Source organism: Lynx rufus, unplaced genomic scaffold (genome assembly GCF_022079265.1).
Source record: "Lynx rufus isolate CCGP_SWC_20201006 ecotype Redwood Valley unplaced genomic scaffold, mLynRuf1.p SCAF_17, whole genome shotgun sequence".
NCBI lineage: Eukaryota > Metazoa > Chordata > Mammalia > Carnivora > Felidae > Lynx > Lynx rufus.
The window spans coordinates 43,956,994-44,101,172 of NW_025814831.1; the positions used below are offsets into that span (position 1 = coordinate 43,956,994).

Consider the following 144,179-nt stretch of genomic DNA (forward strand, 5'->3'; position numbering starts at 1 on the left):
AGTTTCCTGAGGGTCGCATAGGCCTCGATGTTATCTTGTTCCTCACTTTTCCACTTTCAGACAGCAGGCAGAGAGACTCAGACCTTGGGAGGATGAAGGAATATACCCATTGCTATTAGCACTCTGCAGCCACAGCTTATTGTACTGTATTCAACAGAGCTAATTTGGGCAAAAGGTCCAGTAAAACAAAACAAAACAAAATGTTCCTAGTCTGTTGGGAAAGAACAAACTATTTTCAACTCTTTTTAGCATTACTAAGATTTAATTGCCTGGTTCTGTAACTTCAGATCTCCAGCTAAATTTGACAACTCAAATGGTGCTTTAACTCAATAAATCAAGCAATTTGACATTAAAAAGAAAAAATTATGTTGTCAACTAAATCAATTTTTTTCTATTATTTATAGGAAAAAGTTTCAAGAAAAAACAAAAGATAACAACTTAGAGCCTTTCTATATCTTAGATTATAAATTCTGGGAAAGCAAGCACTTAATCTTTACATTTTTTCCTATAGCCTAGTACAGTAGGTTACATTAAATATGTGTTTCAGAATATTCTGAATGTATTCATTTCCTTACCAGACATTAGACTCAGGCTTAATCAGTGGTTCACCTTATGAAGAAATGACTTTCACATGTACCTATTAGTTATGAATGGCACAGACTATATCTTGGATGAGATACAGAAAAGACTTCCAGAATTAAGCTCTATCAATAGTTTGTGCTATTACTGCATTTGTTCAGTGTTCCCGTGGATAGATTTTATTTTCATTCAGTCTCACTTTTGGCAGATTGCTATTTTTTCAAACCTTATAATATGTAAATTTTGAGTGAATGTCCTTCCAGGAATAATGACAAATTGTTAAACTTCAGTGAGCTTTATAAAACTTACACCCACTCAATTCTACAGCCATTTTATTAATTCCAAGCACCCAGTCAAGCAACGGAGTAGGCATTCCTGCAATATAACATAAAGCTGAACATTTAAAACCAAGGCCAAATAGGGGCACCTGGCTGGCATAGTCGATTGAGCAAGCAACTCTTGATCTCGAGGTTGCGAACTCAGGCCCCATGTTGGACATACAGGTTACTTAAAAAACAAAACAAAACAAAAAACAGCAAGGCCAAATGTTGTCCCAAATGGACAACTCATACAATTTGGAGAATCTGAAGGCATAACTGTCAAACTATGGGCAGAAACAGTGGCATGAAAAGGCCATTCTGAACATTTGCTACAGAAGGGAAAAAGCATTGATTGAATACCCATGCAGAAGACTTGGTATCCTTTAATACTCAAAATAACCCTATGAGGCTAGGAGGAAAGTGAAGATCACAGACGTTAAGTAATTTATCCAGGACCACCCAGCTTGTAAATAGCGGAGATGGGTTTTGAGATCAGCTGTGTATGACTTCAAAGATCACGTATTTCCTCTACGGCACTTAATTATATGGATATGTTCCATATATGTTAATGGATATGCTCAAGATAATCACTTGGGATTCTCGGATACTAGCAACTCTATTTCATCAGTATAGGGAATCACTGAAAGCTGTGGCTTTATGGGATGAGAGGAGTCATAGCAGATCAGGTCATAGTCTATTGAATACAATCAGGATCAACTCTGAATAGTGGGGAACTCACAAAGCCATTGTAGAATGAGTTCCAGAAGGGATTTCTAAGATGGAAATGCCCAGTGCTTTAAGGTTCACTGAAGCAGAACTGCAAAGAATGTGTCCTATGATGGGCAACAACTGCAGGCCTCAGCTGTTGCTGGCCCAACAGGCTGAGCCAAAGCTCTGCACAGTGTGTCTGAAGAAGTGTCATAAATGGTGGCACTTCTTGCAGTGGTGCTACAGATGGCAGTCATGGGGCAGAAATCACCTATGCTGAATGTGGACCGAACCACTGTTTGCACAATGAACTTTTTATATACACACGCAAAACCATAATCACTGAAACATCATTGATTTGTTTTAAGTGGAAAGACAATCTGCTTTATTATAGATTTAACATTTTGCTACTTCATTGAATCAAGACTAAGCTTCTTTTGTGGCATGGGGAATACAAAGATGGGAAGATGTCATTGTCCTCAAGAAGTTCAAAATATTGGTGTGGGAAGCAGGGGAAAGGCTTGCAAACTAATACATGAGACCAGTGCTTGAGAACTTGTATTTTTCTTATTTTACTTATACACATATATATGTGTGCATGTATATTTATTCAAATGAAACAAGGCTAAGAATGTGTTCCAAAGGTACCAGTTCTACTACAGGTGAACTAGAGAAAATTTTAGATTATTAATTGACTATAACATATATTACCATATCAAGTTATATAAATTCTTCACTTACAATTTTCTTTATAATCCTATTTATACATCATCCTATTTCCTTGATATTACAGAGGCAAATCTCAAACTATGGATTCAAAATTATCAAGGAAGGGGAAAAGGGGAAACAAAATAGGGTAATGTATACTTAGTATGTAGAAGTGCTTTCATATATTACGTATGTTAGGGTGGAAGTTAAATATTGCAACAACTGTTTCACTTAGAAATTTGTATTTCTCTCTCCCTCCAAATTTCAGACATTTGGAAGCAAAAAATATTCCTTTACATGTATACACTTACCACGTTAGATGTTCAGGTTTCTGGAATTGTTTGTCAGATAGACCTGCACAGATATGATGTTGCCCTTCTGATGCCCTTCTTTGTTTGCCTGGTGAACATCTACTATCACTTCTTTGAACAATTTCTGTATTAATAAACGTATAGAAATAGTCTTCCATATTACAATGCTAATACATTGTGGGAGTTATAAGGTACCATTCAAAATCAGATATTATCTGTCTTTGTGTCTAGCTCTCGAGTGGCATATGATAAGAGTACAATAAAAGTTTAACACTGAATTTTTATTGACCAAATTAAGGTCTCTGTTTCAACTAGATTACTCAGCAGTTTTTAGTTCCAAGTCATACCTTATGTTCAATTGTGTTTAGGCCTTTAATGTTAAATCAAATGACTTGTGCTTTTATTATGAAGGAAATACATACTACGGACATGAAGCCACTGATAGCCACATCAGTTAAAAAGTCCTCTTGCAGGGTGCCTGGGCGGCTCAGTTGGTTAAGTGTCCAGCTTCACCTCAGGTCGTGATCTCACAGTTTGTGAGTTCAAGTCCTGCATCAGGCTCTGTGAAACCTGCTTGGGATTCTCTCTCTCTCTCTCTCTCTCTCAAAATAAATAAACTTAAAAAAAAAAAGTCCTCTTGCCAGTATTAACTAAGCTGTACACATTACTAACCACTTTTCCTTGGTTACTTCCTTAGTAAAATCAGCATTAGAGGCATTTGCTTTTTTCCAGATTAAAAAAAAATTTTTTTTTAAATATGGACAAAGATAAGTTTTTTAGGAATGTTAAATAAAATTCATTTAAAATATAAACTTAAATATAGCAATTCATAACTTTTAAGTAATTTTTATCAATTCTTTCTGGATTTTAAAGTATATGTTGTAGAAATGGTAAGTAATAAAATATCTGGCTAAGAGGTTCTCAATAGCCTACAGCATGTGCTAATGATCTTTGCTAATTGTGATAGATATATTTTTTAGGCTGAAATGTAGAAGATTGACAACCTGTCCTATTGGTGAATCTAAGAAAAATGTCTTCAAAAATTAGTCAATCCATAAGAGACTGCAGAATACTGAATTACACTCAACAACACTTATTAAGAGACCAAGTAAAATATGGTATTTTAATCCCTGTTAAATACTATACTTTTCCTACTTCTAAAATATAAAAGTGATTTCAATTGTTCATTTTAGATAGGTGAAAGGCTAAAATTATTTCTGAACTTTTAATTATTAATTTCCCATCTTACCAATACATACAATACTTCTTTAAAATTTTTAAATTTTATTGTTTATTTTTGAGAGAGAGACAGAGACACAGAATCTGAAGCAGGCTCCAGGCTCTGAGCTGTCAGCACAAAGCCTGACACAGGGCTTGAACCCAGGAACCATGAGATCATGACCTGAGCCAAACCAGGCGCCCCGTTACTTCTTAAATGTTTAAATGTTAGATTGACATGTTATCATTTGCTGTCTTGTCTATTGTCAACTTAGTTTTTATGAAGTAGTTCAAGATAACTGCAACTCACAAAAGCTCTCACAATTATCATGCTCTTTCTCCAATGCACATATTACATATTGTTACACATTCACTTCAATAATTTCACAGCTGTTTTCTTTTTTTTCTTTTTTTTTGGTTTATTTTTAGCTCATTATTTCTTATGCATTGTTGTTTTGGGAAAGAAAATTTTACCAAGCATTTAGAAGTAATTGGAAGGTATATTCAAGCAAATGAGTCTTTTCTTATTGGATACATTTCTTAGATGAAAATCTTCAAAAAAGAAAGTATTAAAGTCTGATACTTAAATATTTTGAATACAGATCAGAAACTAAGTTAAATGTCAGTTATTTTTCTAAAATGTACACACAGCTCATTTTTATTATGACTCATGCACTAGGCTAGAGAATAGCAGGTTGAAGATGCAACAAATATTCTTTGAACACTTCAATAAACACAATGTAAACATTCCCTTTAATAATGTTTCCTTTGTTAATACAAAACTGAGTGCATTTTTCCCTTGCCTCTGGCTAAGCCATGACTAGCTGAGTAGCAACAGCAGAGTGCTGAAAGAATTTTTCAACAGTAATTTGCTTGTTCTAATTTACTTTTCAAGGTTGATGATCAGGAGCATTATGTTGCTTGCAAAAAGATCTATTTCTATTAATTTGATCCAGTCATTCCTGCTCTCATCATATTTAGTTTCCCTGGTAGCATTAAGTGAATCAGAAAGCCACTGGCACTTCAGTTCTATAGTTTATATACAAAATGAACTTCTAGATCTTTAAGAACAGAACTGTTACACCTGTTGAGAAAGTATGGGTACACTGAAATGAGGGACTCAATGAAACCTCCGCCGTTTGCTCTTCCAATAGAAATGATCCTTCTATTTAGCAGACTTATACAATACTGCAACAAAGCATTATCTGTTCAATCCTTTCTTTAAAGAAATTCTAAGAAGCCTTGGTTTTTAACTTGAACACAATCATCACCCATCAATAAGATCAATACATAGAACTCATATGTAATTTAAAATTTTTACATGGTGCATACTGAAAAAGGCTTTACATCAAATGTATAATATTCTAAAATGTAACGGGAAATAATCAAGTTATTCTCCAAATCTCCAACAAATTTGAAAATCGCTAAATGTTTTCCTGATCTCCTTTCTTTGAGGGAATGTGTATGGTTAGTTCCAATGTGTATAGTTCCAACATTTAAAGAGTCCCAGCTAAGTGATTTGGAAAATTCAATGGTAGTATTTTTCACACTACTGGCAAAGAAAACAAACTCTTTCTTCAATCACTGGCAAATGAAAGAGTTAACAATATAAATAAAATGGATCGCGCTTAATCCAGGCTATGCTTCTAAAAGGGAAAAAAATCACAGGCTTTAAATATAGTCATTAATTATCTCTTTATAGCCTGCAGAGGGCACTCAAGTCCTTTGAAAGAAAAAGTAAAAATTTTAAGAGAGATAATATTTTTTTTATTTTTCATTTCTATTATTAGTATGTTAACTAAGCAATATTGTTTTTACAGAAACTGTCATTTAAAAAGAAGACACATAAAGGAAACATAACAATTTGACCTCAAACGTTTAGTGGATTATTAAGACATATAAATTTCCACATGTCTTACTGGAAAAAACAATTTAGCAGGTGGTTTCCATCCCAGGGTACCTGACAATCCATAAATGCTGTGCATCTTACATTAGCACCACACTGCCAACAATTACACAGATTAGTCAGGGCCTAGAGAAGTCAATCTGGACCTCAGAGTAAACTGATCATACAGAAAAGGCATTGACTTCTCCAGGCTACACATAGACAATATGATCATCTCCATAAAATAGCTGATGAAAAAAATTAGAAACTAGTTGAAAAGGCTTCAGTTCCTAAGAGCTGTAACCATCTTCTAGAGTAATTGCATGAGTTCTTTGGCAATTTTCATTTTAACGAACCTCTCCATCACTATTAATAAATATGTTTAGAGAGAAGATACTTGACTTCAATATTCTTCCTTTGACACGATACACAAATATTTCATAGGGAAACCCACCAAGTCACACATACTAACACATACATTATACAAATACACACATACATATGTATACACGTTTGATATAGTCTTTCTCTGACAGCATATTTCAAAATACATTACATTTTATTAACTAAATATTGACTGCATAGAGTAGTAATTATTAAAAATACTAGTTTCTTAGCAACATAGCCAGGGGATCCTGCCCTTCCATCTTAAGTCTTTTTCTGCTTTTCAATTTTCCTCTGGTTAAGTAACTTGGTATCAAAAGATATTTCAAAACAGATTGGTTACTAAATTGAAACTAGAGACACTGATTCAGCACCAACATGAATTAGATATGCATAAGACATTGTTTCAGTTTAGAAACTGGATCACAAAATGTTTGAGCCAAAAAACGTGTAAGAAAGTTATGTATATATGCAACTTACATTGCAAACTGCTACTAGAATAATGAACAATTATTAAGCATTTAAAAAATGCCTTGTCAGTAATAATAAAATTAATAATAATTTAATACTAAAAAACAATTTTGTTACACACCATTGTTTCTTTTTTTAAGAGTCAGTCTTGAAACCTACTTGAAATATACTTGAAAATAAATCTCCAAATTTGGTATCTCGGATGATAAATACTGACATTGAGGTTGATAATAGTTTTAAGTGAACTTCTTGAGAAACCTAGCATAAAACACATCTTAATATTTTATTCTTAAAATATTGTGCAAAATTACATAAAATATTTTAAAGCTTAAAGTTATGGAAGAAGAGGTACTCAATTAAATGAGAAAAAGGCAGAAAAAATAGTGAGCAATACAGTGGAAGGCAGTTATTTTAATAATTTAAAATAATCTGAATTGTTTTTATAATGGCACCATTTACCTTTCTTCATAGAAAAAAACATCATTCTGAAAAAGAACATGATTATCTTATGATGGCAATGTAACAAGCCTTTTTTCCTCAAGAAAGAACAAAGTTAACAAATAAAGCTTTGAAACCCTAAGTCTTAAGATGAATAATTGTGTATTACATGTTTCCCCCACTGGATTTCTTTACCACATAGCATGACATTTTTTTTAATGGGGGGGAGGGCAAGGAGAAACCATGCAGTTTAATAAAAATAGAAGCATTTTCTCAGCCTAAGTTGTAGCCATTGCTTTGATTTTGGGTTTATCGCAGGGCCAATAAGTATACACTCTAGTACATGAAATAAAACTAGAAGATATACTTAGAATATAGTCTTTGTTTCTTCTTTCTTCAAAGCCTATGTTGCCTAAAATCATTGTTAGTCAAAGCAAAAAGAAATGTTTGTTCTATTACGTAAGAAATAAACTTCATTTGGTATTCAATTGACTTTCTAACTTAGCAGACAGGACTTTACATCTTCAAATACTGAAAATAAATTGCATTCTTGGCCCTTGCTTTAAAAGGTTAGAGAGAATAAACGCACACCCTGGTAGTGTTCTAGTGATCTCCCTAATCTCAGTTGCACTTTGTCAGAACGAGGTAACTGGTAGTTAAGTGAAATACCCTAGATCAAAGGGGGATTAATCACCAACTGAATCCTTGCTGAATAAACCTGTCATTCAAGAAAATTATTTCCACTGAACTTAGCAGAGGATTGAAGGTATTTGCATAACAGGGACCAACGTACTTCAGCCAGGTTAAAAGGTTCAGAATTCATCCCATGTTTAGCTTTTTGCCTCCTTTTCCTTTCAGCAGCTGGGTACAATGGTTTCTAATCTGATAATACAGCTAACTATCTAAATGATGTCAGAACAGGAAAGTATTGCAAAGTTTGGATGAGGGATGGATCAATTTCACTTTCAGTAACTCCTAAATCTGATTTGTTGGAATTTAAGATGTAATCCTAAAAAAGTCCCTTAAACCTGAGGACTGTTTATTAACATCCCTTTTCTGACCTTTGTCTTAGAAACGACCGTTCTGCTATGGCAGCAGTCCCCACAGAGGCTCTGGATGATAACTCGACCTACCTACCTCTCAGGGGTGGTACAGGGGTGTATGAGTATCTATAAAGCAGCCTGAAATACTATAATACAACATGAAAGAAAATATTAGTTGTTACTGTATATAAAATTGTGCTTCAAAAGATCTTAAATCACACAATGTGTAAAAATGACAATAATTTTAACTGAGAAACACGGAGTTGGTGTGAAAAAATTAGTTTATGAGACAGACTATTCTTTAATCAAAAAAGCCTTTTTATATAAATAATTCTCTTAAGAATTCCTGAGAAGGCCATTTACTTCAAACCTGACGTTCACACTGATTATCTAAAAAAGAAAAGTAAAAAGTGCCCACCAGTGTAAAGGTATTAACTTATACCCTAAGAGTACTGCTGACTTTACAAAGTTTTAAAAATATTGTTTAGCAAAAAATGAAGAAGGGTTTTATGAAAATCATGAACTATTTTTTTGAGTCCGTTTTCAGAAATTTAACACTTTTTGTACCTTTGGGGTCTACTGAAGAATAATTACCCTTACGACAGACATCAGATTTCATAATCATATTTTGGCACTAAAAGGGAATTTAGCAATTTTGCGTCTAGAGTATGTCTGACACCATCCAAATCTTTAACTGGAAGTAGATGCTCATATTCACCACAAACGCAAAGCATCTTTCAAGTTAAAAAATGCAAAGAATAGTTATCAAAGAAAATGAATAAAATCCATAGTGAGATAATTTTTTAGAAAATGATTGAAGTTTTAACCCAAGAAAGGACTCTTAGAGTGTCTTATAGCTTAGAATAAGAACATGTCAATCACGATTAAGCTTCTGGAATCGGAATCCCTTTGAAATGCAGCTGTTTCTTCTTTAATTGTGGCAGCGGACTCTGAAGAAAAGAAAGGTCCAGCCTTAAAGATGAGTAAGGAATACAAAATAGCTCAGGATTAGTTGTGGAGTTCAAAGGTCGCTAATTACACTAAGGAGTTCCCAGACACAGGGAAAACATTAAACAGGTCACCTACCAAACGGGAAACAGACTTTGTCTTCAGAAATTATCCTGAAGTGACAGGTTTCTAGACAAAATCAAAAGCATCACAGTGTGCCCAGCTGATCTCAACAGGATGAAAACATGAGTTGGTTTTAGTTCTGTAGCATTATGTTAGAATGGAATGGCAACAGATGGCATCAGGTTCCCCTTCGCCCTATACTTTTCCAGGACTCCCTACATTTTCCTCAGGCTTCTAGAAATGTCAAACCAAAGATTCACTGGTTTTTCTGATGGCTTGTAAGGAAAGTTTTCCCTAGGGGATTATTATACTGAATATCTGTGTACTTACTAGATAAATGCCTCTTGCCTATCTTAGTGTACTCTACCCAACATTTATACAATAATCAAGATGTCCAAATGGCTCCATTAATATTAACATAAGTTAAATGTTAAGCTTCCCTTGAGTTTAAGAGAGATCAAATAACTTAAGGAAAATGGTTTTTTCCTTCTTTCAAAAGAAAAGTTTTTACTACTGATTATCTATGATTAAGCTAGAATAATAAGTTAAAGTCCTGGTCAGGCAGTTATTCTATTTTCTTTGTTACTTGGGATAATTTTGAACATGGAGCATTCTGCCATGATAATGCCTTGAGAAAATGAGAATTTATAATGAGATTGACCCTAATTAAAAAAATCATATTTTAAATCCTAAATTTATTTGCAATATCCCTTCAAACTATCATAGCTCTCTTTCAAGGAGTTAGAAGCTTTCTTTAAGCTCTTCCTTAGGAGACTTATTAAGAAATAGAAACCAAGAGATAATTTAATTGAATATTAATCTGTAATGCATATTTTTTATAATGCTTCTAATGCTATTCTGTAAAAAGAAACTTGACATGGATTAAGTTTTAAGGATCTTGAGATTTCATGTTTTCTTGAATGGTCACTTAAAGTCCAACTTGACAATGAACTGCTTTGAAAATAGAATGAGACATATAATTGTAAAGACAGGTAGAGAATAAAGAGTACAGGTGGTTCCTAAAGAAATCAAGAGAATGCTAATAAGAAAGCAGGAGTGACAAAATATGCCACATGAGATTGAAATAAGACTAATACTCTCTACTCACAGAACAGCTTTTGAATTTTTACCTGAATTCATTAAGAACTTTCATATAATAAACATGAAAAACAGTATTATTCCTAAACTTATTTTTAAAAATTTGCACGCATTAAGTGATCACAAAAACACTATGCTCATTTTTTGAAGGTATCCCACTCCTCTTAGTATGCTTACTGACATCCTGAGCAAAATGTTGTTGTGGCAGATTAATAAGTTCACCTGAAAAGTAAAGTAACTCTAGAACAGATAAACAAACACCTTATATAGAATTATGCAGATTCTTTATTAGTCAATAAGATAGTTCTGATTAAGAACAGGTTACTAATTAAACAACATTACTTTGTTTTCATTGACTGTTTTTTTGTTTTTTGTTTTTGTTTTTTTTCCAAGAGACTGACAGTGGTTTCTGATGTGGTATCTGGTATTCTGTAACAACACATTGTACTAGGAGCTTACTACTCAGGTTTGAAAGGTTAAAGAGTTTTTTATCTTGCACATCATCTACAATCCATTGGGAATGGCTGCCTGCACCTTTGCAATGAGGAGACTGAGCCCGTATCCAGGAAGGCTCAGTGGAGAAAGAAGCCTGTGACTGATTGGCCATGTCTGCCACAGGGACAGGAAAGAGCATGTATGGTAGAGTGACCAGGACTAGTCTAAAATAAGCCTAAAGTGAATCATGACTGTTTTATGCTCTGAATCTTATTTGAATAAAATCAAAGGGTAACAAAATAGGAGACATTAGCCTTTAAAATGTTCTTTCAAACACTGTCAATCTAAAAACATTAAACAATAACATTTTTATAATTAAATCACTCAATGATTTTTTTCATTCATAGTTTATATGCATACACATTAAAAATAAAAGACAAATGATTTGAACTATGTTACCATTACATAAATCCTATTTAAATATGAGATAATTACAGTAATAATGATCCATATGTTACTGGAGCAGGAGCCTTAGAATTCCAGATGTAATAGTCAGAAGAAATTAGTTTCCGGTCTATAGAAAAAGGAAATAAATGGTAAGACTGTATTATCTTAACAAAAATTCAATGAGACAGCAAAGTCATGATATTTTAGAACTGTGGGACACAATTATTTCAAGAAAGGCAACACTCTGAAATATTCATTTTAATTTCACTTTATCAAGGCATTATAATTTTTACAACTTTAAAAATAGGGGCTTATTAAATGTATAAATCCATCTTTGAGCTTATGCCAAATTTATGCCAATATCCCTTACTCATATTACTTCTATCAATTTTCTCATGGTTTCCCTAAATTGTTTCTTATGGACCATTATGTCAACTACAAAAAAACTAAAAATTTTTTATTGGTTTCCCTTCAGTAACCTCTTTACCATGGTCCTAACTCTGATCTTACTATTCTTTTCCCATTCAAAGTTTCAGAGATAGAAATAAATATCCAACTTTCTAGTAATAGTCTTAAAAAGTTGCTTCGATGGTTTCTTAAAGTTCTGATCAAATTTAAGCTTTTTGTTTTAATACCTTTATAGCTTTGAACAAATGACAACCTCTCTGAACTCAAGTTTTCTGATATGTAAGTTTGAGATAATAATGCTCACTTGGAGCTAGATCCATGTAAATTCTAGTTATGACACATATCACTAAATATCTAATTCTGCCTTTTCAACCTTCCTTCTTCATAATGAAGAAGATAAAGGTAGGATGTATTACCTTGTTATTGATTTATCTTTTTCAGTCTGAGAACCTAGTAACATCGAAAGGCAACACAGCATATTGGTTAAGTGGGCCGGCTCCAAAGCCAGCCTGCTTGGTTTGAGTCCCAGTCCTGCCATCTACTACCTATGTGACCCTAACCCCCACGTTCCATTAGCATCCTCATCTGTAAAATGGAGATAATTCTTACATAGGATGCCGTGAGGATTAATGAGTTAACACACATAGAATACTTAGAACTGTGCCTAGCACAAGGTGAGCAATAACTGTTAGCTATTATTATTTAAATTAACATTATTATCGTCGTTAATAGTTTCAGAACTAAGTTATATATTACAAAAATAGATTTTACTGTGAAGATGCACAAAGTGGTAGTCATGTTCTGAAACTAACAGTGGAAGGAAATAAAAGACTGGTCATAATTATGCATTTAAAATGATCTTTTATTCAACATAGTAACATTCATTTATATTAAAATATAAATTAATTACATTAAGAAGCAGGTATATTACTGAAATGTCCCATCCTATATTATGTTCCCTGAGAATTACTACAGTATGTTAATGTTAATAAGATACTTAAAATATTTTAGACATTACCTAAAGAGACAACATAGACAACCTAAAATATTGTCCCACAGTCTAAAATTTTATATGTTTGCATTCAGTATCCCATAGATAGAATCCAAAATATTTGTATTTAGACAAAACCACTGGTTTGTCTAACCTGATATATCTCATATTTTGCCCTCATTAAAAAAATGCATTATGAAGACTCTTTCATGTTTATGCATTTCTTTAAAATACAACCAAAAGAATGATGAATGAGAGAACAGAGAAATCCTAGGGAGATAAAGAAAATATGACTTATTCTGGTTACATTACATAGAATTTATTATTGCCATTCACAATTGCTTAGACTTCTATAGTTCTAAGTTCTGTAATTCTTTCGAAACTTTCAAGTACAAAGTCCTGTCTTATCCTACCTATTTTGGGGACTACAATCCTTAGTTTAAGAACTATATATCTGATTTTAATACCTTTATTCTTCTTAATACATGAGGTAAAGAGGTCTGCTTACATTTAACTAACTTAACCTCATTCTAGCTACTTTTCTGTTCTATGCTATTATAAATATTTGATCTGAATCAAATAATTCTGATTCATTTATAAATGAAGCATCTTTTTGTCTCCCTGTATTTTCAAATACAGTATATATATTTATTTACAACCAACAAACTCACTGAAGGCTGGAAACTTTCTATTGCACTCCCATTTGTAAAATGCAGAGGATGCTAAATACTGCTCATTGACTACAGCATTTGCTAAAAATATTTAAAAATTTAAGTAATAATCATATCTAACATTTATTGAATCCATACTACAGGCTATGAGCATCATGCTAAGTACTTGGTCAATATAATTTTATCAAAATCTCATAACAATCCTGAGGTAAACAGTACTATTATTTCCATTGTATGGATGAGGAAACTAAAGCTTTGAGAAGTTTACTAACTTGCCCAAAGTTACACTGGTAATAAATTGTCTGAACCAGACTCAAACCTTTGTCTGTCCAACACCAAAGCCCCTGGGGACAACTTCTGAATCAAAGAGAATAACCACAGCAAAACAAATCCAACTTTATACTAAAGCTTGCCTCTATGCCAGTCCTTGCTCGTCCAGACCATTGTATCAACAAGAGAAGGCAGACTGCAATGTAAAGTACACACGCTGCTGGGGCGCCTGGGTGGCTCAGTCAGTTAAATGTCCGACTTCGGCTCAGGTCCTGATCTCCTGGTTTGTGAGTTCCAGCCCCGCATCGGGCTCTGTGCTGACAGCTCAGAGCCTGGAGCCTGCTTTGGATTCTGTGTCTCCCTCTCTATCTGCCCCTCCCCTTTTCATGTTCTGTCTCTGTCTCTGTCTCTGTCTCTCTCTCTCTCAAAAATAAATAAACATTAAAAAAAATTAAAAAAAAAAAAGTACACACACTATTACACAGGATAGGATCAGGTCAAAATTTTTACAAATGGCATTATTCTCTAATCTATTTCTGTTAGATTTTATCTTAGGTAGTAATTGCATAGCACCATTTTATTCCCTCAAGTTAATCTGAATCTCTACAACTTACGTGTACTTATTTTTGGTTTTCCTGATGCAAAAACTTGAACTGAATGCTGATCCGCATAACAACCAGTGAGTGTATAATCTAAGATCCTAAAATGAAGCTAGAAAAAGAAGAGAAATATACCAAATTGAGATGATTATTTGGTAAAAGTGATGGCTACATTTTTTCCCTTGACACAATTTTAGGAATTTACTTCACACAGTTCTCAAAATAAAAATGTGTGTACGCACATGCATGCATAAACATATACACTTTTTCCCCCTTTGCATTAAGACCATTTCTTTGTGCAGTTGTCATTATGAAGTGCTTAATACACACCAGATGCTTCACTAATATGGACACTAATCTATACTGCAAAGCATCCTTATTTTATAAATGAGGCAATGAGGTTCAGAGATGAGAAAGATTAGCATCCCAGAATGTAAGGAGCAGAGCTGGCATTTGAACTCAGACCCAAATGACAACAAAAGCTGGTGCTTCTTCCCCTAGGGTGTCTGGTGCCCTGTATGTCCTCTCTAGCTCTAAGGCTATCTTGCTGTGATATATTTCAGATCATAATCCTTTTACAGGCAGAAATGTATGTATACACTTTTCTAGCAAAACCCAACAATGCAATTACTAAAACTGAAACAGTTTATCTGGTGTTTGGAGGGAATGAGATGTTCTGCTTAATTTTCCAGAAAACTGAAATTTAATTTTTATAGAATTAAGCTTAGAAATCATCCTGTCTCTCACCTATAAAACCTTTCTAGAATGTAATCCATATTTCTGGAGTTAAATGATAATGTGGCATCACCGGTATAAATGCCAATTATTATATTGTAGAAAGGGCTGTTAGCACCTTCTCTGAAGGCATAGTGGTGGGGTGCCTGAGTCACAATGATATTCAGATGAACTATGAAAGGTATCTGTCTTATGGAGGGAGCACCAGTCTCCTTTTGCTGTGGTTCTCATATTTGCTGCTCAAAGCTCCCAATTTTGTAATATCCTGATATCTTTTCTATGTTTTTTTTTTCTTCTAGCTCCCATCCCTGCAATTTTCTCCCACTTCCTAAGTTTCTCCTTTTGATTGCCAAACTAACGGATCCACATACATAGAATGTAAATTTTCAAGTCTTCGAAGCAATTTTTTTCCTATTGCATCTCAAACTCTAACAGTAAAGGGCTTTTACTTGTTTGTTTGGTATAATTCTGGATGCTGGAAGTTATGCCAAGATTGATTTCCACATAACTAGATATTATAAAAATAAATCTATTCAGTAAACACGAATATGTATTATGTTTATACGTATAACTGAGTAGGGGATGAAAGATTATAACTGAGTAGGGGATGAAAATAAATTACAAAAGTCAGAATCCCTATGTTTGCAAGACCTACAATGTAGTGACATCCCACATTTTTTCTGAAAACTATCTGGAAATAGGAATTTTTATAATAATCTCTGAAATAAAGCTTGTGGGCATAGCTGAAGTCAAGATGGAAGAAACAAATATCACTAGTGTACTTCAGACTTCATTACCATTTCCTCTAATTATCTTTATATATAGGTTTCAATCTCTATTCTTTGATTTACCATTCTATTTAGATTTTCCTTACTTTTCTGATCACCCCTTCAATTCTTCTCACTGGTTCTTCTAAATCATTCTCTTATTTTCTCTTTTTCTGTTCTTATTCATTTCCACTGCCTCAACTATTTTTTCCGCACAGATAACACCTAAGCCATTATAAACTGTTGAGCTCTCTCGTAAGACTCAAGCTTCAGGTTTTTAGCTGCCTATTGGACACTTATACTGAGATTATGTTGCTATTACCAGCAACATACATGATATGAAACCCACTCTCTCCCAACTTTCTCCGTATTAGTACTTTCTTCTAAATATATTCATCCTTCATCAAATATTTATGTGGTAGAGAATGAACTAGATGTTGGTGATAAAACAATGAATGTATGACACTCACATGGTCTCTGCCCTCTTGGGAGTTTCAAGTGTGATTTAAGCCACATTTTTCTTTTTTTAATCTTGGGCTTAAAACCATTTCTTGTTTCTATATTTAATTAGTGACGAATACTTTACCTTTATCACAGCTTGTCCAGCAGTCTCTCTTTCTGTGACCTTCAGCATCATTAACTTACTACCTTTCATCAGGAATACTAATATAGCTAAAAAATAGTTCCTCTCTCTCAAGTTTCATTATTTTTTTTCTACCTCCGTTTCACATCCATTCCAGATTGATCTTCTTAAAGTATTGTTTTCTGAAAGAACAACCACTCCCATATTCAAAAAACGTATAACATTTTCTAACAAAAGAATAAAAGTTAGAATGCAAACACTCCAAAGCTATAATCTAGACCTAAATCACTTATCCAACCTTATGTGTTACTACTGTTTCTAGCACGGCCCCTAAGCATGCTTTGTTACCATTCATTCCTTTGATTAAGTCATTTATTTACCTATATAAATGTTCATCAATCTTCAAAGCTTCATTTTCATGTTTATCTGGGCCTCAGAGTTTTACTTAAACTCCATCTCTACTGCAAAACTTTCCTTGACCACTTTGGTCAGAAGTGCTCACTGTTTCCTTCAAATACCAAAAGCAGTTAGCATTGATCAATTATTGACATGTATTGGTGGAAAATCCCAGAGGTCAAGGGCTACATCTTATATTTTTTGTATACAAATGTTGAATGTGATAATTAAGAGCTGGGTAGATAGAACTTGGTTTATTTGATGTGTTAAAGTTATAGTTAAGTGTTTCACCTTAAAATTTGTTACATATTAAGTGAAACAGAAAGTGACTAATACTAAATAGAAATTGCACAAAAAAATCTTAAAAAGGACTTAGCGCAGACAAGAAGTTTCTCCAACAAAAAATGGCTAGAAAATGTTAAAAATCAATTAGATGTATTTAAAATTTAAAAAGAAATGAAAGTTTTCTAATGTGGTGAGCCATATAAATGTATTTACCTTTAAATATGCTGTACCTCCAATGCAAATCTCATCAAATGACTGCTTCTCATGACTCTTGGCTCCAAAAGTTACAGTTCCAGAAAGATTAATTTCCATTGATTTGGGGAACTTCTGTCCTAAGAACACAAATGCACCAACTGACTATTTTATTTTATTATTTATTTATTTTTATTTAGAAAATTGGTTTAATGTTTATTTATTTTTGAAGGAGAGAGAGACAGAGTGTGAGCAGGGGAGGGGCTAAGAGTGAGGGAGACACAGAATTTGAAACAGGCTCCATCCAGGCTCTAAACTGTCAGCACAGAGCTCGATGTGGGGCTCGAACTCACAAACTGTGAGATCATGACCTGGGCTGAAGTCAGATACTTAACTAATCACTGAGCCACCCAGGTGCCCCTACCAATCAACTATTTTAACTATTTAACAATTTTAACTATTTTATTCTACAACAAATGAATGAAAAAAAGTTAATAAATAGAAGCTTACCAATAATCCAGACCAATGAGCTTTTCTCTCGAAATACTTCAAGCTGGCCAAAACTCACTTTGTATTCCACATGTGTGATTGGACCCCTTTAAAAAAGAAAAGGACACAACTGAAAGAACAAGTGATCATAAATAGAAAATTTTTAAGAGATCTAAGTCAAATCTTGCTAGTGTTATTTATTATAAGTATAACATACAAAGCAGATCTGTATTCAAGTTTGCAGAATAAAGTAGAACAAGTAATGAATATTATACCTCAAAAAACACCAGAAACACAATAAACATTTTTGGTGATGATATGCATTTCATTATTAATTCTAAAAACAACTATAAAATCATATAGCATGTATTAATACAGTTATATAGATTGACATAGCATTAAAACTATGATTTTGGCATCCTGTGAAAAGAACTATACTGTAGAACAAATAAAAACAGAACTGATGACAATGTAATCTTATGATATGATTGGCTTAATTCACCAGGTAGCTGATAGTTGGGTTGACTTGTACGTACAGCACAGAGAAATTGCTAGAAATAAAGCCAGGAGTGAAATAATCCCTAAAGAAGCTACACTGCTTTTAAATTTATATTTACTAGCAAGTTTAGAGATTAAACTAGGTTAATCTCTTAAACGATGTCTTAAACAAGTCTCTTAAAGAGATTATTTATATGGCTAAGTTTTGATTCAGAATCAGGATTCATTTGAATAAAATAAAATTTTTAGATCTTAAAAATAAGGTAAAAAACAAAGACAAATAATTTATTGTAGGGCAGTGGGAATGTACTAAGAAAGGCAGAAATCATGGCATCACGTTTTATTCCTACCTATTATAAAAAGGTATATGAGCTTCACAGAACTCAAAATTATTTTTCACGCTTTCATGAAGTTTTAAATTAACTGTTATTTTTACTTGTATTTCTTCCTCTTTCATTTGATAAAAACCCAAAATCGGTGGAACAGGGACCTGGAAACAAACATAAATAAATTTTTGTACAATTCCTAGGTTAATGGATCTAAAATACCAATCATTGAGAAAAAGGCCTTGCAGTAGTTATTATATACAGATTACTCCAAACTGTTTTGATAATAGATGATGGAGCCATATTTGTTCTAAAGGTAGGAATTTTTCCTATTTCCAGTGATGAGAAAGGTGCCTTACAAGGTATGCAATACATCGTTTTTCCTCTTACTCATCCAGCTTCCCCTCCTCCAGGTTCTCTATGACCTGCAACATAAGACATGCACTAGACATATTGCTCACTGATGCCTCCTCACAGCTCCTGCTGTCCTATGACAGCAGGACTTACCCACCCTTTAGCTCAGCAGTAGCTTACTCAGTTGATTACCAATAACCAATTGGAGGAGAAACTTATCTGTAGGCTGGAGTGAGCCAATCATTCTTCTAGTATATTTAAAGTAATAAGTAGACTCTATTTATGTAGTATAACTTAGAGCTATAGGTCATGTGGAAGCGGAGAAATCAAGTTGGAAGAGGAAACTGAGAAGCAGAGATGAGACAGACAGTGTAGACCTTGGTACGGAGTGACTTTAATTTTCATTTTCTGGTTCTATTCCTAGTACAGGCTAGGTATGCTTTTTATCCTTGAATGACAAGGTTGCTTCTTGCATTATCAAAATAAATTCCTTTTATGTAAGCTAGCTTGAGTAGGGTATTTTTTTTTTTTTGGTTGCCTCTACCTTCTTTTTTTAAATTTATTTTTTATTTTTTTAAATTTATATCCAAATTAGTTAGCATATAGTGCAACAATGATTTCAGGAGTAGATTCCTTAGTGCCCCTTACCCGTTTAGCCCATCCCCCCTCCTACACCTCCTCCAGTGGCCCTCAGTTTGTTCCCCATATTTATGAGTCTCTTCTGTTTTGTCCCACTCCCTGTTTTTATATCGTTTCCCTTCCCTTATGTTCATCTGTTTTGTCTCATAAAGTCCTCATATGAGTGAAGTCATATGATTTTTGTCTTTCTCTGACTAATTTCACTTAGCGTAATACCCTCCAGTTCCATCCATGTAGTTGCAAATGGCAAGATTTCATTCTTTCTGATTGCCGAGTAATACTCCATTGTCTATATATACCATATCTTCTTTATCCATTCATCCATCGATGGACATTTGGGCTCTTTCCATACTTTGGCTATTATTGATAGTGCTGCTATAAACATTGGGGTGCATGTGTCCCTTCGAAACAGCACACCTGTTTCCTGTGGATAAATGCCTAGTAGTGCAATTGCTTGTTGTAGGTAGGGTAGTTGTAGGGTAGTTCTATTTTTAGTTTTTTGAGGAACCTCCATACTGTTTTCCAGAGTGGCTGCACCAGCTTGCATTCCCAGAGTAGGTTTTTTTAATCTACTGACTCACAATTAGGACAAGAGACAAATGGTATAGTAAAAAGAAGGTTAGGTTTTAGAGTGTGGAAAGTGTGGGTTCAAATCTAAGCTCTGTTATTTACCAGTTATATGACCCTGGGCATGTCATTTAACTTCTCTGAGACTCTCTTCATCTGTAAAATGGGGCTAGTAATACCTACGTTAAAGGTTTTAAAAGTACTAGAGAAAACACATGTAACACGCCTAGGACAGTGTCTGACACAGCAGTTATTCAATAAGCAACCTTTAAAAATAGTATTATGTATTTGTAACGACAGTTGCCTGAGATTACAGGTATTTTATGTTCATGATTCAAACCATGACTACATCATAGTAGGATCTACCTTATGTTCATGGAATCCTTATTAGGAAGCATTAAAAAAAAAATAACTCCCATGACTTTGAAAACAATTCAGTGCTGTAACAGACACCAGAGAAAAGAGGCATCCTATTCAAAGAACTGAATCTTCATCTTCATTCAATTATTATCTGGTAAATAAATAACCAAAAGTTCTCACGTGGGCCAAAAGTATGAATGATTTGTTTACAATGATTCATAAACATGAAGACTGGCAAAGTCTCAACTTTGCCAAGATTGCTTACCTGGGAAGTATAGTAGCATAAGTTAAATGACTCTAAGGGAGGTGTGAGTGGAAATTTGTAAGGTCCGCTAAATGCAGAATCATCCATTGCATCAATGCTACTAGAAGTCAGAATGGCAGAGTCAAGAGAAGTCACACAAGGATGAACTAGAATATCCTGAAGTGGAGACCCATTGGTGGGGAGACTCAAGCTGATGGTAACATTTGGCATGATTCCTTCTAAGTCACACTGCAATGAAAACAGAAACAGATATTATCAAGATCTTAGAAGCATACGTCTTCTGGGTGAGGCTTTTCTGAGTTTATCTAAGTCATTTCTCACAGCTTAACTCACTTTTCAAGGTATTGCTCTTGCTTTCTGTGTTCTGGTTAGTCGTTCTATCATACTCAGATTCCAAGCCAGAGACTAGGAGAGACTTCCTAAAGGCCTGTAAACCCTTAAAAAGCTATTTTAAGTCCCTAGATTTGCTTTCCTCTAATCAATCCACCCTCCTAACAAAACACCCTCTTAACAAAATCCACCCTCTTAACAAAACAGAACTTTAAATATATTGTATCCATGCTCAAGGTGTTTCAATAGTTCTCCCTCAGTTTTGCATTACTTTTAAGTCTTTCATTGTTTGGCTCCCAATCTACCTCTTTAATCATTTTCTACCCTGAAGCTGGGAAGCCAGTGTTTTGGGAAGGTTATGGAAGCCAGATATGACAGCTTCACAGACCTCTCCCTGAGCTCCTGCTTTAAGGCTGTGCCGGCCAGATGTAGCACTTTGCAGTCCTTTCCATGAATTTCTTCAAGGCCGTTAACATGGTGGCATCTCCTGCAAATTCTAACTTTTCCAGACCACAGTCATCAGTGACTATTTCTGGAAGGCTGCAGCCAGAATATCAGAAACTTTTATTCTCTCAACTCCTCTTCCATCTGGTATGAGCTTCACAGAATTCAAAATCATTTTTCACACTTTCATGATGTTTTAAATTAACTATTATTTTCAGTAAGCCCTAAATCCTATATTAAATACCTTTACTCCCCTAAAACTTGTAATTTTTTTTTTTTTTGAGAGAGAGAGTGTGTGAGTACATGTGAGGGAGTGCAAGCAGGGGAGGTACAGAAGGAGAGGGAGAGAATCTTAAGCAAGCTCCACGCTCAACGTGGAGCATGATGTAGGGCTTGATCTCAGGACTGTGAGATCACGACCTACGCTGAAATCAAGAGTTGGATGCTTAATTGAATGAGCCACCTAGGTACCCCTAATGGCTCTTTTTCTGACCCAACCAGAATGATACACCTTACCTGTATGTTCATGGTAATCAGGTTCTTCCTTTCTATCTCAACTCTAACTTGACATTTCCCTCTATTAAAGCCCCCAATTAAAACTAGCCAATTGGGCCATAAAGGCTTATTGATATATTTTGTTTGGCTAGATATGAACAAGTATTTTAAGAGTCAGTAGAACCCAGCAGGTATAATGCTCAGCTTCAAATGCAAGCAGCTAGTTCTACTATCATATACATAGTCTGCATCATGCAATAACTGCCCACCCCCATAGGTATTTGTGCCCTGTTTCCCTCTTGAAGCTTTAAGTTCTTTGAAAGCAAAAATTGTTATATCTTTCTTTGTATTTCTAGTGCCTAGCACATTGTTATGTATAAGAGACACTCAAAAAATGCTTACTGATTAGGTATCTTTTTCTAGTTGTGGACCCCACCTTTGTTTTCCATTCTAATATGACATGCTTCACTTTTTTATGCTTTTATCTACTGCTTGACATATGTGTGAATTCAAGAATACATCTGCTATACAATGTAAGCACTTAGAGAGCAGGTAGGCATTATGAACAGTACCACATATAATTAGTACCTCATAAAGGTCTTTTGGTAACAGTTACAATAATGTCTATCACATTTGGAAAAAAAAATGCCTAATAATCTTACCACAAACTTAAATATTTTAGTGTTTTGACTTTTAAACCATCTGCTACTTCACTCTCTATATGTGAACTAGCAGGAACCAAAAAAAAAAAAAAAAAGGTTTTTTTGATATTTATGGAGATAATAAAATGAGCAAATATTAATAGCAAATACTATTACAATGTTTAAATATTCAGTTTGTGCTTATTAAATTAGTCTAATATCCTAACAATCTAATATTCTTTTTTTTAAAAATTTTTTAAATGTTTATTTTTGAGAGAGAGAGACAGAGCACAAGCAGGGGAGGGGCAGAGAGAGATGGAGACAGAATCTGAAGCAGACTCCAGGCTCTGAGCTGTCAGCACAGAGTCCGTTGCAGGGCTTGAACTCACAGGTAGTGAGATCATGACCTGAGTTGAAGTCTGATGCTTAACTGACTGAGCCACCCAGGCACCCCCTAACAGTCTAATATTCTTAAAGGGATCGGAAAATTGCAACCACTACGAAAACCACCAATGGATTATCTGCCACCTAGTCATTTAAAATATCAGATCATCAGTCTTTTACTATTAAATGAGGAAATTCTAGATGAAACCTGAATACTATCTTTTAAACAAACCTGGCATATATAAATTTGAACTTTTAACCAGGAATTATAAAACACAGAAGGGACCTAGAACTTACCTGATTTTTTTTTTTTTTTTTTTGAGACAGTGCACAAGCAAGCACAAGCAGTGCAGGGGCAGAGGGAGAGGGAGAGAGAGAACCTTAACCAGACTCCACGCCCAGTGGTACCCAATATGGGGCTTGATATCACAACTGTGAGATCATGACCTGAGCCAGAATCAACAGTTGAGACACTTAACTGGACTGAGCCACTCAGGGATCCCAAAGTGATAATAGTATTATTTCTATTGTCATTTCCTATTTTCTAACCTTAAACCAGAGAACCCTACATTAACCTACCAACTTGTTTAAATAATACAAGAGCCCTTCAAAATGGTTTTAGATATTAAGTCAGAGATTTGTCAATTTCATCCTTTTTAGAGGAAATGGAAAATAGGTATGATGGTTTTAAAATATTTTCACAAATTCTTTGACATTACTCTTCAAAAGATGGAGCTTAATTCTAGTTGCCTTGAATGTGGACTGGACTTAGCAACCTTTTCCTAATGAACAAAGTGGTGGAAGTAATGGCATCTGACCTCAGCTTAGGTAATAAAAAGGATAGCTTCTACCTGCACCTTCTTTCTCTTTCTCTGTCTCCCTCATCTGATCTCTCATTTGATCTATAGGAAGCTAGTTACCAAGTTGTGAGGAGATTTTTAAATAGCCTACTGAGAAGTCCACATGGAAAGGAACAGAACCCTCCCACCAACAATTTGCTAGCCATGTGAGTTAGCCACCTTGCAAGTAGATTTTCCAGCCCCAATCAAACCTTCAGATGACTATAGCTCTAGCTGCAATCTTGACTGTGATCTCATGATGGACTTCATGCTAGAAGTTCCCATCTAAGCTGTTCCTGAAGTCTTAACCCATAGAACACTATGAGGATAATAAATGTTTATTTGGGGGATAATGAGGCAAATCAATATGCAGCAATATATAACTAAAACAATTCATAAGGAATGCAAAAAGGTAATGTTACAAAATTTCACACAAATCTAATATTTAATGACTGCTGTTTATGAGAAAAATCAAGAATGTCATATAACAATGTAAAATAAAGTCAGAAAATTTTACTTTTCTCCGTACGTGTTAAATGGTAAGATAAAACAAGTATGAGAGAAAATCTTACCTTGCAAGTGACAGTTCCAACGACCTGCCATGTATCTGCTATATCCTGTTTATCGTATTGCATGGATTTTACCTTTTCGGTGATAGAAATAGAAACTTGTGGTTTTCCTTTGTATGTTCCAACTTTCCAGGCTGGCTGTTTTTGTGAATGAGTCACAGAAGCAAAATTAATACTATCCAATGAATTCTGTAAATTGGCATCCAACAAAGTTCCAAATGGACAAGCTTGTAGAAGCAAATCAGGTAATTGGTTCAATTTTGTATTTAGCTCAGTGTCATTTTTTTGACTCAAGGAAAGAAAATCCTGTACTCCAAAAAGAAGTTCAAAGCCTTGTGAAATTCCACTAATGCTAATTAACGGTGGATGAGGGGATAAAGTTTGTTCAACTAGTGGAACACAAGCATATATCATGTTATTCTTCAGAAAAGCAACAACTGGCCAGAGTTCTCCACCTCCTATGAGGAGCCCATAGACAGATGTTTTATTGATGTGTGAACAGCTATCACGACTCTCTATGAAGTCCTCATCATCATCCAATAATCTAAGTTCAAAGAGTAGTGCTTTAAGAAAGGGACCATCTTCAGGAATAGGCACATAACTTGCTCCATTGAAGACTTTGGCTCGTTTTTCAACAGTTGGATACCGTCTTTATTGTGGAAACAAAAATATTATGAATGGTTCTTCCAAGGAAAATAAAAATAGAAAAAAAACCCTAAAACACAAGGCTAACCGTAATAACAAAACACACGATAACAAATACATACACATATCCACAAAAACCATAACCAAAAAAATATATTCCATGTTAAATTTCTACTGTAACAACTTTTGTGTAACAGTTATGTAACTGTTCCCATATTATCTCAAATTATAAAGTCATTTATTACTGAACATAGTTCAATTTAATTTTTTAAATAGGCATAGCACACAGTTCTAATTCAAAATTCTAGTCTCTTGGCCACTCAGATTCCTACTTGGTCAGCCAGGTACGCATACTTGGATGCATTTTAGGCATCTATAAGGACTTTTTTTCTGATTCCATCTTAGCAGGTTCAATTTAACCCTCCACAACTTTGGATTCACTAGTTGAGATGATACAAATGTAAAAGGAATGTTCTATTCTACTCAACTAACAATGAATAACAAAATACCCTGAGTCTTCTTGCCAACTCCTTAAAACATAAGAACATTTTAGTAATAAAACTGCTTATCTCTATGGCCCTGAAAGATATTATGAGATAATAAAAATAATAAAAACTGAATAATCTTTTATGGTTTGCATGTCCTAGACTTAATAGTAAGTTACTAATTTATCCTTTTGGCGGGAAAAAGACTAGAAGATGCTTTTGTTCATTTGCAGAATGATATGTTACAGCTTAAAAGAAAATGTACTTTTCCTACTCTTTTTCCCTCCACTCTAATGTCCAGAATAAAGTCATTTATTGGCTATTAACTTCTGTGTAAATCACCCACTTTCCTAAATCTATTTTCTTATTTGTAAAATAAAGGGGCAGCTAAAGAATATATAAGCAATTCTCACCAAGGATCAAGAACAAACTTAGCCAAAATATTTTTTTTGCACGAATACCACTAATAAGTTATTGATGTTTACTAATAATTTTTAAGAAGAAAAATAAGAATGTATCCAAACTTATTTATATATTAATGAACCTCACTCACTTATATTCTGATGCACTTTTTTGATTGAGAAAGGAAAAGAATTAGCTCTCCAGTAATGGCTTAGAAAGAATGCCCTTTCTTTCTCTGAGTCTCTGGATGAGAAAGGTTGAGAATTTTGAACTAAACTCTAGCCCAGTGTCTTATCCTCTGGTTATCTAGAGGATAATTAAAATCCTTCTTAAGTGTAAGAATCTCAATATTGAATGTACAGATAAGAAGTTAATCTGGGAGTGTATATAATGCCTTGATATGTGCTCAATAAATATTTTTGTTGGATAACTCAACCTATCATTTCAGATTTATTCTATACCTTTTCTAAAATAGGACTCAGACCTTGGCCCTATAATCATAGAGTACAATAACAACCTAAGCCATACTTAAGCTGATGCTATTACTGTGTATCTGGACAGTAAACTTCTAAATCAGAATTTAGACCAAGTTTTGTTTTGGGAAAAAGTAACCACATACAGGAAAGGTCATCTGCTTTTAAAAATCTTAAATGATAGCCATTATCCTTTGGCATATATATGGGTAATATGCTGGAGCATTTATGTTTAGCCCTTACATTAGTTCCAAGGAATGAGAAAATTGAAAATAATAAAACTTACTGCCTCCACAGTGATGTTGAAAAGCCCACCCAAACATATCTGAATTTTTCTTCTGAAATTCCTAAGTACAGTGAGAAAAATCTTCTGAAAACAACCATGACTTCTTTAAGGAATTTATTTTTATAAGCATTAAAAAAAAATCTCATCTCTGTGAGATATTAAGATAAGCTACAAAGCCACAGATATAAATACAGTATGGTACTGGTGCAAGAATAGGCAAATAAAGTAATAGAACTGAAACAAACCAATATTTATATGGGAGACATATCAACTATCAATAATCCCAGAAATCAATGAAAAATATATATACTGAAAAAATATACTAAACATATGCAGGAAAACTGGCCCACACAATAGAGAAAAGTATAAGGGGATTCCTCTATTAACACCACACCTGAAGATGGATTAAAGATCTAAACATGACAAGCAAAATGATAAAGTTAAGAGAAGATAATTTAAGAATATAGCTTGTGAAATAGGGTAGAGAAAAACTTCTACAAAATCCCCAAAGTACTACTGTGATAGTAATAAAATTAGTGGTTTCTATTTAACCAAGGGATAAAGTTGAAAACGACAAAATGAGAGAAAATATCTATGTAGCTACAAATGACATAGGCCTAATGTCAAGAATACACAATGAACTCATGCAAATTAACAGGAAAACAAACAGCAACTCTCAAAGATAAAATGGACAAAGGATATGTACAAGCAATCCACAGAAGAGGAAATCCAAAGGGCTAACAATCATTGCTACACAGTGAAATGCAAATGAAAATAAGATATCCTTTACACCAATATTGGCAAAAACTGGAATAAATGTTGGGATGGAATGGAGATATAGGAACCTTTGCTCACTGCTGATGAGAAGAGTGTTGACTGTTAAAGTATTCCGAGGAGCTAATTATTTGGCAATATTTAGTCAAAATCAGCAAAGATACGTCCTATGGACCTCTTGAGGCTATCTACTGCATCACTATTCTGGATGGCTGAGTTGGAAGCAACCCAGGGTATCATCATTAAGGGAAGGATACAGGTAAAATATGGAGGATGTAGACCACAGGGTACAACAGAGCAATGGGCTAAATCTGCACTGTCCAAAACAGGAGCCACTAGCCACGTGTGACTATTTAAACTTAAATTAAAATTAAACGAGATTGAGTTCCTCAGTTACAATAGCCACATTTCAAAAGCACAATAGCTACATGTGGCTAGTGACTACAATATTAAAAAGCACAGATTTAGAACATTTCCCATGTCCATTACTGCAGAAAATTCTATTGGGCAGAGCTGCTCTGCATGAACATAAAGTAACATGGACGTTTCTTTAAAATAGTGCTGAGAAGTCTGGCAAATGTAGAAAAAGGAAATGAAGTCTATAGCACAGTTAATTGTGCAATTTGAAAAATGCATAGACAAACACAGAAATAAAAGGGTAGCAACAAACATATGAGAGTTACCTGTGAGGAGGAGGAGAGTGGCAGAAATAAGGATACTCAAGGTAATATGTAAGTTCTTGGATAAACCAGTGAGGCTGATTAACCATACCAATGAATACTATTAAAACTCCTTGCTCGAGGTACAGCAACAACAAAGTAAGCCAGGTATATTAGGGGGAAATGGTAAACTATAACTCTGATGCCCTCAGGAACAAAACAAATGTTTAGGTTGCCAGGAGGGAATTTTTCATATCCACGTTGCCAACCACTTTCATTTAAAATCACACTCATCTTTATCTGCAATTCAGGGCTATGCTACCTCCCTACAGAGCTTTCCCCAGGGAAGAGTAACAATGTTGGCAAGAAAGAAACGTCCATAGCCACTGAGAACAAAAGGTCATAGGTCACAGAATTGCCACCTATATCTTACAATGAGTTATTGTATAATTCTCATCACAGAGCTCTTTTGATAAAATGTGGCAAATGCTAAAAGTGGGGCCAGATCAGCTCACACCATCTAAGAAAAAGTGAATAAGGTTCAATTTTTTGTACTTTTTCAATTTTCTTCAACAATCCATCTGAAAATTTCTAAAAATTTCTAAAATAACAGTCTTTTAATGATCAGCAAAGATTTTCCGGAAGAATGAGTTAAAATGTCCTTGAATGATCTTTATCAACCAAAGAAAAATGTGAAACCTGTTTAGTGCTCAGTAAGTTGCCTTTCTTTCCTTTGGTGATGACCATCTCAATCCTAAGCAGGTGGAATTATTTTAAGATAAAGTAATAACAATATTGTAGAACACATAACGCTTAATGTGTGCCAAGCATCAACTCATTTAATTCTCACAACACTATTAAGTAGTAGTATTAAGATCTTCATTTAGGGGCGCCTGGGTGGCGCAGTCGGTTAAGCGTCCGACTTCAGCCAGGTCACGATCTCGCGGTCCGTGAGTTCGAGCCCCGCGTCGGGCTCTGGGCTGATGGCTCGGAGCCTGGAGCCTGTTTCCGATTCTGTGTCTCCCTCTCTCTCTGCCCCTCCCCCGTTCATGCTCTGTCTCTCTCTGTCCCAAAAAAATAAATAAAAACCGTTGAAAAAAAAAATTAAAAAAAAAAAAAAAGATCTTCATTTAACAGATGAAACGGAAGTTAAGTAAATTGCCCAAGGTGGCGGACCAAAGACACATCCCCAAACTACAATACATCATCCATTCCTCCGATCCAACACCTCTGAGAATTCAGACCTGCATTTACCTGGAGAATCTGACGGTGCCACAAAATGGAGTTCCCGGCTCGCGGCTTATGAGCCACACTGCCCGCTGGGCCATTAAGCCACTAAAGCATCAGCTGATCCCTAAGGTCTCTACGGAAAAAGGACTGGCTTTCTCAGATGGACTTCTACCAGAAGACCCGGGGCTCACTCAACCTGAGCCACCTTCTGCCTCACCACAAACAGGTCGGGCTCTGCAGAGACGCTGGCTCCTTCTGGTCAAGTGACAAAAACCTCTGAGTCCGTCCTGTCAACACACGCCACAGAAGTTCTGTGACTCCTCACCTAGAATCTCGAGAAACATTCCTCCCCACCAACCCACTGCTTTCTTCCTCTACCGTCCACTTCCGGGACGGTGGCCCGCAAGGATCACAGTTCCTCACTCGCCCAGGCGACGAGCCTCTCTGCGGTTCGCCGGCTGCCGGCTTCCCTCGCCGGCCCCACCCGACAGCCAACCGGGCGCGCGCAGCTCCACTTCCGGCGTATGAGGCGGTGACAATGGGAGCGGCGCGGGCGGCGCCGGGAGGCAGCTGACAGGCGTCTGCGCCTTCGCTTCATGGCCGCCCTCCCGCCCCGCCTGGGCTCTGTGGGGAGTGGGGGAGCCCGCGGCGGCCGGGAGCCAGAGCTGGCGAGCCGAGCAGAGGGCTGTGCGCGGCGCCGCTGAGGCGCAGCATGTGAAGAGGAGACGGCTTCCAGTGCGAGGCGAGCCTCTCAGCCGGCCGGGATGGCTACGACGGCCGAGCTCTTCGAGGTGAGTCCCGGCGGCTCCCCGGGGAGTGGCAGGCCCGGAGTGCGGGCCGCGAGGTGGGCGGGCGGGCGGAGGCGCGGGCGCGGCCCTGGGAGGAAAGGTGGGAAAGGCGAGGGGTGGGGTGGCGGCTCTGGGGGCCGCGCGGGCGGAGCGTGCAATGGGGGAGGGGTGGCTGGGGGACCTGGGTGGGGAGGTGGGCAGGGAAGGGAGCCCGGAATGGGAAAGGAGGAGGGTTGGTTTTGTCCGCGGGGCTGGAGGGGAGCGTCGGAGGTTTGGGCGTTGGAAGGTGTACTGGGGATGAGAAGTGGGAAAGGCTGGCTCAGGGCGCGGAGAGAGCAGCCGGGAGCCCCGGGTTGGGCGAGTCTCCCGTCTTGTCGCTTGGATCCTCAGATAATATTCTAAGGGGGCCACCTGAGACTGGGCCGACTGGGGGCTTCTCGCTGTTGAGTCATTAAAATTATTCCATTAGTGAACGTTACAAGTGGCACTCAGGTGCCTGCCAGTTTCCCCTTACCTTACGTTCGAAGAGGCTGAAATGCTTTTTAGGACAATAAAGGCCCACTTAGCCCTTCAGACTGAAGGGGGGCGGGGGGGAGCGAAACTAAAATCAATGTTCGGGTCTCAAGGAATTTAAATGTGTTATAAAACCACCTAACTGCTAGCTAGAGAATCCTTAGTGTCTGAGACAATGAGCATTCTATTGTGTTTCTTTCCTTGAGCGTTTTCACTCTCTGAAACTTAAAATTTAATTTAGTGAAATCCAATGTAAGAAGCTGTGGTGTTTGAGATGAACAGAATAGGAAATTCTAACTGGATCGCCAAACAATGAAACGTTATAAAGGCTCTCCTTTTGTGAAAGAAGTGAAAACAGATGTAACGAAAAAGGAAGGAAAGGCCCTTTTTGTGTGTGCTCGTCTTTCACAGCAAAAGTATAATAATTGAGACGACTGTAGTTGACAATAGAGAATTTCTCCGCAAGTGAAGATTGGATTTTCTGCTTCCGAGTCAGCAGTTTTGGCTTGAAATTTGGCCACAGTTTTTGCAACAATTGGGAACTTTTCATATGTTACTGTTACTATATTTTGGAATTCTTTCAGCTCCTGGATAGATCATGCTTATGTTGAGAGGAATAACATATATTATTGTTATAATAGCTAATAATCAAATAGTAATTTGTGAGTGAAGAGAGAATTACAAGAGAGAATTTGGAAATATTAATTGTATGTTCTCAGATATTAAGTGTTGGGAGGTAGATTATATTAACTTCTCAAATTTCATAATTGTGCCATCTGTTCATTGATTGATTCAGGAGCAGGAAGACACTCCTTTGCTAAAAGCTTTTATTGTATGTTCCTGGGCAAGATACTAAATAGTTCTGTAGTTTCTTGTTTTATTTTTCATGTCTCATAAAGGTAGAAAACTGTTCATGAAGTTGAGATCTTTAATATACTTCATGAAATACTGTTAACAGAAAACTATTATTCTGTTACATGATTCATAAGGCATTAACCTGTGACTTAATCCTGCTTGACGTTTCCAGTTGTGTTTTGGACCATCTTATATCTATTTTTCTTTAAATGTTTGACCACATGAGTCCCCTAACTTTAAAATATATTTGATTTCTGCCCTCCTTCCCCTCCTGGGGTACAGGGGAGGAGGAAGAGAAATACATATATATATTTGGGGGGGTAGTAAATATTTATATTTGCTTTCTAGGGTCATGCCATTTAGTAAAGTAGTTAAATCAAATTAGGATTTAATTTAACTGAGTGACTCCTTATGTATAGCTGGTAACATTCACTTAACTGATCAGTGATGGCAGACTAGTCCTGTGGCCACAGGGTTCATAGGACAGCCTTACACATGCATAGATCTTAATTCATGTGACTTTCTCTTCTTGCTTCATCAAAATTAAAAGCATATTGTGTTAAAAGTTACAATTAAATGTTAATAGTTATGATTAAGAAATGTATTTATCTTTTCAGCCCTGCAGTGGACTCTACTCTTGAGTAAGCTTTCATCCCTAAGTGAAAAGTTGGTCTCTCTGCTTTTGAGTGAGGAGGAAAACAAAAAACAAACCCCAGTCATCGCTGCCATTTCCTGTTGCTACTACCATAGGATCTAGATTGTAGGACATGTTAGGGAGGGTCTTTTTCTCTTCCCGTTTTTTAGACATAGCTAGAGAACTGTAGGAAACAGGTCAGGATGTAGTCAGGATATTTTGTTTTTATGCATCCTGGTTTCTGCTTTCATTTTTCCACAATGGAGATGAGGTTAAATCAATACAAAATTATGCTTTCAATCCATGAAATTTCATAAAGTGTTAACTCTTTTTCTTTTAAAGTCTTATTGTTGATCCTATGAGACTTCCTCTTATCATGTAAACACCTTCATACAACAAAATAAAACTCCAGGATATGATTTAGTAATAGATGTTTCAGTTATTTTAATAACATGTGTCCTGGAAATTGACCAGAATATCTTCATAGTTTCAACCCTTTTTGACAGATTTGCTGAAAAGTTCTATCTCCATGTTTACCTCAGGATGGGCATTGTAAATAGGAATTCCTGTGTGGTTTGGATTAATTATGTCCTCTGCATATAAAAAGTGGCTGAGGTAGTAAATTCTTCTTCTGTTGTCACAGATATTCCTCTCTTCTCTTACTGCATTATCGAGGACATTGTAGTCTTACTGTTTTTCTCTGCTGTCATTCTTGAAGTCTTCTTTTTGGGCAGGCTACCTTTATGGAGGAGTTCTTTGTTAACCAGGGTCCATTACCCATTCATTCAACAAATGTTTGTTGAGTTCCTATTAAGTTCAAGAGAAGATGCCAAGATTAATGAGACTGCATGTCTCAAAAGGAATGCCATAGAAATATTAATCCTATGAGATGTGCTGCAAAATAACCCAAATGGTTTAGAGGCCAAATAAGTTTTGGAAATGGGCATATTTTGTTTCATTAGAGGTTTACAACATACCTCCATATATTAAAGATTGTTATATTTTCTACTTCTTGTTAATTTTGTGAATTCCATGGAGCATACTTCGGGAGATGTTTAATTACATATAGAACTTGCCCTTATTATTAAATATGGGGAGAGAATATAGATGCATAGCTATGTACACTTGAAACAAAGTTGTAAATGGTGTCAAAGATAAAGTGCTGTAGGAATTGAGAAGATGGAAAGATTACTTCTAGAAGTGGGAAAGGATTAAGAGGTGGCATTTGAATGATGTATAAAGGATCTGTTAGATTTGAGTTTGTGCAACTGCATGGAGGGACTTTCTAATAAAGTAGACAGTAAAAGCCAACACACAAAGGGAGGCAAGTATAGATCCTTGAGGCAAGGGGAAGAGTTCCACTTTGGCTGGAGTATAGCATGCATGAAGAAGAGGAGTGGCCTGTAAGGTAATTTGGGGTTTAATTGTGGAGGTCCTAAATGCCAGGATTAAGAATTTGACTTTTTTCTTTCCTGTGAATGTAGGTATCTTGATAATTGTGTTTGAAGTCAAGTAATTTAACTGTGGTAACAATGTTTGTTTTGACCTCCAGATTAGAATTTAAATAGCCAAGAACACATTTTTTGCACACAAACACATTTATGTTTCTTGGATTTTGAAACTAAGTTACAAAAGTTATTTAAATGTAGTGAAAAATCTCTCTTGTTCAATTAACTAGCTAAATATAAGTCAACATGAGATATGCAAGTAAGCACCACTCCATTACCTTCTCGCTGCTGAAATGCTTCTTGTTTTAGCCATGTTAGCTGTTAGATAAGTGTTTGTGGAACCTGGCTACCGATTAATTAATTATCGTGTATTTTATGAAATGTGTTTATTCCCCAAACAATTATTGAGTACTAGGACAGAAGTCATTTCAAGTACTGGAGTTAAAAGATGGTTTGAGTTAAAAACCTACTTGGGAGAATGAAAGGAAAAGAACTCTGTTCTCTCAACACTCTATCACTAGTCTCAATTATTCATTTCTGACCCTAGATGTGTACAGCTTTTACCCACAACAGTGCAGTTTTCCAGCAGACAGTGACTGGGTGTTCTACAGTTCAGTTCAATTCTGACACTGTGTACTTGGAGTTAGCATCAGATCTCACAAGTTAAGGGCTCAGTACCACAGGAATGCCACCACTTCAGATACCAGTGGCAGTCCAGGTTGTTACCTGTGCTTCTAATAAACTAGCTGTAAATTAGAGGTTCTCATGACCACCTCCTCAGATTCGATAATTTGCTGGAACAGCTCACAGAACTCAGGAAAACAGTTTACAAACTAGATTATGAGTTTATTACCAAGGGATGTGACTTGGGAACAACCAGATGGAAGAGATGTATGTGGCAAGGTATAGAGGAAAGAGCATAGCACTTTCATTCCCTCCCTGGGTGCACCACCCTCCCAGCACTTTGATGTATTCAGCAACCTGGAAGTTCTCTGAACCCCATACTTTAGAGACTTTTTAAAGATTTTTATAGAGGCTTTATCACTTAGGAATAACCAATTATTAACTCAGTTAATTCAGGAGTAGAGGGGCTTCTAATCATGCTTGATCTTTCTGGCAACCAGCCCCCATCCAGGAGCCCTGTTGCTTCAGTAGAACAAAAGACACCCAGGAAATTCCAAGATTTAGGTGCTCTACGTCAGATGCTCCTATCAACCACATCACTCAAGAAATTACAAGGGTTTTAGGAGCTTTGCATCTGGAACCAGAGCTAAAGACCAAATATTAGAACAAAAGATGCCTCTAGCACATTTTTCACTTAGGAAAAAACAAAGGCTTTAGAAACTATAGTCAGGAGCTAAGTATAAAGACTAAAATGTATATTTCTTATAATACGTATATTTTAGGGGCGCCTGGGTGGCTCAGTCGGTTGAGTGTCAGACTTCGGCTCAGGTCATGATCTCACAGCTCATGAGTTCGAGCCCCGCATCAGGCTCTGTGCTGACAGCTCAGAGCCTGGAGCCTGCTTCAGATTCTGTGTCTCCCTCTCTGCCCCTAACCCACTTGCATTCTGTCTCTGTGTCTCTCAAGAAAAATAAATAAACATTAAAAAAATTTTTTTTAAATATGTATATTTTATATACATATATATGTATTTGTTATATTGCAGTATTACAGGGAGATGTATATTAACAGATAATACAGTGTAGTACAAGTACACAATCTCTTCCTGGGATAATTAGGAAAGCTTTCATATAGTATTGACATATAAACTGGGTATTGATAGATGACTAGAAACTTTTCAAGCAGAAGAAGGGCATTCCAAGGCAGAGAGAGAAGTGACTAATTTTTAAGGTGAGCTGTGTTCAGGAAAACATTGAGTTGAGAAGAGATCGGGTCTGTGTATGCATGTTTTAGGCATGTGGAATGGTGGTTCATAGCAAGGCATTCGGACCACAGAGGCAGTTTGGGGGAATCTTTGAGAAAGCCTTATAGGCCATGCTTATGGGGGCTGCCATGACTTTTGTTGGAGGCGGGTAGGAGTGGAGAGGCAGATAATTTTAATGTTACTGTGAAGAATGGCCTTCAATGAGGAAGAAATTGTTAGCTGGTAAAATAGAAGTCATACCCTGCCAGGCATAGTTCTTGTCTAGGCAGGTGAAATTCTGACCTAATTCGGTGGGGACAGAGAAAGCAGGAAATTTGGGAAGACATTTTGGAAGAAGAATCAAAAGATTTTGATTACTGAGGAGTTAATTCCAAATTTATGAAGTTAGAAAAGTAGGTGGTTGGTGATTGATTAACTGTGACAGAGAAAATAGGAAGGACCCTTTCAGAGGGAAGGGATCATGTATTCATTTTTTAAACCTATATTTTAAGTTTTTAGTAAGACATCCTGGTGAAGAAGTCCAGAAGGCAGTTGGAAATATGAATTAGTATTTCAGAAAGACACCATAGGTAGAGATAACAACAAATTATTATGGGGATCTTCATCTTTTATGTGTGGCTGTTTAGACCTGGGAATGGATGACATCTCTCAGCTTTATCCCTTACTATTTTATGATCTTGGACAAGTTACCTGACCTTTCTGTACCTGTTTTCTTATCTGTAAAATGAGGATAGTAATAGTACCTACCTTAGAGAGTTATCTCTAAGATTAAACAAATTGATGTTTGAACTTCTTAGAAGAATGCCATTAGAAGAGTAGTAGCTTTTGGGGCAGCAGGCTGGCTCAGTCGGTTGGGCATCCGACTTCAGCTCAGGTCATGATCTCACAGTCCGTGGGTTCAAGCCCCATGTTGGGCTCTGTGCTGACAGCTCAGAGCCTAGAGCCTGCTTCAGATTCTGTGTCTCCCTCTCTCTCTGCTCCTCCCCTGCTCATGCTCTGTCTCTCTCTGTCTCAAAAATAAATAAAAACATTAAATTAAAAAAAGAAGATTAGTAGCTTCTTAAAATTAATATTGGTAAGTGGATTGAGAACAGGATTAGATTGAGAATAGGTCAGGGAGAAAAAGCCTTCAAAGGAGACTAAGAAGAAATAATCCTGGAAGTAGGAGATCACACTAGGGGGAGAATTACAAAAAGGTGACATGGAGACTTGTGTTTTCCAGGATGGCCACTATTTGCTATCCTATAATGAGATGTTGACACTCCTCACGTTGAGAGGTAGGGTCCATGTTGCCTTCTTGAATCTAGACAGGACTATAACTATAGAAGTGATGCTATGTGATTTCCAAGGTTAGGTCATAAAAGGCGATATGCTTGACCTTATTTGGATTCCCCCTCTTAGAACCCAGCGACCATACCACATAGTCCAATGAGAAAGCCAAGGCTTTCAGTTCTGACTGAACTCCTAGCCCATAGTCAACATCAACTTGCTAGCTTGAAAGTAGATCTTCTAGTGCCAAGTTGAACTGCTTCAGCAGATGTGACATGGAACAGAGACAAGATTCCCCTCCTGAGTCCTGCCCAAATAGCAGATTTGTGAAGAAATAATCATCATTGTTATTTTAAGCCACTAATTTATTGGAGTGGTAATTATGCAGCAATAGATGTTTGGAACTGGGGCTGATCAACTCCTTATCTACACCAAGATTTAGTAGGCTTCTGCCACTCTCAGTAGAGTGGTGGAGGTAGAGGCAGATGCTTAAAGAGTGATAATGGTTTTATATTTAAGTATTTTGTAGACTGAATTTTCCAGTCAAGCCAACCTGGTAGTGAACTTTTGGAATGAACAAGCCTTCAAGTGGAGGATCATTTATTGACTGTGTATGTGTAATTAGTGTAAAATATTGAGTCCCTGGTGTGTTCCAGAGCTGAGTGGTATGTAATTTAAAAGTTTTGATTGCTAAAAGTTTATGTATATAAGATATTTTAAAAACTTATACTGTTCTGATTCTGTTTTCTTTCCTTGGAATGGAAATATGAAAATAGTAATAACAATATAGTTAACTATATCATATATATACATTTTTGTTAAGGATATAATGAATCAAAAAAATGAACAATTCCTTGGATCCACGTGCTTAATTTTATTCCAAAAGTGTTTATTAAGTGCCTGTAATACACTGAATGTGTAAATTGGTAAATGCATTTGATTTGATTTGAAATGCTAATGTAACATTGTTACATACTTCAGGTGATGATTTTCATGGTCTTTGTATAATTTTAAAAGATACTGTAATAGAATGGAAAAATCTCTGGTTAGAATACTGGATTAATACCTTGACAAGGCTTAAATTTCATTGCCTCAGTTACTTATATATAAAAAGGAGTTGAAGGGACTAGGGTAAGATGATATTTAATGACCATTCTAGCTTTAAAATTTTTAAACCTAATTTGTGATTCTTTTGAGACTGGTATAAAAAATGCCGTAATGTTCTGTTACCTTTCTCTTTTGGGCGTGGAAATCAGATACTACTTTACTGTCAGAAGTGAGATATACTCTATTCTGAAGAGAGATTTTGTGTAAGAGAAACTAAAATGTTTCATAGGAGTCTAAAGTACCACCATGTAATTGTCTTCAAAACAGTTCTGCTAATAAGATTAATTGGCTCATTTTATCATAGTTGAAAGAGCTGCCATCTCCTTCAAGATGGATATTAAAAATGACTTTAGGGGCGCCTGGGTGGCTCAGTCAGTTAAGCGGCTGACTTCGGCTCAGGTCATGATCTCGCGGTCCGTGAGTTCGAGCCCCGCGTCGGGCTCTGTGCTGACAGCTCAGAGCCTGGAGCCGGTTTCAGATTCTGTGTCTCCCTCTCTCTGACCCTCCCCTATTCATGCTCTGTCTCTCCCTGTCTCAAAAATAAATAAAAACCGTTAAAAAAAATTTTTTTTTAAAAATGACTAAAAAACTAAAACTGTTCATCTCAGTGTTGCAGGTAGTTTTCAAATTTAACCTTGTAAAAGTTTGCCTTAGTTGTACTTAGGTGTCTTTTAAAAATTTTTTTAAATGTTTATTTAGTTTTGAGAGAGAGAGAGAGAGAGAGAACAGAAGCGGGGGAGGGACAGAGAGAGGGAGACACAGAATCTGAAGCAGGCTTCAGGCTCTGAACTGTCAGCACAGAGCCCAGTGTGGGGCTTGAACTCATGGAGTGCAAGATCATGACCTGAGCTGAAGTCAGACACCTAACTTACTGAGCCACCCAGGTGCCCCTGTATTTAAGTGTCTTAATGTGCTTTGTCTTCCTACCTTTCCCTAGGTAGAATGAATCCATTTTGTGTGCTTTAAAAAAAAAAAAAAACAACCACCAATACTCAATAAATGTAATTCATTTCTTAATCTGTCATAAAACACATAGTGTCATGAAAACCAAATCAAGTGGGGCTAAAAAAGGAGAGGCAAAATGTAGTAACTCATTTAGTTCCAGTGTTAGAATTGCATAAGGTTCATATTTGGTTTCTGATAAAATTTTGGATTTATACTACCATAGAATGCTTGTTCTTTATTTTTGGCGTGTGGGGTGGTAGTACTGCCTTTCTGATTTTGTATGTATGAATCAGGGCTTGATTTTCAAGATCTTCTGCAGGGGATTTGGCCATGGTCCTAACTAGCAAGTGTTTTGATTTATTGTGCATCTGTGGTGCTCAACATTATTCTATTGACCACAGTTGGAAAGCAAGAGAAATGTATGACATTTCAGCAGATGCTGCCTCTGCTTTCAATTTAAGTGTGGGGAAGAGTGAAACTTACAAAAGTTATTGTAAAACAATAAATGATAATAGTATAGTGTTCTGTGTTGAGGTTTGAATTTCTAAGCCTCTTTCGGGTTTAAAGAGTGAAGAAATCAGTGGAGGTCATGTAGGGAAGGAATTCTTCAAGGAGGAAATGGGAATTGAGCCAGGCTTTGAATAATTATATAGAGGTGTTTAAATTGTGGGAGGAGAAAGAGTAGCCTTGTGGGATGAGTTACCTGGCTACATGTAAGGAAGCAGAAGTAGCATGGGTATGAAGAGAAGACTGAAATTGGCTGATGCTAGCTAGTGTGGCTGTTCATTTTGGGGAGCAAAGAAGTTGGGTAGGAAATGTAAGATAAGAATCTAAAAGGGTAAACAGAAGAGTGTGAACTTGATAGTTTAGGAATTGCATAGAGAAGTTTCTGATGAAAAGAAAGCAGTGCCTTTTTTTTTAATTTTATTTTTTTATGTTTGTTTTTGAGAGAGAGAGAGAGAGTGAACGAACATGGGAGGGCAGAAAGACAGGGAGACACAGAATCGGAAACAGGCTGCAGGCTCTTAGCTATCAGCACAGAGCCTGATGCAGGGCTTGAATTCGCCAACCATGAGATCATGACCTGAACTGAAGTCGGATGCTTAACCAACTGAGCCACCCAGGCACCCCAGAAAGCAGTGTTTTAGAGATTAGTTTGGCATGATACGCACAATAAATTTAAGAAAAATACTTTGTAGGTAGTACTTGAACCCATGGTTTGTTGGCTTAATAGGATACAGAAATACTTCTTTCGGAAATCCTTTGAGCCTTATTTTTTAAATAATTAATTAATACTTATTTATTTATTTTCTTACATAGGCTAGGGCAAAATATTAGTTTCTTTGAGTTTCTAGGTGGTTGTAACACATTGTATTGGATCTGTTTTGGGAAAGGTTGCTATAAGAAAATATAAAAGTTCACTTTTCTCAAACAGTGTTAAATTAGGGATTCATGTTCCTGTCCAGGGGCTTGATGTCTTAGTTTTTAATACAAATAACTATAAACTCCATGTTTTTCTTGTCATTGGTAGCATTTGTAAAAAATATGAAATCAGTTTGACTACAATAATGAGTTACATAAAGTTGAATTTAATATAATAGCATTTTAGTCTATAGTGCATAATTCATAGGTATTTGTTTTTGTTGGGACAATTTTTGCTTTTAATTACTATAGTGAAATAGAAGGTAAAGATAGAACTTTGTCAGGTTTGTGAAATTCTGAAAGATTTTGGGGGGGATTATTTACATGTATTTTTGAGAATCCTTTGGGGTGACTTGGTCATTTGGAGGTCTTAAAATCTGTTAATTTGGCTATCTTTCTTATTGTAAATGCCTCTGCAGCAACATTAAGTATTAGAGAGAGCAAGTTATTGGGATTCATTTGTTTGGTTTTGCTTTTTGCTTTTTTGGAACTTTCATTCCACTGGGAGCAGTAGCTGATTTATCTTAAACTCTAGTGATAATTTGCCTCTGAGATAAAACCTGCACTTTGCTTCCAGGACACTCCTTCACTCCTGAGTTTTCTTCCTCCTTCTCTAGTTCCTCCTACTTGGTCTCTTTTGTTGGATCCTTTTCCTTCATTTATCTCTGAATGTTGTTGGCATGCTCTTCTCCTTCCTAAATTTCATCTAGTTCTGAGATTTTAAATAACTCTAATTTTGTATCTAGCTCTAGTTTCTTCCCTGTAATACAAACTTATTTTTCTAATCATGTGCTATTTTCAATTACTGTACATTTAATAAGCCTTCACAACACGTCATATGCAAAACAGAACTCATTTCCTCACTCCCTCTTGCATCTCTTTCCAGTCTCAGTAAATGACACTACCCATCATTCACACAGTTGTTCAGTCTGCGTTCCTCCATGAATAATCATGATTTCCTTTTTAACTTTGTCTCCACATCCAATCCAGCAATTTGTGTGAATACATTCTTTAAAATGTTGTGAACCTGACCATTCTTTAGCATCTTCACCACCGTCACTTCCATTTGAACCATTATCATCATCTCTCCATTGGACTACTACAGTGTTGCAGGTTGAGTTCTCTGAAAAGCAGACTTTGAGACAGAGTTTCGTGTGCAGAATATTTTTAGGAGATACCCTTGGTGTGAATATCTGTGAAGGGACAGAGTAAGGATACAAGATCAGGCGTATGGAGAAATAGAGTTACAGTGTTGGCCCAGTGAGAGTGTTTTTGGCCCCTGGGGCGAGTTGTCCTGCTTTAGACCAAAATTGTCCCTATCTTAGTCATTTATATAGACCACACTGGGAAAGGTATGATATTGAGTGAATTGATTCTCTGCAGTTGAGGTGATCCCTGAAAATACTGCCAGCTGAAGGCTCTCTACTGACAGCATGGCACTGGTAGCAGCTAGAACAAGTCCCTTCTTGAAGGGAGATCTGGATAATACATCAGTGTGTCTACCACAGACCACTTCTGTGCCACTAGGCTCCACTTTTTCATACGCATTTGGGGAGCAGCTCCTTTGGCATTCCAGTTGGGAGGAAAATTAGAAGAAGGTTAGTGGGATGAACTGTGGTTCCTGCTATTGTGACTGGTTTCAGGTTGCAACTGACAATTCTCTCTTCTATGTTTCCCTTCTCTGTTCTCCATTCTAATACCCCCTTACTTTCAGCTAGTGCCTCCACTATTCTTGGTGGCTTAACTGGTTACCATACCCATCTTAGGCCAGGGTTGCTACACTTGTTTGTGTACTTTCAGAATTGGTCAAAGGAGTACCAAGAGTACTCCACAAATATATCTGTGTGTCACAAATACTGTTACAGCACCTATTGTGTAATAGCAGCCCTGCCTCCTGGTAATCAGAATCTGTTGCCTCTGCCAAGATGGTCACTCTTCTTGCCTTTTATCCTCTGGATATAAGCAGCCAAAGCCCAGGCAGCACTTATAGTTTAATGGGACTCTTACTATATTCTCAGGCAAAGAGATCTTTGCCTCTAGACATCAAGACTCCAGAATTGTGGGAATAGCAAGTACAAATGGAGAGTCATTATAAGCAGGACCACTTCTGCTTTTATACTTTGTTCTCAGACTCTTGTTTTTCCTGTGGGAACACAGCATCATGTAAAGGTTTTATTTTTTTTTTAAGTTTATTTATTTTGAGAGAGAGAGAGCACAAGTTGGGTAGGGGCAGAGAGAGGGGGAGAGAATTCCAAGCAGGCTCCACGCTATCAGCACAGAGCCTGACACGGGGCTTGACCTCATGAACCGTGAGATCATGACCTGAGCGGAGATCAAGAGTTGGATGCTTAACCAGCTGAGCCGCTCAGGTGTCCCTCATATAAAGGTTTTAAATTTGGAATATATACCGCATCTTGTAGAATAGTGCTCCATCTTTGTTGAGTTATTGTCTCTGAACTGGCGCTTCAGCTATGCCTTCAGCAGACTGTTCCAGTGCCCTATTAGACTGACAGCTTCTGGGTGGTGTGCTTTGTGATATGACCAGTGGATCCATGGTTACCTTGTCTGCTGTAAAATGGGTCCTTTACTCTGATGTGATATGTGGGATCCAGTGCCACAGGAACAGACACTCCCTCTGAGGAGAGGCATACCCAACTTGAATGCTTTTATTCTTGTCAGAATGAATTACTCATCCAAAATGGAAAGGAACCAGGTAATCAACTTGCCACCATGTGGTTGGGTTAGTAGTCTTCTTGAAGGATGGGGTGATTTCAGGGGCTCAGAGTTGGTTTCTATCACCGTTAGGCTAGATATTCAGTTTTGACAGTACCTGGATCAGCCATGGTAAGTAGGACCTCATGCTATGGAGGCCATGTTGTCTCTGTACTGTGTTCTTTCTGTTCATGTCCCCAGTGTGCTAATGCTGGGTAAAGGCTGGCTGATGTCCACTGGCAGAATCATTTTGTCTACTTGGTTGTTTGATTTTTCTTCCATGGTGGATGTCCTCTGGCGAGTGTTAACATGTGACACAATGATCTTTACACTCTGTGCCCACTTTCATGTGTCCATGCACATGCCTCTATCCCAGATTTCTCTGTCTTCAATCTTCCAGTCTTTGTCCTCTCATAGTCAGGCCCTTTGCCATTGTCTGTGAGTCCATATATATTCTAAACTAAGGTCAGTTCTCTGTCTACCCAAGATAATGGCCAGATGTCTTTACCAAAACTTTGACTATTGAGAGGATGTTTCTTGCCACTGAATTTTAAGGCTTCCCCTGAATGAAGTTTTAATTACTGCTGCTGTCCATTTTTAGTTGGCACCCACATGCCTAGCCAACTCTCTGCATGAGCCAAGTTCAGGCTGTTTCCTTCTCCATCAGCAGGTTGTAAGAGATGCCCCATAAGGCTATCCATGTAAATTGAAGGAGAGAAGCTAGCACAATAATGGTAGAAGTTTGGCTTCCTGCTTATGCAGTTTGCTTTCTGGTCCTATTCATGTTTGGTTCTGGGTCTACCACATCCATCTAGGTTAAATAGTTTCTCAGTCCGTTGACATAATATCTTGGTGAGTCTTTTAGAACCCAACTCATGCTATGTAGTTCTGGATGCAGGTTCACTTCCTGCTCTGTGGTTAGGTGTGCTGTCTCTACCAGGGTCTAGTAGCACACTGGGAATTATTTCTCAAAAGGTGTGTAATCCTCTGCTGTAGATGGCATGGTCTTGCTTTATTATCTAGCAATTTGTGTTGTGATTATTCACTGAGGTTTGCCACAACTCCACGTGACATTGTTTCCCAATACTGATACCTTTAATACTTAAATTAAGACTGATTCTTTTAATACCATAGGGTCTGCAAAGTTGTATGGCCCAGACAGCAAGGTTGGTTGTATGGCCCCCACTTCTTCAGAGCCCTTTCTTGCTTTTGTGTCGCTTGGTATATGTGCCAGAGCATGTGTGCCCTGCATGCAGAACCTGGAAAGTCCTATCAGGTATTGTGTGTCTTTCCTTGTGGTGGGATGTGCAGGGTACAATAATTGTCCTTTACTTTGGGTGAGATGTCCTGGAGGGCCCCTGACTACCTTAAAATTTTACTGATTCAGTGTGCCCTGGAATCTTTGTATAGTATATACATGAGTACACGTATCTTACCAAGATTCCACCAATGATGTCGGTTATGTATGATGGATCAGTAAGGTGTTCTGCAGAATGTTCATATGGTACAAATCATGTTATAATAGGAGAGTTCACATAGTCCTGAAGCAAAGCTATAATTGTATACCACTGTCAGTTCTATGTGACTGTAAACTGTCTGATCCTCTTTTTTTTTTTTCCAATAGGGACAGAAAATAGTGTATTTGTCATAGAAAATAATGTATTTGCCAAATCATTGGCCATATACCATGAGGCTTGGAGAAACTATATCTGGCATGACAGATGTAATAGGCTACTTTTTTGTTGATTTTGAGATAAACACCTTTCAGGATTTATCTGGTTTTTGTAAAAACCTAGACTGATGAATTAAATTAGAAAATTGTGGGGAATATTGCCCGAACATCCTTTAGATAAGGGGTTGGCAAACGTATAGCCCCTGGGATAGATACCTGTTTTTAAAGTTTCACTGATATACAGCTGTGCCCATCTGTTTATGTATTGTCTATCGCTACATTTGTACTACAGCTATAGAACTGAATGGTGATAAGAAAGATTGTAAAGTACTTACTGTCCAGCTTTTTAAGAAAAAAATTTGCTGATCCTTGCTTTAGAGCCTTAAGAATGGCACTAAATTTTGACATTCCACTTGATTTACTACATTGAGTACAGAGGGGCAATTTCAGAGACTTCTTGGACTTCCCTACTGTGAAAGCTCTTACTCTATAGACCAAGGACCCGATGTGGGAATTATGTCAGCCATCAAGTGTGCCTGTCCCTCTTACATGTTTATGGACTGGGAAAATGGCCAGTAGTTGGGCTAATGGACCCATTGGATCAGTGATGAGCTGGATCTTGGCTCTTGTATATCTTCACTCTCTTGAGTGCATGATGCTTGGAGTCCATCAAGTATCGGAATCAACTAGGACTCTGTATACAACAGACCTCAAAATGTTTGAGTATTTCCCTTTACCTTGTGTACAGTTAGTTATTCAAGTAAATGGTTGTACCTCTTTTGGCAGGGGGAAGGAATCGTGGAATCATTACTGCATATAGTTGCTAGTATATTGCAGAGTCCTTCATCCTGGGAACCTGCCTTTTCTTCGTTCATAGCTGAAAGTGTATCAAAGTGCATCCTACAGTCTCTGGGCTCTACTACCTCTTGTACCTTATCTGCAACTGTTCTCCCATTCACTCACTCTGCTAGTTACACTGGTCTCTTGTCATTGCTCACATACTGTTTGTTCTCTGTACTTGGAGCATTCCTTTCCTAGATGGCTTATTCCTTTAGATGTATTCAGGTCTTTGTTCAAAATTTATTTTCTTAGACCTTGTCTGATCACGTTTACCAAAATAACCACTTTAATCCATCACTCTGCATCCTTTTTAATTTTCTTCATAGTTCTTATTTATCATGTATCTGCTCATTTGTCTGTCATTCCCTTTCATGATATCCATAAGGGCAGAGATTTTCTCCTGCCTTGTTTACTGCTATTTCCTTGGTTTATAGAATAGTCAGTAACATCTAGTAGGCTCTCAATGAATATTTGTTGAATGAAGGAATATTGTATTTTGAGAAAATTGAAATATTTCATATGAAAAATTCTTATTTTTCTCCATGTCAGTAATATTTGTCTGTTGATGTATGAGTTTTGGGGCATATATCATTTGATAAAACTTGTGTATTGAAATTAATGAACAGTGTAACATATTTAATTAGAAATTGCAACTACTATAGGGGCACTTGTACCCCAATGTTTATAGCAGCACTCTCAACAATAGCCAAATTATGGAAAGAGCCTAAATGTCCATCCACTGATGAATGGATAAAGAAATTGTGGTTTATATACACAATGGAGTACTACGTGGCAATGAGAAAGAATGAAATATGGCCCTTTGTAGCAACATGGATGGAACTGGAGAGTGTTATGCTAAGTGAAATAAGCCATACAGAGAAAGACAGATACCGTATGGTTTCACTCTTATGTGGATCCTGAGAAACTTAACAGAAACCCATGGGGGAGGGGAAGGGAAAAAAAAAAAAAGAGGTTAGAGTGGGAGAGAGCCAAAGCATAAGAGACTCTTAAAAACTGAGAACAAACTGAGGGTTGATGGGGGGTGGGGGGGGAGGGGAGGGTGGGTGATGGGTATTGAGGAGGACACCTTTTGGGATGAGCACTGGGTGTTGTATGGAAACCAATTTGACAATAAACTTCATATATTGAAAAAAAAAGAAATTGCAACTACTGAATAACTAATAAACAAAATTAACAAATGAGAACTATGATTATTAAGTATTTACATAGGTATGCATGTGCAAAAACTGACAGGGAAAAAGAACATTACTAGGTAAAGCTATTTAATGGAAGTATTGTGGAGTTTTGGAAGAGCTGACTACTTTGTAATTAACTTAGCTTTTTTTGAAGAAAAAACTCTGGATTTTACCAAAACTGAAAACTTGGACCTTTGAAATCAGATAAATCTATATGACCTTGGATTAAATAACCTTTTTGTATCACACAATTTCACAGGTATAAAATGAATGAATATTAATAAAACCTACCTTATAGAGTTGTATTAAATGACACTAAGTATGTAAAGTGTTAGGCACCTAATAAACACTTAAAAATTAGCTGCTGTCAGCATTTTGTCATTATTTAGGAGTAATTCATATGCTTGTCAGATTTCCTGAAGTTTGTAAGTAGCTGAGTTTCTAAAGATCTAAGTATTCGCTCTAAACATAAATTCCTTGATCTTGAGTCAGTGTTTCCCAATTTATGTATGTAAATTAAAAATTATTAGACATATGTCAACTTTTGTTTCAACACAAATGAAATTGACTTGAGAGAGGTATGATTATCTAAATGATGATATGTTTGCTAAATGAGTTAATTGTTATTTCAGAGGGTCAAAATTTTTCCTTTGCAGGATATCTAATTCATCATTAGGGTTTAATTCTCAAACATGTCAGCACATGGATAAACTGATTTATTTTTTAAGTAGTTAACAATATTCTTTATTTTCTATGCCTTCCTCGTATCAGATAGCTTTCCTATAATGGAAATCTTATGAGAGAAACTGGATTAATATAACTGCTATTTTTTAGTTATTTGACCACTATAAAAGAGCCTCTTGTAGGTACAATATAAAAAGTCTTTAAAAATTTTTAATGCCCATTTATATTGTTTTGTGTTCTTACTGTTTAGTGTTTACTTTTTGGGGGGGGGGCAGTCAGCGATATTTACAGTCGTAAAAGCTGTATGGTTTTCTTATAAGATATGATCCAGTTTGAAAGTTGATATTAGATCTTATGTATAGATAGGCATGTGACAGTTTATCAGTTGTCTGAGAAAATTATTAGTTTACATTATTGATGGGTCATACAATTAGAATGTTTATAAATTTAAGTAGAAATTTCAAAAGACATGATCAGTGATGTGTGTGGGCCTTCATGTGACAGTTTTCTCCTTTTTAGCTTCACCTGTTATCCTTACCACCCAACTTTAGGTACAAGGAGCTACTTGTAGTTTCCCATATTTGCCATTCAGTTTTACCTAGTAATAGAATAGAATGATTTAAATCTCAGCCCAGCTTGTGTCGTCTTGAGTAAGTAATTAACCTCTCTTACTCTCAGTTTCCTCATCATAAAGTGAGGATGAAATAGGACCTCCCTTCTAGGTCTTATGAAGAGAGTAGTAAATGAGGCAATGCGTGTAAACTGTTTATGTGAGCTGTTATTCTTGTTGGTACATATTCCTGTTTTGGGCACATATTCCTGTTTTTATGATGATGGTTATCCATAGTCTGACTGAAATTCATCCTCCCATTCCTCCTCTCACATCAGACTCACGTCAGTGAACCAGTCTCTCGAGTACCAGTGTGATGATAATGATAAAAAGAGCGAACTTCTTATCTGTTGGCGTTAATAGTCACCTCTCTTGTTCCATCCAGATAAGCTCTTTGTGATCTATCCATCTCAGTTCCACAACTAGGTTAAGTTCTATCTTCTTTTTCCCTAATGATCTGGAAAGATATTTGTTCCATTTTTGTCTGGATGATTTTTCTTCTTTCTTTTGGTCTCAGCTTAAGTGTTAAGCTCTCAGAAAGTTTGCCAGTTGTAATTCCTGTGTCTTACCAGTCTTCTATCCCTTAGTGTCTTCCTGTCATCTCTGTTTCTGTTGTATAGTCTTGGATCCAGGACTTTTTTCTTTCCCTTACATTTATCACAGTTGTAACTAGTTATTTCTGTAATTGTTTAATGTTGGCATCCTTACCTAGAAGATCATTTCTCTGAGGCCTTTCAGGAACCCTGTCTATTGAATTACAATTTGTATTCTCAATACCCACCACTGTGCCCAGCACATAGCAGTTGCTCAGCAAAATTTGCTGAATTAATAAATGACCCCTTTTTTGTTGTCCAACTACCTGTTGAGGTAGCAACTTATTCAGCAGTGTTAATATTAAAGTTTGGGCACAGGTTCTTAATTTTACTTATCACATACTTTAGCATTCTTTATAATTTCTTCTCTCTTAGGTTGTGAGTTTCCTGAGGTTGCAGTTTTTTAATACATCTTTTTATTCCAAAGCCTAACAGCGTGCTTGGCACTGGAAATTTTATTGTTTAATGAATGTTTATCAATGAAAATATGTTTTTAAGATATGATTAACAAATAGAAAATTTTGCAGATAATAAGAATTCAGACTGGAATCACCAGCAAATGGTAGCAGTCTAAGTTACATGCTAAGTGGGAAGCAATACAGGATACCCATTTACATGAAAGAAGATGGTATGAAAAATATGTACACTAGCGTGTATTAGTCTAAAAAATTCATTGTCAGCTGCTAATGGTAAACATTTGAGTGTTTATTTTCTTGATTGGATCATCTGCTCTAATATTCTTTTTTTCATAATAAATGCTTTTTTTCTCAGAAAATTTAGTAAATTTTGTATCCTACTTTTTTCAGTATTATAGATGAACATTTTTTTCTCATTGCATGATTTTTCAGCATGATTTTAATAGGAACATGGTTTTCATCCTGGAAGTTTGTCATAAATTTTCAATAATGATTTCATTAAGTATTTATATGGACAATTTTTCAGTATTGTACATAATACTTAGTGGATGTTCTGTAAAAAATTTGTGTTCATATCTGCTTTTCCCTTAGAATTTTAAAAGTAGAATTACTAGGTTAAAGGGTATGAGTATTTGTAATACTGTTTATGTTACTAAATCATTATTTATTATCCTTTAAAAATATTGTACATGTTAGATTAGATGAGAGTGTGAATTTCAGTTTACCCTCTCCGATATTGCATATTATAATTACCAAAACCAAAACCAAAACAAAACAAAACAAAAAAACCCACCCACTTTGCCAGAGTGTGAGGTTAAAAACAAAAGTGATAATTTGACCTCATTTGGTTACTAGTGAAGCCACATATATTTCATGTTTCTTGTATTTCTTCTATAAATTGTGTCCTTTGCTCATTTTCCCACTGGGATGTTCTAACTAGTCATGATACTGTTCTGATATTTTAATATCCTAATTTTTATTAATTTGATTTTTTTTCAATTGAAAAAGCCTTGTACATTTTAATGTAGATGTATTTAAATGATAATTTAATTCTATTTTAAGTTCTCACATAGTAGAACCTGTTTAATTTTTGCAAGTAGCATTAAGTTATCTTCTATGAAACTTTTTAAAAGAACACTTATTTTGTATACTAGGAGCCTTTTGTGGCAGATGAGTATATTGAAAGACTTGTGTGGAGAACCCCAGGAGGAGGCTCTAGAGGGGGACCTGAAGCTTTTGATCCCAAAAGGTGAAGTAAAAATGTTTTTTCCCCATAGATCCACCTAGTTCAAGTTTCTGTTTGGAATAGAGGTGACTACTAAAATTCCTTTCAACGTTTATGTAAAGGGGTTTTAGTTAACAGTTGGATGATAAAGACACAAGCATTAAAAGTCAGGGATTGATTTGTTTTCTTTTATATTTCTTTTAGAGAAGGATTTTAACTGGTATGAGGGGAGGAATTTTATTGTGTTATAAGAATTTAATATTTTCTTCAATTAGTAATAAATCAGAAAAGGTTGGTTCTACCTGTAAAATAAAAACATGTTGAATATGTTGTTTTAAGTGTAGTTATAAATCAGAGGAACAGAAACTCATTGCCCTGGAATGCACAGTATTATTTTTATATAGCATGTTTATCGTTTTGACTGTTTTCTATAAAATTGGTTTCTATTCTGGCAGAGATTCTGAGTGAGGTTTTCATTCATGTTAAAGATAATTCCTAAGATGCTATAGAGAAAATTAACATCATTCCTACCTTAAGAAATGCTTATTAATATTCTGTTACAGATGAACTGGTCAGTTCCTAATGATTAATCATAGATGGATTGATACATACTCTGATTTTCCTCTACTAGGTTATTAGAAGAATTTGTAAATCATATTCAAGAACTCCAGATAATGGATGAAAGGATTCAAAGGAAAGTAGAGAAACTAGAGCAACAGTGTCAGAAAGAGGCCAAGGAATTTGCCAAGAAGGTACAAGAGCTCCAGAAAAGCAATCAGGTAAACACTGATTAAGCACTGAATAGTTTATACAGATTATATTTTTATTCCCTTCCACTATTAAGTTCTTAAAGAACTCTAGTCAAATAATAGTAACCATTGAGGTTTCTCTCCACCGTTTGCATCCCTGGGGAAAAATGTCAATGAATTGTTGTGAGGCACTCTTAGCACAGACTTGCTGTTGATCCATGGTTTGGGATCACAGTATTCCCTTCTTAGGTTGGAGTGGCATCCAGTACAGTCACAGTGCATTCTTTGAAGAATGTCACTTTAGCTGACCTGCATTTTTAGGGGCTCATGATTAGCTTGGATATTTAAGTGTCATTTGCATTCTCATTTAAACATAAAACAAAGCAATAACAGAACAGTATTGCTTGGATCACATTTTTCCCTGATCTGGGAAGTTTTACAGAAGTCCCGGAACATGTGTCCCCATGAGAATTGTAGTATAACATGGGGAAAGTGAATGCAGTACTCTTCGTCAATCCATTTTGAAGTAAAATCAAATCACAGCCTGGCCCTGGGGTAAGTAGGCCAAATTTCTTAGCCCTTCTTAGGTCCTACACTGAATCTGGAATCTGTGAACCCCTTTTATGGCCTGGGCCTGATCTGGAACTTGATTGCCCTGTATAAGTGTAGTTCATGGAGCATTGTGTAGCATTGCTGCCTCCCAGGGGCTGTTTGTTCTTTAGTGTTAGGGATTAGCAAACTGATTTCTGCTCAGATTTTATTTAGTTAGATTCCTTCGCTTAAGCATATATGGCTGTGAGAAAACATTTAATAAAGTCAGTAGTTTACATAAGATAGAGGATGTGTTTTTACATAGTCAAAGTGATAGATTCCAAATACTTCCAATGCAGTTTTCTCTTGGTAATAATAATGGTATTATTAGTTAACCTAACAAGCTCTGGAGATAAGTCTGCTCTGCCACTTACTAGCAACTTAACTTCCCTGTGCTTTAGTTTTTTTCATCTATAAAAATAGGTGGTTACAAGGATTAAATAAGTTAATACATATAATATGCTTAGAACAGTGTCTGGCCTAGAGGAAGTCCTTAGTGAATGTTTGCCTCTCCCCCCCGACCCCCATCTTAACTTAAAGTAAGAGTGAAGTGTCATACTGAATTATCACCAATTTTGTTATTGGCAGTTCTAAGGCATTCATTGTGTATAATTTTCATATACCACAGAACAATCTCTATAGTCAGAAAAGAGGAAAAATAGGAAGTATTGTACCTTTGCTTCATTTAAATAATTGTTATAGTCTTTTCTGTTTTCAAAACTGGGCAAGAACCATCTTACCTTATTTCTAATGTTGGCATTGCTCTTCAAATATTTAAAATACGTGTTAACTATTTATTTTTGAGAGAGAGAGAGAGAGAAAGCACGAGCAGGAGAGGGGCAAAGAGAGAGGAAGAGAAAGAATCCCAAGCAGGCTCTGTCAGCGCAGAACCAGACATGGGCCTCAGTCTCACAAACCATGAGATCATGACCTGAGCCAAAATAAAGAGTTGGACGCTTAACCAAATGCGCCACCCAGGTCTCCCAATATTCTATTTTTAATTAGTGTTTTTCACGTCTGACGTATTTTGACTCCGCGTGATGGCAAGCAAATTGTCCAGATCATGGGTCCCTTTGATACTTAGTTCATTGTTTTCAGGACTAAATGGTACTGGGAATGTTGTTAAACAGGATGCTGTTTTGTTTCTAAACAAATGTTGATAAAATGTTTTAATAGTTAAAGGTATAAAAGTGTGCAAGTTTGTTAAAAAGTTTTCAGATCATGTTATGCTGCTAATGGGCATAAGTTGTTTTTGTAGTTTACCTCATATATAACTCCTATATTATCTTCAGTTACCTAAGTTAGAGAGTAGGGATGAGATTGGTGCTCTGGGTTTGATATGAATTAATTTATAAACTGGATTCTCTGATTATATTTTATGCTTGTGTACATTTTTCCTAGGTTGCCTTCCAACATTTCCAAGAACTAGATGAGCACATCAGCTATGTAGCAACCAAGGTCTGTCACCTTGGAGACCAGTTGGAAGGGGTCAACACACCTAGACAACGGGCAGTGGAGGCTCAGAAATTGATGAAATACTTCAATGAGTTTCTAGATGGAGAATTGAAATCTGATGTTTTTACAAATTCTGAAAAGGTGAGCACTATCAGAATGATAAAAGCAAGCTGCATCATTAATAGCAATGCCCTAATTATTACTTTCAAATCACTGAGTAGCTGATTTATTGAAACTTTTTATTGTTCTGAAATGTGTATTAGTACACTTGCCTGCAGATTCCTGATGAAGTGTGTATATTCAGATTTTTAACTACAGGATTGTCTTGGCATTTTTGTTTATAGAATTATGTGTGGTTTGGAAATGCTGAGGTAACTATGTTAATAGTTCTTTCCCATAATTGACTTTTAATATTAACAGAATTTAATAGTTATATTCTGTTGGGTTTAGGGGGTGGTGTGACCTAAATCATTGATAAGCTGAAATATCTTTCTGTACAAGGAATTCAGAGTTTCTGGTTTCTGTTGCTTGAATAAAGAGCTCTAGTTTGGACCAAAGAGATTGGAAAAATCTGAATTGTTTATGTTAATCCTTTTCATGGTACTACTCACTTAATACTGGTCTGAGGGTACACGGTATTGACTGTTCTGCAATCTTGAAAGAAGGTTGTTTAGCTGACTTTCTTCCCCCCCCACTGTATGTCACAGTGACATACAGACAAGGAGAGAAGAGATAACTAAAACCAGAATGCTATGTTCACTATTGTTTGGCAACAGTTTGTTTGGCCCTGCTGTTGTCCACTTTGCTTGCCAGACTTCACATGAGTGCTTGGTTAGAAAGATCTGTGTTAATGTTTTTAGCTCTTGCTTCATGTTTGTAAGAGTCTCTTTATTTTTTAGTGTAAAAGAAAGTGGGTGATCATAAATCAGTTACTGAAGGTGTGCCAAAACTCAGTACTTAATTGAAACTTAAAGAAAAAGAGAATATTGTATAACTCCCCCCACACATTAGTGTAAGTAAGCATGGTCAAATATTTGCATTTCAAGAACTTTAGACCCTTGGCCTGAATCCTTTAGTTCCACCACTTAAAGAAGTACACCTCTGTACCATATTTCATTCAGGAGACTTCATATTCAACTCTATATTTGCTTTTAGAACAAGTTTTATAAATTTATGTGTTTATTAAATGGTAGGTATTTTAGCTGTTTTATTTAGTTATATTCATTCAGTTCAGCTTAAAGTGGGATATATGCAGCAATATGATCTGAATTATTTTCATAAATCTTGTTTGTCTTTTTTGGGTTCATAAACCAGAAGAGACACTTAGGCTTTCAGCAAGCAATGATTTTAATTTTTTCAGAGTAAACTTGAACTGCAAGTTTCACTGGGAAGGGATTATGGCATTCTAAAATCACAAAATTTCAATACCAGAAAAACAGATGTTTATGTTTTATTGATTCATTTATTGATGATAATGTATTTCTGTTGCTCACAAGGTTTTATTTGTATGGATTTTAAAAGATAATTGTTGGAGTGAGGGTCTATTGGCATACATAGGGGATTATTATTTTTTTCAAATATAAAGATATATTTGGTATGTATAGGGTTTGTTTTTTTAATTATTGCTTTCATTTATTTTTGAGTAGATAAAGGAGGCAGCAGACATCATTCAGAAGTTGCACCTAATTGCCCAAGAGTTACCTTTTGACAGGCAAGTTCATTTCTCCAGAGCTAATTTGCATGTATGCTATAATTTATAAAGTTTTATTTTTCCCTGTATGTTTTTGTTTATTCAACAAGAGTTTATTGAGTACCTCCTTTGTACAAGCATAGTATATAAGAGTTGATTGAAAAAATATAGTTTCTTAATGTCTAAATTTAGTGGTATACTTTGAAATACTTTCAACCTTTTGTCTTTTTTTTTTTTAAGTTTATTTTATTTTGAGAGAGAGTGCGTGCGTGCGCAAATGGGTCAGGGGTAGAGAGAGAGGGAGAGAGAGAATCCCAAGCAGTCTCCACACTGCCAGCAGAACCCCAGACATGAGACTTGATCTCATGAACCCATGAACCGTGAGATCATGACCTGAGCCATGATCAAGAGTCAGACACTTAACTGATGGAGTCACCCAGGTGCCCCTCTTTGTCTTTCTTCTGAAAAAAAATTGCTGAAGAATTTTGAAATTTCCTAAAGTGATGTTTTAAATTTTCATTTTTTTTTGGACTCTGATAAGCTGGAATGGAGGGAATGGGGAAAGTTTAAACATGGGGCCATTCAGCTGCTTTTTCTTATATCTAGATGAGAGTCCTTAAACTTTATGGAGTTTTAGACACCTTAAAAGTTGATGAAAGCTAAAAAAGTTTCTTCAGAAAATTCAGATCCACACAGATTGTTATAAGCAACTTCATGGAATTTTAGACTCTTTAGCCTAGCCACAGACTCCTCCTTAGGGACTTCAAAATTGGACCATTTCCTTAAATAGGTAAAATGTGTAGATCACAATAAGTTGCCTGATAATTGTTGGATAATCTCTCCATTCTATTCTGCATATACTCATCTTTTCCTATTTCTCAGTTACATATTTCTCTTACAATTCTGTTTTAGTCTCTGCCAAGCCTTGGAGTTGAATATATGTCCTAATTAGTTTTAATTCTTTCACAGAGATCAGTATGGCCTTACATGCATTCTATTCCACCGTGACTTTGATACATCAGTTTTTTATAACTCTACTTTTTTAAAAAAATTTTTTAATGTTTATTTATTTTTGAGAGAGAGACATATTGCCAGTGAGAGTGGGTTAGGGGCAGAGAGAGAGGGAGACACAGAATCTGGAATAGGCTCCGGGCTCCAACCTGTCAGCACAGAGCCCGACGCGGGGTTCGAACTCACGAGCTGTGAGATCATGACCTGAGCCAAAGTCGGATGCTCAACCGACTGAGCCACACAAGCACCCCTGCACAACTCTACGTTTTTATCACCTTCTTTATCTGTCTTTGCCATCTCTTTTGCCAACCATCCTCCTCTCTCTCCAAACTGATTACATAGGATCTCTCAACATTACTTTTTCATAATGCACATTCTCCCTTGATATTTAAGATTTTAAAAAATTCTAGTGTAGGGGCGCCTGGGTGGCTCAGTTGGTTGAGCGGCCGACTTCGGCTCAGGTCATGATCTCGCGGTCCGTGAGTTCGAGCCCCGCATCGGGCTCTGTGCTGACAGGTCAGAGCCTGGAGCCTGTTTCAGATTCTGTGTCTCCCTCTCTCTGACCCGACCCCGTTCATGCTCTGTCTCTCTCTGCCTCAAAAATAAACGTTAAAAAAAAAAAATTAAAAAAAAAAATTCTAGTGTATGGTAGTATGTAATATTTTAGTTTTTGAATTTGCAAAGATTGGATGGTTCGTCTGTAACACACATTGCTGGGTCCTTTTTATGACTTCTATTTTATGTTTCATATACTGGTCTTGTTATTTTTCTTTTAAATAACAGTAATGGAATTTTTTTTAATGAAAAAAATCCCAACAGAAGGGGCAAATAAACAAATAGGAATTTAAAATGTTAGCGAATAGGGCCACCTGGGTGGCTCAGTCAGTTAAACATCCGACTTCGGCTTGGTCATGATCTTAGGTTTCATGAGTTCAAGTTCTGCATTGGGTGAGCTTGAGCCCCTGCTCTGAGCTCCACATTGACAGTGTGGAGCCTGCATAGGAATTTCTCTCCCCCTCTCTCTCTGCTCCTCGCTCACTTGTGCACACACTCTCTCTCAAAAATAAATAAATTAAAAAAAAATCTTTTAAAAACTTGTTAGTGAATATAAGCAGAGACAATAGCTCAGTGTTGGGGCTGGTGGGGTTGTTAATGCCTCATATAGAACATCTCCCTCTTTAACAAGTTATTGGTTATTCAGAGTGAATTTCATAAATGAGAACTAGCTGCCCCATCTGAATGGCCCAAATTGTTTTGTTACCTGGCATGCTTACTATCAGTACTCTTTCCCTCCTGGTTGGCTGACTAGCTGGTTTGTTTGCTTTCCTTCTTTCCTTCCTCCCTCCCCCCCTCCCTCCCTTCCTCTCTTCTTCCCTTTTCCCCTCCCTTCCTTCTTTCCTTGATGATGACCTTTAGTACAAAGGTTTCCCTTACACTCCCAGACCCCGTTTCCCCTTTTATTAACATCTTAGATTACTGTGGTACATTTTTCTCTAGTATGAACCTCATCATTGGTTTTTATTTTCCAGATTTTCGGAAGTAAAATCCAAAATTGCGAGTAAGTGGAGTTTGATTTATTTAATAGTTGTGGATAGGTGATAAAAATACTTCTGTAAAAGAAAAATAGTAAAAGGAGAGATAGTGGGAACAATGTTATCTTCTCACCATATCCCTGAGTTTGACTCCTCTTCCTTGAAGCAGTCATTACCAGGTTCTTAGGTATTCTTCTAGAATATCCTATGGATATACAAGCATGGGACATAAATCACATATACATGTGTAGAATTTAGTCCTACTGTCCCTGGTTATTTTTAAATAATTGGTAGCATCCTATACAAATAGCTTTATACCTTGTGTTTTTAATTTAACAGTGTATCTTGGAGGTTGTTTTGTATCCATGTATCTGTAAAGTAGGTTCTTTGTCTTAAAAGCTAAGAGCTTTTAACTTAAAAGCTCATGTGAGCATTTCAGTATCTTTATAACTGCTTACATGATTAGTTTTATCCTTTCCAATCTTTGGATTATATTTTAAGCAGATCATTCTGGGTCTCTGGAAAAGCCATTATATTTGCAGGCTCCCATGGTAATTTGAGTCATGTTTGGGAGACCATTGCATAGAAGGTTCAGAGAGCCACCTATTTTCCCAAAAGTGTCACAATAAGAATGACATAGATAGTTGGACTTCTTGGCAACGTTTCTGATTACTGTAGATTAACACAGCATTCAAGTTTTCACACAGAACATTAGTAGCCTCAATAATGTAGTGAATCAGACACCATGTATTATCTTAAGGTGATATTTGGTGTTAAATCCACGATAGTTCATGGTAAAGACATCTGAATTCTAGTAAAGAGTTCTGTAGTCCTCTTCACCATTTCTACAGCTTTATGTTTAAGATTTTTCCTATCTCATACTATCAGAAATGACATCCAGAGGTTTATCTCACTCAGCTGCTTTTTTAAGTAACAGTGGTAAGTGGTAGTCAGACCAAGGGAGTTCAGCTGTTTTCCTGGTTGGGAAGATTTCTTTGTCTTTAAAAATATAGATTTATATTATATCATAGTGTATTTTAGGGGCTAGACTCACTGCCTATAATCACATATTGTTTTTATAAGTCTTTCAAAAGAAGGCTAGATCCATAGTCATTTTATTTGTAAATAATTCATGTGCTTGTAAATAACTTGCATACGTTGTCCCATTGTAGCTGAATTACTTCCTTTTTACTTTTAGGTAAATACCATGATTTAGAATGCCAACTGATTCAGGAGTTTACCAGTGCTCAAAGAAGAGGTGAAATCTCCAGAATGCGAGAAGTAGCAGCAGTTTTGCTTCATTTTAAGGTAAATAGTAATTATTAAAAATGAAGATTAATCTTCAAGATTGTGGAGATTATATAAATTCTATATATTATAGTCACCGATTATCCTGTTAGTTGTATGACTCTCACAGTAATTATTTTTATTGTTTTGAACAATTTAAATGTATATTTCATATCTCTTCCATAAATTATGTTAAATTTTAGGTATTTAATATTATATTCAATAAAATTTTATCAATGACTTTTTATATTGGTTGACATAGAAAATCATACTGTCTTCTTGTCTTTTTATTTTTTCAGTCAAACATGTTATGAAATAGGTCAAAAGTAAAAAGATTTAGCTTTAAATATCTGGTGGAATGTAGGAGCCAGAGATTAGATGGAATATAATTAGTAAAAGACTTAAATCCAGAAGATCTTAGGTGGTAATACAAAGAAATACTATCTTCTTGGATTTTGAATTAGGGAGAGAATCCCTATAAAGAAATTAAAGAAATAGTGCTTTGCAATTTGTTTCCTTTTTTTTTTTTTTTCAGAGAGAGAATGCAAATGGGGTAGGGGGGCAGAGGGAGAGGGAGTGGGAGAGGGAGAGAGAGAGAGAAAATGAATCTTAAACAGGCTCAGCACAGAGCCTGATATGGGGCTTGATTCCATGAGTCTGGGATCATGACCCAAGCCGAAATCAAGAGTCGGACTCTCAACCACCTGAGCCACCCAGGTACCCCCGATCTGTTTATATTTGTATCTGAGTAGGAAATAGGAGTTTTTTGTTGGACTTTACACTTACAAGTAACATATTAAGTATTGAGAATGGCTCTTGACACAATAGTGTACTTTGGCATTGCTTACTTTCCTTGTTTTTATGTATGATTTGTTAATGGACAAAAATCATTATAGAGAGCTTAATATGACACATTATTTTGTTTAAATACATTCTGCTAAAATAGATTTAATTTTAAAAGTAAATTTCCAGAATGCCAGTTAAATACAGCTCTGTTCAGAGTCTTGCAAGGGAACACAAATGCTTTGAATCCAAGAGTGGAAAGAAGGAAATATATATATATATTAATATGAAATACATAATGTATTTATTTATATATATTAAAAACCTTTTCTCAAGACTGAATCTGTGTGTGTGTGGGTGCATGCATGCATATACATGTTTTGGAGTTGAAGGAGATTGGCTAGGTGATCATAGGGCAAAATGACTACAAAAAACTCATACCAGTTTTCTTCTTTCATTCTAAAATCTTGCAAGGATATGAACCAGGTGATCAATTTCATAAAAAGCAACTGGGAGAATTTCATTTAAATCCAACAACTGTTACTATTGGTGATTTATTAGGACATAGACATAGCTTTATTACATATAATAATTTTTATTGAGATTATTACTGTTGTGATTATTGTTATTAAAACAGAACTGTGATAATGTATTTCTTTCTTCTTTGTAGGGTTATTCCCATTGTGTTGATGTTTATATAAAGCAGTGCCAGGAGGTAACCTAATAGTACACTTTTCTGGATTTTATTTTATGCTAATTTGTGTTTTAAAAACCATTTTAAAATTATACATTAACTGTGTAAAATGCCTCTGTTTAGGGTGCTTACTTGAGAAATGATATATTTGAAGATGCAGCAATACTCTGTCAACGGGTAAACAAACAAGTTGGAGATATCTTTAGTAATCCAGAAACAGTACTGGCTAAACTTATTCAAAATGTATTTGAAATCAAACTACAGGTAATTTTAAACTATGACTAAGTAATTCTTAAGGCAATAAGTGATTTTTTTCTCTGTTTTGAAAGTTATTTATTTTTTTAATTTTTGGTTTACTCATGTAATGCCCCTTGGAATAGTAATCTCCTTATTCAGTGAATGGGAAAAGAATAACAACGTCATGCTTTTTTAAAAAAATATTGTTCACCAGGAAAAAAGGTGCTAATCACCAAGCATCATCAGAGCACATGTTTAAAATTTGTGTAGCAGCAGTTCAAGTCATAAAAGGTTGTAGAGGGGTAGCCTCAGATTGTTGTTGTTGTCGTTTTTTTTGTTTTTTTTTTTGAGAGAGAGAGAGCATGCTAGTAGGGGAAGGGCAGAAAGAGAGGGGGACAGAGGATCCAAAGCAGGTTTTGCACTGACAGCAGAGAGCCCGATGTGGGGCTTGAACTCATGAACCATGAGATCATGACCTGAGCCCAAGTCAGATGCTCGACTGACTGAACCACACAGGTGCCCCGGTAGCCTCAGATTTTTATTTTTATTGGGTCCTCACTTTGACCAATGAATGTATTTATGAAATTGAGTAAGAATTTTAAGCACAGTCTGTAGAATTTTCATAATATGGTACTAATATGAAAAGAAAAAACATAGTAATTTCTAGGTGTGTAGGATGGTTTAGTGTTGTTTTGGCTGTATTTCATGGACATGAGACACAAAAAAGTTCCATGCTGTTCCGCCATCTTGGCTCCTCCCGAAAACAGTAATTTAATGTACAACCTGGACTCCCACTATACATTAAGGCAACGTTTCCTAAACTATGTTTTCTACTGGATTAAGCAACATAAAAGAAGTTTTTGTTTTTAAAACACAATTCAGAACTTTTTATAGTCTTTAAAGGTACTAACACATATTGTGATTCTCTAGGAGGAATGTAAAGTACAGCATTTCCCAATTTTAGAGTAATGCCTGTTAATCATAGGGGACACTAGTGTTAGCCAGGCCACAGTTTGAGAAATGCTGCTTTAAGGAATTGACTATATCGATACAGCATCAGGTTTTGTTTTTTGGGTTTTGTGGGGTTTTTTTGTTTCTTGTTTTTTTGAATATTTATTTATTTTGAGAGAGAGAGAGAGAGAGAGCATGAGCAGGGGAGGGGCAGAGAGAGAATCCCAAGCAGGTGCCACTCCATTAGCATAGAGCCTGATGTGGGGCTCAATCCCAGGAACTGTGGGATCAGGACCTGAGCCAAAATCAAGAGTTTGATGCTTAACGAACTGAGCCACCTGGGTGCTTCTGGGTTTTGTTTTTTAAATGTACTTTAAAAAGCAAGATAGGCCAGTTTGAAAAGAAATTCTGAAATTCTTAATACTTATTCCCAAGACTGCTATAGATGAACATGTAAATATGAGAAGCATTAAAATTTAAAAGCCTATTATTTTTTTATATTGGTATACTTCTTATGCATTGCCTTTTCCATTGTATTTTAAGTAAGAACAGCCCCAGAATGTGGAGTAATTTAGAGAAAAAATATAATGTTTACTTGACATAATGTTGGCCTTTTTTTTTTCCCTTCCAGAGTTTTGTGAAAGACCAGTTAGAAGAATGTAGGAAGTCTGATGCAGAGCAGTATCTCAAAAATCTCTATGATTTATATACAAGGTATGTTTTTAATTACTAGAAAATAGTAACATCTCAGATTTTCTTTCCTTTTTTTTTTTTTAATAGAAAATGGTGAAGTATTCAGGTATTTTTGAGTAAAAGTTTGTTAATAGTATACCTTTCAGCATTAAATACTTGGTTACGTAGATTACTGTTATAGAAAGAGCAGCATTCTTAGCACATTAACTTAAGGAATCAGATATTCTTTATAGTCATGTACTTTAATGAAACTTTATGTTGTTTAAGACTCAAGAATTTTGTTTTGAATTTTAATTGTAAGCTAGTTCCCTATCATTTTTTTTCTAAGAAGTAGTATGATTATATTTATCTGCAGTTAAATCTTTAGAAATTGAGAAAGTCACAAATTCTTAACAAATGAGTTTCAGCCTTAAGTTTGATATGAAAATTTGCCTTAGGCTTTTGTAAATGAAAGTGTTACACTTAGAAATATTATATCAGAAGCTTCTTATTGGAGTTTTTTTCCAGTCCTATTGTTCTTTGTCAGTGACGTCATTTTGGGAGGAGGGTCTTCAAAAGTAACTATAATCAGGAGGTCCATCCCAACAACGTTTATTGTGAGTCTGTATTTAACAATGCAAAACAGAAAATTAAAGAAAAGTCCACATGGGCAAAGACAAAAGGGAGAATGAACAGAGAGTAGATCTTTCAGTATTCTGACTTGGGTACTATGTTATGAATGCCATTAGAGTGTAGTTGAAGTCATTCTGCCACTGTTGTCATTTCTAGACTGGTTGGTTGCCTAGATTTTTTCTCTTAAGTCGCCTATCCCTAGGAGATTATCCTTAGTCAGTTTGCAAAACCACAATGTTGTTTGTGATGTCAGTCTACTTTATATATAGCGCTGTGCAGCTTCTCTCTGTATCCTAAGCACCTTCCCAAGGTTTAAGAAATGGTGGTTTAACATAAGTTATTAAAATTACATTGTAAAAGTATGTATTCCTCAGTGTTATTACTATACCTAAAATATACATTCATCTTTTTCTCCCTTTTTCCATGAAAAGAACCACAAATCTTTCCAGCAAGTTGATGGAGTTTAACTTAGGTACTGATAAACAGACTTTCTTGTCTAAGCTTATCAAATCCATTTTCATTTCCTATTTGGAGAACTACATTGAGGTAGAGACTGGATATTTGAAAAGCAGAAGTGCTATGATCCTACAGCGCTATTATGATTCAAAAAACCATCAAAAGAGATCCATTGGCACAGGAGGGTAAGTGTTTTTGTTAAATGTTACAGTTAAAACTAAAGATGTTAAGAATTTTATTGTATTTGGACAAACTTGTCAAATATTGACAGTTACTGAAATTTTCTATGAAGAACTCATTTAACCCAGCTTATTTATGACACCACTGATCAAATCCTGTCTCTTGAACTATGTATTGAAATGACCTAACATGATGTAATTAAAATGTAAAGCAGAATACCAGCACTATAAATAGTCGCCTTTTTTTTTCCTAGACTGAATAAATTATTCCAGGTTATTAACTAGGAAGCACATCATTTTTTGTTGTTGCAGGTGTGGAAAAAAAATAGCAAATAGTTTACATTTTAATTACCCTGAGCTTTTAATGACTTGGGCATAAAATTACTTAATTAATACCTAAAGCCTGGGATTATTCACATACTAGAAGAAAATGATTTGTTCTAAGAATTGGTGGCATCTTAGTTATCCAGATCTCAACTATGTGGAACCCAGTCATTTTTAGTATGAAGCAGAATGACTTATGCAGAGCCATGTAATTAGAGTCCAGAGTATACTCAGATCACTTTCTTGATTCCCAGTTTGTCATATACTACATAATGATCAGGGAGAGGTTATAGTTAGGAATAAGAAGTGACATCTTGGGGGCACCTGGGTGGCTCAGTAGGTTAAGTGCCCAACTGTTGATTTCAGTTCAGGTCATGATCTCATAGTTGTGAGATCAAGCCCTGTGTCGGACTCAGCATGGAATGTAGAGCCTGCTTGGGATTCTCTCTCTGTCCTCTCTCTGCTTCTCTCCTGCTTGTGCTCGTGTGCACGTGTGTGTGCATGTGTGTTCTGTCTCTCTCTCTCAAAATAAATAAACTTAAAAAGTGACATCTGAAAGGCAGCAACAAATAAGGGAAGAAAAAAACTAAAGAACCATGAGAATTTAAAAAAAAAAATTAGTTTGGGGCTCCTGGGTGGCTCAGTTGGTGGAGCATGCAACTTTTGATCTTAGGGTTGTAAGTTCGAGACCTCCATTGTGTGTAGAGATTACTTTAAAAAAAAAATAACATCTGAAAAAAAAATGTTCACAATACTCCAGAGTTAGGTAGTCTAGGAGCAAAAGAAGTTTAACCTAAAGATACCACCGTATAATAAATGTTCAAAGTGACTGGTTACTCAGTCATTAAGAAAAGCTATATTATGGTTAATATATCTTATTTAATAATAATGAAGAAATAAGAAGTATGTTAAAATGGTTAAATGTATTTAAAAAAGCATTAAATTTTTAAAGTTTATTTTAAGAAGGACCATTTAGTTATATTAACTAATTTGGAATAGTCCACCTGCTAAGGAAACCAAATAAGGAGTTTTTGGCTATTGAGTCAGAATTATAGAGCTGAAAAAGACTTTAAAAGTCCTAACTCCAAATATACTAATTTTTCAGATGAAAGTCTTCTGTGTAGACATTAAGGCTTGTTTCACTTTATAGAACTAGAGTTTATTGGAATTTGAACTTTTAGGTCTCCTGGCAGTTAGTCCATTTTTCTTTGTTGATGTGTACTAAGTTGAACAGCATTTGAAATTGAAATCTGTGTATAATAAAGTGTTCTCTTTTTATTTCTTGTCATAATCCATTAGTATTCAAGATTTGAAAGAGAGAATTAGACAACGTACTAACTTACCACTGGGGCCAAGTATCGATACTCATGGGGAAACTTTCCTATCTCAAGAAGTGGTGGTTAATCTTTTACAAGAAACCAAACAAGCCTTTGAAAGATGTCATAGGGTAAGAGTAATTGTAAATTTATTTTATTTATATATAGTTGTGTATTTTAATTTTTGCCTTGTAATAAGATACAAATCTGCTATCTGGTTAGGTACAACTATTTTTTGTAATATAGAGTTTTTGTTTTGAAGAACAGAATTATTTTTAAAGTTATTTAGAAGTATATTTTAATATAATTTTACGAGTTGAATATACCAAATTTTTTTGTAAGATATTAAATCAATACATGAAAGGGAGGTTTAGAACTATCTTATAAAAATATAGAGCATTAGGGAGAGAAGGATGTTTTAAGAACCCAGGTATTAAAGGAAAAGAATGAAAAGTTGACTCTATTAAAATTTAGAATTTCTTTCCAACAAACACACTTTAACAAAGTAAACAGATAAGTCACAGCCTGCAAGAAGTATTTATAGCTAGTATTACTAGCAGAAGATTATGTGAAACAAATAATAGTGGCACATAATTGTATAGCACATACCATGTTCAGAGCACTTTAGGTATACATTACTCATTTAATCATTGTAACAACCTTGTGAGGTTTTTATTCCATTTTACAGATGAAGAAACTGAGATATGTACCTCTTAAGCAGTGGAAATGAGAGTTGAGACCATCCTAATTTTTTATTTGTATTGATGTGTATATGGTTTATATATTTTATATTGACAGACGGTAAATCAGTATAAATTACACACATAAATCAATAGAAAACAAAGGCTACACATAAACAAATAGAGAAAATGCAAATTACCAATAAGATTTTCACTCTCACTAATAGGAAAATGAAACGTAAAATAGGGAAAATAGTATCTCATTCAGTCTGCAAAAATTAAGTCTGATGATATCAAGTGTTGGTAAGGATGGGGAGCAATAATTTTCATACGCTGCCATTGGAATAAAAATTGTATCTTTACTTTGGATAGTAACTTGAGAATTCCTTAGGGAAACTAATAGGTATATGTGCCACATTGTTTATAATGGTAAAAAATTAGAAGCAAATTAAGTGTGCCTCAAAAAGAAAATTGATAAACTGACATTGTTGATACACTAGAAAACTATATAACAATTTAAATGACTAGAGTTACATGTATCAACATTAGCAAATCTCAGAAATACGATGTTGAATACAAGATGGGGAAAAGATATATTCAGTATAATACCTCTATAGAAATTTTTAAAAAGTAAAACTATACCTTATATCGTTTAGGGATGTGGACAAGCATAGGCATGATAACTTCAGGATAGTGGTTGCCATGAAGGAGGAGTACCTAAGGGACTGTATCCATACTTATAATGTAGGACCCCCTCACCCCCCAGATCTGAAGTACATTTGGAAAAACGTTAAGATATGACACATCTGGGGGTTATGGATATATTTGGTAAATCACTGTGTCTAGTTTTCTGAATGCTGGAAATAGGTTAAAATACTTCTAAAGATCATCGAACTTGAAACTGTCAACATTATATTGTTTGAGTCACAGTAACTAGCTCTAAATCATGACCTTTGTCTAGAAACTTACAAGATAGAAATTTAGTTCAATTCAGTGCGTTCTGATCCAGCAACATTATGTTTTTACTTTGTACCAGCTGCCATGTTAGACATTGAGGATATAAATGAAAGACATATACCTTACTTTCGAATAGTGTGGAGAAAGGAGGTAGCATATAAAGAATCAGTGCAAAGTAGGTATATCCTGCTGGGACCAAAGAAGATGCAACCAGCTCTGCCTGGTGAAGGAATTGAAGAAGAGTATTTTTTATAAAAGATTACAAGAAGGGAACTTTTGAGGCCTGAGTCTTGAAAGCTACATAGGATATCTACAAGAAGGTAATTCTTGCAGAGAGAATACTACATATAAAAAGACATACATAGGGCTGTCTGGGTGGCTCAGTCAGTTAAGCGTCCAACTTTGGCTCAGGTCATGATCTCACAGTTGATGGCTTCAAGCCCCTTGTTGGGCTCTGTGCTCCAGCTCGGAGCCTGGAGCCTGCTTTGGATTCTGGGTCTCCCTATCTCTCTGCCCCCCCTCCACTTGCTCTCTCTCTCTCTCTCTCTCTCTCTTTCTCTGTCTCTCAAAAATAAATAAAAATGTTAAATAAAAATAAATCCTTGGTGGATGTCAAATGGCTTTCTTCCTGTAAAAAAAAAAAAAGACATACACAAAGATTGGCTGTGCAGCATAAAATGCTTGAAATAAAAATGTACATTGGAGAGTAATAAAGGAAGTTGAAAATGTAGACAGAAACTTTTTGTGTACTCTGCTTAGAAATTTAGACTTGACCTTGTAGTTGATGATGGAAGCTTTAAAGGATAATTAAAAAGGGCAGTGTAACTTTTGCACTGTTGATGGGAATGCAGGCTGGTGCAGCCACTCTGGAGAATGTTATGGAGGTTCCTCAAAAACTTAAAAATAGAGCTACCCTCTAGCCCAGCAATTGTACTACTGGGTATTTATCCAAAGGATACAAAAATGCCCAGTGTTTATAGCAGCACTATCAACAATAGCCAAATTATGAAAAGAGCCCAAGTGTCCATCGACTGATGAGTGGATAAAGAAGATGTGGTATATATACAGTGGAATACTACTAGGCAATCAAAACAATGACATCTTGGCATTTGCAACAGCATGGATGGAACTGGAGCGTATTATGCTAAGCAAAGTAAGTCAGTCAAAGACAAATACATGATTTCACTCATATGTGGAATTTAAGAAACAACAGATGAACCTAGGGGAAAGGATGGAAAAATAAAAGTAGAGACCATAAGAAACTCTTAAAGAGAACAAACGGAGGATTGCTGGAGCTGTGTTGAGTGGGGGAGGGTGGGCTAAGTGGGTGATGGGCATTAAGGAGGGCACTTGTTGGGATGAGCACTGGGTGTTACATGTAAGTAAGGAATCATTAAATTCTACTCCTGAAACCATTGTTACACTCTATGCTAACTTGGATTTAAACAAAATTAAAATATTAAAATTAAAAAGGGCAGTGTAATTGGTCCTTTTTTAAAAAATAACTTCCAGATATCTTTGACATTCAGTAAACTGCATGTATTTAAACCACATGATTTGATAACTTTGATAAGTTATATCTACATTTCTGAAGCTATAACTTCAATCAAGATAACAGACCCAGTACCCCAAAAAGTTTCCTTTGTCCTTTTATAATCTCCCTTTCCTCTCCCTCCACTTCTGTTCTCATTTGCATGAGACTGAACAGCTTTATGTCACTGTAGATTCATTTTCAAAAAGTAGTCGACATTTGAGGACTGAGTCTTGAAAGCCAAATAGGATGTCTTCGAGAGGTTGATTAATTTTCTAGAATTTTTTTATAAATGGTATATAGGATATTATAATACAGTATTTTGTAAATGGTATATAGAATATATGTACATGTGTTTCTGGCTTTTTCAGCACGGTTCTTTAAGAATTCATCCATGTTGTGTATATTATTTACTATGTTCCTTTTTATTGCTGAGTAGTATGTCTTTGCATGAATATACCACATTCATGCAAATACATTGATGTATTTACCTATTGATAGACATTCAGATTGATTTCATTGTTTGACTATTAATGAATGAAGTTGCTGTGAACATTCATGCATATGTCTTTATGCAGACATAAGCTTTCATTTCTCTTGGATATATACTTAGTAGTAATACAGGTGAGGCATGTGGTATTTCTTTTAAAGAAACTGCCAAACTGTTTTCCAAGGTGGTGGTTTCATTTGACATTCCCACCAGCAATATGTGAAAGTTTCATTTGCTTCCCCATGACCTCCAACATTTGGTATGATCAATCTTTTTAATTTTAGACAATCTAATGGTGGATAGTGATATCTCATTATGATTTCAGTTTGCATTTTCCTAATGACTAATGATGTTGACTGTCTTCATGTGTTTATTTGCTATTTGTATATATTTGAGGTATTTTTTGTACATTTTAAAAATTGAGTTCTCTTATTTTTTGAGAGTTCTGTGTTCTGGTTACATTTCATTTATCAGATATGTGATTTGCAAATGTTTTCAGTCTGTGGCTTGTCTTTTTAATCTCTTAACAGTAGTGTTTCATTTGATGAAATATGGATGATGAGAAGTTCTTAATATTGGTGAAATCCAATTTAACACTTTTCTGTTATGGATGGTAGCAGAATTTTTGGTATCATATATAAGAAATCTTTGCCTAACCCAAGGACACAAAGACTTCCTATTATGTTTTCTTCTAATAGTTTAATAGTTTAAGATTTTGCATTTAGGTCTTTAACCAGTTTTGAGTTAACTTATGCATGTCATGTGATGCATGGATCAGAGGTGGGTTTTTTTTTGTTTTGGGTTTTTTTGTTGTTGTTGTTTTTTGCATTAGTATCCAGCTGTTAAACATTATTTATTGAAAAGCTATCTTTTCTCCACCAAATGCTTGGGAACCTTTGTCAAAAACCATTTGAGAGTTTATATGTTGATCTATTTCTGGACTCTGTTCCATTGATCTACTTGTCTTTGTGCTAAGACTACACTGTCTTGATCACTGTAAGTCTTGAGTCAGGTAGTATAAGTCCTCTAATATTTTCATATGCCTTATAATCAGTTTGTCAGTCTCAGGGGAAAAAAGTTTGAAATTTTGATTTTGATTGCATTGGATCTGTAGTTCTGTTTGTGGACAATTAACATCTTAACAATATTGAGTTTTTGGTCTATGAACATCGTATATCTCTCCATTTTTTTAGATCTTCTTTAATTTTCCTTAGCAATGTTTTCTAATTCTTAGCACACAAGGTTTATCCCTGAGTGTTTAGTATTTTTTGTGCTATTTTAATGTAATGTCAGTAGTATTTTTTTAATTTGTATTTTTGATACTCTGTGTTAGTGTATAGAAAAACAGTTGATTTTTATATGGTGATTTTATACCTGCAACCTAACTAAACTCACGTATTAGTTCTAATAGTTTGGGGTTTTTTTCTGTAGATTCCACAGGATTTTCTGAATAGACAATCATGTTGTCTGCCAATAAAGTCAGTTTTACTTATTCCTTTAAAGTATAAAAACCTGTTATTTTGTTCTCTTGCCTCATTGCATTGGTCAGAACCTCCAGTTCAGTGTTAAATAGAAGCAGTTTGAGTAAACACTGTGTACTATTCTTAACCTTAAGAATAAAACATTCAGGGGGCGCCTGGGTGGCTCAGTCGGTGAAGCATCCAACTTCAGCTCAAGTCATGAGCTCATGTTTCATGAGTTCAAGCCCCACGTCAGGCTCTGTGCTGCCTGCTCAGAGCCTGGAGCCTGCTTCGGATTCTGTGTCTCCTTCTGTCTATGCGCCTACCTCCCTCTCTCTCTCTCTCTCACTCAAAAATAAACATTAAAAAAAAAAAAAGAATAAAGCATTCAGTGTTTCACTATTAAGTATGATACTAATTGTAGGTTTTTCACAGATGCTCTTAATCAGAATGACAAAATTCTTTAATTTCTAGTTTTCTAAGTAATTTTATAAGATTAGGTGTTGTATTTTGTCAGATGCTTTCTTTTTATTTTGTTAATGTGCTGAATTACATTGATTTCCAAAAGTTAACCTTGCCTTTCTTGGATAAACCCCAATTGTTCACCATGTGTTATCCCATGTATATTTTGTTGGATTAGGTTTGCTGAACTTTTGTCAAGAATTTTTGTGTTTGTGTTCATGAGGGATATTGACTTAATACATATACTTTTTTCTCATAATGTCTTTGTCTAGTTTTGGTTGTCAGGGTAATACTGGCCTTGTAGAATGAGTTGGAAAATAATCCTTCCTCTTCAATTTCCTGGAAGAGTTTGTATAAAATTGGTATTATTTTTTCCTTAAATGTTTGGGAGAATTTACCAGGGAAGTCATTTGGGCCTGCGGTTTTCTTTGTGAGGGTTTTTAACTACAAATTCAACTTCTTGAATAGACTTAGAAATAGGTTATCTATTTCTTTTTAATTGAACTTTGGTAGTGTCTTTTAAGGATTTGTATATTTTACATAAATTGTTGAGTTTATTGGGATTAAGTTGTTCATGATAGTTCCTTATTGTCCTTTTAATATCTGTAGAATATATAGTGATGTCACCTTTTCATTCTTGATATTGGTAATTTGTATCTTTTTTTCCTGATCAGTCTAGCTAGAGGTTTATCAGTTTTATTGATTTTCCCAGAGAATCAGCTTTTGGTATCTTTGATTTTTCTCTGTTCTTTTGTGTTTCATCAATTTCCACTCTTTATTCTTTTTTTGGTACCTAGTTGGGTTTCATTTGCCCTTCTTTGTTTAGTTTTTTTAAGGTGGAAACTGAGGTCATTGATTTGAGACCTTTCTAGCTTATAGCTAGTTAAGGGCATCTGTTGAGCATCAGTGAGCAAAGAAGAGAGGTGAAGGTTGTGGTTAGAGTGACTAGTGAAGAATAAACTTTGGGGAGTGGTATTAAGAAGACCAGGAAGGGAATTGAGTAATATCAAATCAGTATTTATAATAGATCTTTTAAAGTGGGCTATGTATTTCAACTCCCCCCTCTTTATATCAGATGATAATCATTACTCTGAGAAAGGTACATGAATGGAGACTACAAAGAGGCAACAATCAATTGATAAACAATACAGGAAGCAGTTATAAGAAGTTGAGAGGTAATTTTCTAACTTTTTAAATAAAGATTTCATTTTCTCACTGTGACATTAATAATTCTTTTACTGAGTAATCATCAGCAACATCAACAGCAAAATGAACACTTGGGAGTTTACTGTGTGCCAGACACTGTGCTAAAAATACTTTATGTGCATTTTCGTATTTTATTCTCACCTCTGGACTAGGATATAAGTACTGCTAATAGTATTCCCTCCTTACAGATGAGAAAGTGAGGCCTTGTGGGGTTAAATAACATCTTAAGGGTTTACTCAACCAGGGAGTGATGAAGCTGGGATTTGAGCCTGTCATAGTTTAGTGCATCAGCTACTGATTTCCCCATCTCTTCCCCCAGTAGAATAAAGAATCCTTCTTATTTTGAGTTTTGCTAGAATAGCTTTTGTTAAAGTTAGTGGCTCTGGAACTTCTTTCACCACAACCTATAATAAGAAATGGATTTTACAGGGGCACCTGGGTGGCTCAGTTAAAGCATCTGACTTTGGCTTAGGTCATGATCTTGCAGTTCTGAATTTGAGCCCCACATTGGACTCTCTGCTATCAGCATGGATCCTGCTTCGAATCCTCTGTCCCCCTGTCCCCCTGATCCTTCCCCACTCACTCTGGCTCTCTCAAAAATAAATAAACATTAAAAAAAAAAAATGGAAATGGATTTTACATGGCAGCCCAGGGGACATTTATTATATGTATGTTTGTGTATGTGTTATGTTTTGCGTGTATGTGCATCTCATTAAACTATATTTGGTTTTAATATGTACATTGTACTTCATTTTCTATTGATTCTCTCTTCTCTCCTCTCTTTCTTGTCATAATCCACTAATGGATTGCAATCCAGGTGAGAAAAACACTGATCTAGTCTAAGCCAGGAGAATTGTAGACAAATAGGGAGCATTGTAACTATATGTCTATGTATGTGAGAGAGGCATTGGGGGTGGGAATGGGAGTATAAGTTATTTTGATATCTGAACACTGGCTACATCTTAGACAAAATTGCTAAAAAAAAAAAAGTTGCTTTTTTTTTTTTTTAAGATAGACTTGAGGAGTAATGTGTTTGGTTTTTCTTTTTAAAGCTTTCTGATCCTTCTGATTTACCAAGGAATGCCTTTAGAATTTTTACCATTCTTGTGGAATTTTTATGTATTGAGCATATCGATTATGCTTTGGAAACAGGACTTGCTGGTAAGTATATTTATTTGTCTTATTATTTGCATTAAATTTCTTTAATCATGCTTAGTTCACTGTATGCATAATATTGTTTTATATATATTCAACTTTATACATCGAATTCAGTTCAATGCAACGAATAATGCTTTTTGAGCTTTAATGCAAGGGTTTTCCAGGTGCTGAAAGTTACACAAAGACACAGGTGTCTCATATTTCTTACATCAAGCAGGGCAGGGCAAGCTACATAAGTTACTGCAGCGTATGGGCAGACTGTAGTACAATGCTATAGGTTATAAAATGTCAAGGGAGGGGCGCCTGGGTGGCGCAGTCGGTTAAGCATCCGACTTCAGCCAGGTCACGATCTCACAGTCCGTCAGTTCGAGCCCCGCGTCAGGCTCTGGGCTGATGGCTCGGAGCCTGGAGCCTGTTTCCGATTCTGTGTCTCCCTCTCTCTCTGCCCCTCCCCCGTTCATGCTCTGTCTCTGTCCCAAAAATAAATAAAAACGTTGAAAAAAAAATTTAAAAAAAATAAATAAATAAAATGTCAAGGGAGCAGAAATAAGGATGACAGCAATTCTTGTTGAGGCAATTGAGTAATATAAGGTGTAGAAAGAAAAATATTCCAAAATAAGCCTGGAAAGGAATGAATTCATATTAAAATTTTTTCTTTTGCTTTTGGTCTTTTGGGTTTACTGGTATTCATAGGGTAATAATGACTTCTTCCCTAAATCCCAGTCCCATTAATCCAGTTGCCTGTGAACTTTCCACTTGTCTATTGTGCATCTCAGATATAACATATGCCTAATGAAGCTCTTTATCTTCCATCTAAATCTGTTTGACTCCCATTTTTCTCCATGTGTTTGAAAGGTATTACTATTTTTGGGTTGCTCAGGCCCCAAACATAGGAGTTGCCATAATTTTTCCTTTTCGTGAATGCTGATAGCCAGTCTATCAGCAAATCCCATTAGTATACTTGCAGACATAACTCAAATTCATCTACTTTTTCTCAAGGTCTACTGATGCCACTCTAATGTAAATACCATCATCTCAGGGCACCTGGGTGGCTCAGTTAAGCGTCTGACTTCGGCTCAGGTCATGATTTCATGGTTTGTGAGTTCGAGTCCCGCATCAGGCTCTGTGCTGACAGCTCTGAGTCTGGAGCCTGCTTTAGATTCATGTCTCCCTCTCTCTGTGCCCCTCCCTAGCTCGCTCGCTCTCTCAAAAATAAATAAAACATTTAAAATACATACATACATACATATATACATACATACCATCATCTCTGTCTACTCCTAACTGGCCTTTCTGTGTACATTCTCACTTCTGCACAGTACTGACTCCACATAATAGTTTGATTATTATTTCTTTGTTTAAGACCCGTTAGTAACTTCCTGTTACTTTTAGGGGGAAAATAATAACAGACTTCACAAAACCATGGCTTTTGATCTGTCCTCCTCTTATGTATTCATCCACATCTCATATTGCACTTCCTCTCACTACCTCAGCCGCTCTGGCCTTCATTCTTTTTTCCCACTCAGGCTTGTTGCACTTGGTGTTTCCCTATCCCTCAAATCCTTTTCCTTCAGCTCTTCAATGCCTGACTTTTCAACCTCTGATCTCAACTAAGAGGTCACCTTCTCAAAGAGTCCTTTGCTGATCACACTAGACAATGTAGCCCACCTCTCCCAGTCCAGTAACTCATTATTTCGTCACTGAATTAATGTTTTTCATAGCACTCTCGCAATGAAATTTTCATATGTTAACATCTGCCTCCACTAACCAGAATTGATTAATTCAACACATACCTTTTAAGTGCCTACTCCTGCACTCGTGGAGCTTTCAATCTCAGGGAAAGGATAGACAAATGACTAGAAAGTGCAATGTAAAATTGAGTAAGAGTTAATGAGAAGTGTTGGGGAATTGGGATGGGAAATTCAGGAACAGAGGGCTTTTTTTTTTTTTTTTTTTTTTTTTTTTTTTTGAGGAAGGATGGTCAGAGACTGCCTGTCTGAGGAGACATGATCCAGAGAGCTGAATGAGGTGAAGGAGTGAATTGAGAATTTGGAGACAGTATTTTAAGAGAACAGCATGTATGCTCTTGTGGCTAGGAATCTTAATCTGTCTTATTCACCATTATTGTCTGGCACCTAGAAAGCACATAGTAGATGCTCAAAAATGTTTATTGACTGTATGTCACATCATTTCATAAAGTTTTTAACATTGAAGCATACTCACCCATAATTCAGTAACCTTGTGGTTTATTCTTACCCATTTTTTTATTTGCTCTCATGATGTAGATAAACATTTGTAGCCTGCTTTTTTTTTTAACTTAAGTACAGCAGACTCTTTTTTTTTTTTTAAGTTTATTCATTTTCTTAAATAATCTCTACACCCAACGTAGGGTTCAAACTCACGACCCCAAGATCTAGAGTCACATGCTTTGTTCCAACTGAACCAGCCAGGTGCCCTAATTACAGCAGATCTTGACATCGAGTATTTAACATTTGCCATTTGCAAATGACTTAATGTGGCAATTTGTATTGGGTAATAATACCTCAAAGGTATGAAGATTAAAGAAGATAATGAAAAAAGATAACATGAATTTGAATCCATATGGTATGAAGGATCTGTTATTAAGCTCATATGGAAATCTAGCATCTTCATTTTAATAGTTGTATGTATTCACAATTTGGAAGGGCTTAGGGGTGAGAATGTTTCTTATATTCATAAACTTTCTTCCATGCAGCCATTTAGTTAGTATTTACTGCTGTTATTTCTAATGATAGAATAAAATTCTGTCATGCATATATATAATAAAGTTAAATAAACTTAACTATCCCCTATTTCTAGATATCTTGAATCTTTTCAGTAATATAAATAATGCTGCAGTGAACATTGTAGAGCTTAGTTTTCCTTATTTTGAATTATTTTCTTTGTATGAAATCCCAGAAGTGAAATTAGCAGTTCAGAGTGTGGTACCTGGGGCCCCTGGCTGGCTCAGTTGGTAGGGCATGTGACTCTTGATCTCTGAATTATGAGTTCAAGCCCACGTTGAGGGCAGAGTTTACTTACAAAAACACACACACACAAAGTGTGTTACCAATTTCAAAATTTCTATACATATACAGTTTTGCAAAAGGGTTTTTTTTTTGCAGTAATTTACACTGTTATTGATCTTTATGATTGTACTAATTCTTTGCATAGTGTTGAATATTTTTTTAGAATAAAGGGATTTTTTTTTTTAATTATGTAGAGAGAGCGCACGCATGAGTGAGGGAGAGGGGCAGAGGAAGAGAGAATCTTAAGCAGGCTGCATGCTCAGGACAGAGCCTGAGTCAGGTCTCAGTCCCATACTGCTGGTTCATGATGTGAGATGAAATCAAGAGACGCTCAACCACTGAGCCACCCAGGTGCCTCTGGATATTCTTTAAAAACCTTTAATTTAATGGTTGAAAACACACATAGATATTACCTTAATTTCTGTATCTTCCATTAATAATAAGGATTGGTATTTTCTACATGTGTACTGACTTAATTTTCTTTCTAAGTTTGTGTTGGAGTCTTTAGTTTTCTTACTATTTGGTGATTTTATCGTATCTTCTTTTTTTTTTTTTTTTTTGAGAAAGAGGGAGAGCGTGTGCAAGCATGTGCACAGGCGGGGAAGGGCAAAGGGAGAGGAAGAGAAAGAATCGTAAGCAGGCTCCATGCAGCCAACACAGGGCTCTGTCTCACAACCATGAGATCATGACCTTAGGCGAAATCAAGAGTCGGACGCTTAACCAACTGAGCCACCCAGGCACCCCTTTTGGTTTCATTTTTAAAACTTTGAAAAAAAATCATCACCCCGTAAAGAATTCTAGGTATTAAACTTTTATTTTCTCATGTATGAATATTTTCTTTAGCCCATTATGCTTCTTAATTTTCGCTAGAAACATAGACATCTAAGGTTAGAATGTATCTTAGAGTTTATCTATTGCTCTTTTACAAAAAAGATGAATCTGAAATCTGGAGAGGTCAGCTCTCTTTTTTGGAGTCAGCATGTGGAGTCACCTGAATAGCATGCTGAAAAATCAAGAATTTTTTTGTAGACAGTGAGGAGACTTTGAATATTTTCGAAGAAATAATAGAGAGCAAGATGAGTGAAATGTGTAAATTTAAATATATTACTCTGGCAACAATATATTAACAGAAAAGATAAAGTGATTTGAACCCAGGAAAGTAACAAAAAAATTATTTTAACTGAGATAATGAGGCCTTGTTATAAGAAAAATGGTGGAAGTGGTTCATGGCTCATGTGAACCACTGGGCATGAGAGAGTAGGAAAGAAAAGATACAGACCAAGATGATTCATTTATTGATGTATTTTTTTGTTTATCTCAGCAAATAATGAAAACTGAGTAGATGGTGAAACTTTGCGTGTAAAAACTTTGGATTAATTTTATTATTAAGTTTAATTTTACTTTTCTGTCCACAAAAATCATTGCTGATTTATTAAAATAGCAGTTGCTTTTATTCATAATATCACATTCATTTTTTCAGTTAGCAAGATGAATTTCTTCAAGTGTGATTCTAATACATACATGCCTTCCAATTTTAGGAATTCCTTCTTCAGATTCTAGGAATGCAAATCTCTATTTTTTGGATGTTGTGCAACAGGCCAATACTATTTTTCATCTTTTTGACAAGCAGTTTAATGATCACCTTATGCCACTAATAAGGTTAGTCAAATTGATTTTTGTTGGTATGTCAGTGAATATTATAATGTTCTCTACATATAAAGACTTACAACAAAAATTTCATGAGATTAATAGGACAGATTTTAATATACGACATTAAATAAGGTTTGGTTTATATTTTCCTATCAGTTTATGTGAACTTTTCAAGCATGTGAGGATTAAATAAGGTGGAGTATATGTGAACATGCCTTATAAAATTATATGTGTACTATTAAAAGATGAACAATATATAAAAGATAATATTTTAAACATTTTATTGTAAACATTGATATGCCAAAAAATTAGTCTAGAAACAGTCTTAAAGATAAGATCACTTGTAATCCCTAAATCACACTTTGAAAGGAAATGTACTAATTTAAGAACTGTAATGCCACATAGCAAAGAATCCACATAACTGTTAGAGTTGCATATTCCTTAATATTTTGTGTGTTTTTGACATTTAGGTGGCATTCAGAAGGCAAATATGATTGTCAAAATTATTTTTTAGTGTAGGAAAGCTAAATCAACTGGATTGGCTGTAGTCTCCAAACTTTAATTAGTATAATTGATTATATTCTTAAGATATCCAATGGATTTTTTTTTATTTTTTGTTTTGTTTTTTACTGTTATTTAATTAAAAAGGAAACAAACACAAAACAACAAAACAAGAAGAAAATGAAACAATCCCAAAATTTCAAAATCACATATATATATATTCTTGAGGGATATCTTCTCTGAGATGAAAGTAATGAATCCAAAAAAAAAAAAAAATTGGTTAGAGTGGGAGAGAGCCAAAGCATAAGAGACTCTTAAAAACTGAGAACAAACTGAGGGCTGAAGGGGGGTGGGTGATGGGTATTGAAGAGGGCATCTTTTGGGATGAGCACTGGGTTTTGTATGGAAACCAATTTGACAATAAATTTCATATATTAAAAAAAAAAGTAATGAATCTAAATCTTCTTCTTCCTTCTCTTCTAAATGGTTAATTTTTCCTAGTGTGACTATTAGGCATAGTAATACTGCATAATTTCCTAGTTTGAATTGGGCACTGTAGTTACTACTTACATGCTTCTTGGATTTGCAAGCAAATTAAAATAATATATATGTATGTTTGTGTATTTATAAATTTTTGTAACAATATACATATGCATATGAAGAACTTTCAGAGTTATAAGGCTACTAATGTGATTTTTTTTTTCCTTTTAAACATTGAATAGCTCTTCTCCTAAGTTATCTGAATGCCTTCAGAAGAAAAAAGAAATAATTGAACAAATGGAGATGAAATTGGATACTGGCATTGATAGGCAAGTTGTTAGTTTTATTTTTTGTTTTTTTTTTTAAGATTTTATGTTACTATTTTTTTAAATGTTTATTTTTGAGAGAGACCATGTGCGAGGTAGGGGAGGGCTAGAGAAAGGGAGACCGGATTGGAAGCAGGCTCTGTGCTGACAGTAGAGAGTCTGACGCAGGGCTCGAATCGTGAACCATGAGATCATGACCTGAGCTGAAGTCAGATGCTTAACCAACTAAGCTACCCAGGTGCCCCTAAAGATTTTATTTTAAAATCCACACCCCCGCGTGGGGTTTGGACTCTCAGTCCTCCAAAAGCCACATGCTCCACCCACTGAGCCAGCCAGGCACCCTTCCCCCCCCCCCCTTGCCTCTTATATTTTTTAAATTGTAAAAACACTAGGGGCGCCTGCGTGGCTCAGTCGGTTAAGTGTCCGACTTCAGCTCAGGTCATGAGCTCACGGTTCGAGAGTTCGAGCCCCACATCGGGCTCCGTGCTGACAGCTCGGAGCCTGGAGCCTGCTTCCGATTCTGTGTCTCCTTCTCTCTCTGCCCCTCCCCTGCCTCACACTCTGTCTCTCTCTCTCAAAAATAAATATTTTTTTAAAAATTTTAAAATTTTTGTAAAAACACTATTATAAATGCAGCATGAAAATGGTTTTTAGTATGTTTAGATTCTTTTAAACTAGATTCAGTTGAAAACTATTCTTGGAAGCCACCGTTTTCTCCTCCTCCTCCTTTCTCCTACTCTTTCAAAACTCCTTAAAAATGGTATGTAACATAGAGGATTTTATTTTCATTTAGAATTTTCAGGGTTATGTCTGAAATGCTTTAAATAAATATGCTAATTTTCTGTAAGTAAATTTCAGTAAGTGAATGCAAACTCTGTGTTCAAAAATTTTTGTAACAGTTTTTGTAGTCAATTATCTGTTTACGGTATAGAGCAGTGGGTCTCTTTTCTTGAGATGATGTGTTGGTCTTATACTTACTAATGATGATGACAGTTACCATTTATCAAGCTTTTGCTGTGTGCCAGGCACAGTGTTAAGGACCTTCACTTGTGTTATTTATTAGGTAGAAAATACTATTTCTGTTTTACAGATGAGGAAATGGAGGCTTAAAGAAATAAAGTATTTGCTCAAGATTGCACAGTTAGTAGTGGTAGAGCTAGGATTCAAATGCTAAAGCCCTTGGTACTAGGTTTGGGCATATCTTCTTTATATATTGTAATTCTGCTCCTTTCTCTTCTATTCAACAAAGCATATTTGAGTGCAAGTTAGTTAACAGTGCTGTTACAAGGATAGCCTGGAATTCACTCTAATTTGTGAAAAAGTAAATAATTTTTACTTTATTAGTAGTATCAAATTTGCAAGTCACCTCCCAATTACCTTTTCACTAAGATCAATATACTGTAGAGTATATGATAATGAGGGAAAGAAAAATAAAGTTAAAGAATAAAACTGGGAAAAGGGCATGTTATAGAATTAATTACTGAGCTTAATTTACTGATTATATGCTTAGAATAATCCTAAAAACTGGCCTCTACCTTTTGCTTTCAGTCAGGACAACAGGAGATTATACATACACAGTATTTCACATAATGTAGTATGTTTATATACATTATAATCATCCCTTCAAGAAGTGTGTATTTTCCTAACCTAAATCCCTCATATTAACTTAATTTGTTTCTTCTTGGTTTGCCTCAGAATACCTAAAAATCATATTTGGGACGTGGGGAGGTTGGATACATTAAGCTTTCAGAGGTACAGGAAAGATGTATTTGTTAGGTATCTTCTTAATATCTTTCTATATAAGCTTTAGTCTTGGGCGCCTGGGTGGCTTAGTCAGTTGAGCGTCCGACTTCAGCTCAGGTATGATCTCACGGTTTGTGAGTTCGGGCCCCGCATCGGGTTCTGTGCTGACAAACTCAGAGCCTGGAGCCTGCTTTGGATTCTGTCTCCTTCTCTCTCTGCCCCTCCCCACTTGTGCTCTGTCTCTCAAAAATAAATAAATATTAAAAAAAATTTTTAAGCTTTGGTCTCAAAGTCTTTGTACTAGTTGACCAATTGAAAGCACAGTGATCTGTAGTGGTCTCATGAATGTGAACTTCTAATTTTTTTACCCATTTTCCATGGAAAATGGGTAAAAGAGGGAAGCAGAGCATCCACCTGATCCCTTCTGGTATTTTCAGACCAGCGTCCACCTGTGGGTATTAGGTCAGAACCTCTTTGCCTTTGAAGCTCACATCATCTTTTCTTATTGCTGTTATCTCTCAGTCATTTACGTTAGTCCCCTGTATTTATTGAGAATTTGGGCAACAGGCTCACAGTTTTTCTTTTAACCTTAGTGTAGGTCATTTCCACTTCCTTGTGTCTGACCCATTCATTTTCTTGATCATCTTCACTTTAGCTACCTACTCTCATATCCTGCTAGACCTTGTTATCATTGCTAACAAAAACCTCAAACTTGAATATCCCACTCATTGCTCATAACCTCTTGTTCTTCCAACTCCACAACCTGCTTTCTGACCTCAGCACGAGCTCTAGCCCTTAATTTATTAATCATTTGCCAATTACCCTTTTCCTAGCTTTACTTTATTATTATGCTTAGGTTGCTTGACCCAGCTCTTGAATTAGTCCCTTCTAATTCCCCTAAAATATATTTCCATTAACCATAACTATCTTACAGATCCTAAGTTTTGGATCAGTGCAGTCTCTTTTATTACCATAACTGGGTGACTGATTGCTGTTGGAGAATATCACATAACTCAAATGTTATTGGTACCACTACAAACCCATGCTCTCATTTCTCAACTGGGTCTTTAGTACCACTTGTTCAGCCTACTGATTGTCCTTAGAGTGTAAACTCATATGCTTCTCACATCTTCTTCCAAATGTTGGCCATTCGTCTTAAACCCTCTATCTTCCCCTCTTGCTAACCATTCTCTGTATATAATTGTTAAGGAAATAAGTTAGTGACAGATTTCTAAGATCTTTAATATTACCTTAAATAAAGTATTGGGCAAGAGCAGGAAACTAAATAAAACCAGAGTTCATTGATAGCAAGACCTAGAATTTATTTTTTCTAAAATCTGAAGTCTACCAACAGTAAATAATTTTACAGAGCTATGAAATTAAATAATTTCAATTTAGTATAAATAATATAAAGTGAATATAAAATAAAGGGATCAAGGGGCTCCTGGGTGGCTCAGTTGGTTAAGTGTCTGACTTCGGCTCAGGTCATGAGCTCACAGTTCTTGAGTTCGAGTCCCAAGTCAAGCTCTGTGCTGACAGCTCAGAGCCCAGAGCCTGCTTCAGATTCTGTGTCTCCCTCTCTCTCTGCCCCTCTCCAGCTCACACTCTTTCTCTCTCTCTCTCAAAAATAAACAAACATTTAAAAAAATTTTTTAAATAAAGGGATCAAATATATGGTGTTCTCAATTCTCTAGGACGTTAAATTGTATGATTGGACAGATGAAGCATATCTTGGCTGCAGAACAAAAGAAAACAGATTTTAAGCCAGAAGATGAAAACAATGTTTTGATTCAATATACTAATGTGAGTAAAATGATTCAATATACTAGTAAGAATATCTGCTTTGCTTAATAATTTCATTAACATTTTCATTGGTGTATCTTACTGTGCTCTAAGTTATTTTCTTTTATACTTAGAAATCAGTGAGACGCTATATGTATTTTCTCCTCATCTAAGTTGATATCCATTTCTATGTAATAAGTGTAGAAAAAATTTTACAGGCCTGTGTTAAAGTCTGTGCTTACGTGAGAAAGCAAGTGGAAAAGATTAAAAATTCCATGGATGGGAAGAATGTGGATACAGTTTTGATGGAACTTGGCGTACGTTTTCATCGACTTATTTATGAGCATCTTCAACAATATTCCTACAGTTGTATGGGTGGCATGTTAGCAATTTGTGATGTAGCTGAATATAGGAAGTGTGCCAAAGACTTCAAGGTACGTATTCACAAATCGGAAGCTTGTAAATAGGCTCAGGAACATAAGTCAGACCGTTAAGAATGCATGCTGACTTACTGTCATTACTGAAAAGTTTACAACTTGTTGATATTGGAGCGAGACAGATCTAACATTTTCTAACGGGAAAAGTGTTGTTCCAATCATATTTTCAGTATTAACACATTTTTGCTTTGTGCTTTATTTTAGACAAGGCCATATTTCAGTTCCACAATTCAAATGACATTGTTGACTTTCATAACTAAAGCTGTATATATCACACATCAGGAAAATATGTTCTTTCTTCATGTACATCTCTCTGAAATCAGTTTTCCTTAAGGTTTAAATTATTTAAGAAAAGTGCTAAATTAATGATAACTAATTCTAATCCACAGAAGTATAAATGAGTGTTAACTATTGAAGAAAACTGGCATACTATATATCTTTTCAAAAAGATTATACCACGTTTTTGTAATGTCTGAAATATTTGAGTTTTAATACTTTCTGAAGCTTTAAAATTTTTTTAATATATTGAACCTCTCTCACATTAGTAACTCCTGAATAACAGTAAATAAGTGAGAAGGATTAAAAACTAATTGTAAAACTAGAAATCGTTTTGTTTCAATGCTGTTTTTTTTTTTCCTTAATTCAGATCCCACTGGTATTACAGCTTTTTGATACTCTGCATGCACTTTGCAATCTTCTGGTAGTCGCCCCAGATAATTTAAAGCAAGTCTGCTCAGGAGAACAACTTGCTAATCTGGACAAAAACATTCTTCACTCCTTCGTACAACTTCGTGCTGACTATAGATCTGCCCGCCTTGCTCGACATTTCAGCTGAGGTTGAATTTACAAGGGAAACATGTTGTACTTCAGCAGGTCTTGGTTGACAGAAAGCACAGGAGATTTCTTATGACACAGCCAACATTTTATGGAAAAATGACTGTTTTGAAAAACAGCAGCCATACTTACCCTTGAGATTTTATTTGAAATTTGGACACTACCCGGCCATATTTTGCTTTTTTCCCCTTAAGTTAAATTTTAATTCCATTCTTGAACTTAACAAATTTCAAATTCTAAATTTCAAATTATGTGAAACTACTTGTCACTCTTTTCATCCTGGAAAATGCTGGTGTGAGAAGACAAATGAGATGTTATCACTGTTCCAGTTCATGTTCTTTGACATACTCCATTGGGAAGTTTCACCATCCTATTTTGCATTGATGTTAAAATACAGCAAAACTGCATTTATTATTTACCAATTTTTAATGACCTTTTCAGCACTTGGTAATTGTTAACCAATTGTTATTTTAGGTTTTCTTAGAGAACTTTTGCCTCTTTCAAAAGGTTAACAACTGAGCATAATTTCTGTAGTTGGTTAATTGGATTTTTCCCTGAGGTACAACAATAGTATTCCAAGAAAAATGTTATAAACTGAACTAATATGATGAAATGTTTTATGTAGATATTAGGAGTGGATCAGAATACATCTGCTTTCTGGGTAAAAAAACTTAAAGTTTACTATTTCTTATTTCATAAACAGATTTTAAGCCAATGCTAGCAAGAAATTAATAAGTTTACCTTATTTTATATTTCACTTAAGGTAAGGTGGAGGACCTTAACTGAAGGACCATATTTATTCATTATTTTAATATTATAAGGGAAGTAAAGTTGAGGTATAGTCTAAATGGTGAATATGAGAAATATTGACAGTGTTTAGCAACAATGCAGCCCTTTAAGATTACTTTCTTAATACTAAACTGGAATAAGATGGGATGGCTGAACATTGATAATCTATTTTAAGGGGAATCAGTAATTGATAGATAGCATTATATATTCTAAGTCTGGAGACAAGCTTTGTGAAGACTGATTGCTTTTCAGATCTATAGTTTCTGTCATTATCTTTTTCAAGGCATTTCTGAAGCAATTCTTGAATGGAGTTAACTGAATTGGCTTAATATGGTGACATAATAAATCACTTATAAAATTTTAAACGTCAAGTGGAAATTTAGCAAGGCTATTTACTCTACAGTCTCTCTAAACTTGCTCTGCAAGAATTCATTCTTATCCGTGTGTAGTATTTCAGTTCCCTTTGTGTTGTTCGCAATCTTCTAAGAACAGATAAACTTTAATGTTCAGCTCATTCTTGGCATTTTTTTCCTTTAATGTAGGCTTTTTGGCCTAATTTTGGCAAACTACTTTTCTTTTAAGACTATGTTTCTGAATAGTCATCAATCTTACCAAAACTTCCAGATCCAGCACTACCTACTGTTTAAGTTACTATTGACTGAATTTTCTTAATTTTCTGTTTAGCCCAGTGTTATCAAGGTAAGCAAAAGAAACAAAGTATGCCAACTTTTATCAAAGCATTTTAGAAAATTGTGGCAGCTTTAGAAAGCTGTCTAGTTTTCTATTCCCTAGCCAAGGGGAGAGCCAGAACAGATTTTGGATACTAGAGAAAGTCATATGCTTGTACTATTGCCATTTTAGAAAGCTCTGATGTGAATTCAAATTATACCTCTGTTACTTAAAGCCAACAATTTTAAAGCAGTAGTTTTACTGGCCATTTGAACTCTTTGTACAGTGTCAATTTGTAAAAAAAAAAAAAAAAAAAAAAAAAAAAAAAGAGAGAGAGAAAGAGAAAACAAAATCTTAAATAAAACACGAGAGAACATTTTAAGACTTCCAAATCAGAGAAGTGCTTCAAATTATTTTGTTTGGATTAATTTTTTTAAATGTAAAACATAAACATGTTGCTTAAATATTTTGTTAATTATTATTTCCATGCTTGAATTTTGTGCAATATTTTCCATTATGTCCATTGACCAAGGCAGTGACAAAGAAAACTCATAAGTGAATACTTAATTTAGAAGTGTTAACATTAATGCTTAATAAACAAATTCCCTGCAATTGTTTTTTTATTTCACTCCATTTTTTACATCTTAAGGATATCCATACTTAATTTTCTAAATTATTGCTATTTAAGTTTTTAAGATGTTCCTTATTTTTTATAGGTCTTCTCACCTCTTTTTTTTTAGAAGAAAAATACTTTTTTTTCTAAGATTAGAAATTTAACTGATTATCTTTCTTTAAAAAATTTTGTTCTGTAAAGCCCTGTGCATTCCTTGCATTCTTTTTATTCCAATTTTTAAAGCATTTTTTATATTTATGGCCACTATAAAATTTTGCCCACAATTTATGACTCAAAAAAGATGATCAATAAGTAAGATGTTTTTCAAATGCACATGATAAAATTTTAAGTAGCAATAATGGAACTTTGTATATTAGTAACATTAGACAACATTTGATTAAAGAGAATCCTTACAGTTTTCTGCATTTCTACAGGAGCTAACAGACAATATCTATGTAATGTTTTGAAGTGGAAAATATGCTCCAAAACACTGCAAATTATTTTTCTGAAACTTAAGTATATTATGTTTTTGTAATATGGTACAGAAAGTTAAAATACAGGACACAGGTTTTAGCCTCTATAAGTTATGGTATTGAAAATGACAGTCGACCACAGTAGATGAATAGTCCTTATGAAGAATTATAAAATAACAGTTGAATGAATCTTTAGACAGATGACTCATTGACTATTTCAAGACAAGTATTAGCCTCATTTTGAGCATCTCCATGGTTGCAAGTCCCTAGCACCTTCCTTTTTTAATAAAACTGCTAAATACATTAACTTATGATATATTTAGATGATTTTCTTTCCTCTTTCACTTTAAATTTTCACTATCTGAACATCAGCCTTCTGGCTTACAGTGAAATAATTTTATTATTAGATTGATTCAAAGTGGAGAATGTACTGCTTCCTTAAAATGCCTTTTTCTCATCTAAGATGGTGAATATTTACAGGTATCCAGATAAAGAGATTTTGGTTCCTGAAATGCCACAAAACCTTTTAAGGTGGTCATGTTTATAAGGTAGTGCCTAAAACATGCTTGAACAACTGTTATGTGAGAGTCAGCAAGGTTCACTCTGTGCATAATTTGTTATTAACTTAAAAAGCTCAAATCTGGGATTTAACTTTTTTTTTATCAATACAAAAGTAGGTTTCATATTACCCACATACTATTCATTGACTCAGAAGTGTGAGGTACTTTCTAGAAGTGTACTGAATTCTCCTGATTTCTATTGGAGAATTTGATATCAAAAGCACTTTAAACTTTCATCCAGTTAATTTAACTATACTCAATTCGGTAGTACTTCTCTCCGCTTGAGAAACTCGGTCCTGAAATACGTTATGTGCTTTCGAGGAAAAGACCAGTTTATATTGTTAGAGTAAATAATTCTACATAAAGTAAAACAACAATTTTTAAATATTGATGCATAATAAAGATAATTATAGCTACATTTATTGGTTCAAATTCAATGCACTATGCTAACCATTTGTATACATGATCTCATTTGATTCCAAAACAGCCTTAAGAGTTGGGTAGTATTATCTCCATTTGACAGATGAAACATCTAAGCCACAAAAAACATTAAGTAGACCTGCTAAAGGTCTGTAGGTAATAAAAGGCTCAGATTGAAACCTAAATCTTTCTCACTCACTCTTGATGTTCTGTGCACTATTCTCCTTATGTAACATTAAATAGGTCTTTTATTTTGATAGACTCATTAGTTTTCCTTAGTCTAATTTCCTTCTCATTCAATGTTTGGTTCCCACTGTAGTGTTTAGGCTATGAAGTTGATACACAGGATCAGTATTTCATTTACTGTTGGATTTTTTAATGTTCCCAATGTGTGGTCATACTTTTTAAATTTGGTTTTTAAAATTTTATAAGTGGTCATGAAATTTTAATTTAATATTAAGTTTGTAATTAATAGAAATCTTTCAAAAAGTTCTCTGTAGTATTATTTTACACAATTACAGTACTATATCTGCTTAACTTTTACAGAAGAAAGAGTCCAAGTGTTTTATAACATAGGAGTAAATCACAACTCTACCTTGGAAAATATGGGCAAATCAGTATTTCTACCTTCAAACACAGACTATTTTAATGTCATACGTTTGCCAATTGTGTTAATTATTTAATGCATTTGGTAGTTTTTAAATGGCTAATGCTGGAGTGAAAATATAGGGGGAAACATGCTTGTTTAATCTTTTAAGAGTTAAGACTCTTAACTTTTATTCTTACCACTGATCAGTCCTTTCTCTTTCCAAATTTAGGGAGGAAACAACTCTTCAAGTGTATATGAGAGAGAAACCTGACATGTTAGAGTGTAAGAATTTTAATTGGTGATTTGGAGCAGTTAGGCTGATAACTCTGGGCTTTAACAAGATTGATATTTTTGAATATTTGGCCCTGTATACTTTAACACTAATATTTGGGTGATAACAGTAAACTTCAGTTCTTAAGATGAATATCACTTGTGGTGGGAGAGAAAAGTAATTAACCATACTTGTTCATTTTTTGAGTGTTTTAGATGGTTGCAGTCTGCCTCACCGTACAAAGCCAATTTAAATATGAATATATCACATCATACTCCAAACAGCAAACAACCTCAGAGGAAAGTCATTTATTCAGAAGGCATAGATTTGTGCTAGACAGCAGTGATGCATTACAAATATATAATTATTTGCACTAATATTTGAGCAGGTGGAATGGATTAGAACATGGTCAACATTATGCTGCTGATAACATGTATTTTTCTATATTAATATGTACTGTGCAACATGTATTAAAATTGTCAATAATTCATTTTAGCCAGGATACTAATATTTATATTACTATGTTGAAGAAACAGTATCCAACTGAGCCACTTTTAATTTAAAAGTCTGAAACTGGAATTAAGTTTACTTTGAAAAACCACTTAAATTTATAATCACTGGAAGGTCAGTAAAACATAGAATTATCAGTGACTGGTGACTTAATTGGAAGAAGTGTGGAAGGTTAAGAATAGGTGTAGGAATCTGGAATGAGTAAGTTAAGTTTCATTTATTTATAGCTCAGATGAATGACTTCCTTTTATTTTAACTATTAGCGATCTTAAATGAAGGAAAATGTCTTATCCCTTCCAACGTATCTTCGTATTAATACTCTAAGTCTGCAGATTGGATGGAACCACCTCTGAGGAATTCATCTCAAATGGTGGATTTTCAAAATTTTTGGATTAAACTTTGAGAGGTAGGAAGCCTTCTTGGTGCCCCTGTAATCTTAAATAGGCAGGTGCCTTTAAGTGAAACCATCCCTTTTTATCTGCCTATCATATTAATCTTTATACTGTGGGTAGATTTGGTTCCTTTGAACTGTAGTATTTTGTTGTGGCAGTTTTATCAAACCTGCAGCTTTTTGCTATAGAGAATAGTATCCACACAGAATCTAGACACTGCTGACCTAAGAGAACTGTGAAACTACCTCTAAGTATATTGTTTGCAAATGTTGTGTGCTATTTAGAGGATCACATGAGTTTATGTGAAAATACTTTAGAAGGAGTAATACTAAGTGCCTCTATATTAGGATTCTTCAGTAAAATGTATTTTCATTTTTTGCCACAAGGGGGAGAAGTTATTTTTATAGTAATACCTACATTTTTGTTTGATTTAAAAAAAAAAATAGAACTCACATTGTTTTTCTCTACTGAACAGCACTTACGAACATTATCACCATCCTAATAGGAGTGTGTGTGTGTGTGTGTGTGTGTGTGTGTGTGTGTGTGTGCGCGATTCTGAAAGTCATGTGAAAAAAATTTCTGGGTCAATTAATGACAAAACTAAAACCGTTTTGAAGAACCTGTATGTGCACAGCAGACACAGGAATTGGACAAAGTTCATCATAATTAAAATTATGTTTTTTGGAGTTCTATATCTCATTGAATTACTTTATCAGCTCTTTAAGAATGATCTATTGATTAGTTCTCTGCATTCTGCTTTTTAAAGAAAAAATTTTGAAACAATCTCAAACTTACAGAAAGGTTGTAAATACTGTACAAATAAAATGTTTCTGCTTTGAGAGTAAGCTGCTGTCATGGTGCCCCATCACCCTCCAGTACTTTTACGTTTCCAAAAAGAAAGAATTCTTCCATATAACCACAATACAACCATCAAAATAAGGAAATTAGCAGAAATTAGCACTGGTGTATTACTTCCTCAGACCCTGCCCAATTTTCACTGATTGTCCCAGTGATGTTTTATAAAGATCCAGTTCAAAGTCACACGTTGTCTTAACGTTGCAGAATCTCTCATTTCTTTGGCTCTGGAGCAGTTCCTCCGTCTTTCCTTGACTTTTGCTACCCTCGACTTACGTAGATTATGGGCCAATTATTTTGTAAAATGTCCCTAAATTTGGATTTATCTGTTTCCTTGTGATTAGATTCTAGTTGCATTTCTTTTGCAGGAATATTACTGAGCCAATTCTGTCAGATAGTGCACAATTTCATTTTGCCCCATTTCTAATGATGTTCATTTTGATTTTGATCTCTTGCTTACCTATCATGCTTTTCCACTGTAAAGTTACTGGGTTTTTCTTTGTAAATATTTTTTGGGAAAATAGTTGAAGCTATGTATATATCCTGCACCTAATCAAATCTTCACTTTATTAATGTCAGTGTGAATTCATGGTTTTCTTTTTTCTTTTTTAAATGTTTTATTTATCTTTTGAGAGAGCATGAGCAGGGGAGGGGCAGAGAGGGAGGGAGGAACAGAGGATCCAAAGCAGGCTCTATACTGAGAGGCTGACAGCAGTGAGCCCTATGCGGAGCTCAAACTCCTGAACTGCAAGATCACGACCTGAGCCGAAGTCGGATGCTCAACCATCTCAGCCATCCAGGCACACCCATGGTTGTCTAGTCAATAGGTTATAATCTGTTACTTATTTTGCATCTCAAATTGTCCTATGTTTGGACACCGTGAGCCCTTTCACATAGGCTCCTATGCCCTTTTGATACGTTGCCATCATTTTTAAAGCACTTTCTTACTTTCAGGCACACAAGTTTTCCAAACTCTTCTTGTACTGCCTTTGCCCCAGCCTTAGAATCAGCTATTTCTCTACCATTTGGTGGGAATTGGTATTTAGAAGCCATGATTTGTGCGTGAGCTGTGCTTGTCATGACTGAGGTGTCATTGTTACTGCTGCTTCTCAGGGGACAGTGCTATGGGCTTTATGTGTGTATATACAGGCACATAATTGAGTTTTTTAAATTTACATACACATACACTCTCCTATGTGACACCCTTCTCCACTTGAGCTCCAGCACCCCATATTGTGTTTCTCCTAGTCAGGAGGAAGCCTTCCTTACCCCATTCAGTTACCAGAGTTTTGGCTTTCGTATAAAGGGGAATGAAAAATGGTTACTACAGAAAGCATGGAAAGATTCTAAATAAAAATTACTCATAATTTCATCACTCAGAAACAATTATATTTTGGTGTGTTTTCTTTTACTGTAAGCAAATTAGTAAAGCCAAATCGAGAAAGGTTAAAGTGTTTATTCCAAAACATGGCACTTAACATTTTGAAGGAATTAAATTTGAAGTGCATGCATATGCGTATGTTTTTCTGTATCTTTTGCTACTATGAGTAGTTGCTAATTACAGTACATCAGAGAAACTGCGAATGCAAATTTGACCATTGATGACTGAATACCAATAGGGTATTTTTACTAGTAAAATTCAGAGGGAAAATGATCATACAATTGTCATCTCACAGGCCAAAATAAAAATACATTTAAGTAAGATAGACTTTATGTGTGAAAAGAACCGATATTCTGGGATGAATTTAATAGATGTTATAATAAACTTAATGTGAAATGGGAGTCCACATGAACAAATTAGTCAACTCTCAGTTTCCTTGTTAGGTCTCTATGATTACTAAAATTCTATAATTCTAAATATAGGAAGATGCAGGCATTCTATTAAGAGCTTATAGTGATGTCAGAAGTAGATTAGCTCAAGAAGTCACCTCCGAGCCCAACTGAGAATGAATGTATAAGAGCCAAATCCTCCCCTAATGCTACCAGCACGCAATGACCATATACCATTGTGATGAAGAGCTAAGGCTCTTGATCAAATAGCAGATATGAATCTTGGCTTTGTTGCTTATTAATTCTGTGACCTTGTTACAAATGTTGTGAAGTGGGGAGAAACATATGTGATCATTTTTCATTCTCACCATTTTTATAAGGGGTTTCTAATCCGTTGGGGGATCACTTCATTCTTCATCGGATGAATATTGAAATTCTGTTTTTTGCCAGGTACTGCATTAGAAGTTAAAGGGAATTAAAAAGATCCTGCCCTCAAGAATCTAGCCTAGTGTGAGAACATATGCAACCAATCATACTTATTACATCTGTAATAAGTACTGTAATAGTAGCATGGGACCAGGTGCTGCAAGAGCTCAGAGGAGCTGGTGATTAAGTTTGTGGGCCGGTAGGGGGTGAGGCAGGTCATTAAAGCTACTAAAGTGACCATTTATTAAAATAGATACTAAGTCAAGCAGCTTGCTAACAAGTACATTTGTTATTTCAGTTAATTCTCACACTGCAAGGGTGTTATTATCCCTATTTTACAAAGGGAACTGAGAAGTTCAATAACTTGACCAAGGTTATATATCTAAAAAGTAATAGAGTCAGAATTCAAACGGTACCCACAAGCTCCCAGAGCCAATGCCTTAACCACTTTATTTCCTCTAAAAAGGTTTCGCAAAAGAAAGTTAACATTTCCATTGAACTTTGAAAGGCAAGGAACATTTTAGGAAACGGGGCAGGGGAAAGGGCATTCCAGGTAAAAGTGACTCATACTTGCAAGGGTTTAGCGCGGGAGTCACTGGTATATTCACTGAATGGGAAGACTTATGTGAGTAGAGCTCAGGGTGTGTGGTCTGTCAAAAGGCAGGTAAAGTTGGAATACTTGGGTCAGGGTTAGCTTATTAAGAATCTTAAATGTTATGCTGATTGTTTAGCTGTATCAGGAAGATGACAAAATCGACCATTAATGATTAGGTGAATGACATGAACAGCTCTAAAAGGATGACAGGAATGCATGCAGCAGTGGTTCAGAGGGGAGAAGAGAGCAGAAGCAAGGCTGCTGCATTAGTCTGGATGGGGAAAGCCTGAACAGCGTAGCACAGGAATGAAGAGGATGCGATGGATTCAGAAAACACTTGGAAGATTAAACTAATAGAACCTATTTATTGTTGCTTATTGGATGTGGAGGGCAAGGAAGAGAATCAAAGATGATTACAAGATTTTTAGCTTACCTATCTCAGTGAATGCGAACATTGTTAATTTACACAATAATGTATAATGTTGTATACATTAGCAAAAGTAGGTGTGGAGGAGAGTCCAAGCATGCCGGAAGAATATCTTCTTGCACCAGGAGAACTTGGTTAAAGTCATATAAAAAATTTAAAGTTTTCAATCTTCTGCATTTTTTCAGATATACTAGAAGTTGTGGCAGGGAAAAAAATCCATTGGCTTTGAAACATAGGAGAATGGTTTTGAAATTTGAATAATATATTATTTGATGGTTGTATAGTTGTTGAGTTTGGTTTTTACTTTAGGCAAAACAAAACAAAACAAAACAAAAATATTTAGCATTTTAGTGTATAGATATATTGGGTAGAATTAAATGGAATGACACCTGTCCCCCTTCCTCCCCACTGAAGGCAATCCTTTAGAAAGTTTAAATTGGGAAGTATGTAGATGACTTCCTATGGTTGGATCACTTACATGTTTAATAATGAATGTCATCTGACCTCAAAAGATAGGCCTACTATAGTAATCCCTTTGTAGATTGATTAAGACAGGTATATATAATAATTTTTCTCTTTTCTCATTTCTAAAATGATGTATATATACTATAAGTACTCCAAACATGACAGAAATAGACAGTGTAATATAACCAGAAATGTATAGTGTAGGGCACTGCTTTACTGGCTTGGTCCACAAAAGGTCAATTTTTTAAAAATATTGAAGTTCTAACAATTCCAGTTTAACACCTTGCATTCCCCCCAGACCTAAAGTTATGTTAGTAAAGCTTTACTGCATGCTTGGGGGATAACCAAAGAACAGCTCCAAAAGTGATTTACTTTGCCATCGGCAGTGATTTTTCTCAGGTTCATGAGCCCCAAATTCAATATCAGGGACCCTGTGGAGTTTCTATCAGGCTCCCAGATGTTGAGGCCAATTTAACGCCCATCAAGAAACTCTCCAAGAACTTTCATGCTCCAAATCCAGACCCAAAGAGGCTCTTTTTGTCCCACTCCCACACTGCTAATTCCAAGGCCCCTTCATTTTTCTGCTTTAAAATGATTGAGAGAGGGAGTAGAAGGTCAGTTACAGTAGAGTGGATTTCTCAAAGCCCAAGTTAGTTCATTTTAAATAGCCACACAGGAGCACTGAGAACCCTCTATCTAAATCTACATATAGGGAAGTATTTCTCCAATGTTTCAGGAGCCCAGCACAGCCAACACCAACCACGTTCAGTTGCTAAACAGAACTAATGATAGCTAACACTCATGGAGCATTACTTTGTACCAAATGTTATTTTAATGAGTTTGCATTCAATCTACACAAAAACTCCATGAATAGATACTGTTGTCATAATTTCGTAGATGAAAGGGTCAAGACAAACCCAGTGCAAATTTACCCAGGTAGGGGAAGGTAGAGCAGGAATGAAACATAGTGAGACATTGGTGCCCATACTGTTAATTCTACGATGTGACATCTCTTAGAAAAACAGTCCCTCAGATTATAACATCCAGATTTAGATTTCTGATGACTTCAGAGGTTTCTTCAAGATCAACTGGTGAAGAGTTTATCCTAGATAATTTCCCCCAAACAAAGGGTACATCTCAGATTATAATGGATTTACCTTCTACTAGGAATCCAAACTATCCAGCAACCCCCAAAAGCTAGATCATTTACAAAACCAATGAACCAAAACATTGGAAAAGTGAAAATTCCCAGCAATTCTGCTCTGACCTCAACTCTGTTAATAGTCAAAGCCATGGATTTTGATTGATGTTACTTTTAAAACTTGTTCTTACCCTTAAAAAAATCCATATTTTTCACACTTCAATACGCAGCAGATTGAACATTAATATGGCCCTTCATAGCATGAGCAGAGGTTGAAAATACCTAAACCAACAGGAAGAGTTTAGAGAAGACTTGCCTTTCTTATTTTAAAAAGCCAGAGGGTAAAAATTCCTTGTTGATAATGTTGCCTAAATATTGGGCTAGGCCACAACCAGAGCCTTGTCCAGATTCAAAGATGGGCAGTAAAGACAACTTGGGCCCATTTTAAGGATACTTTTACCCAATTAAGCAATCTGCAAATAAGCAGCAATACAAGTGTGTGAGTGGAGAGGTTCCAGTGTCTCCTTTGCTCTTTGCGGAAGGGTACCCAAAGTTCACGTTACCAGAGCACATTTCTAGTGAGGAATCATCACAAACTACCTCATAGAGTTTTATTAGTCTAGGATGGAGGCCCTATTAGCACTGAGGATTTATCATTCAACTCAATAACTATTTACCGAGCGCCTACTATATGCAGGGTTCTAAGCACATGGGATACATCAGTGGACAAAACCCCAAATATTGTTGAGCTTACATTCCAGCAGCAGAAGCCAATCACTATAATAAATAAGTAAATTCTACAATACATTAGAAGGTGATGAGTGCCTTGGGGAAAAAATTGATCACAGTATAGAGAAAAAAACTTGGCAGGGAAGAATTTCCATTTTATTTATTTATTTTTTTAAATTTTTTTTTCAACGTTTATTTATTTTTGGGACAGAGAGAGACAGAGCATGAACGGGGGAGGGGCAGAGAGAGAGGGAGACACAGAATCGGAAACAGGCTCCAGGCTCTGAGCCATGAGCCCAGAGCCTGACGCGGGGCTCGAACTCACGGACCGCGAGATCGTGACCTGGCTGAAGTCGGACGCTTAACCAACTGCGCCACCCAGGCGCCCCAAGAATCTCCATTTTAAATATGGACGTCAGGATGGCAGGGTCAGCTTCATATGAGTGCAATCTGCAATTGCACGTGGCCCATGCTCAGAAGGGACTGAACTTGGTTTGACGTTCTAATGACATCCTGAAATTCTTAATTTTGTATTTGAATTTCTGTGTGTGTGTGTGTGTGTGTGTGTGTGTGTGTGTTTAATGTTTATTTAGTTTTGAAAGAGCATGAACAGGGGAGAGGCAGAGAGAGAGGGAGACACAGAATCTAAAGCGGGCTCCAGGCCCTGAGCTGTCAGCACAGAGCCCCACACGAGGCTCAAACTCATGAACCATAAGATCATGACCTGAGCCGAAGTCAGATACTTAACCCAATGGGCCACCCACGTGCCCCTGAACTTAACGTTCTTTAAGTGAAGTCTGATGGAACAAGGGAGTTATGTGTATAAGCAGAGGGGATATGCACAATTTTTGTCTGTCGAGGTTCTACTTGAAAGTGTAGTACATAGGCATATTCATTTAGGGACAACTGATATTTTTAAAATATTAAGCTCTTTCCATTCAAGAAGATGGTATGATTTTCTATCTGGTTTTATGTCCTTCAGTGATATTACATAGACATTTTCTGTTTAAGGTCAGCACATTTCTTTTTAATTTATTTAATTTAAATTGTATTGGAATTTATTCCCAGGACTTTTCTGGGAGAACAGCAGTTTCAATGCAAGGCACATTTTTTTTGTATTAAAATCCAGCATTTGGGGGCACCTGGCTGGCTCAGTTGGGGCCACTTGTAACTCTTGACCTTGGGGCTGTAAGTTTGAGCCCCATGTTGGGTAATAGAGATTATTTAAATAAGTAAATAAACTTTTTTAAAAATTTTTTTACATTTATTTATTTTTGAGAGACAGAGAGAGACAGAGCACAAGTGGGGAAGGGACAGAGAGAGAATGAGACACAGAATCCGAAGCAGGCGCCAGGCTCTGAGCTGTCAGCACAGAGCCCGATGCTGGGCTCGAACTCATAGACCTCGAGATCATGACCTGAGCTGAAGTCGGCCGCTTAACCGACTGAGCCACCCAGGCGCCCCTAAGTAAATAAACTTTTTAAAAAATTCCTGTATTTTGTCCTTTTACTTATAATCATAGGAGAAGAGAGAAAATATTTGGAGAAACATACAACTAGAAACGTGTTTCCTGGCACATTGTATTCCTAGTTGTCCTTTGCTTGCAAGTTTATTATCAAACTTGTTGGAGTTAGATAAATAATCCCTTTCAGGGGAAAACAGAGAGATCAGTGAGTCTGAAAGTTAGAGTAGTCGTGGACAAGACAAAGTCTATATTGGCCATGAGAACAGACTGCTCTGTGGTTACTTGTTGGGATAGCCATGGTTGTCAGCAAGACCAAGAGAAATAGCCAGAGAGGTCAATGGCCCCATGGCCTTTTGGGTGGGGCCTACACATGCATCGCTGACACCAATGGCCAATGAGGGCTGAATGCAAAGAGCGGCAAAAGCAGGAACCATAGGGGCTGATGTGATGTGTGGTCCAGGCTTGATGTGTGCCAACCAGGTGAAATGGAGCTCATCCCAGATCAATAAGGCTATAAGTCTTACTGTAAACCACAACAGACGTATTGAATCAGCAGAAGTATCGTCACCAGCAGTATAGAACATGCAAATACACAGAGATGGAACGGCCAGATGTAAAATGAGAGCAAAATCTGAAAAATAGCATCAGGGCAGAAAGAGGTAGATATTCTAGACTAAAATTAAGTGGACACAGAGGTGCTCATAGACTGCTCCAGCCCAGCAGCATACTCCTGGAGACACTGGGATTCTCAGAAGGCAATCAGCCCAGCCAGGACAAGTATGGATCCAAGAGAAGATGAGGCACAGAGAGGAGGAGGTCTAAGACGGGTTTGAGAATGCTTCTTTCTGCTTTGGGCTATACGGGAATACCTAGCCATTAAGAAATTGTGGAGTATAGTGAATCAGTTGTGTCCAAATGAACCACTTTAATGGACATATGCCATCTACTCGTATCGGTATAATTTCTTACCAATTCATATTTCTTTGTTTACAGTGGCCAAGGCAGTCTTCATTCAGGAGTGAGAATAGGAACAAAAGCCTCTTCTGCACCCAGATAAATGTCAAGCCATGATAGTGGTTTCTATCAGGACACTTAACTGTCAGGCCCCAGTTTCACAGGCCACCGCAATTTGCAGCCATGGGAAGGCAGGATGGGAGGCTGTCGTCTGGATCCAGAATGGTAACACCACACTTAGCATTCGTTTTTCAGCTGAGCATTGTGTGAATCGCAGGCAGGGTAAGAGTTGTGTATGTCAAACTGCATACACAAAATAAGAAAGAGGGAGAAAGAACTGTTACCAGCCTATTTTTAAACAAAAGGCCTGAAAATGGAGGCTCTTGTGGGTATGAAAAAAATTTTTCCTTTTCATACATATTGACAGCCAGAGGGGGTTATTATTGAGAATATGGGTAAAGTTACTGCCAGTTTCTGCTGGTACTCATGTTTAAAAAGAAACTATGGAAACCAGGAGAAGGAATATTAATTAAGTTCACATTTGGAATGTCTTTGCCAGGAGTACATGAATGAATTCAATGAAGCAACCTGTTGGGTTGTAATTCAGTGTTTTGTTGGCAATTTAATAGAGCGCTGAACTTTTCATAAATTAACACTTTGTTTTAATAATCTTATTAAAAGGTTATTTTTTTGGTAAGATTAGGCCTGGAATGTGACTTCGTTTTACATTTAAAGAAACTGTATATATATTTTGTCTTCTCACCATTTTAAATAACCTATTAATAAAAAATTTTTAATACGGTGACATATTAAAAATAAAAAGCACAAAAAAATATAGACAAATAAATGTCTTTCCCCCTCTATCAGCCTTTCCCCACCCCTAATTGAAGAAAACTGCTATTAGTGTCTTGTGTATTTCTTTTAGAGAGATTATTTGCACTTCTGTTTCATACACATTCTCGGAATCTGTTGGTTTTTTTAGACCTATTACAATTCTTTTTAAATCTTCCCTATTATATGTATATATAGATATAGATATAGATAGATAGATAGATATATCTAAGACCTTTGATGATTACATCTTTGGTGTGGTTATTCATTAAGCACACATGCCTTTTAAAAGAATATTTTCTAACAGTGAAAGCAATATGAATGTCTGGAGCAGGTGAGGCTAATGAGAAAATACAAAATGGGAAAATTATTCACCTGAATAAACCTGGAGAGTTTACAAGTAAAGCTTCACTGGTCACTGCAGGGTTTAAAGTTTCCACTTTACAATGTAAATATGTTGTGGTAGTCTTAGTTCTTGGCCTAATTTGCTTCTTTCTGGTGGGGAGGATAGGAGTGTTGAGAAAGTACTGACTATGCTGAAAATCAGCTCCATTTAAATGTGAAGCTGCATTCTAAACACAAGCACAGGCTGCTGAAGGGCTCTGCACATTAAGCTGCCTGCCTTGCTGAGGTTTATTCCAAATAGACAACAGCAGATGGTAACAATGCACTTCTCATAGATGGTAGGAGGGAGGCAGTCTTGTTTCAAGTAATACTATTTCTGGGCGATAATCCAAAATGTGCAGTAGGCAGAAGTTAAAAGGAAGCGCTTGCTTTTAGGTTTTTAAAATATATCCCTTAATCCTGGGTGATGATTGACAATCATGATTTAGAGTACGAGGGGCCTCTCTTTAATCTGGCAAGTTTGATGTTATTTGCGTATCTAGTAGGGCTTTTATTCAACTAAAACTAAGTGGAAGCCTGTGCAATTGATGCCGCATTTCAGAATTGATTCCTGGCCTGGTACTCTATTTACAGATTAGTAAGTACACAGGATCCGTCCTCCTCATCATCTTTTTGAAATTTAAAGGCTCTAAAAGGCACATTTACAATTAAAATGTTTCTTGCTGTGTAAGACTATGACCAGGAGATGACGTTTTTCCCTTGTAATTTAATTTCTTGAGCAAAGAAGCAGTCTGTAAGATTATAGTAATCCTGATTTGATTTTTAAAATATAATATCAGCCATTGGTATTTACAAGTGATTCAAACGTTATCACTATTGACTTCGTGCAGTTTGCTGTAAGTTCTTGGGAGAAATTCTAGTAAGTTACCTCCAAGCCTCCTGCTCCTGTGTAAAGGTTTCCAGTAAAGCCTTTGTAAGGAATGGATCAATTTCAGCTATTGAATTCCTATTGTTTTATCGGTTGTGATAATAAATTGATTTAAGAACACACATTATCAAAATCTAATTAATTAAATTATAAACTCCAAAACAAAATATAACTAAGAAAAGAAGATGCACGAGAATGAAAGACGAATTTTACAACAGCAACAATAGAGTAATTTTCATTAAGGCCCGTAAGTACTAGCTTTAACGTCTCTGTCACAGTTGCCTTAAACAAAACAAGATGGGCTTATAAGAAGTGAGAGAGAATTGTGTATGAAGCCCAAGTGATTTGGTGTTTAACCTGTGTTCCCGCTATGATGTCTTTAATTATGACTTGGGGAAAATTTTTAAGAAATAAGCCCATTCATTACCCAAAAAATCGGAAAACACAGAAAAGTTTAAAAAGAAAATAAATCTGGCCCTCAATCCCGGTTTTCAGAGGCAATCACTATCATGTATAGTCTTCTTTCTTTTTTTTTCCTTAGTGAGTTGCAAAGATCCAGATTTAAGGGCTAAAATATACTTCCCAGGAGACATCCTGGCTGCTGGGAGCATGCAGAACTCAGAAAGGGTGCCTGGCAGCCTCTGGAGTGGGGGCGAGCAATAACGTGCTACAGGTCTGGTCTGCGCTTTGTAGCTGTTATCAGCAGAGCTTTCTTCCCATAGAAACCCCGGTGACGGGCTCCTTTGTGTTTAGAATATATTCTAACCTAATAAGTGAATGTTGATAATACCTCTTTTTGTTAACATTTCAAAAGCCTGTTTTTGCTGCAGAATCATGTGTTTGATATTTCAAGTCTAACAAAATAAATCCAAGTGATAGAAAATTCTATGAAAATCATATTGGAATATCCATTGCAAACAGTTATTAAACCCAAATTTCCTTTTTGCCCTTGGTCTTGGGGGTTCTTGCCAGTGAATGAGCGATTGCACAATGAAAACACTACTTGCCTACAGCTTTGCTCAATGTATTCCTAAGAATTGCATAGGTAACTCATCGAAGCTTAATGAGGATTTTCTGAGAAGTGTGGTAGGTAGACCTAAGTCTACAGGGTCAAAAATCAGATCTCAACTCCTCAGAATGCCATATCCAGGGAAAAGTCAAGGATCTTTCTCTCTGGTCAGCGATCGATGGCTATCGTCCCAGAAACCTATCTTGTCACACTGCTTTCCCTCTGCCTGGCATCCTCTTCCCCTCCCTACCTCCCACCCACACATCACTGGCTGCACATTTCCTTTGAGATGCTGTTCTGAGGTCTCCTGTGCCATGAACCGTTGCCCGCTGCCCTGGGCAAGGTCGCTGGCCCCTCCCTCTGCACGGCTAGGATGCCTCACATACACACCTCTGATGCAGCTCTCATCAGTATTTACTTATTGTCTGTTTCCCTTTCCTGTGAGCTCCCACAGCCTAGCACAGCATTAAAAAATGATTTGTTGACTGACTGAATTACTAAATAGATGAATAAACAAATGGATGGGTGAATTTGCTCGTGAGATAAAGGTGTCTAGCACCTAGTCTAGCAGCACAGTTCGTACACATAGTAGCCATAATAAGGCTCTGATGCTTATTACTCTTTGTGAAGAGATAGCAGACATTATGTTCAGTATTTTAATGAGTTACTCATTATGGTGACGTTATTATCCTATTATACATGGGAGGAAACTCTGATTAGAAGGAGTGAATCACTTGTCCAAAGGCATACAACCTGCAGCTCACAGGGCAGGAACTCAAGTTCAAGCTGTATTATTCCAAAGCCTGTGTACTTCCTATTATCAGATACCGCCTTTTTCTGCAACGGGCAGTCGATACGTGTTGAGTGAATGAATGAATCAATGAACGCTACTTTGCCTACGTAGGACTTTGCCTACGTGGGAAGAGTTTTAGTAAGAAGCAAGTTATAGTAAGATTTAGCACCAGAAGTGTAGTAAGAGCTCAGTAAATGGTAGTGCTATTGGCGTCATTATTTTATCATACAGCCTACGTGGAAACAACCAACCCAAACGGCATCAGTGAAAATCTGACATGACATTAGGGCTGAATTGACATTTGTGGGCACTGTGGGTGTCGAAAATACTTGTTGAACATTTGTTTAGCGATGTGGGTCGACGCTGGCAAGAATGCTTTTCTTTCTGTTCCTTTCTTTTCATTCTTTTTTCTTTTCCTTTCTGTCTCCTCTCCTCTCCTCTCCTCTCCTCTCACTCCTCTCCTCTCCTCTCCTCTCCTCCCCTCTTCTCCTCTCCTTTTCTCCATTTTAATTTCTTCTGAAAGGTCTTCTGCTTCAGTAGAAATGGAACCATGTTACATTTTGCCCTTCATCTTAGGAGGTATGTATGCAAACCCGAGTTCACTGGCAATATATTCTGTGATATTTTTAACACTTCTGTTATATTGTTACCAGGTGTCTGTCCGGATGGGACACTCCATAATCTGGCTTATATAACGATTGATATTATTATGATAAGTGCCAAAAGATCGAAGGGATCTATGTGGCTCAGTGATTCTCTCAGCCTTGGTTTTGAGGGTTGTGGTGGACATAATGTGTTTTTAGGAAGCTCAGCCCTGTGGATTAGAATGTGGAGCTTACATTCAGAACTGATGAGACAAAATATATAAAGGCCTCTTCAGTGTCTGCCATATAAATATATACTTCCCTTACCCTGAACTCTCCTAAACAGGACGGCAGACAGAAAAAGGAAGTAGGGGGTTATTTCCAGCCTTGTCTAAGGAAGAGGGGAATCTGTGGATATGCTAATAGTTTAACCTAGTTCAGTGGTTCACAAACTTGGCTTTTCTGGGGGAGTTTAAAAATATAACCTGAGTTCACTGGAGACACATTTCTAAAGTATATTTAGAACCCCCATTATGTTGATGTCCTGGGTTCCCACCCCACAGATACTGACCTAATTGGTCTGGAGTGTGCCTTAGGTAGCAGGAATTTTTTAAAGCTCCCAAGTGATTCTAATGTGCAGAAGAGTTTGAGAACCACTGGTCTGGTTGGAGAGACTACATCAGACATCAGGTAACTGATTGTCTTTGGCGATATCCCTCAACAACAGTGTCCTCTTGGACTGATCCTTCTGCCCCTCCCAAAGTCTGATTTCCAGAAAGCACATCTCTACTTCAAAGGCAAGGAGAAAACGAGGCAGTGGGTATGGCTAAATATTTTCTAGAATTTCCAGATGGAATCTCAGGAAGTACTTTATGGAGGCACTGCTTTGTTATATATTTTTGCTCTACCTTTATTCTCACTAACAAAGCCCTTGATCTTAATTTAATTTTCTAAGTTAAAGGATAGCCTGGACAATGGGAGTAGCCCATTTAGCAACCAAATATCTCAATAAAAATGAGTCCATTGGGATTATGACTTGTGGGGTAAATTAGTATGAGCCACCTCTTGAAGCTGAATCACTCTCAGGCACAATAATAAAACTGTGGTTCAGAGCCCACAAAGCTGAGAAACAGATCCTACTTTCTCAGTGATCCTACCAAATTGCCACTCTATGAGAATTGTCCAGAAAGTGACGGTCAGCTTTAATTGTTCTCTTTACAGAAAGACCTGGGGTCCATTGCCACAGCATTTACCATGCTTAATAAGTTGGGGCCCCTTATTCCAGACAAATACTGGAAATCATAGGCAGGTATTTGAATCAAGCCTATAAAAGAAAATAATCTGACAACATGGAGGACAAATAGAGATAACTGAAGGGTCTCTGAGTGTAGGCAACATGAACACCAGTCAGAGGGTGGTGTGTGTGAAAGGCAAACCATGAGATAGAATGACCTTAAGCCAAATACACATGTTTGAAGGACCTTCCAATGACCAGTCCCACAAAGCTCACTGGTGGAGATGACAATCATAGGATACAGGGAGTGACTTCATAGTAACGCTTCTCCTCTCCCTCTGATTCTCCTCTACTCTGCCTTAATCTTAGAGGCTGCATGAAAATACCAATACTAAGGCTGTGCTACTATATGAAATACAAATCTCCAGAAAGACTTATATAATAAGCCTACCCATTTATGTATAGATAGTGATCCTCAACCCTGGCTATGTAGAATCTGTTGGGGTGATTTTTTTTTTTTTAAATACAGAAGCCAGAATTCCATATCAGTAATTCTGATTCAATTAGTCCAGGGTGGAGCTCAGGCATACACACACACACACACACACACACACACACACACACAGTAAAACCTTGGTTTGCGAGCATAATTCCATAATTTGTTCTGGAAACATGCTTGTAATCCAAACCACTTGTATATCAAAGTGAATTTCCCCATAAGAAATAATGGAAACTCAGATGATTTATTCCACAACCCAAAAATATTCATATAAAAATGATTACAATACTGTGATATAATACAAAATAATAAAGAAAATATAAAATATGAAGAAAAATAAATTAACCTGCACTTACCTTGGAAAACCGTCATGGCTGGTGTGAGGGAAACTAGAGAGAGGAGGGTTATTGTGTAGGATGACTTTCACTATCACTAACAGAACCATTGCTATCTATTGGCTCAACAGAATCTTTTTCTACATGGGGGCCACTGTATATGCTCATATGGATGTTGACTACAGTACAGTATTAATAAACTCTTGTCATATACTGTATTTAATGTAACTGGCAATAAGACAGCAGAGGAAAGGGTCTATACAGGCAGGCAGCCTGACCTAGAATGAAGCAAAGCATTCCTCAGCTTACTCTTGTATGGAAAAGCGAAGGACTGTCCATAGGTGCTTTGAAGTGACAAAAAATACACTAGTGCCGGTCGTGGGCATCTTCCAACATTCTGAAAAATCACCGATTTCTGCCAAACACCGTGGCCTGAGACCGAGCATCTGAGCATGGGAGACCATCACCCACAGTCCCACAGCAAGAGAGAGAGAGAGAGAAGAACCATTGGCTCAGTTGTGCTCATGTGATGTTCAGTGTCACCGACTACTGGTATTGCAAGACATCGCTCATTTATCCAGTTAAAATTTATCAGAAATGTTTCCTTGTCTTGAGAACACTCATAGAACAAGCTGCTTGCTATCCAAGGTTCTTTTTCTCTTTTTAAATTTTTTTTTTAACGTTTATTTATTTTTGAGACAGAGAGAGACAGAGCATGAACGGGGGAGGGGCAGAGAGAGAGGGAGACACAGAATCGGAAACAGGCTCCAGGCTCTGAGCCATCAGCCCAGAGCCCGACGCGGGGCTCGAACCCACAGACCGTGAGATCGTGACCTGAGCTGAAGTCGGACGCTTAACCGACTGAGCCACCCAGGTGCCCCGCTAGCCAAGGTTTTACTATACGTGACTTTAATGTGCAGCCAAAGTTGAGAACCACTGGTCTGGAACAAATGTGGACATTTTGATCATATCCTTTCTGGAGGGCAGATTCTGATTGGAAAGGAAAGAAAACCGAGTTCTTGGGTGAAGGGAGGTAGGAAGAAGAACCTGGAGTTTTTATAAGAAGATGGAGAGGGTGGAGATTAGGAATGAGGAGATGGTGCTGAAAATAAACTTGTATTTGTCAGTATTGCCTAGGGCTGGCTCTGACCCAGGACGTAAGAGAGATAAGAAGGAAGGAGGGGAATGAGCTCAGGAGAGAAGTGTAACTTCATGAATACATATTTAAAAACTGTGTCGACAAGCATTCTCAACATCACTGGCTCTCAGAAACTGACCGCTTTTAAAAGCAATTTTAGTTCCTGTAGTACTGAGTCTTCCTGGAAAATCCTAAAATAAAAAATCCCACAAAATTTGAGCATTAAATATGTCTATGGGAGCATAGACATGAGTGAGAGATCGGCTTAAGGATCCCTCAGGGATTCATGTAAGAATCTTGAAGTGTACCTTCAGTTAAATCTCTTATTTTGTTCTTGTGAGATCGGTGTATAAATGTCTTTCAAAAGAAAAAACAATCCTATACTATCTGACTTCTATTTGCTTCTCCATCGTTTGCTGGCCAAACAGCTTTCCCCTTGCCTCATTCACTTCTTACTTTGCTTGGTGTGGAGAATTTAAAGTGCTTTGTGTTGGTTGTCCTCCTGACTTTTGTGTAGCACGTTTTCCGGGGCTGCTGCTGTACATCTGTTCATGGCCTCTGAGAGGCAGTGTGGCATCAGGCATCAAGCTTGTGCAGCCTGGGTTTGAATCTCCGGTCTTTGAACTTGAGCACACCTTGCCGATTGCCCTTTCCTCATCTGTAAAATGGGAACGATGCTACTATCCTTGCAGGATTATGAAAACTGAATGACAATATATGTGAAAATTGCTTTGTAAACTATAACATGCTGTGCAAGGGATTTCCACCCCCCACCCCTCTTTCTTTGGCCCATCCTACAGGAAATACCTGTTAAACTCTTCAGTATAGCACGAATGAGGGCTGGATTGTTTGGGGATATATTTTAATGTGTCTCTTCTTGGTCTATGGATCATTTCAGAACAAATGCGCTGAGATCATCCTCTGGTCTGCCTGAAGCCACGTCTTGAGAGTCATTGTCAGCAGCCTCTGGGGATATCACTCATCGGGTGCTCTGCCCTAGAATCTGGCATCAGAAAGATTTGCATGGACTCCTGGGTTTGCAGATCTGACCTTGGGCAGGGCTCCAAATTAAGCCACTGTAGCTTGTGATAATCAGTGAGCCATGTACCCTTGAGGATATAGGACCAGAGTTTCCTCTCAAGCTATCTTGGTGGCTTTGGGTCCACCAATATCTCAGCCCTAAAAGGGCCCATTTCTTGGTCTGTAATTCCCTGGGGATGTGAGAGACTCCCAAAACATCAACCCAAGGCAACCTCAGAGCTTGAGCTTCTTTAGTAAGTCCTGTGGTTGTTCATCAATATCGTGTGATGGAATCCGCTCTACAAATACAATTCAATGAAAAATATAAGGTTATGTTTACTCTTTTCCTGTTCTAAGACTGTCATCTTAATCTAGCACAGTGATTCTCAAAGTGTGATTCCCCAGACCACCAGCAGCATCACCAAGGGAACTTGTTAAAAGTGCACATAAATTGGGGCACCTGGGTGGCTCAGTCGGTTAAGCGTCTGACTTCGGCTCAGGTCATGATCGCGTGGTTCGTGAGTTCAAGCCCTTCATGGGGCTCTGTGCTGATGGCTTAGAGCCTGGAGCCTGCTTCGGATTCTGTGTCTCCTCCTCTCTCTGCCCCTCCCCTGCTCATGCTCTGCCTCTCTCTGTCTCTCAATAATAAATGTTAAAAAAAAATGTACCTAAATTATGAGCTCCACCCCAGACTTTCTGATAGAAACTCTGGGAGTGGGGCCCGGCAAGCAGTCTATGCTTTAATAAGCCTCACCACCCCCCTCCGCCCCCACCACCCAGTCATTCTGATGCTCACTGAAGTTTGAGAACCACTGGTCTAGAAGTCAGCTATCTAGGAAGCCTTGACAACTGTGTTCTCTCCTGGGCTCGTTAGAAGTAGAAACGATAATCTTCAGGGGCTTCTCTTAAGTCCCCTCATGGTAGTCACCCAGCAAAGGAGCCACTACCAATGACCCTGTGCTCCGAACACAGCCTGACTGGCTACCATTGGGCTCTCCATCCGGCTGGCTGCACTCCCAGAGCTTTGCTTCATCAACTGCCTGGATTCAGCTGCTTTTACTTTCAGGCCTCACAATTTTGGGAAGAAAGGCCTATGATTTCTCTTCCTGGGTAAATGTGCGTTTTGTTATCTGACCTCAAGAAATAGCATGAAATTAACTTATTTCCCTTACCCTTGGTTAAAAGAAATGTAATTTTGTTCTGTGGCTCTTCACACGTTTGGTAATATCTGACCATAAATAGTTTTAGGACTAGAGAGGGTCAAGCAAATAAAACAGCCTTGCCCATAGGCTGGGGAGAAAAAAATTCTGCCCAACAAATTTAAATTGCCTTTCCTTTGATCATAACGCATATTGGTGGCCTGAAGGAGGATAGTGCCAGTGTGCTGAAGGCTAAAATTTCCATTTCTATCATTTTTTCTTTACCCACTGGAGTGGCTATCTGAGACTTTTGGTCATACTTACTCTCTAAATAGGGTCCTGTGTCAGTTTCTGCTTTCAAAACGTGCTGGAAATCATAGGAGAAATATCTTCCTTGCCTTGTTACTGGTCTTGAGCTCTAAAAAGGTTGTTTCACAGTCCTAATTGACAAGGAAAAGAGACATTCAGGGAACTACAAATTCAAAGGCAGTTTCCAACTATCGTTCGACTCTAAGATTCAGTGAGAGAGGTCCCATCCTAAACAAGATGCCCTCTTCATTTGGTCATGAACTCAGGATGCTACTGTGTAGCAATGAGCTCCTCACCAAAGCTTTATCAGTAAAGCCAATATGCTAGATGTTTCCATTTCCTCACCACCAAATACTTTAGGAGAGAGCTAGCGATCTTTGGCTTTCACCCCATTTTGGGTCAACTTTTGTCATCATTTGTCATGGGTCAACATTGGCCATGATGTGACAAGTGGGGACTGAAGAAATAAATTGGCTGAAGTATGAGTGACAACATTACAAGGAAATGGCCACGAGAGTCGTGTTCAACTAGCTGCTGGGTATTGGGTAAAAATGACCAATTCAAATCTATTCTTTTCCTGGCTTTGGTTGGCCCCACCTGTGTCTGTTTTTCACCCTGGCTTGTATTTCCGTGGGGTAGTTCTGGGTCTTGAGTCTATCTGGGACCGACAAGACAATGACAGCCATTCCAAAAAGCTCCCGGGTAATTACCCCTGCTTGCCCTGGTCTAATAGTGGGAAATTAGGCTGGGAAGATATGGGATTTGGGGCTCCACGCTCTGCTTCCCTGCTTCCCAGCGTTTCCCCCTAAAGCTTCACCCCCTCCCCACAGAAGGTTAGAATTTGAGAATGAGGGCTAGAGGAAGACAGAAGTCAACTGCCAATCTTGGTACATCCAAACTAATTAGGGTTTTCTGTATTAAGATTGTCAGCACACTCCAGGTAAGAAAAGGCTCAATTTATGTTTGACCAATTGAGTTAAAAATACAGGTAACACACCCCTGGGAGAAAATGCTAATTTTTATTAAAAGTTTAACTTTTAGAGGCGCCTGGGTGGCTTAGTCGTTTAAGCGTCCGACTTTGGCTCAGGTCATGATCTCACGGTCCGTGAGTTCGAGCCCCGCGTGGGGCTCTGTGCTGACAGCTCAGAGCCTGGAGCCTGTTTCAGATTCTGTGTCTCCCTCTCTCTCTGCCCCTCCCCTGTTCATGCTCTGTCTCTCTCTGTCTCAAAAATAAATAAAAGTTAAAAAAAAATTTAAAAAAAAGTTTAACTTTTAAAGATTTATTCTTTATCTTCGACCTCATTTTATTTTATTTATTTATTTTTTAATTTTTTTTTTTAACATTTATTTATTTTTGAGACAGAAAGAGACAGAGCATGAATGGGGGAGGGTCAGAGAGAGGGAGACACAGAATCTGAAACAGGCTCCAGGCTCTGAGCTGTCAGCACAGAGCCCGACGCGGGGCTCAAACCCACCGACCGTGAGATCATGACCTGAGCCGAAGTCGGCCGCTTAACTGACTGAGCCACACAGGCGCCCCCGACCTCATTTTATTCTTGCAACTTTGCCTTCTGGTAGGTTGGGGCTTCCTCCATGATCTACATTTTTCAGAGGAGGAACCTAGACACAGAGTAGGCAAATGACCTGTCTAGGATCACACAGCTAGAGAGAAGCGGAGATGAGACCCAAATCACTGCTTGTGATTTCCAGCCCAAATCCTTTTCTGCCTCTACCTTAAAGCAATGTCAACTGTATAACTGAGAGACTGCAAACTTTATTCTCTTTTCCCTCAACCGAAAGAGTCATCCAAAAACGGTCTTACATCAATAAAACAGAAGCCCTCTTTGGAAAGGTTAGTAGAATGAACAACATAAGAATTGGACTCAAAGAGGACACATTTTTATGCGTGTGCCCAGGGTTGTGGAGGTGCTTTTGTTCATAGTCAAGAGCCCAGCACATGCTTCCATAACTTCCCAGGCTCTGCTTTCTTCAACCCCAGCACTGTATGGGCTTGGGAAGCCCCCTTCCATCTCCCTGAAGTTCACAGGTAAAAACGTGTTTCATGTTGTTCATTACGGATGTTTTAGAATTATTTTCTGTGGCTAGAAGAGACTTTACAGGGATGGTTTACAAACCTATCTCATTATTACACAGTCAAATGTGAGTGTTTTAAACGAATAATTATTTAAATGAGCTCCTCTAAGGAGAAATAAAATTTTGTCACTATTTCTTTCCCTCATTCTTTTCGCTTTACCTCTAAATTTAATATTAACCCTCTGAGTTGCTCTTTTTCTGTTATTCTTCATTATTTAAATCAACCAGGCAAATATGTACTCTTGCTAGTCTGAGACTATGTGAGTAAAGAACGACGATTTTATTTTATAACTTGAGTACCCCGGGGAGAAAAGTAACTGGCAAAAATGTCTTGACGTTAAAGTTCAAGGTTGATTGTTTTTCAAAGATTTGGCTGAGAAGTGTATGAATTAAAAAATCAGCTATTTGCAACAGTGTGTTCTGAATTCTGGACATCAGATGTGGTATGTTTATTAGTCTTTGAGTAGACATACCCAAAAGCTTCTTTTTGGTGGTAAAATCTGTGTTACAAGCTATTCATATAAACTGTCCCATATTATTCACCTAGAAGAGGGGGGTTGGTGAACTTCCTCTAAAGGGCCAGATAATAAATTTCTCAGGGCTTAAATGTGTGGAATAATAAGAAACATATTTGATCTTTGTCCAGGTTTCTGGCATAGAACTCCTAAAAGCTTTGTCATCTCCTGAGTGATGGGATATTTGGTCTTTGACTCAGGCTCCTAACACAAGAGCTCCTACGACCTTTAGCATCTCTGGAGCGGTAAGAGGGTCTTTTTGTATGCTAATGAGAGGACCTGTGGGCGGTCGGGGGTAGGGGGTTGTGGGGCGAGGAGGACACAGATAGCTTCAGGATGGGCGCTGACCACCAGGAAGACCAAGCCATGTTTAGAAACTTGGAACTTTCAGTGACTCTACCTACCACTCCATCCTCTGGGGCTAGAGACTGAGTTAATAATCCATCATGCCTACATGATGACACGTCCATAAAAATCTCTAAACTACAGGGTTTGGAGAGTTTCTGGGTTGGTGAACACACCCACATACTGAGAGGGCAGTGCACCCCAATTCTGTGATGACAGATGCGCCTATGCTTGGGACCCTTCCAGACCTTGCCCTATATGACTCTTCATCTGGCTGTTCACCTGTATCCTTTATTATACCCTTTATATTAAGCTAGTAAAACCTAAGTGTTTCCCTGAGTTCTGTGAGCCATTTTAGCAAATTATTGAACCTGAGGAGGTTATAACCCATTGATCAAAAATACAAGTAACAGTCTGGGGACTTGTGACTGGTCTCTCAAGTGGGGGGAGTCTCATGGGGCTAAGCCCTTAACTTAGGGGTGTGCACTAACTCTGGGTAGTTAGTATCAGAATGGAATTGTGGGACAACCCAGGTGGTGTGTGGGGAGTTGGATAATTGGTTGGGGTGGGCAAATACCCACACATTTGGTGTCAGAAGTGTTATGAGTAGAAGGAAGCAGTTTTTCCTTTGGTGGGTCGTACAATCTCTGTTGTAAGTACTCATTTCAGCCATTGTAGTGTGAAAGTAGCTGTAGATAATATGTAAACAAATGAGTGTGGCTACCTTCCAATGAAAGTTTATTTACAAATACAGACAGTAGGCTAGATTTTGGTCCAGGGTCCGCGGTTTGATGACCTCTGATCTAGGCACTTCTTGGAATACATTTGTTATTCTGAACTACAGAAAATCATTATCAGATAAAAATTTAAAAATCAGCCAATTGTAGGCCAGAAACTTTATGGTTCTAACTCCTACGATTCAGGCTCCAGAACTATACTTTTATTTATTTATTTATTTATTTATCATTTAATGTCCATTTATTTTTTTTGAGAGAGAGAGAGCAGGGGAGGGGCAGAGAGAGGAGAGAGAGAATCCTAAGAAGTCTCCATGCTGTCAATGCAGAGCCTGATGCAGGGTTCGATCCCATGAATCATGAGATCATGACTTGAGCTGAAATCAAGAGTTGGATGCTTAACCAACTGAGACACTCAAGTGCCCTCCGAATTATACTTTTAAAAGAGGGACTTTTTATCCTCTCATCAGGAATTAGGATGAGCAATTAAGAGAACTTAATTTAAGTGCTTCATTTTAGCATACAACTTTTAAATGAGGTATATTACTCAGGAAAATATGTATTATATATGTACATGTTTACATATATATTCATATATAGTATCTATATATCTATTTATATTTATATCTAGTATCCTGTGAAATCCTACAATTTTTCAAGCTTTATTTTTGGTAGTGACTTTCACAAAGAATAAGACTGGGTCCCTCCTTGTCCTTCTCTGGACTCCCAAACCCACCATATGTCTGTTAGTGATTCCACAGTTGATCTATTCCAGGTGAGGGCTGTCCATGGAGGCAGGCATGGATATCTGAGGCTCTAAGGCTGCCCCAGCCAAAGCAATTGCTTGCCAGGTTTTTGATCAAATGGATGGTACAGGGATTGGTAATTAGAGCCCAGGTCATGAAGGCAAAGGCTGGAATTGGCAGATTAGGTAGATGGATAGGAGAGGTTTAACACCTGAAAAGGTGACATAGAATAGTCAAGAAGACAGTTTGGAAGCAAATGCTATGAACCCTGGCCATCCACTGGGACATCCCTTCTCAAGGGCACCCTGGCCAGTGTTTACAGTGAATAGACTTGGTGGGTTACTTCGTGACCCATTCTAGGGATTTATAGGGTCCTGAAGGATCAATTCACCTTGGATCTCGCAGCATGAAATTGACTGGCCAGAATGAAGGCCACAAAAACTGTCATCAAACCAGCACAGAATCTCCTTTCATTGTGTGTTAGTGGTCGTTTTCAACATGACTTGGGACTTTAGCTATCCTTCGAGGCAGTCAAGGTTAAAAACCAAGGCTCTGGAGTTCAACTGTCAGGCTTCTCACATCACCTCCACCGCTTACTAGCTACTGTAATGTAATGTAATGGTACTGTGTAAAATAACCTAATCTGTCTCAAATTGTTGACTCTGTAAGATAATCTATTCTTCTTTCTAAAACAGTGCGTGCTTCTGCCTGCCTCTTCTGCTGCCCAAACCCCCATCCCACATATTTTCCTCTAGCTGCCGCAAATGGCTGGATGGCATCATATGAATTCTAAATTACTTTTGAAAGTTGACATTACTTTGCTGTAAGCCAACTACCTCATAAATTGTGTCAGCTAAAGGTCTCCCCACCAGTTAGTCTGAAGAAGTTTTTGCTGTCATATCTGTCCTGTTAATTTAAGCAGAAACTGTAATTAGCTGTAAGTGGTTCTGTTCCCACAGAAATGAATGGCAGCATCTGTAGAGAGACGACTGTTCCAAACCCTTTTGGCTACCAGCGCTCCACAAGTTAGCAGTATGGAGCGAGGCCCAGATCCAGACTTCTGTCGGCCTAATTTTATATCTGTGGATGCACAACACTAAATCCAATATTTCTAATGCCTTGCTGTGATGGGTGCAAAGCCAAGCACATTCCAGACTTTTGTGCTGGCGACTCCTCCTGAGAAGGACACACTGTGTGTGTACAGGGTGTGTTTCTGTTTTCCTCGATCACTTAGCATAGATAGGAAAAAACAGAGGTTGTATAAGTAGCCATGTGCAAACCCCCGCCCCCCGCCCCCGCCAAAATCAGAAAAAGTAGTAAGTTGTGTTTATAACTCAGCAGTGGAATCACACAGATATTTTGACGAAAGATGTTTTGTTCCTTTGTTTACCTCTCTGAGAAAGGAAAGAACTTCTTGTATTCTGAAAGGCTGGCCAATTGTAGAGTCAAGCGCCAGAGCCTCCTGTGCATGTGGGGATGTATCTGGGGTTGGAGTATCTATGGCAGACAGGTTTCTATCCAGGCAGTTAAAGAAATCTATATCGAGGCAATGTATACTGTACTAAAGGTTCGATCGTGCAATAGAACTGGTAATTGTTGAATATTTGCCCTTCATCCATACCACACTAGACACGGTGAGGTATACAAGAACTATAGAAAACACGATTTTTCTTCTCAGGGAACTTGGAATTTGGCTGGGAGTTGAAATATACAAGCTCGTTAGTAACACCACATAACATTGAGTATAATAGTAAGTAGAGTAAAACTAGCCATGATGAGAGACGCATGGCCCAAAAAATTCACTTGCCTAGATCCTGGCATCATATTGCAAAATTAATGAAATGACCAGAGTCAGGCTGCCCAACTAGCCATCTGGGAGTTCCAGGAGTCTGTGCCATCTGAATCAGTCCCGGTCCTGGCCACAGTTTGGTGCCACCTAGTGGCAGTTGTCGACTCTAGCCCGAGTGTACATGGAATGATGCTGGCTGGGCCTTGTAGTTGCCCGGAGTTCCAGGAAAGAGGCAGTGATTCCAGGAATCTCCCAGAGAGTTGACACCCATCTCATTAGCTCAATCCATGGAAACTGGGGACGTGGAGACCACCCTTGGTTTCCCTGCTTCCTGATGCGGTTACCGCATAGGCTTCTCCTTCCCTTCCAAGCAGCCGGTCTTCCCACCCTCCAGCATCTTTGAGGACAGTGATGGGCAGACAATGGCAGCCAATCATTACTTTTATCATATTCAAATTTGCCTTTTCCTGTTTAAAAAAAGGTTTTTAGTTTTTCTTTTCTTTTACAAACTTGGAGAGGAGTCATTCCAGTGTTGGTTGTAGCAGCAAGGGTTTCTTGAAAGAAGTGAGGCTCACACCTTGATGAAATGTGAACTGTAGTTGTCCCAAGGGGTAGTGAAGACATTTTAGGAAACATAAACTTTACAGAAGCAAGTAAGGAATATCTCCTAGCTGATTTTGCAGTATTCTAGAAAACACTCACCTGGTTTAGCATGCATCTGCCCAAATAAAATCCATTTGGGAGACTTTGGAATCTCTTTGGGTGGTAGTAAGGGACAAAAGAGTCTATCACACCTGACGGCATTCTCTGTTTTCAAAATATTTGATGGCCCCTAAGCACTTTTGTCAGTTAAGTAAAAAGCTTCTCTACAGGTAGATATTTAGCTGTACAACACATAACTTAGAACACCATCAGTTGTGACATGATTGAATGTGAGGATCAACACATGACAGAGAGAGAAAGAGACAGGAAGACAAAGACAGACAGGGGGAGAGAGAGAGATAAAAGTTGCCCTAATGCTCACCTAACAATTAAGTTACCTTCAGTTTTTCTAGTTTAAAGAATGGGCTTGGTGCGCCTCGGTGGCTCAGCTGGTTAAGCGTCCGACTTTGGCTCAGGTCATGATCTCACGGTTTGTGGGTTCGAGCCCCACATGGGGCTCAGTGCTGACAGTTCAGAGGCCTGGTGTCTCCCTCTCTCTCTGCCCCTCCCCTGCTTGTGCTCTGCCTCTCTCTGTCTCTCAAAAATAAATAAATGTTACAAAATTTTTTTTAAAAAAATGGGTTTGCCCGTTAGATAAACACAGCAGCTTTGCCTGGAAATTTGATTTTAGTTAAGTCACAATCAGGCAAACTACAGATACTCCAGGGATCAAGACAGGAAATTTAAGTTTATATCAATCACGTAGCTCATTTTTAGCGATGGTTTCCCTTCTGGTTGATTCACTTGTTATTACCTCTTCTCTTGGTGATTTTCCTATTCCTCCCCTATGGCTAATGCTTTGCTTTTTTTGTGTAGTGCATTTTAATCTTTAAAGTGCCATGCAGGCAAGAATTAATCTCTGGTGGAATTTTTCCATTTTGTCGATGGAGGAGATAGCAGCGGAGATGTAGATAGTCGGGGACTCCAAAGTGGAATGTTTTCAGAGCTGGGATTTGGTAAGCAGTCCGAGCCCTAGAAATCCTGAGGCAGCATTAACATATCTGTTTGTTCCTGGATTGTACATCCTCTCTTTTCTTTTTCTTTTCATATTTTTATTTAGATTCTAGTTAGTTAACAGACACTACAGTATTGGTTTCAGGAGTAGAATTCAGCGGTCCATTCAGTGATTACTTACAACACTCAGTGCTCATCACAACAAGCGCCTAGTTGTAGATCCTCTTGAACCACATTTATGACTATATGTTGTGTATCTTCATGGAGGAAGGGGATGAGAGGCGACCAATGGATAGAATTAAATGATATGCTTTCAATTGGACCAATTGTAAAAAACCCACGTGCAAACAAGAAAAATGCTGATGGCCTCAGATATAATAGAAAGAGCTCTGAACAATTATCTTATCCTTTTGGGGTGCAGTGCCCTTATCTATAAAAAAATAAAGAAAAAAGTATTTGCTGAGCAACTATGCATTACCATATATTCCTGATATTGAATTAGATGTATTCATCATGGTCACTAAATTTCCCAAAGTCCAGTATCTTAGAGAAAGGAGACCCAGAGAGATGCCATGATTTGTTCATGTTTTGTCGTAGTTCATTTTTTTTAATGCTTATTTACTTATTTTGAGAGGGTGGGGGGAGGGACTGAGAGAGGGAGAGAGACAATCCCAAGCAGACTCTGTGTTGCCAGCACAGAGCCCTACATGGGGCTTGAACTCACCAAACCATGAGATTATGACCTGAGCTGAGATCAAGAGGAGGATGCTAAACCAACTGAGCCACCCAGGTGCCCCTGTCATAGTTAATTTAACTGAACAGAACTGTCTAGTCCTGGGCCATAGATCCAGTGCTCTTTCTGTCACGTTATTGCTTCCTCAAAAGCAAGGCTAGCTGATCTTGAAGGTCCTGGATGGCTCCAATGTAACATGGTCCCATGATAACTGAGAGGGTATAATTCAACGAGTCTGCATGGAAGATAAGAAATGAGTAAAGAGCTGATCCTCACTGTGATGGCTCATTGAGTTGAGAGCAGAGGTTCTCAACCTTGACTTTATATCAGCATCATTTCATGAACTTAAAAATAAATAAATAAACAAACAAATAATAATCCTAATACTTAGGTCTCTCTCCAGGCACATTAAGTTATGAGGTCCAGATGTCAGTCTTTTCAAATCATCCCCAGTGATTTCAGCAGTCAAGGTGAAGTACAATGGCTTTAGACTTAGGAATTCGTACCAATGAACCTCCTTTCTTGAGGCTGACACACTCCTTTCTCCCTCTCCTACATCTCATCTCCTTTTGCTATTGCAAGCCAGTGGAAAGGACGGCAATGGTTAGCTTTCTTGCTTGTTCTCCTTACCGTTTACAACAGAGCACGACTGCTATAGGGGAGGGGAAGAGAGAAAATTAATAACAACAGGCATGAACAACAAACATTGGCAACAGGTCTATTCCTGACAAAGACTTAGCAGTGCATAATCATGGCATGCCAAAACATTAGCAAGGAAACTACTCACGCGTGACTTGCTCCGGTGGCTTTGCCAGCAGATATCAACGGGCTCTTGGGAGTGGCTTCCACCCAGCTCTTCAGATAGAGGGTGTTGTGGCTTTTCTTTAGGGGAGAAACAAAAGTGATATGCAATGTCAAAGCATTCCCATGTTCAAAATGACCCAACACCATATGGGATTCTATGAGCTAGAAAATAGTTGATTAAAATTTCAACCCTCTTCACAGACCAAAAGGGATTTTATCCTCAAATCTGGCATAAACTGTGGCTGCTTCTAGACTTGGATTATATCCTCATGAAAATGGGTCTTAACAATTTCCATGGGTTTTTATTCAGAGTTAGGCTCCCTGTTTTGGAATCTGATTTCAAACTCTGACAGATGGAAATCCACACGTCTTGATAATAAACAATATGGCAGAGTTATAAGCAAGTATCCAGATCACCTAATTAAGTGTATAAAATATATATTCATTTCAATAGTAAAGTGACAACAATGGGGCTGGGTAATATTTAGTAAAATATTTCCAGATTTTTCTAAATTTTAAATATGTTATGAGTAGTTTTAAAATGAACCAATCTTTTTCTGATGTTCTCAACTGAGTGAGAAGGGAACAGCGAATGTGAAAATGTAGATGTTTTTAAATTTAGAAGCAGTTTCCCAACTCTCAGATTGTCAAAAGGAATAAAGGTACTCTTTCATTTTTTTTCCAGCGTTAAAAACATTTTTTGATGTTTATTTATTTTTGAGAGAGAGACAGACAGAGTGTGAACAGGGGAGAGGCAGAGAGAGGGAGATACAGAACTCCAAGCAGGCTCCAGGCTCTGAGCTGTCAGCATAGAGCCCGACATGGGGCTCAAACTCATAAACTGTGAGATCATGACCTGAGCGGAAGTCAGATGCTCAACCACTGAGCCACCCAGGCACCCCTCCAGCATTTTGAGTCTCAATTATTAGTTACCAACACAGCAGAAAGAAAAGCTTTTAATAATTTTTAACCTTTTTATTGTGAAACATACACAAACACACCAAAATATTGCTAAAATAAATAATGTTTAGCTCCAGTGATCTATCCACAAATAACATTTGTAGACCTACTCTCAGGTCAAGGAAGGTAGCAAGCCCTCCTACATTATTTTTTCCAGTTAGAAAAAGGCCATCCTTTTGAAATTCTATTTGAAGTGGGGTTTGAAAGATTCCTAAGAGGGAAACAGAAGGAAAGCGTGTCAATGGGAGATATTAAGTTCATCTGAGGTGTTGAAGAGTCATCTCTACAACAACTAGAACATTCATTGTTGCCTAAACAGATTTCTGTGCCTTTGCCCCTGCTCTTCCTTCTGTTTAGAGAGCCATCACCCGGTGGGATGTAAAAAAGGAGTTGATAATACCTTTCCAGCCAGAGGCTTATATAATTATGGAATTTAAATATTAACTAAAGCCAAAGTAGCCCAGACTCCGTGTGGAGTTATATTCTTGAGAAGTCCAGCAACCACAGACATTTAAAGGAATTCTAATTCTTACTTGAATTATTTAAAGAACATTTTAGGAGGTATATTTCATATCCCACACTGACAAAAAAATCCCCTCTCCCTTTCTCACTTCTTCCACACCCTGCAGCAGTTCTAGACTCTCAGTTATCACCTCGATCTCAGAAATAATTTCCAGACACCTCATACTGGGGTATTTTCTGTTCTTTATAGTGTGGACCAATTAAACCATTCATGCTTCTTTTTTTAAAAAAAGTTTTTCTTTCAGCTTTTCCCATCTCCTAGATTTCTTTTTTTTTCAACAAGGGCAAACAATGGAAGCAGCACGGCTAGCAAGATTTTTTCCCCACTCTCTTCTTTCTTTTGGATCCCCTTTCTGTCTATTCCTTCCTCAAATTCTATATGGCAAAGAGCCCAAACTGGTTTGGCTACTGGGTGGCTCAGTAGGTTAAGTGTTTGACTCTTGATTTTGGCTCAGGTCATGATCTCACAGTGGTGAGATTGAGCCCCATGTCCGGCTCAAGCTGGGTGTGGAGGCTGGTTAAGATTCTCTCTCTCCCTCTCTCTTTCTACCCCTCTTCCCCCCTAAAAAAAAAAAAAAAAAAAAAAAAAGCCTTATTCCAGAAATGATTCATTGACTTGAACTGAATTTTAAAAAACAACATAAATTGAATGTGAATAAAGTTTCAGGATATTACATCTTAACCTCATATAATAAACAGGACAGTCTGTTAAAAGGTTTAAAAGTATTGGGGGCGCCTGGGTGGCGCAGTCGGTTAAGCGTCCGACTTCAGCCAGGTCACGATCTCGCGGTCCGGGAGTTCGAGCCCCGCGTCGGGCTCTGGGCTGATGGCTCGGAGCCTGGAGCCTGTTTCCGATTCTGTGTCTCCCTCTCTCTCTGCCCCTCCCCCGTTCATGCTCTGTCTCTCTCTGTCCCAAAAATAAATAAACGTAGAAAAAAAAATTAAAAAAAAAATAAATAAAATAAAAATTAAAAAAAAAAGGTTTAAAAGTATTGAAAGAGTGCCCTGTGTGGGTCAGAGTTGCAGAAAGTGTTACTTTGGCCCTGGGAGATTCCTGAAGATTTGTGTGGTGGTGGCTGAGGGTAGGATAGGAAGAGAAGGGTCTGAAAGGAAGGAAAAAAAACTAAGTCATCTCTTTGGGTGATGGTTGTCTTCATCCTGTTTTTTGCTGAGATCCTCTTCTTTCTCCACTCAAATCTGCAGGGATCACCTGGATATGGTCAAAACCTGCCTCATGTAGGAGAAAGCCAGAGGAGACTGAGATCAATCGGACCAGCGGGACTGAGGCCACGAAAATAGTCAGTGTGCAGCCACCACAGCCATCGGCTGTGACCACCTGTGTAGTAAATGTGGTGAGAAAGAAAAACTGACCTATTGAGTCATAGACCTGAGAGGTCAGGCAGACAGTGGATGCTTCCCTTTTCTAAAGTGTCAGGCAACCTCAGAGAAAAAATTTGTAGTCTTCATACAAAATTGAAGGAGCATGAAGATGAGGTCAACTGAGTCCACATCATGCGAGAGAATGCCCAGATGTATAGCCTGCCTAAGAGAAAAGGAAATGATTTTCAGAGAACAGGAACAGAAAAGATCTAGAGATTTCATTTAATAAAACTTGTTTCTAAGCAACCCCATGGTGTGACTCAGGAATTCTGAAGTAATGGTAGTGTTTCCGAAATCTTTCTTATAGAACCACTCGGGAATTGTCCGTAATAGAAATGCCTAAATCTGATTCCACCCAACAGAGTGTTCACTCCAGCCGTGGCCCATCGGGGACTGCTGTTCAAGTGGTGTCCTCCCAGGGATGATACCACAGTCATCCTCCCATTGTTCCTGACTGATAGCACTGATTTTGAATTTGTAGTTCCTTAGTTTATGACTTCAGATTTATGACTGGTTGCAACTATTCATGCTCACTGGGCTTCATGACAGGACGGGTGGATTCAAGTTGCCCCCTCCAACTTCCCTCTTTTTGTTGGTGAGACCACAAGATTCATAATCTTTTTTTTTTTTATCCTTAATGTCTCCATTTCCTTTGCCCCCCATATCCTATTTTAGATCTTCCTTTTCAATGTTTCTGGAATCCAGGACTGCCCTATCACTTGAGAGACCCAGGACAAGAGTAAAAGAATAGCGGTCCACATACCTAGTGTCTAAAACACCTAGCAGTTATGAAACATTGAGCTCACAAACTATTGAATAAGATCTGATCCCTTTTGCCTGGACAAAGAATACCTTCATAATGACACAATAATATGAGTACAGCTTGGCATATATGAGACTGAAAGTTGGCAGAATGTCAAAGACAACTGAAACGAATTATAATTGCATGTGGCTGGGCGTCTTGTTGGTAGGTTGGTAGTGTTTAGGTGAGCGACAAAGTAAAGATATACATATTTCGAAGGTCATGTACATATTTCATAAAATTTATTTTCTTCCCTTCATTTTAGCAAAATCACCAAATACTTGCTATAATGAAGATTTTCACTCAATTTGTATTCCATTAACAGGAGTGACGTGTTATATTTTTAGCAAAAATATAAATTAAAGTAAAAGTAAACATTGAATGGGAATGCAAGCTGGTGCAGCCATTCTGGAAAACAGTATAGAGGTTCCTCAAGAAACTAAAAACAGAACTACCCTACGACCCAGGAATTGCACTACCAGGTATTCATCCAAGGGATACAGGTGTGCTGTTTCAAAGGGACACATGCACCCCAATTTTTATAGCAGCACTATCAACAATAGCCAAAGTGTGGAAAGAGCCCAAATGTCCATCGATGGATGAATGGATAAAGAAGATGTGGTATATATATATATATATATATATATATATATATACACACACACACACAATGGAGTATTACTCGGCAATCAAAAAGAATGAAATCTTGCCATTTGCAACTACGTGGATGGAACTGGAGGGTGTTATGCTAAGTGAAATTAGTCAGAGAAAGACAAAAATCATATGGCTTCACTCATATAAGGACTTTAAGAGACAAAACAGATGAACATAAGGGAAGGGAAACAAAAGTAATATAAAAACAGAGAGGGGGACAAAACAGAAGAGACTCATAAATATGGAGAACAAACTGAGGGTTGCTGGAGGGGTTGTGGGAGGGGAGATGGGCTAAATGGGTAAGGGACACTAAGGAATCTACTCCTGAAATCATTGTTGTACTATGTGTTAACTAATTTGGATGTAAATTTTAAAAAATAAAAAATAAAGTAAACATTTAAAAAATGAAAATTAATTTCAAAATTAAAATTACTGCTCAATATGTTTTCAAAAGAGAGTTATTTTCTTCTAAAATGTTCAAATTTACTACTAAAGTTAAAAGGACAAAATGCAAAGGGTGAACTTTTATGCTTTATTTTTTTAAAACAATTTTTTTTATATTTATTCATTTTTGAGAGACAGAGTGTGAGCAGGGGTGGGGGGAGCAAAGAGAGAAGGAGACACAGAGTCTGAAGCAGGGTCCAGTCTCCAAGCTGTCAGCACAGAGCCCAATGTGGGGCTCGAACTCATGAACCATGAGCTCATGACCTGAGCCAAAGTCAGACGCTCAACTGAGTAAGCCACCCAGGCACCCCTGAACTTCTATGCTTTAAAGTAAAATTTTTCAGATAAAGCTCATCTTCATCTTTAATTTATTTTATTTTTAACATTTTTATTTATTTTTGAGAGAGAGAGACAGAGTGTGAGCAGGGGAGGGGCAGAGAGAGAAGACACAGAATCCGAAGTAGGCTCCAGACTCTGAGCTGTCAGCACAGAGCCTGACACGGGGCTTGAACTCAAGAACCATGAGATCATGACCTGAGCCGAAGTCAGATGCTTAACTGACTGAGCTACCCAGGTGCCTCTTAGTTTTTTTAAATAAAGCTTATTTATTTATTTTGAGAAAGACAGAGACAGCGCAAGTAGGGGAGGGGCAGAGAGAGAATCCCAAGAAGGCTCTGCATTGTCAGCACAGAGCTCAGTGCAGGGCTCAAACCCACAGGACGTGAGATCATGACCTGAGCCAACCCAAGAGTTGGATGCTTGACCGACTGAGTCACTCAGGCGCCCCCATATTTAATTTTTAAAATGAATTTAATATTATAAACTGCTCTTGTCAAAATGAAATAATTAGCCATAGCGAAAAACCATTATTACATACCCGTTATAGCTAGATCCTCAAACTGAAGAGTGATAGTTGTTTAATACTGCAAAATGTTCTTCAGCTCCCAGGTGCAATTGCTTTTAATATACATTAAACCACAAACTGGAGCACAGAGAAGCAAGAAAATGGATGCTTAACGCTAGCAGGAAAAGATTTGTTTTAAGCAGGAATTTATTGCATTCATGCTGAGAAGAAGGCTTTTTGTAAGTTATTGTCTTTTCTCGAACCTATGTACTCCTGCTGCTCAAGCCCTCTTGTACTCCATTGTTTGCCTCCAATGTAGGCAGGATCTCAACTGACAGCCTTCGTGGTTTGGACACAGGTGCCTGAACAGCACTGCATTTTGCTTTAAGAGCTTTAAGAGCAAGAAAGGTGGGAAAGCATTTCCCTGGGACCTAAGAGGTGTTAGTAGAGTAGACATTTAGGGTTATGGGTTGTGCTGTGCCAGCACAGAGCATTGAACCCAGAAAGATATGTCCATGTGCTCTTTACCAAAAATCTTTTTTTAATTTTGTGACATGTGGGGCCCTCTAAAGCTTGGGATCCCAGCCTTCTTGCCTGGGTCTGAAGGTGGGACTCTTCCGATATATCTCTTCCTCCTCATTTTTTAGTCCTGGTTCTAATTATCTAATGCCTTGGTATTTGAAAAGTTCCAATCACTTATGGGCTCTTCTCCTTCCAAGGCGTCTGAATCATCAAGGTGAATTTCCATAATATTCTGGGACCTAACAAGTCATTTCTTTGCTTCAGAACTTATAGTAGTTACCTGTTGCTTACTAGATCAAGTTCCAAATGTTAATAGACTATCTCACATCATCAGATTAATTTTCTTTTTTTTAATGTTTATTTATTTATTTATTTTGAGAGAGAGGGAGAGAGAGAGAGAGAATGGGTGGGGGAGGAGCAGAAAGAGAGGGAGAGAAAAAATCCCAATCATGGTCCACACTGTCAATGCAGAGCCCTACATGGGGCTCGACCTCATAAACTGTGAGATCATGACCTGAGCCGAAATCAAGAGTTGGATGCTTAACCGACTGAGCCACCCAGACGTACCTGGAATTAATTTTGGTTACTAATAAATGCCCTTTTGTTCTCTTTGTACCTCCCAAACTTATGATTCTTCTCTGAGTAACTTTGCCCTCTCTTTATCCATGTCATCTTGGCTAAGACAACTCCAAGCATCTTTTGGCCTATCCTTTTCACCCTCTGTTGGGTGGTTTGGGGAATGTTTTCCAGCTGGGTTGTATTATGTCTTCCTAAATATTAGTAAAAATAGGGTAATTTTATTCTTCTTTGGTCTTTTAGAACTATAATCATACTTTAATTATAAGAGTAAATATTTATTTTTTAAATAGAAGTTTAAAAGTATATGAAGTACAATGTAAAACTATCTCTCTTCATCACTTAGACTCTCATTCCCCAGGAGAAAGTCCTATCAATAACTTGGTTCGCAATTTCAGACCTTCTTCCACGTGCAAATGCTTGCAAACATTTTTGTGTACACGCGTTTAAACAGTAAAAAAGGTAACCATCCTAAACATTGTCTTGTATGATTTTCTTTGCTCGCATAACAATAATCATGGACATCTTTCCATGTCCACACGTCAGACTGCGTTATTATTTAGAAGCTGTATGTGATGAATATTACACGAATGTGATATCCCAACTGTAAATAGGTAGCATAATAGTGTGTATTTCAGAGAGTTATGGTGGGGATTAAAAAGGTTAAGACATCTGAAGTGCTTAGAACTGCATCTAGCACATGGTAAGAACCAATAAATTTTACCTACTAATAAAAACAGAAATAATAATAATTATTATTATTAATTTAAATATGCCCAATTCCTGCTGATAGACATTCATGGTTTTTTTTTTAATTTTTACTTTTATAAATAACGCTACAGTGAACATCTCTACATATACGCCTGCCCTCCAAATCATGCTAATCCCTCTTTCCATCAACAGAGTAAAAGAACCCAGCGTGGCAATTTTTAAAAGTTCATTGTGTTTCTGATTATAGAGAATTTGGAAAATATCAAAATGGCAAGAAACTTAACCCCATCTTAGCCCATTCACTATTAATATTTTAATACAGTTCATTGGAGATCACTTTATTGATTTACTTTATTTTTTTCACTCAATATTATAGAGAAAGCACTTGCCCATGACATTAAATGTTTTGTGCCATGAAATTACCATCATTACTTATGTAAATTTACTGTTTTCCAGTTGTAGGTTACGGTTACTCCTAATTTTTCACTATATGAACAAGTCTATGGCTGGCTTTTGAACATACATTTTGGCCCACATTTCAGTTTTACTTAAACATAAAGGATATAAACTTTGCACTGCCGAAGTGCTTCCCAGGAAGGTTGTCAGCAACATAAGAGAGTGTCTTTCCAGGAATGGCCTGCAGAAGTCAGCCTCCACTTTTCCAACCTGGAAACATTCACCGGATCGCGACGGCTCCTCCTTTCCTGGTGCTGAACTGCTCCTGGTGATCTCAACCTCATCGAATATTCTGGATATTCTCTTCTGTCACAAGACTCTGACGGTCCATAGGCTGGATTCTCGATCTGTATTCAGCTTATCTAATAATATCATTTCTTGCTCTTCACAATCTTCCTTTCAAATTCTTTCTGGTGACATTCCATCCCCTTTTTGGATATCATTTCAGTAAACCATCAAAAATTAGAACCTCAGCAAATCTAAATTCTGTTTTCTGTTCGGGCAGGGACTGGCTGTGTGACACTGGGAAGTAACTTATCCCCTCAGTGCCCCGGTGTCCTAATCAGTAAACTAGAGATACATGTAATAGGCTTTTTTGCAATACGATAGTCACGGTATTTTTTTTTTTAATTTTTTTTTAACGTTTATTTATTTTTGAGACAGAGACAGAGCATGAATGGGGGAGGGGCAGAGAGAGAGGGAGACACAGAGGGAGACACAGAATTGGAAGCAGGCTCCAGGCTCTGAGCCATCAGCCCAGAGTCCGACGCGGGGCTCGAACTCACAGACTGCGAGATCGTGACCTGAGCTGAAGTCAGACACTTAACCGACTGAGCCACCCAGGCGCCCCAGTCACGGTATTTTTGGAGTGAATAAAATCACTACCAAATGATTTGAAAGTAAAAGTTCCCTGGTAAGCGTGCCGGTAATGACCATCTATGGCTTCTAAATTGGTTGCCCTGCCAATGTAGACGCCTACTTTGTTGATCAAGTTGATTTTCCCATTTCTTTTGGCTTTGAAGGAGACAGCTGGCACGGCCTTTACGCGGTAGTGTGACCTTACCACGAGGTAGGCAGGCGGTGAGAAGGGTGTGAAAGCAGAGAGGGGGTGGGCAGGTAATGGCTGTCAGGTGTGTTGATAGCTTTGGTCAAGAATTCACATACCAGGAAGTCAGACACGAATACCACAATTTCTGTAGCCACAGGCAAACAGTTTGTCAGTTCCTTTCTTCCTGCTTTCATCCATATGCAAGCAAGCGATAACATGTACTAAGTTAAATAATGCATGGTACTTCAACTATTCTTACTTTCTATCCTTTGGTTATTGTAATTACATGTAATTTTGTGACGGATTTTCTATTTTTTAAGAAATCGCACTTTTGTACTTGATCCAGCTAACAGGATTTTCTTACATTACTTCATAAAGAGACCATCTTTTAAACTTCTAATGTTATTTCTTATTCATTAGTACATTTGCCTGTGGGGTATGTTCATAAATGGGTTAAAGTTACAAAGTTATGCTTATAAAAGCTCATGGTAATTTGGAGTATCAGGAGGATTTATTAATTTTGAAATCTTAAAAGAGCAAAAGCTAAAATGAGATTGGATTAAGTATATTCTTGCATGCAGTTATTCTAAACACCCTTAAGGACCAAAGACTAACTTACAGAGGACATTATGCAAATGTGAATATATCTCTAAGTGCCTCGTAGGCTTGCTGATGTAATATTTTACATGGTTAGTTAAGTACATCAAGTAAAAGGTTTGACCTTGATAGAGTAGAAAGGTGCTTATTTCAAAACAAGTCAGTTGTTTCCCAGGCCATCGCAGAGCCATCAACATGAAGTGAATGAAATCTAGAATCTCATCATCGGTAACTCAGTCAGCTAAGCATCTGCTTCACAGGAAGCCAAATATATTCTTATAATACACTTGTATCCACTATATTCATGTTTCCATCTAACTGTTACACGTGTTTGGATGCTTCTTAAGGACTGCACTGTTGCAATGTGGAGAAATAGATCCCAGAGGTAGCTGATAGCAAGAAAGGAAGTTAAAAAAAAATTAGATCCCCGGGTGTCATTCATACTCAATTAGATTTTTTTTTTTAGGGTGGGCCTGAGAATCATGAGCTTTTTAAAAAAGCTTCACCACGTGAATCCCATGATTTGGTTTAGGAACCAACAGAGGCCTTATAAACCATAATTTGACAGACTGATGCGGTATTTTTGTATCTTTCCTTTTGGCCACATTATCATCTCAGTACAATAAGTAGATATGCTTTTCTGGTATTTATAGTTTCTATATTAATATGACAGGAAGAGAGTGTTAATGAGAATATTATGATTAGACCCTAGGAACTCGGAACAAAGTGACCATTCTGGTACATTCTGGCTTACCCATTATTAATTGGCATCTACTTGTGGTGTCCATGTCTAGGGTTGGTTGAAAGTAAGGGAAGAGTCTGGGGAGAGACGGGAAAATGTTACAAAGGAAACTAGACATTCGTTACCTTACCTCTGCTTCAAGTAGAGTTTTTTTTTTTTTCCAAAAAGAACTTAAATTCATGATCCATTAATTGATTATTCATCACTAACTTAGGTAAGCACTCACTTTCTAAAAACTATTTCCTGGGGCGCCTGGGTGGCGCAGTTGGTTAAGCGGCCGACTTCAGCCAGGTCACGATCTCGCGGTCCGTGAGTTCGAGCCCCGCGTCAGGCTCTGGGCTGATGGCTCAGAGCCTGGAGCCTGTTTCTGATTCTGTGTCTCCCTCTCTCTCTGCCCCTCCCCCCGTTCATGCTCTGTCTCTCTCTGTCTCAAAAATAAATAAACGTTAAAAAAAAATTTTTTAAAAAAAACTATTTCTTTTTGAGAGAGAGAGAGAGAGAGAGAGAGTTCAAGTGGGGAAGGGACAGAGATGGGCAGGGACAGAAGATCCAAAGCAGGCTCTGCGCTGTCAGTGCAGAGCCCGATGTGGGGCTCGAACCCACGAACCATGAGATCATGACCTGAGCTGAAGTCCTGAGGCTCAACTGACTGAACCACCCAGGTGCCCCCATAAGCATTTACTTTTTAAAATTTAGTCAACAAATATTTACTGAGCATTTATAGGGTCCCTTAGAGTTCTGTGCTTGCCAAGGGTCAGTGGTTTTAGGAACTATCTAAATATTCTCTGCCAAGTTCATTAGCCATGGGCAGGGAGAAAGCAGAATATAAATCTGATTGACATATTTACTTTAGAAGAAATTATTCTGAATGTGTGTGGACCAGGAAGGATGCAAATTTCTGATTTTGAGCTAAATTTATTCTTTCCCATCTTAATAAGAAGTGTGTGTGTGTTTTATTTCTCTCTGATCATTTCTTTGATCATTTTAAGCATCACTAATGCCCCAACAGACTAAAATGGGGACAATTGGCAGGTGGAGAAAATGGATGATGAAAAATAGAAGCAAAACGTAATTTCTTCCACTATAATTCTCTACAACCTGTGTAAACTCTCCTCAGTTAAACAAACATTTTTAAAGACAAAGATTTTACATTTTCATCCAAACACCGCTGGTAACAACTGCTCACTTTCACTCTTTTGGAGCCTTCCCAAACAGCCAGGAGATTTGCATTTTCTTTAATAGTCTCAGCAGTATGCTTCCTTCCAAAAAGAGCAAGAAAATGAAAACCCTGCATTTCCCTGAATGCTGAGTAAAATAACATGACTATATTCCAGGTAGCCTAGTGGATAAATATGCAATTATTATTATTATTATTATTATTGATTTATACAGCAAACATCTCAAGCATTTGAACTTCACACACTATTTAAAATGACATCACAGCCTGCATACCAATGGAAAAGTATCAGATTGTGTTTCAATGTCCTTCATATATGAGTGTGCCTTACGCTATAGGAGTTCTCAGCATCTAAATTCAAACTAAATCTCGGGGCCATTCTCTAACGATCTGATTAAGAGGAGTCCCTTGTCTGGTTCACAATATACCACCAACTCAGAGTTCTCTACTCTTTGGCATGCTTTTATTTTGCTGATTATTTTTGTGTCCGTGAACGATGAATAGTGATAAAATCTTCAGTTCATCTCCATAGTATCCAGTGTGAGCTTGTGGGAACATCAAATGGCATGTTCACTGTATTTGAAGGGAATTTAAAAGTTTAAAAAAAGCAATTTAGGAAAATGATGGGAGGAAGGGGCACACAGCAGAGGGGAATATTTGTTCACCATCTAGATGAGAGTCAGCGGCAGAATCTCAATACAGTGGCTCCCAGAGCGGGCCTCTACCATGAGCTGGCGCATTTGTTCCAAAACAGTTGGTACTCTTGCACTTAATGGTGACACCCTAAGCAGTGACTCAGAGCCCAAATATTCGAAGTAGCCAGCAAAGGGCTTCTCTTGGGCCCATTGTTGTATGTTGCTCTCCTAGGCATGATAAAAGAGGCTATCCTGTGTAAAGGGTTCGTATCCAAAATTCATAAAGAACTTACCAAACTCAACACCCAAAAAACAAATAGTTCAGCGAAGAAATGGGCAGAAGACATGATTAGACACTTTTCCAAAGAAGACATCCGGATGGCTAATAGACACATGAAAAGATGCTCAACATCACTCATCATCGGGGAAATACAAATTAAAAAACCACAATGAGATACCACCTCACACCTGTCAGAATGGCTAAAATGAACAACCCAGGAAACAATAGATAATCGGTGGGGATGCAGAGAAAGGGGAACACTTTTGCACTGTTGATGGGAATGCGAACTGGTGAAGCCTCTCTGGAAAACAGTATGGAGGTTCCTTTAAAAATTAAAAATAGAACTACCCTACGACCCAGCAATTGCACTACTAGGTATTTATCCAATAGAGACAGGTGTACTGATTGGAAGGGGCACATGCACCCCAATGTTTATAGCAGCACTATCGACAATAGCCAAAGTATGGAAAGAGCCCAAATGTCCGTCATCTGATGAATGGATAAAGAAGGTGTGGTGTATACACACACACACACACACACACACACACACACAATGGAATACTACTTGGCGATAAAAAAAATGAAATCTTGCCATTTTCAACAACGTGGATAGAACTAGAATGTATTATGCTAAGCGAAATAAATCAGTGAGAGAAAGATACATGATTTCACTCATGTGGAATTTGAGAAACTCAGCAGGTGAATATAGGGGAAGGGAAAGGAAACTAAGGTAAAAACAGAGAAAGAGACAAACCATAAGAGACTCTTAAATACAGAGAACAAACAGTGGTTTGCTGGATGGGGGCTGGACAGGAGGGTGGGCTAAATGGGTGATGGGCATTAAGGAGGGCACTTTTGGGGATAAGCACTGGGTGTCACATGTAAAAGATCAATCACTGGGTCCTACTCCAGAAACCAAGACTACACTGTATGTTAACTAACTTGAATTTAAATTTAAAAAATTAGCAAGTCCAAATGAAACATGACCAGTGACAGAAATATATTAAAGGATATGTGTACATAAAAAATAAAATAAAATAAAATAAAATAAAATAAAATAAAATAAAATAAGACAGAAAGAGGCTATCCTGTGAATACAGAATATCAGAAATTCAGAGGCCTAATACAAAAACTGAACTGACATAATTTTGTGTGGATTGTGTCTCCCTCACTGTCAGCTAGAATTGACCACCTGACTTCCAAGTTTCCCACTGATGCTCTCTGCCTACCGGCAGACGGCTTCTGTTCTAGATTCCCAGAGCAGGGGAATCGGACGAAGCCAGGGAGAGCAGCTGGTTGCAATAAAAAGAATTCCAACTTCAATTAGATTAGACAAAAATGCAAATGTGCTTCATGTCGCCTGGAAGGCAGGCATTGCTGGATCCAGGACCTCAATGATGAGGCCTTCTTCTGTCTCTGTCTCTTGACTTGAGCATTTCTTCTGTTTGTTGGTTGGTTGGTTTTGTTCTTTCCTGCTGCCCAGAAATTCTCACCGTGTGGAAGAAAAGGAGTCTACTAGCAACATTAATTCTGCAGTAACTACCAGCAAAGCTACGGGTAGCATGTGTCTTTGACTCAAGTGATCCACACTGCATCTAGTGCTGGGCTTTCAGTGGCTCTATGTACTGTCTGTCTGTCCTGGGCCAGCACAACTTAACAAATTGGTTGCTTCTTTCTTGCACGCGGCCTCCTCCCAGGAGTGTGCCGGTGAATGTGAGTGAATGGGCTGAGCTGCATGAGGGAGACACGGGGCAGGTTTGATTTCTTGTGGGCATGTATGGGAGTGCCACTGGATGGATTCATTGCACAAATTCCAGCTCTCAGAATGGAAGGAATTCTGGTCTGTGACAAGCTGTAAAGTCAATAAGTTCCCTTGCCTTTGCATAGGCTGGTTTGGGCTCAGAATGCCATTCATTCATTCAGGCATGCCATTCATTCATTCATTCATTAGTCCTTGAGTTGCTACCATGTGTTTGGCAGTTCATTGCAATTTATGTTGTTACATTGCTCTTGCCCTCACGTAGCTTACAATCTATTACAGAAGATAGACATTAACCAGTGAATTATCCAGATTACCTTCTCGATTTTGTTATGGTTCCAACTAGTGCTCCCTCACCCGTTGTCTGTACAGCAGCCAAACTAATCTTTTAGCAACCTAAATCATGTCATTCTTCGGCTTAAAATTCGTCGATGAGTTTTTATTTTTCTGGGAATAAAATCTTTTTGATTTAAAAAATGTCCCAGCTTTGGAATGCCTGTGTGGCTCAGTCAGTTAAGCATCTGACTCTTGATATCGGCTCAGGTAGCGATGTCAGGGTCGTGAAATTGAACCATGCTAAGCATGGAGCCTGCTTGGGATTCTCTCTCTCCCTGACTCTCTGCCCCTCCCCTGCTCATGCTCTATCTCCCTTTCAAGATAAATAAATAAACATTAAAAAAATTTTCCCAGCTTTATTGACATATAACTGACATATAACATTGTATAAGTCTAAAGTGCACAGCATATGGATTTGATACATTATGGCGTGCAAAATGTTTACACTATAGTGTCAACAAATATTTCTATCACGTGACATAATTACCATTTCTATTTAGTGGTAAGAGCATTTTTTTTTTAACGTTTTGTTTATTTTTGAGACAGGGAGAGACAGAGCATGAGCAGGGGAGGGTCAGAGAGAGGGAGACACAGAATCTGAAACAGGCTCCAGGCTCTGAGCTGTCAGCACAGAGCCTGATGTGGGGCTCGAACTCATGGACCGCGAGATCATGACCTGAGCCGAAGTCGGCCGCTTAACCGACTGAGCCACCCAGGCACCCCAGTGGTAAGAACATTTAAGATCTATCCTGTTAGCAAGTTTCAAGTATCTAATACAGTATTATTAATTCTAATCACTATGCTGTACATTAGATTTCCGGAACTTATTCATTTTATGAGTAAGTTTTTACTTTTTGACCAACATCTCCCCATTTCTCCCACTCCCTGGCCCCCTGGTAACTAGCTCTGTATTCTGTTTTTATGGGTTCATCTTTTTTAGATTCCACATGTACATGAGATCATACAGTATTTGTCTTTTCTGTCTGACTGATTTCATTTGGCATAATGTTCTGGGGTTCCATTCATGTTGTTGCAAATAGCAGAAAGTCCTTCTTTCTCATAGCTGTGTGTGTATATATATATATATATATATATATATATAAAACTTCTGTTCATTTGTTGATGGACATTTAAGTTGTTTCCATATCTTGGCTATTGTCAATAATGCTGCAGTGAACATGGAGTGCAGGTATCTCTTTGAGATCCTGTTTTCATTTTCTTTGGATGTATACCCAGAAGTGGGATTGCTGGATCATAAAGTAATTCTATTTTTAAATTTTTGGGAAACCTCCGTACTGTTTTCCACAGTGGCTGCATCAGTTTATATTCCCAACAACAGTGCACAAGGGTTCCCTTTTCTCCACATCCTCACCAACACTCGTTATCCATTGTCTTTTTGGTGACAGCCATTCTAATGGGTGTGACGTGATTTCTCATTATGGTTTTGATTTCTGTTTCAAGAAATAAGATCCTACCATCTACCATGGCCTTGATGGCCCCCTGGGACCTGGCTCCAGCTAAGTGCTCCCCTTGTCCACCTCGGCAAGACCTGCCTCCTCTATGCTACTTGCCTGCTCCCACCCCTTCCCGGGCCTGACACTTGCCCTTCCCTTAGCTTTGCTTGTGAATAGCTCGTTGCCACCCTTCCTCCTGTAGGTCTTAACTCAAATGTTACCTCGAAGTGGCCTTCCCTTACCAGCCCGTATCAAGGAGCTTTCACATTACTCCCTTCCCAGCACACATCACCATCTGCAATTATCTTCTTTGTTTGTTCTCCTCCTCAAAGTCTGCTCCCTCCCAGAAGAATGTGTTCAGGGACCATGTTGGTCTTATTCAGGGCTTTGTCACGGGTCTGAACAACTGGTAAGCTCTCCTGTCTGTGGGGGGATCTCTTTAGGAGCCACCTCCTCCTCCAGGAAGCCAGCCTTGGGCAGAATTAATTTCCGCGTCCCCGGTGCCGCCCCTGTGCTGCGTGCATACCTTGGTTACGGCACTTGCTCTACGAGGCTGTAATTGCTCCTCTCCACACCTGGCTTCTCTGCTGGCATGAGATCAGGGACTGAGACTTATCGCTGTACACCCGAAGCCTGTCAGTGGCACCGGGGACACAGCAGGGACTCTGCTGCTTCGTGATGGAATGAAAGCAACCCCAGTTAATCAGCAATCTGTATCTGTGTGTCTGTGTATTCCTCAGGAAAGGGAGGGGTGGAGAACCCCGGAAAGGAGCTCCATTCTTTGAGCTTAATTTGCTACATTGATGGGGAGGGTGGGGGGGGGGGCGGGTGAAGGAAAAGCTTTATGAACAGACTACAGAAACGCACAAACTTGCAAAGGAAGAAAACATGTTTTCAGCCGTTTAGATTCCATCAGCAGCCTCGGGTGGATTAAAAAGAGAAAAGTACTAGGGGAGAGCCCGAAGACAGGTACTTGACAGTATCCCTTTAATGCTTTTCCCGTCCCTTGATGCATTGTCTTCTTGTGCAAGTATCAATATTGTGTGTTGACAGGGGGAAGGCATCATCTTCAAACTGTAATGAATCTAAAATGAAAACCAGCCACACAGTTGGCCAACGCCGCTTTAGCACGGCACATCAAGAACACTTCCAGGGACAAACACTTGCAAGGGAAACAAACCAAACAGAAATTAAAAAAATCTCTGTGGGGTATAAATATGTAATTACACTCACACAGGGAGCATTTTATCAGGTAAACCATCCCACTTTGTTAATTGAAATGCTCCAGCACTGGGCTCTTTTGACAAAGCGCCTGAATATGTATGTGTAGGGTGTAGACACGCTGCCTCACCGCCTCAAAGCCGGTTTCCCCGGGCAGCTGGGAGGTCCGCTCCGAAGCCCTTCCCTTTTGTCCCTTTGCTTCTCTTTCCATCTAGCCGGACGTCTCCGGGATGCAACCTGGTCTGGAATTCTAGATATCTGTCCACAGCCCAGCCAGTTTCAAAAATGAAGATGAGCACTGTACTTTTACATAGCCCGTTTGAAATTCATGGATATGCAATCCTCTCTGGTAATTTAGAACTGCGAAGGCGACCCAAAAGAGCTCTTCCAAGCATCTGCATTAGTAGAGGGAGCTCAAGAAGAACGCCGGTGAGAATTTGCGCTCCTGAGCCCTGCATCAGGCTCTTCCCGCTGGATGCCTGGTCATCGGCCACCAACACGCTGCCGCCTCAGTTTTCTCCTCTAAAATCAAGATCGGTCTGTGACTGCTAAAAATTCCTTTCTATTCCTTTTTTTTTTAAGTGCTTATTTAAATTCCAGTTAGGTAACATGCCGTGTAATATTAGTTTCAGGTGTACGATATAGTGATTCAACACTTCCATACATCACGAGGCGCTCGTCCCAACAAGTGCGGTCCTTCATCCCCATCAACCATGTAGCCCCACCCCCTCCCCCACCGCCCCTCCCGCAACCCTCACTTTGTTCTCTAGAGTTACCTGGTTCGCCTCTCTTCTTTTTACCCCTTTGCTCCTCTGTGGTGTTTCTTAGTTTTCCTTCCGATTCCAACAAGGTTTATGATCCACCATCTAATAGTACTGCCTTTTCTTGAGGGTTTTTGTTTTCTTTTTGAGCAATTGGACTATTAATTCAAAGAAATCTTTATTCCATGTTATGAAAGTCACCTGAGTGAGCCTGTCCTTCCCTCTTCTGGAGTGTCTAAGTGCTCCGGCCTGTCTTCAGGCCCTGCCTTGGCCCATGCTGTGCCCCAGGCACTGGAGCCACCACTGAAGATTTACTGAGCGTTCTCAATGCCCTGCGAACACAGACTGAGGTCATCTGCAAAGGGGGAGACAACAGAGTGGTGTCTGGGAGTTGCTGGCGTAGGAATCCAAGTCCTAACACCATGTGGAATTTTCCAGACCTAATGTATTAGTTTCCTAGAGCCGCTGTAACAAATTACCACAAACCTGGTGGCTTATAGCCACAGAAATGTATTCTCTCCTCGCTCTGGAGGCCAGACATCTGAAATCAAGGGCAGGAGCTCCTTGAAAGGCTCCGAGGTCGCATTTCTTGCATTTTCCAGCTTCTTATGGCTCCAGGCACTCCTTGGCTTACAGCTGAATCACTCCAATCTCTGCCTCCCCCTCCATCCCCGCCCATCACATGGCCTCCTTCTCTTCTGTCTCTTATGAGGACACTTGTCATTGGATTTAGGGCTCACCCTGGTAATCCAGGATGGTCTCATCTCAAGATACTTACCTTTATTCCATCTGCAGACATCTCTTTTCCAAATAAGGCAACACTCACAGATTCTGGGGATTTTAATGATGGCATATCTGTTTAGGGCCACCAGTCAGCACTACACCTAATCGCTCTCCCAAGATTTCTAAGCCAGTGGTAAAGAAAGTCTGGGTCTAGCGATTAAAGGCTTACACAAATGATTAGCATATGATTCTCCCCAAACTACCTTAGCTTGTCATTTATAAGAGATTGTTAGAAATGGCAGGAATAAGACATGAATGTGTCTGGGATTCATGGCAGTGAGAGGAGAAGACAGGTATTAAGTCTGGTATTGAGCATTTACGATCTCTGCTAGGCACTGCTGGTACAAGATGTATGAGAGAGGGACCTACCCTTAAGCAACTCACAGTGCAATTGAATGAAACGGTGTGAGAACAAGAGATATGTGGGGAAAAGCAAAGCAAGACGTAGTTCTAATGAGGTAAGCTAATAAGGTTTCTCCCCAGCCCTCCAATATTCCTTCCGAAACACACTTTAGAAATGGACTACTTTTTGGGCGCGTGGGTGGCTCAGTCAGTTAAGTGTACAACTCTTGATTCTGGCTCAGGGCATGATCTCACAGTTTGTGAGATCGAGCCCTGCGTTGCGTTCTGCACTGACAGTACAGAGTCTGCTTGGGATTCTCTCTCTCTCCCTCTCTCTCTGGCCTCTCCCCTCAAAATAAATAAAATAAAAATAAACTTTGAACAAAGAAATGCACTACTTTTTAGTGGGTGTGGTTGGGTGGAGGGGCAACTAGAGTGCCCCTTCTCGAAAGATGATCTGATCAGATCCTGTCACAAGTGGGATTCCCCAGGAAGCTGTATCTGAAATGGAGACTAACATGTAGGATATTCATTAAGAGTGCTCTGGAACCAACACCATAGTGGGGAAGGCAGAGGATGACTCAGAGGGACAAGTTGAGCTGGGAAACAGTCTCCGTCAAGATCTCAGTTGATCTCCAGGAAGCTCTGGAGAAAGGATGATCCTTCAGAGTTGCCCCTTGGTGGGGAAGGGCCTTTGAAGCACACATCAGTCTCTGGATATGTGTTGCTGATGTGAAGAAGCTCTCTTCACCCAGGATATTCCCTGAGAGGGTTGACGCCAGGGGCTGTGTGCCAACAACACTCCCAGCGGTGGGGGTATTTGGTTCTTCAGCCGTGAAGGAGGATGTGGGCTGGCACGTCGCAGGATCCACTACCGATCTGTGCTCAGGCTTTACCAGCCCCAAACTCCATGCCACCATTCCACAAGCTTTACAATTTTTTGAAGATGAATCTCATGCAAAGGAAGATGTTATCCACATAGGTTCTTCTGTCTGGCTCCATTCATGAGTTTTGCTTTGAAGAAGAGCAGGACCTTGCGCTGCAGAGCAGAGCTATGACCAGCCAAAGGGATTCGAGGGAAAATTAGCCTGATCCTTACAACTTCTCATGACACACATTTGAGGCAGTGCTGGCTCTGCTGGGCAAGGTGACAGGATAGTGCCTCCGGGTGGCTTCTCAGCTGCGCACTACTTTCTTTGTTTTACGTTCTCTCTCTAGACAAATGGGCATACAATTGAGTAATTCCTCCGAAGTGGGAAGGAAGGGGTTTCTAGTAAGTGGTTCTGTCTCTGTGTCAGAATTTAGTGGAAGGAACATGGGGCTAGATGTCAGATGGACACTCAGTAATCATTCAACCCTTTCATCCATTCTTTTATCCTTATTTTCTAGAAGCAACTTGTCCTGGTCTGCCCATCTTCCCAGTATAATCTCAGAGGACTTGAATTTTCTAGTTTTGTACCCTATAACACAACTGGCTTCCGAGGCTGCCCTCTTTCAGGACAATACATGTACTCCTTTGTCTGCCAGAGTGGGTCCCGGTCCATATCCTCATAGGCTGGTGCTGCCATTTACGCACTGAGTGATCGTAGGCATATTAGCTCACCCCTCTGTGACATGACTCCTTCTGGAAAATGGTATACATACATATGTATACCTACATATACTTAGAGTATACATTAATGGAAGTTAATATGTTGTTAAGCACTTAGCACAATTTTTGGCTCAAAGCAATGCCCAATGTTAGCTATTACTCACACCGTTATTTCATTTTTCACAATCATCCAGTTGTCCTTGGTTGGCATCCTCTGTGAGACTGACAGTTCAGGTCCCTGTTTCCTCATCTTCATTGGCCCTTTGTCATTGCCAGTTCTCGGGCTGGCTTTTCCATCCTCCTGCGTGGAGACTCTCTTGACCTCCCCAGTGCACAACCATCCTCCCTCCCCTCAGGGCTCCTCTAGGGCTTTCCTCCTGGATGGCAGAGTTTACCCCCTGTGTCGCGTCATTAGTCATCGGGCTCCACGTGCATTTTCACCCTCTCCAGAATCCAGGAACAAGATCATTGTCAGACTGAAAAGGAGATCAGACATTGGCAATGACAGACCTAAACCCATGGTACTGAGGTGAGTGCAAGGGAACAGGTAGCTGATTACAACAAATTCAAGTCTCTCAGCCTAGATGGATTATGTACCAACTACTCTGTTCCTTATTTTTTTTTTTTTTTGAGTTTATTTATTTATTTTAAGAGAGAGAGGGAGGGAGAGAGAATCCCAAGCAGGCTCCACACTGTTAGCGCTGAGCCTGATGCAGGGCTCAAACCCACAAACTGTGAGATCATGACCTGAGCCGAGATGAAGAGTCAGACGCTTAACCGACTGAGCCACCAGGCGCCCCCCCACCCCACCCCCACTACTCTTCTTATGTCATTCCTTTCCTTGCTTTTTCCACCAGCACACCCTTCCTCCTCGACAGAACTTCCCAGAACCCTTTTTGTTTTCCTCCTTCCCTTCTTCTCTCTCTAGGTCCCTTCCTGACCCTGCCCCCTCACTCCTCCTTCTCTCATTTCTTTCTTCCACAACGATTTATTGAGCAACTGCTACGTGCGGGGCACTGGAGACCCATTGGCGAGCAGGACGATAAGGCCCGGTACTCATGGCACTAGCAGCTGGACAGGAAAGACAAAAATTGGCGACTACAATGTGGCAGGACCCTGAAAGAAGGTTTGGAAACGCGTGGGAGTGCACGTTGGGGACCCTGGCTCTTCCTCCCGAGAGAGAGGGAGGGATTTCTCAGAAACACCCTTTGGCCTGTATGGAGAAAATAAGACCTGAGAAAACTGGAGGCATCGTAGGCGGAGCTAAACACACCCTTTGCCAGTTTCTGTCCTCTTATTCTTAACCTTTCGTCCACAACTTTTACCTGCCTCTGACTGATTTCAACAAGTATCCATGGAATGACTGCTGTGTGTCAGCTAACACACTAAAAGCAGGGAATAGACCAGTGAACAAGACAGAAACAGCATCCTGCCCTCAGGGAGCTGAAAATTCTAGCCTTAGCCTTGAGAGCAGGCCTGAGTCTGGTGATTTACAGGACAGTATGCGAGCTCCTAGCATTTTGCACGTAATAAATAATTTAATTCTCGTACTAGCCCTATGTGGCAGGTGCTGTTGTTATCCTCATTTTATTGATAAGAAGACTGAGGCACAAAGAGGTCAAGTAACTTACCCAAGGTCCTATAACCAGCTTGCATCTGGCCTCTGCCACTTAGTAGTTACGTGACTTTCGCTAAGTCACTTAATCTTTACAACAAACTTATAAGGCAGGCATTATTTCTGTCATGCACATTTCATAGGTGAGAAAACTGAGGCACAAAAAGATTAAGTCAGTGAATCCACCCAGAGCACTTAGCATGATGCCTAGCAATGGTTGCTGTTATTATTATTCCTGAGGGGGGGGGGAAGGAAGAAATAAGGAGGTTCCAGAAGGCTGGAGACGAGGCAATACTATTCCAAATTTTCCTAATTGTGTCCTTCTACCGACTATAACCTGATGAGCTGGCGTAGACATTTGGGTAAGATTCTGTTACATTTGACTGAAAGAGTTACTCGTGAATCACTTAAAAGGTCATGTGGCGCCTCTCCACCTCTCTTTCTCATAATGCTTCAGGTATGTTAGGTAGACACAGCTTAACAGCTATATATGAAGGGGGAAATGTAGACATTTTGACCGACAACAGATGGCCCATATTAGTCTGCGGAGGCCGCCATCACAAAATACCAACCTGGGTCCTTCAATGACAGACACTTCTTTCCTCACAGTTTTGGGGGCCCGAGGTCCATGATCAAGGTATCAGCAAGTTCAGTTTCTGGCGAGGCTTCCCTCCCTGGCTCACAGATGACCACTTTCTCGCTGCCTCCTCACATTGCCTTTCCTCTGAGGCACAGAGAAAGAGCCAGTCTCTTTTCCTCTTCTCATAAAGATACCAATCCTATCACATCGGAGTTCCCCAGGACCTCATTTAACCTTGATTATTTCTACATATGTAATCACATTGGGTTTGAAGACTTTGACATATGAATTTTGTCCAATATGAATATGGACACCACTCAGTCCATAACGTTAGTCACTTGTGTGACTTAGCTGCAGAAAATACCAACCTTCAGTTAAGACATTGATACTTTACGTTAATAGAAGGACAGTGCCCCAAATGGTGTATTTTATTTCATTTGGTTACAGGTGCCTCACTATATGTTGGGAAGGGGAAAAGAAACATTTATTAGGCATATACTGCATTTGATACTTTACTTAGTCCCTATGACAATCCTGTAAGTTGTTGTTTCCCACTTGAAAAAAATTGATAAGCAATCTGTTACTTAAAATGATACTGGCTCTCCTACCAAGGTCAACCAGATAAGGAAGTGGGCAAGCTGGTCTTTGAATCAAAAGAGAGTTATGGGAATAAAGGATCTTGAAAAGAGAAACTGAGGGGGCGCCTGGGTGGCTCAGTCAGTTAGGCACCTGACTTTTGATTTTGGCTCAGGTCACGATCTCATGGTTCATGGCATTGAGTCCCACATTGGGCTCTGCGCTGACAGCATGGAGCCTGCTTGGGATTTTCTCTCTCCCTCTCTCTCTATCCTTCCCCTGCTCTCTCTCTCTCTCTCTCTCTCAAAATAAATACATTTTTTAAAAAGCTTAAGAAAAAAGAGAAGACGAACTATGAGGAATTATATTGTGGATGATTATCCTTGGAAAGGGAAATTTCAATAGGCTCATTCGGTGTGATTCCAGAAGACAGTGCATAGATGAATTGATGGAAATTACAGGGAAGAAGGTTTGGATTTAATGTATGCAAAAAAAATTTTTTTAAGCTACAACTGTCCAAAATGGAATAAGTTATTTTTAGAAGGGCATGTCACGCTGCTCACTATTGGAGGCATTCTAAAACTGGACACTCTTGTTGTGGGAGGCAACCTGCTAGAACCAAGCATCAGATGCACTGGAATGGAGAATGGGCTTAAATATTCTCCCTTATTCCAAGGTTGGGGAGATTTCCTGTTATCACAGAAGGGTTTCCACAAGACCAAGTTTTGGTACATGAAATTCTAAGTACTTTAACCTCCGGACAGTGAAGTACTATAAGAAATTTATCTGGTGCATGATTGTTGCTAAATATTTTCATATATGAAAATGCTGTCGGTTCAATAGGAATCTATTTGAATTAAGTTATTAGAATAAAAACAAAACATGAGAGCCATTTCTATTTATGACAGCTGGGAACCATCTTCCAAGAATGCCCTTGTAATTGCATTTGGAGTTGCTTATCTAGGGCACATCAAAGAATTAGATGCAAGTGGTCATTGCACTAATGAAATGCTTATCTTTCTCTGTTCATCATGCTGAAGAGCTTTTAGAAATGGCTGATATTTGGACTCTTTTTTCATTATTAATTAACTGAATGGGCATCGGGGCTCCCAAGCTCTATTAAATTAAGCAAGACCTAGATTAATTCTTTCTCTGTATAATAAGTATGTTTGAAAGCTGACAATTTTCAACATAGTCGTAAAATAGACCGAGGTTGGTACGCATCAAGGAACAGCACTCCTTCCTACAGAGATGCCCATTTTGTAAATAGTAAAAGCAGAAAGGGCTTTGATGCCTTGTTTTCCTGGGGAACCTGAAATTAAATTGACATCATTGCCTTTACAATAAGTATCTTCTATAAACCTGAGATACATTTGGATTGTCACAATTCTCCGGATGTACTTGCACTTCATGTTTCAATTCTGAGTGTGCATGGGACTGAAAGCTTTTGGTTAAAATCAATTGTGAGGTTGGGGCGCCTGGGTGGCTCAGTCGGTTAAGCGTCCGACTTCAGCTCAGGTCATGATCTCACAGTTTCTGAGTTTGAGCCCCGCATTGGGCTCAGAGACAGCTCGGAGCCTGGAACCTGCTTCGGATTCTGTGTCTCCCTCTCTCTCTCTCTGCCCCTCCCCACTCACACTCTCTTTCTCAAAAATAAATAAACATTTAAAAAAGTGTTTTTAATCAATTATGAGGCAAAAATACTTCTGGATGCTTTGGCTATCCTACTCATCCAAATGTTTCTGGCAAATAAGCTCAATGGGCAAAAGCTAACATTCCCCAAGAGCTCCTAGCCTGGGGAAACTTTTGCCAAAACTTTATTTGTCCTTAGTAGTACCAAAATAAACACTGGCTTTATTAAGAAAGATCACAGCAAGCTTTCCCAATTGGAGAGCGCTGGGAAATAAAACAAAATTTTCAACTGAAATGGTTAGATCATTCCACTAAAAGACACCCAGACGGAGTAAAACTTAATTATTCACAGGAAATTTTGGCTTCATGTGGCCTTTTGGTATGTCTGAGACCTGGAGGCCAACTTTTGCTTTTCTCAGCTCTGCTTTATAATATGCCAGAAAATTCCAGCCTCCTTTCTCAACCTTATCTCAAGCCTCCTCTCCCTGCCCATCAGTCCTTTTTTTTTTTTTTTTAATCTAAAAGAAAGCTTCAAGCACCTGGTCTAGGAAAACACTGTATGGATCCCTCAGCATGGGAACTAATTATTTTAAGCCACATTGTTTGTTGTGTTTTACCTGCTGGGGTGAGCCTCACTTCCCAAGCTGCCACAGGCCAGCTTTTGCTCGGAACTCAAACATGTGTTGATTCTACCATGACCCAAAGACTTAGGGAGAGGAGCACATCGGTACGTTTAGTGCAAACCAAACATGATGTCTGGTTTTGACAGTTCCCTTTGAAGAAGTTAACCTTTGACCGAACATAGAGGGAAAAATTTATACTCAATTGAGTAACTTGATGCTGACTAGAGTGGTAAGAATATCAATGACGTGAATAATTTGAGGGGTGCTCGAGGGCTCTGTGTTTTACTTTCAGAGACTCTCAGGTTGGGTCAAGTGTACAGACTGATTACTGCCTGGTCAGGAGGCAGTGAAACCTGATATACAAATGCACCTGCAACTTGATAGACTCCAGGCGTAATCTTTACAAGCAAATTGCTTCTTCAGAACTGTTGTGTGAAATTGCTTTTATCTACTTTTCTTTGGGGATGATGGGCCAAGTGAAGAATCCATAATCACAGTGTTCTGTTTGGATCGCCTGTGGGCCCAGTCTATGAAGTAAACAGTTGTGTGGTGACTTCTGAGGGGCTCTGAAACCTCCTTTCTGGAGGTTTCTGGGAACCTCCCAGTTCCCTCAAAACATCTTCCTTGCTAACCCCATGAGGACTTAACATATTTGGACTCGTGATTCTCAGGGTTAGGATGAATGTTTTTTCCCTGAATGGTAGAAGGTCACGTACTTCTACTTTCTTCTCAGTGGAGGGACCTCATCCACCACACTTCACTCAGTAACCCAAATTTCTTATGCCATGATTATCTGAAAGAGGAATCATACCCAAGGATGTCAAATATGCCGAGCATTTCCAACCACTGTTCCCAAATTTGCCTGTGGCAGACATTACCAATCGATCTCGATCCTCTTTCCAGTTGAGCCAAACCCAGGGCTTTAGCGTCCTTTTAAGATAGTTCTATGGGAAGCCACTAACCAGCCTTTGGTGTTGGGGCAAGAGAAGAGACCTATTTCCCATTCTGATTTTAGGATATCAAGTCCTTCACCTGCATCAGTTTGTTAGCCTTGTATCTAGTGACCTTAGAGAGAAGGCTCATGGGACATGACATGGATTTTTCCCTTCAGTAGTTTTTCTTTTTAAAAAAATTTTTTTATGTTTTTATTTATTTTTGAGATAGAGAGAGACAGAGCATGAGCAGGGGAGGGGCAGAGAGAAAGGGAGACACAGAATCCGAAGCAGGCTCCAGGCCCTGAGCTGTCAGCACAGAGCCTGACGTGGGCCTCAAACTCACGGAGTGTGAGACCATGACCTGAGCTGAAGTCGGATGCTTAACCACCTGAGCCACCCAGGCGCCCCCTCCCATCAGTAGTTTTTCTGACTCAAGTTTTTGTTTCTTTTTTTTATATACTCATCATCATAACATATGCACAAATTTTGTATTCTACTTTCTGTTTAACATGAAAATTTTATTGTAATGCTATTATATATACTTGATACATATAATGTTAAGGGGATGCATACTATTTCATATAATTGGTATTATTACTTACATAGCTATTTCCTCATGTTGCACATTTAGTTGTCTTCT

General features: G+C 37.7%; 2 protein-coding genes across 3 annotated transcripts; one reads left to right on the forward strand and one right to left on the reverse strand.

Annotated features, from left to right (window-relative positions):
- Positions 1–11,052: 11,052 nt before the first annotated feature.
- AP5M1 (adaptor related protein complex 5 subunit mu 1) lies at positions 11,053–29,567 on the reverse strand. Of its 2 annotated transcripts, XM_047079588.1 has the most exons (8): positions 29,192–29,564; positions 24,217–24,862; positions 20,512–20,739; positions 18,351–18,490; positions 17,524–17,609; positions 17,035–17,153; positions 14,071–14,167; positions 11,053–11,243 (listed from the first exon to the last, which is right to left on the reverse strand). In XM_047079588.1, the coding sequence occupies exons 1-8, from the start codon at positions 29,263–29,265 to the stop codon at positions 11,161–11,163; spliced, it is 1,473 nt and encodes a 490-aa protein (XP_046935544.1). In that variant the 5' UTR covers positions 29,266–29,564; the 3' UTR covers positions 11,053–11,160. The 2 variants fall into 2 exon arrangements, with proteins under 2 accessions (XP_046935544.1, XP_046935545.1); XM_047079589.1 differs by lacking the exons at positions 11,053–11,243; positions 14,071–14,167 and adding an exon at positions 14,175–16,648 and having other exon boundaries at positions 29,192–29,567.
- A 135-nt stretch (positions 29,568–29,702) lies between these two features.
- Positions 29,703–85,358, forward strand: EXOC5 (exocyst complex component 5). The gene is made up of 18 exons (XM_047079587.1): positions 29,703–29,958; positions 49,914–50,008; positions 50,616–50,763; positions 52,726–52,920; positions 54,426–54,490; positions 57,010–57,038; positions 58,211–58,320; positions 59,753–59,797; positions 59,900–60,040; positions 61,596–61,678; positions 62,701–62,910; positions 64,528–64,675; positions 72,383–72,491; positions 77,074–77,194; positions 78,409–78,495; positions 81,930–82,038; positions 82,236–82,451; positions 83,101–85,358. Exons 1-18 carry the CDS (start codon positions 29,932–29,934, stop codon positions 83,287–83,289), a joined length of 2,127 nt encoding a protein of 708 aa, XP_046935543.1. The 5' UTR covers positions 29,703–29,931; the 3' UTR covers positions 83,290–85,358.
- Positions 85,359–144,179: the final 58,821 nt, after the last annotated feature.

Bases quoted from the DNA above. Each gene is read 5' to 3' on its own strand.
- AP5M1 (XM_047079588.1), bottom strand. From the start codon at position 29,265: ATGGCCCAGCGGGCAGTGTGGCTCATAAGCCGCGAGCCGGGAACTCCA. The intron at 18,491-20,511 runs GTAAGCAATCTT...GTTTGTTTCCAG, and splicing joins TATGCTACTATACTTCCCAG to GTCCCTGTTCCACCGATTTT. The intron at 17,154-17,523 runs GTAAGCTTCTAT...TTGTGTTCTTAG, and splicing joins CTCATTGGTCTGGATTATTG to GACAGAAGTTCCCCAAATCA.
- EXOC5 (XM_047079587.1), top strand. From the start codon at position 29,932: ATGGCTACGACGGCCGAGCTCTTCGAG. The intron at 54,491-57,009 runs GCAAGTTCATTT...TTTATTTTCCAG, and splicing joins CAAGAGTTACCTTTTGACAG to ATTTTCGGAAGTAAAATCCA. The intron at 72,492-77,073 runs GTAAGTATATTT...TTCCAATTTTAG, and splicing joins TTTGGAAACAGGACTTGCTG to GAATTCCTTCTTCAGATTCT.